At 47.6% G+C, this 144,179-nt stretch overlaps 1 protein-coding gene across 1 annotated transcript; it reads right to left on the reverse strand.

Annotated features, from left to right (window-relative positions):
- Positions 1-20,398: 20,398 nt before the first annotated feature.
- On the reverse strand, positions 20,399-104,735 carry LOC143784318 (germinal-center associated nuclear protein-like). Its single transcript, XM_077272460.1, has 13 exons — positions 104,685-104,735; positions 65,988-66,205; positions 52,133-52,211; positions 51,753-51,881; positions 51,472-51,611; positions 51,101-51,298; positions 45,065-45,333; positions 29,488-29,650; positions 29,236-29,396; positions 28,941-29,149; positions 21,719-21,817; positions 21,570-21,632; positions 20,399-20,684 (listed from the first exon to the last, which is right to left on the reverse strand). Exons 1-13 carry the CDS (start codon positions 104,710-104,712, stop codon positions 20,545-20,547), a joined length of 1,896 nt encoding a protein of 631 aa, XP_077128575.1. The 5' UTR covers positions 104,713-104,735; the 3' UTR covers positions 20,399-20,544.
- Between the last annotated feature and the right edge of the window lie 39,444 nt (positions 104,736-144,179).

Consider the following 144,179-nt stretch of genomic DNA (forward strand, 5'->3'; position numbering starts at 1 on the left):
AGGGAGCCAAAAAGCAAATTCACAACAGTACCCCCCCCTTAGTGAGGGGTCACCGAACCCTCACCACGACCACCAGGGCGATCAGGATGAGCGGCATGAAAGGCACGAACTAAATCGGCCGCATGAACATCAGAGGCGACCACCCAGGAATTATCCTCCTGACCATAGCCCTTCCACTTGACCAGGTACTGAAGCCTCCGCCTGGAGAGGCGCGAATCCAAGATCTTCTCCACCACGTACTCCAACTCGCCCTCAACCAACACCGGAGCAGGCGGCTCAGCAGAAGGAACTACAGGCACAACGTACCGCCGCAACAAGGACCTATGAAATACATTGTGAATAGCAAACGACACAGGAAGATCCAGACGAAAAGACACAGGATTAAGGATTTCCAATATCTTGTAAGGACCAATGAAGCGAGGTTTAAATTTGGGAGAGGAGACCTTCATAGGAATAAAGCGAGAAGAAAGCCACACCAAATCCCCAACGCGTAGTCGGGGACCCACACCGCGGCGGCGGTTGGCAAAGCGCTGAGCCCTCTCCTGTGACAACTTCAAGTTGTCCACCACATGATTCCAGATCTGCTGCAACCTATCCACCACAGAATCCACCCCAGGACAGTCAGAAGGCTCCACATGACCCGAAGAAAAGCGAGGGTGGAAACCAGAGTTGCAGAAAAAAGGCGAAACCAAGGTGGCGGAACTAGCCCGATTATTAAGGGCAAACTCAGCCAACGGCAAGAATGTCACCCAATCGTCCTGATCAGCAGAGACAAAGCACCTCAAATAAGCCTCCAAAGTCTGGTTGGTTCGCTCCGTCTGTCCATTAGTCTGAGGATGGAAAGCAGATGAAAACGACAAATCAATGCCCATCCTATTACAAAAGGATCGCCAGAACCTAGAAACGAACTGGGATCCTCTGTCTGACACAATATTCTCAGGGATGCCGTGCAAACGAACCACGTTCTGGAAAAACACAGGAACCAGATCGGAAGAGGAAGGCAGCTTAGGCAAAGGAACCAAATGGACCATCTTGGAGAAGCGATCACATATCACCCAGATGACAGACATGCCCTGAGACACCGGAAGATCAGAAATGAAATCCATGGAGATATGTGTCCAAGGTCTCTTCGGGACAGGCAAGGGCAAGAGCAACCCGCTGGCACGAGAACAGCAAGGTTTAGCTCGAGCACAAGTACCACAGGACTGCACAAATGACCGCACATCCCTTGACAAGGAAGGCCACCAAAAGGACCTGGCCACCAGATCTCTGGTGCCAAAAATTCCCGGGTGACCTGCCAACACTGAGGAATGAACCTCGGAAATGACTCTGCTGGTCCATTTATCCGGGACAAACAGTCTGTCAGGTGGACAAGACTCAGGCCTATCAGCCTGAAATCTCTGCAACACACGTCGCAGATCTGGAGAAATAGCTGACAAGATAACTCCATCCTTAAGGATACCAACAGGATCAGCGACTCCAGGAGCATCAGGCACAAAGCTCCTAGAAAGAGCATCGGCCTTCACATTCTTTGAACCAGGTAAATACGAGACAACAAAATCAAAGCGGGAGAAAAACAATGACCAGCGGGCCTGTCTCGGATTAAGGCGTTTAGCAGACTCGAGATACATCAGATTTTTGTGATCAGTCAAGACCACCACACGATGCTTAGCACCCTCGAGCCAATGACGCCACTCCTCAAATGCCCATTTCATGGCCAACAACTCCCGATTGCCCACATCATAATTTCGCTCGGCAGGCGAAAATTTCCTAGAGAAAAAGGCACAAGGTTTCATAACAGAGCAACCAGGGCCTCTCTGCGACAAAACGGCCCCTGCTCCAATCTCTGAAGCATCCACCTCAACCTGAAAGGGAAGTGAGATATCGGGCTGGCACAAAACAGGCGCCGAAGTAAACCGGCGTTTTAACTCCTGGAAAGCCTCCACGGCAGCAGGAGCCCAGTTAGCTACATCGGAGCCCTTCTTGGTCATATCCGTCAAAGGTTTCACAATGCTAGAAAAATTTGCGATAAAACGACGGTAGAAGTTAGCGAAACCCAAGAACTTCTGAAGACTCTTAACTGACGAGGGCTGAGTCCAATCAAGAATAGCTCGGACCTTGACTGGGTCCATCTCCACAGCAGAAGGGGAAAAAATGAACCCCAAAAAGGGAACCTTCTGTACACCAAAGAGACACTTTGAGCCCTTGACAAACAAAGAATTTTCACGCAAAATTTTAAAGACCAACCTGACCTGCTCCACATGCGAGTCCCAATTATCAGAAAAAACCAAAATATCATCCAGATAAACTATCAAAAATTTATCCAGATACTTCCGGAAAATGTCATGCATAAAGGACTGAAAAACTGAAGGCGCATTGGAGAGCCCAAAAGGCATCACCAAGTACTCAAAATGACCTTCGGGCGTATTGAATGCGGTTTTCCATTCATCACCTTGCTTAATGCGCACAAGGTTGTACGCACCACGAAGGTCTATCTTGGTGAACCACTTGGCACCTTTAATCCGGGCAAACAAGTCAGACAACAGCGGCAAAGGATACTGAAATTTGACAGTGATCTTATTTAAAAGCCGATAATCAATACAAGGCCTCAAAGATCCGTCCTTTTTAGCCACAAAAAAGAATCCTGCCCCAAGAGGGGAAGAAGAAGGACGAATATGTCCTTTCTCCAGAGACTCCTTGATATACGAACGCATAGCGGTATGTTCAGGTACCGACAGATTAAACAGTCTTCCCTTAGGAAATTTACTGCCTGGGATCAAATCTATAGCACAGTCACAGTCCCTATGAGGAGGCAATGCACTGGACCTGGACTCGCTAAAGACATCCTGATAATCAGACAAATACTCCGGAACTTCCGAAGGCGTAGAAGAAGCAATAGACACAGGTAGGGAATCCCCATGAATACCACGACAGCCCCAACTTGACACTGACATAGCCTTCCAGTCCAGGACGGGATTATGGGTCTGTAACCATGGCAGCCCTAAAACAACCAAATCATGCATTTTATGTAAAACAAGAAAACGTATCACCTCGCGGTGTTCAGGAGTCATGCACATGGTAACCTGTGTCCAATACTGCGGTTTATTTGCTGCCAATGGCGTAGCATCAATACCCCTAAGAGGAATAGGATTTTCTAATGGTTCAAGAATAAAACCACAGTGCTTAGCAAATGACAGATCCATAAGACTCAGGGCAGCACCTGAATCGACAAACGCCATGACAGGATAAGATGACAGTGAGCAAATCAAAGTTACAGACAGAATAAATTTAGGTTGCAAATTACCAACGGTGACCGGACTAACAACCTTAGCTATACGTTTAGAGCATGCTGAGATAACATGTGTAGAATCACCACAGTAGTAACACAAGCCATTCCGGCGTCTATGAATTTTCCGCTCATTTCTAGACAGGATTCTATCACATTGCATTAAATCAGGTGTCTGTTCAGACAACACCATGAGGGATTTTGCGGTTTTTCTATCACATTGCACCGAATTAGGTGTCTGTTCAGACAACACCATGAGGGAATTTGCGGTTTTGCGCTCCCGCAACCGCCGGTCAATTTGAATAGCCAGTGCCATAGTATCATTCAGACCTGTGGGAATGGGAAAACCCACCATAACATTCTTAATGGCATCAGAAAGGCCATTTCTAAAATTAGCGGCCAGTGCACACTCGTTCCAATGTGTCAGCACGGACCATTTCCGAAATTTTTGGCAGTACACTTCAGCCTCGTCCTGCCCCTGAGACATAGCCAGCAAGGCCTTTTCTGCCTGAATCTCAAGATTGGGTTCCTCATAAAGTAAACCGAGCGCCAGAAAAAACGCATCAATATCGGCCAATGCCGGATCTCCAGGCGCCAGCGAAAAAGCCCAATCTTGAGGGTCGCCCCGTAAGAACGAAATAACAATTTTTACTTGCTGAGCGGAGTCTCCAGATGAACAGGGTCTCAGGGACAAAAACAATTTGCAATTATTCATGAAATTCCTAAACTTAAACCTGTCTCCGGAAAACAGTTCAGGAATCGGTATCTTAGGTTCTGACCTAGGACTTCTGATAACATAGTCTTGTAAGCCCTGCACACGAGTAGCCAGCTGGTCCACACTTGTAATCAAGGTCTGGACATTCATGTCTGCAGCAAGCTTAAGCCACTCTGAGGTGAAGGGGAGGAAGAAAAAAAAAAATGAGAGAGGGAAAAAAAAAACTCAGAATCTTCTTTCTTGTAATCCCTCTTTTGCAATGCATTACACATATAATATGGGCCTGGCAAACTGTTATGACCCCAATGGCGAGGGTCTCAGAGGAACGTGGAAGTATGCAAGATACAAAAATCCAGCTCATAGGGCAGTGGTAACTGGGTTGACCATATATCTACTCCTAACGCCAACACTAGCAGTAGCCGGGGATCATTCCTACGTTGATTCTAGATGACACGCGCCAGCCGGAGAATCTAACTACCCCTAGTAGAAGAAAACAAAGACCTCTCTTGCCTCCAGAGAAAGGGACCCCAAAGCAGGATAGAAGCCCCCCACAAATAATAACGGTGAGGTAAGAGGAAATGACAAACACAGAAATGAACCAGGTATAGCACAGAGAGGCCCGCTTACTAATAGCAGAATAAAGAAAGGTAACTTATATGGTCAACAAAAACCCTAACAAAATCCACACTGGAAATTCAAGAACCCCCGAACCGTCTAACGGTCCGGGGGGAGAACACCAGCCCCCTAGAGCTTCCAGCAAAGATCAGGAAATAGATTTGGAACAAGCTGGACAAAAATACAAAACAAAACAAATAGCAAAAAGCAAATAGCTGACTTAGCTGATATAACCGGAACCAGGATCAGTAGACAAGAGCACAGCAGATTAGCTCTGATAACTACGTTGCCAGGCATTGAACTGAAGGTCCAGGGAGCTTATATAGCAACACCCCTAACTGACGACCCAGGTGCGGAAAAAAGGAATGACAGAAAAACCAGAGTCAAAAAACTAGTAACCACTAGAGGGAGCCAAAAAGCAAATTCACAACAGTACAGGTAACATACTGACTCACCAGTGATGTCTCTAGCTGAAGTCCTTCATCTTTGCGTTTCTTTTTAATCCAGCGCATCCCCCATTACCTTATCGTAGCGCTGCAGCGTGGGGGTCTCTGTGCTGGGAGCGGCGGCTGCTGTGCTGTGGTGCGGCGGCTCCTCTTCTGTGTGGGGCCTCTGTGCTGTGGGGTGGCGGCGGCGGCGGCGTATCTTTATCCAGTTGGGGCTCCTCCGGCATCTCCTTAAGCCCTGGAGGCCCCGCCGGCAACTCCATCGGTGCAATGTGGTGGCCTCTGCGCATGCTCAGATTCAGATCTCGTCCCGAAATCTCGGGCATGAGATCTGAATCTGAGCAGCGGCCATTTTCCCGGAGGCCACCACATTGCACCGATGGAGTTGCCGGCGGGGCCTCCAGGGCTTAAGGAGATGCCGGAGGAGCCCCAACTGCATAAAGATACGCCGCCGCCTCCGCCGCCACCCCACAGCACAGAGGCCCCACACAGAAGAGGAGCCGCCGCACCACAGCACAGCAGCCGCCGCAGGGCTGCCACTAGAAATTTCGGGGCCCCATACTGGCAACATTTTCGGGGCCCCCTTAAGACTCCGCCCAGGCTCCACCCCAGCCCCGCCTCCAAACCTCAAACTGTCTACAGCACCACCGCTGACTCTTGGAAAAACTACACTTCTCACCAATCACACATTAACAGTTCCCATCACCAGATCACACACATAGCCAGCAGATTTTGTTTTGGCCAAAAGGTTTTTTTAATCTGCCACGATGACAAGGTAGACTCTTTTGGCCGGGCCCTACTCTACTCTAACTTATTAAACATTTGTTAAAATATGCAATACAATTTAGGTATATTTTTATTTATTTTTCAATTTTTCAAATGACCAATAATTCCACATACAAGGGACAAATAACACAACACCATGACCAGACACCACATTATCACCACATAGTGACCTATAATACTATCTACAAGGAATAAATACTGCCACACCATGTGCAGACCACATATTACCACCACAGTGACCGAACAATATCGCATACAAGGGACAAATACCACAGCAGCATGTACAGACCACATATTACCACCACATGGTGACCAACTACATACAAGGAACAAATACCAACACAACATGACCAGACCACATATTACCACCACACGGTGACCGAATAATAGCACGTACAAGGAACAAATGCCACCACACCATGACCAGACCACATATTAACACCACATAGTGACCAAATAATAGCACATACAAGGAACAAATACCACCACACCATGGCCGGACAACATATTACCACCACATTGTGACTGAATAGTACAATACTGATCATTAATAAAAAAAAAAAATACTATCACCATAAGTGCTATTATACATAGATCTGTACTTAGTATGCAGTGTCTGTGTACAGGTAATACAGTGGTCACCGATGCCATTATACACAGGAGCTCTATATATAGTGTCAGTGTACAGGTAATACAGGGATCACCAGTGGCATTATACACAGGAGCTCTATATATAGCGTCAGTGTGCATGTAATACAGTGATCACTAGTGACATTATACACAGGAGCTCTGTATATAGTGTTTAGTGTACAGATAATATAGTGATCACCAGTGACATTATACACAGGAGCTCTGTATACAGTATACAGTGTATGGTGTCAGTGTATAGGTAATACAGGGATCACTAGTGACATGATACACAGGAGCTCTGTATACAGTATATAGTGTATGGTGTCAGTGTACAGGTAACATACTGACTCACCAGTGATGTCTCTAGCTGAAGTCCTTCATCTTTGCGTTTCTTTTTAATCCAGCGCAGACCGCCATCACTTCTTTCAGCCAGGACTCGTCTCTGCATAAAATAACACAGTTATCTAGAGCACCGCTTCCAGAGCACATTCCCCACTTTTTTCCTTTCTTCTACACTACACATCTGAATACAGAAATTCACCCACCATTAATATATACTGTAATTGGTTATTATGCAACCCACCATTCCAAATATAAATTATAATACGCCACTGAGCCCCTTCTAGCTATACATAGCCACTTTCCCCATTTAATATATAAATTAATTAGCACCTGTACTCTTTCTCCCAATTTATTTCCAGTCACTTTATCCTCAACGATCCCACTATGCGCCTCCCGCTCTAACCCTAACTCCGATTCATTATAGTTACATGCCCCTTCTGCCTCAATTCATTGTCATGTCTTCTCTCTCTCCCACCCTCTATTCATTATCAACTGCTCTTCCCCACCCTCAAAATTCATTATTTGCTCTCCCTACCTTCAATATACCATTGGCTCTCCCCACCCCCACCTACAATTCAATTGCTGTCCACCGTCCCTCACACTCACTTGATGTGCATGCAGTCCCCATCACCCCCACTTCATCATTTGCAGTTCACCTTACTTCATCATTTAGTCCCCTATCCCCCTTCACTTCATCTGCAGTCCCCCTTGCTTTATCATTTGCAGCCCCCTATCATTTCATCATGTGCAGTACCCCCTCAAACACACTTCATCATCTGCAGCCCCCTATCATTTCGTCATGCGCAGTGCCCCCTCAAACACACTTCATCATCTGCAGCCCCCTATCATTTCATCATGCGCAGTGCCCCCTTAAACACACTTCATCATCTGCAGCCCCCTATCATTTCGTCATGCGCAGTGCCCCCTCAAACACACTTCATCATCTGCAGCCCCCTATCATTTCATCATGCGCAGTGCCCCCTCAAACACACTTCATCATCTGCAGCCCCCTATCATTTCATCATGCGCAGTGCCCCCTCAAACACACTTCATCATCTGCAGCCCCCTATCATTTCATCATGCACAGTGCCCCCTCAAATACACTTCATCATCTGCAGTCTCACTCTCACCCACCTCACCCATTTAAAAAAACAAAAATAAAAATGTTTTTTATACTTACCTCAGTCGTTCCGGGGCGTCTAGTGTTTCCAGCAGTGAAGCAGCAGCTAGAATGTATGGGCTGCTGAGAGGACCTGACAGGAGCCCCTACATTCTAGCACATTCACTACTGAGACTGCTAGAATCAGAGGTGTAGCTAGGGTTTCAACTTAGGGGGGGGGGGGGGTGAAACATCTGAGTGGGCCCCTAACCAGCTAGTTGTGAATATAGGGGAACCTCAGAATATGACCCTACTGTTATTGAAAATAAATCTCTATACAAAAACGAACATTGACTTTACCGCCATATTGTGACCATATGCAACTTTGATGGTCACAATACTCCGAGTGCCCCTATAACAATGATTCTTAAGTGCCCACTTAACATTTAATAATGTCCCCTAAGTTCCCTCATGTACTGCTCCATTATACACAGTATGGTGAGCTTAAAGCTTCCCTATACACCGTCTAAGGCCCCCACAGCTCCCCTATACACCGTATGATGATTCTATAACTCCCCGATACACTGTATGATGTTCTCACTGCTCCCCTCTACACAGTATGATGTTCCCACTTCTCCCCTATTTACACAGTATGATGTTCCCACTGCTCCCCTATAGATAACGAGCCCAATGCTCCCCTATACACAATATAATGCTGACAGAACTCCACTATAGAAAGTATAATGCCCCCCAGAGCTCCCCTATATACAGTGTAATGGGCCAACAGCTCCCATATGCACAATATGCCTTCACAGTTTCCTATACCCAGTATGATGGGCCGGCAGCTCCCGTCAAACAGTATGATGCCCCTCACAGTTCCCCTGTACACAGTATGATGGGCACACAGCTTCCTTATACACAGTATGATGGGCCCGCAGCTCCCTTATACACAGTATGATGGGCCCGCAGCTCCCTTATACACAGTATGATGGGCCCGCAGCTCCCTTACAAACAGTATGCTGGGCCCACAGCTTCCTTATACACAGTATGCTGGGCCCACAGCTTCCTTATACACAGTATGATGGGCCCGCAGCTCCCTTATACACAGTATGATGGGCCCGCAGCTCCCTTATACACAGTATGATGGGCCCGCAGCTCCCTTATATATAGTATGATGGGCCCGCAGCTCCCATATATACAGTATGATGGGCCCGCAGCTCCCTTATACACAGTGTGATGGGCCCATAGCTCCCTTATACATAGTATGATTGGCCCGCAGCTCCCTTATACACAGTATGATGGGCCCACAGCTCCCGTATACACAGTATGATTGGCCCGCAGCTCCCTTATACACAGTGTGATGGGCCGACAGCTCCCGTCTACACAGTATGATGGGCCCGCAGCTCCCGTATACATAGTATGATAGGCCCGCAGCTCCCTTATACACAGTATGATGGACCCCAGCTCCTTTATACAGAGTATGATGGGCCCGCAGCTCCCGTATACACAGTATGATGGACCCCCAGCTCCCTTATACACAGTATGATGTGCCCACAGCTTCCTTATACACAGTATGATGGGCCCGCAGCTCCCGTATACACAGTATGATGGATTCACAGCTCCCGTATACACAGTATGATGGACCCCCAGCTCCCTTATACACAGTATGATGGGCCCGCAGCTCCTGTATACACAGTATGATGGGCCTGCAGCTCCCGTATACACAGTATGATGGACTTACCGCTCCCGTATACACAGTATGATGGACTTACAGCTCCCGTATACACAGTATGATGGACCCGCAGCTCCCGTATACACAGTATGATGGACCCGCAGCTCCCTTATACACAGTATGATGTGTGCACAGCTACCTTATACACAGTATGATGGACCCGCAGCTCCCGTATACACAGTATGATGGACATTTACTCATCCTCCGGCGTATTCAGTATTTTGGGGCACTGCTGCAGTGCCGCTGCTCAAACTTGTGAGCGTAGCTTCTGACAGGCCAGAAGTTAGAAGCTATGTCAAAAGCGCTCAATGTAAGACTATGAGGCTATGTGCACTTTGTTGCGGATTTACTGCGGATTTCCTGTGTTTTTTGTGCAGATTTCACCTGCGTTTTACCACCTGCGGAATCCTATACAGGAGCAGGTGTAAAATGCTGCGGAATCTGCAAATAGAATTGACATGCTACGGAAAATACAATGCAGCGTTTCCGCACCATGTGCACTGTGGATTTGGTTTTCCATAGGTTTAAATGGTACTGTAAACCAGATGGAAAACTGCTGCAGATCCGCAGCGGCCAATCCGCACCGTGTGCACATAGCCTGAGAGTGAGAACGAGGCCAGAACGAGGCTCCCACAGACTCACACTGATTAGTGACCTCTGCGCTGCTCCATGAAACACTGGAGCCTCGGACAGGTCACAAACTGCAGGAGACGGAGCCAAGCAGAGACTAAGGCTACGTTCACATTTGCGTTTGGCGCCGCAGCGTCCCCGCATGCGTCATGCGCCCCTATATTTAACATGGGGGCGCATGGACATGCGTTGCACTTGCGTTTTTTGACGCATGCGTCGCTGTGGTGCATGCGTCAGGGCGCAGAGGACGCAGCAGGTTGCAGTTTTTTCTGCGCCCAAAACCATGCAAAAGTGGACACATGCGTCACAAAACGCTGCGTTGTGCATGCGTTCACATTTGCGTTGTGCGTTGCGTCACCGACGCTGCACCGCACAACGCAAATGTGAACAGATGAAGGTGAGTATCAGACAGGGGGCAGGGGACGAGGATTTTCCGCACCTGGAAGTGGTGCTGTAAATGTGATGCAGCTCTTATTTACTGTATGGGGGCTCCTTATACTAACACTCATAAAATACCCAGGTGGTACATATCAAAGGCCCCCTACCCCCATCTCCAGCCTCCCCGTACATATACTATCATAACTGTTGTGAATTTGGTTTTTGGGCTCCCCCGGTGGTCACTGGTGGTACTGGACTTGTGTGTTTCACTTTCTCTGTTCACCTGTTTCCATCAGGATATGGGAGTATCCTATTTAGCCTTGCTGCTCAGTCATTCTAGTGCCAGCTATCAATGTAACCAGAGCCTTTCTGTTGCATGTTCCTGCTCCTAGTCTTCTGATCAGCTAAGTTGGACTCTTAGTCCTAAGTTTGTTTTGCATTTTTGTTCCAGTTCACAGTTATGTTATTTTTCTGTAGCTGGAAGCTCTTTCGGGCTGAAATTACCACTCCGGTGTCATGAGTTGACACATGAGTCTTAAAGTAATTTCAGGATGGTATTTTAAAAAGGGTTTTCAGCTGACCGTGAAGTCCCCTTTTGTATTTTCCTACTATCTAGTAAGCGGACCTCGCTTTGCTGAACCTACCTTCATACTACGTATGTCTTTTCCTCTGAATTCACCGTCAATATATGTGGGGGGCTTCTGTCTCCTTTTTGGGGAATTTCTCTAGAGGTAAGCCAGGTCTGTTTTTCCTCTATTAGGGTTAGTTAGTCCTCCGGCTGGCGCTGGGCGTCTAGGGATAAAACGTAGGCACGCCACCCGGCCACTATTAGTTGTGTGGTAGGTTTAGCTCACGGTCAGCTCGAGATTCCATCACCCAAGAGCTAGTCCTTATTTATGTTTTTCTGACGTTCTCTTGCCATTGGGAACCATGACAGTATAGCCGGCCTAGTGTTAAAACTGTTGGCAGAAGAAAGGAGAGAAAAAGAAGTCTGCAGATTTTTTTTTTTTTTTTTTCTGAGTTTGCTCTATAGTTGACTCAGTGGCATTTCTGCTCTAATTGCAGCCTTTGTCTCTCTCTCTTTCTAATCCTTGAATGGCTCTGATCTCACCTGATTAAAATGGATCCTCAGAGTTTGGCTACAGGTTTGAATAATCTTGCTACGAAGGTTCAACATTTACAGGATTTTGTTATTCATGCTCCTATATCTGAACCTAGAATTCCTTTACCAGAGTTTTTCTCCGGGGATAGATCTCGTTTTCTGAATTTCAAATATAATTGTAAATTGTTTCTTTCTCTGAGATCTCGCTCCGCTGGAGATCCCGCACAGCAGGTTAGGATTGTAATTTCCTTGCTGCGGGGTGACCCTCAAAATTGGGCATTTGCATTGGCACCAGGGGATCCTGCATTGCTCAATGTGGATGCGTTCTTTCTGGCTTTGGGGTTGCTTTATGAGGAACCTAATTTAGAGATTCAGGCTGAAAAAGCCTTGATGGCCCTATCTCAAGGGCAAGATGAAGCTGAAATATACTGCCAAAAATTTCGTAAATGGTCTGTGCTTACTCAGTGGAATGAGTGCGCCCTGGCGGCGAATTTCAGAGAGGGTCTCTCTGATGCCATTAAAGATGTTATGGTGGGGTTCCCTGCGCCTACAGGTCTGAATGAGTCCATGACAATGGCTATTCAGATTGATCGGCGTTTGCGGGAGCGCAAACCTGTGCACCATTTGGCGGTGTCTTCTGAGAAGGCGCCAGAGAATATGCAATGTGATAGAATTCTGTCCAGAAGCGAACGGCAGAATTTTAGGCGAAAAAATGGGTTGTGCTTCTATTGTGGTGATTCAACTCATGTTATATCAGCATGCTCTAAACGTACAAAAAAGGTTGATAAGTCTATTTCAATTGGCACTTTACAGTCTAAGTTTATTCTGTCTGTGACCTTGATTTGTTCATTATCGTCAATTACCGCGGACGCCTATGTCGACTCTGGCGCCGCTTTGAGTCTTATGGATTGGTCCTTTGCCAGGCGTTGTGGGTTTGATCTAGAGCCTCTGGAAGTTCCTATACCTCTGAAGGGTATTGACTCTACGCCATTGGCTAGTAATAAACCACAATACTGGACACAAGTGACTATGCGTATGAATCCAGACCATCAGGAGATGATTCGCTTCCTTGTGTTGTACAATCTACATGATGTTTTGGTGCTCGGATTGCCATGGTTACAATCCCATAACCCAGTCCTTAACTGGAAAGCAATGTCTGTGTTAAGCTGGGGATGTCAGGGGGCTCATGGGGACGTACCTTTGGTTTCCATTTCGTCATCTATTCCCTCTGAGATTCCGGAATTTTTATCTGATTATCGTGATGTTTTTGAGGAGCCTAAGCTTGGTTCACTACCTCCTCACAGAGATTGCGATTGTACCATAGATCTGATTCCGGGCAGTAAATTTCCAAAGGGTCGTTTATTTAATTTATCTGTACCTGAACATGCTGCTATGCGAGAATATATTAAGGAGTCCCTGGAAAAGGGACATATTCGTCCTTCTTCATCTCCCTTAGGAGCCGGTTTTTTCTTTGTATCTAAAAAAGATGGCTCTTTGAGGCCGTGTATTGATTATCGACTCTTGAATAAAATTACAGTCAAATATCAGTATCCCCTGCCACTGCTGACTGATTTGTTTGCTCGAATAAAGGGGGCTAAGTGGTTCTCTAAGATTGATCTCCGTGGGGCGTATAATTTGGTGCGAATTAAGCAGGGGGATGAGTGGAAAACCGCATTTAATACGCCCGAGGGCCACTTTGAGTATTTGGTGATGCCTTTTGGTCTTTCAAATGCCCCTTCAGTCTTTCAGTCCTTTATGCATGACATTTTCCGTGAATATTTGGATAAATTTATGATTGTGTATCTGGATGATATTTTGATTTTTTCGGATGACTGGGACTCTCATGTCCAACAGGTCAGGAGGGTTTTTCAGGTTTTGCGGGCTAATTTCTTGTGTGTGAAGGGTTCTAAGTGTATTTTTGGGGTTCAAAAGATTTCTTTTTTGGGGTACATTTTTTCCCCCTCTTCCATTGAGATGGATCCTGTCAAGGTTCGGGCTATTTGTGACTGGACGCAGCCTACTTCTCTTAAGAGTCTTCAGAAATTCTTGGGCTTTGCTAATTTTTATCGTCGATTTATAACTGTTTTTTCTGGCGTTGCTAAACCTCTGACGGATTTGACTAAGAAGGGTGCTGATGTTGCCAATTGGTCCCCTGCTGCTGTGGAGGCCTTTCGGGAGCTTAAGCGCCGCTTTTCTTCCGCCCCTGTGTTGCGTCAGCCTGATGTTACTCTTCCTTTTCAGGTTGAGGTCGATGCTTCCGAAATCGGAGCTGGGGCGGTCTTGTCGCAGAAAAGTTCCGACTGCTCCGTGATGAGACCTTGTGCGTTCTTTTCTCGAAAATTTTCGCCCGCCGAGCGAAATTATGATATTGGTAATCGGGAGCTTTTGGCTATGAAGTGGGCTTTTGAGGAGTGGCGTCATTGGCTTGAGGGGGCTAGACATCAGGTGGTGGTATTGACCGATCACAAGAATTTGATTTATCTTGAGTCTGCCAGGCGCCTGAATCCTAGACAGGCGCGCTGGTCGTTGTTTTTCTCTCGGTTTAATTTTGTGGTCTCATACCTACCAGGTTCTAAAAATGTGAAGGCCGATGCCCTTTCTAGGAGTTTTGAGCCTGATTCCCCTGGTGATTCTGAACCTACAGGTATCCTTAAGGATGGAGTGATATTATCTGCTGTTTCCCCAGACCTGCTACGGGCTTTGCAGGAGTTTCAGGCGGATAGACCTGATCGTTGCCCGCCTGGTAGACTGTTTGTTCCTGATGATTGGACCAGTAGAGTCATCTCGGAGGTTCATTCTTCTGCGTTGGCAGGTCATCCTGGAATCTTTGGTACCAGGGATTTGGTGGCTAGGTCCTTCTGGTGGCCTTCCCTGTCTCGAGATGTACGAGATTTTGTGCAGTCTTGTGATGTTTGTGCTCGGGCCAAGCCTTGTTGTTCTCGGGCTAGTGGATTGTTGTTATCCTTGCCTATTCCGAAGAGGCCTTCGACTCACATCTCTATGGATTTTATTTCTGATCTCCCTGTTTCTCAGAAAATGTCTGTCATCTGGGTGGTGTGTGACCGTTTTTCTAAGATGGTTCATTTGGTACCCTTGCCTAAGTTGCCTTCCTCATCCGAGTTGGTTCCTCTGTTTTTTCAAAATGTGGTTCGCTTGCATGGTATTCCGGAGAATATCGTTTCTGACAGGGGGACCCAGTTCGTGTCTAGATTTTGGCGGGCGTTCTGTGCTAGGATGGGCATTGATTTGTCTTTTCCGTCTGCGTTCCATCCTCAGACTAATGGCCAGACCGAGCGAACTAATCAGACCTTGGAGACTTATTTGAGGTGTTTTGTGTCTGCGGATCAGGATGACTGGGTTGCCTTTTTGCCATTGGCGGAGTTTGCCCTCAATAATCGGGCTAGTTCTGCCACTTTGGTTTCTCCTTTCTTTTGCAATTCGGGGTTTCATCCTCGTTTTTCTTCCGGTCAGGTGGAGTCTTCGGATTGTCCTGGAGTGGATACTGTGGTGGATAGGTTGCATCGGATTTGGGGACAGGTGGTGGACAATTTGAAGTTGTCCCAGGAGAAGACTCAGCGTTTTGCCAACCGCCGTCGTCGTGTTGGTCCTCGTCTTCGTGTTGGGGACTTGGTGTGGTTCTCTTCTCGTTTTGTCCCTATGAGGGTTTCTTCTCCTAAGCTTAAGCCTCGGTTCATCGGCCCGTATAAGATTTTGGAGATTCTTAACCCTGTGTCCTTTCGATTGGACCTCCCTGCATCTTTTTCTATCCACAATGTCTTCCATCGGTCATTATTGCGCAGGTATGAGGTACCGGTTGTGCCTTCCGTTGAGCCTCCTGCTCCGGTGTTGGTTGAGGGTGAATTGGAGTACGTTGTGGAGAAGATCTTGGACTCCCGTGTTTCCAGACGGAAACTTCAGTATCTGGTCAAGTGGAAGGGCTACGGTCAGGAGGATAATTCTTGGGTGATAGCCTCTGATGTTCATGCCTCTGATTTGGTCCGTGCCTTTCATAGGGCTCATCCTGATCGCCCTGGTGGTTCTCGTGAGGGTTCGGTGCCCCCTCCTTGAGGGGGGGGGGTACTGTTGTGAATTTGGTTTTTGGGCTCCCCCGGTGGTCACTGGTGGTACTGGACTTGTGTGTTTCACTTTCTCTGTTCACCTGTTTCCATCAGGATATGGGAGTATCCTATTTAGCCTTGCTGCTCAGTCATTCTAGTGCCGGCTATCAATGTAACCAGAGCCTTTCTGTTGCATGTTCCTGCTCCTAGTCTTCTGATCAGCTAAGTTGGACTCTTAGTCCTAAGTTTGTTTTGCATTTTTGTTCCAGTTCACAGTTATGTTATTTTTCTGTAGCTGGAAGCTCTTTCGGGCTGAAATTACCACTCCGGTGTTATGAGTTGACACATGAGTCTTAAAGTAATTTCAGGATGGTATTTTAAAAAGGGTTTTCAGCTGACCGTGAAGTCCCCTTTTGTATTTTCCTACTATCTAGTAAGCGGACCTCGCTTTGCTGAACCTACCTTCATACTACGTATGTCTTTTCCTCTGAATTCACCGTCAATATATGTGGGGGGCTTCTGTCTCCTTTTTGGGAAATTTCTCTAGAGGTAAGCCAGGTCTGTTTTTCCTCTATTAGGGTTAGTTAGTCCTCCGGCTGGCGCTGGGCGTCTAGGGATAAAACGTAGGCACGCCACCCGGCCACTATTAGTTGTGTGGTAGGTTTAGCTCACGGTCAGCTCGAGATTCCATCACCCAAGAGCTAGTCCTTATTTATGTTTTTCTGACGTTCTCTTGCCATTGGGAACCATGACACATAACATAACATTATAATATTCAGCCCCCAGTGACCTGTCCCCCACAATACCCCCATCGTCTCACATCCACCCCTCAGTGCCCTGTCCCACCTCACCCACCTTCAGCCCCCACAACACCCCCATGGTCTCACATTCACCCCCCAGTGCACTGTCTCCCCTCCCCCACAACACCCCCAATGGTCTTACATTCACCCCCCAGTACCCTGTCCCCCCTCACCCACTTTCAGCCCCCACAATACCCCAAGGGTCTCACAGTGACATACCTGAATTTAATAAACCTAAAATGTCCCATCCCCAGCACTCACTGATGAAGTTTGCACTGCAGGACCAGGAAGTGTCAGTGTAATGTATGGTGTGTGCACTAGGACCCAGCGTGCCTGAGCCAATCCCAGCCCTGCACAGAGTGAAGAAAACTGCAGCCAGGAAAAGCTTCATGATCAAGTCAGAGGGGCGAAACCATTCACTGCAGGAGGGAGACTGCAGCCGTCACTGTGCTAGCCTAGTAGCCAGCGTGCAGCTTGTCAGACTGGAGCAGACATTATACTGCTCTGCTCCTATGTGGTGTGTTCTGCCTCGTCACTGATGTGGCCCTGCCCTGGCTCCCCGTGGGCCCCTTCATGTGACAGGGCCCGGGGCGATGGCCCCCTCTGCCCCCCCCCCCACACTACTGGCTAGAATGGATGGGCTGTAGTCAGGACCTGCAGGGAGCCCATACATTCTAGCTACAGCCGAGCAGGAGCTGCGCAGCCGACTAAGTAAGACGGCCGTGCACAGCTCCAAGACGGCTCCCGGGCCCCAGCGCCGACATGTGCGCCGCAGTGCACAGTATTTTAGTGCACGATGGGGCCCGATCAGTAGAAGCACAACAGTGGGGCCCCGGATCTGCGGGCCCCTCTGTGCACTGCTGCTGACCGGGCCCCATACAGCAGTAATGCCTGTAATGCCCTGATGGCGGCCCTGAGCCGCCGCTCCCAGCACTGAGACCCCCACGCTGCAGCGCTACGATAAGGTAATGGGGGATACTCACTTTCCTGTGAGACGCCCCCTCGTCGTCATCAGGATCACTCCCCCCCCAAAAGGCACATATTCACTGGCCCTATAAGATGACATAGGGTGTATAAGAAGACCCCCGACTTTTAAGAAGATTTTATATTTTAACTGGTAAAGTTGGGGGGTCGTCTTATACGCCCAGTCGTCTTATACGCCGGAAAATATGGTAAATAAGTTTTTCCCTCTTTTATTATGCTGCATTTTCTCCAAGTTATCCCTTCCACTTCAGATAAGTACAATCCTTTACTTTTTGGCCGCACTCAGTGCTCATACCGTTGAATGAAAAATCATATCCTGTACTACTAGTTCCTCCCCTTAATTCTTAATTTTCTGTTCCTGCAGCAAGATCGGCATGATGATCTATCCACCCCGTCCACTGACGACCTGCTGGGAGATGAACCGAGCCGGGCGGAGGCTACTGAGGGGTCTAGTGAAGACCCTGCACCCTCTACCCCCAACTCAGCTTATGTACCACGGCGAATTAACAATGGTCGTCGAAGACAGGACACCGTGTCGCCATCAACAGAGTTGGTCATTTTGGCAACACAAATGTTAAGCCAGCAGAGCAACAGGACTGTGGACACCTTTGCCAACTTTGCCGCTGATCGGCTAGGGAAGCTGCAAGCCACACAAAGGGTCCATGCCGAGAGGGTGATTTTTGAAACTTTGAGCAAAGCGGCAGCGGGACAGCTGGATGAAAGGTCACGTGTGCACAGTTTGATGGACCGTGAGCCTTGTTCATGGCAGCCAATTAATGAAATGCCTGAGGCAATGCGTGGCACACCAGCACACCATCAATTTAGATCTCATCCAAACATGCCGCTTGCCCCTCCACCACAATATCCCCGGTTTACCCATTCTTTCCTTGGACAATTAGCATCTCCGCCCAGCCAAGGATTTTCGAATGGTGAAAACCATTATGAAGAACTTTAGTTCCATTTAATATTTCGGGTTATAACTTATAAGTATAATTGTTGTATAGTTAAGTTTTTTTCTATTAAAGAGTTAAATTAAAATGTTAATTTATGTTAATAATTGTTATAAATAAAATTGTTTTGATGATTCAAACTTGCAGCCTGCTTTACTGAATTCAGCATATAGTTATTTGCAGGTCTAGTAGGCGGGGTAATGGGCTGGGTGCATGTATACAGTTGCATATACAGTGGGGCAAAAAAGTATTTAGTCATTCAGCAATAGTGCAAGTTCCACCACTTAAAAAGATGAGAGGCGTCTGTAATTTACATCATAGGTAGACCTCAACTATGGGAGACAAACTGAGAAATAAAAATCCAGAAAATCACATTGTCTGTTTTTTTATCATTTTATTTGCATATTATGGTGGAAAATAAGTATTTGGTCAGAAACAAAATTTCATCTCAATACTTTGTAATATATCCTTTGTTGGCAATGACAGAGGTCAAACGTTTTCTGTAAGTCTTCACAAGGTTGCCACACACTGTTGTTGGTATGTTGGCCCATTCCTCCATGCAGATCTCCTCTAGAGCAGTGATGTTTTTGGCTTTTCGCTTGGCAACACGGACTTTCAACTCCCTCCAAAGGTTTTCTATAGGGTTGAGATCTGGAGACTGGCTAGGCCACTCCAGGACCTTGAAATGCTTCTTACGAAGCCACTCCTTCGTTGCCCTGGCGGTGTGCTTTGGATCATTGTCATGTTGAAAGACCCAGCCACGTTTCATCTTCAATGCCCTTGCTGATGGAAGGAGGTTTGCACTCAAAATCTCACAATACATGGCCCCATTCATTCTTTCATGTACCCGGATCAGTCGTCCTGGCCCCTTTGCAGAGAAACAGCCCCAAAGCATGATGTTTCCACCACCATGTTTTACAGTAGGTATGGTGTTTGATGGATGCAACTCAGTATTCTTTTTCCTCCAAACACGACAAGTTGTGTTTCTACCAAACAGTTCCAGTTTGGTTTCATCAGACCATAGGACATTCTCCCAAAACTCCTCTGGATCATCCAAATGCTCTCTAGCAAGCTTCAGACGGGCCCGGACATGTACTGGCTTAAGCAGTGGGACACGTCTGGCACTGCAGGATCTGAGTCCATGGTGGCGTAGTGTGTTACTTATGGTAGGCCTTGTTACATTGGTCCCAGCTCTCTGCAGTTCATTCACTAGGTCCCCCCGCGTGGTTCTGGGATTTTTGCTCACCGTTCTTGTGATCATTCTGACCCCACGGGGTGGAATTTTGCGTGGAGCCCCAGATCGAGGGAGATTATCAGTGGTCTTGAATGTCTTCCATTTTCTAATTATTGCTCCCACTGTTGATTTCTTCACTCCAAGCTGGTTGGCTATTGCAGATTCAGTCTTCCCAGCCTGGTGCAGGGCTACAATTTTGTTTCTTGTGTCCTTTGACAGCTCTTTGGTCTTCACCATAGTGGAGTTTGGAGTCAGACTGTTTGAGGGTGTGCACATGTGTCTTTTTATACTGATAACAAGTTTAAACAGGTGCCATTACTACAGGTAATGAGTGGAGGAAAGAGGAGACTCTTAAAGAAGAAGTTACAGGTCTGTGAGAGCCAGAGATCTTGATTGTTTGTTTCTGACCAAATACTTATTTTCCACCATAATATGCAAATAAAATGATAAAAAAACAGACAATGTGATTTTCTGGATTTTTATTTCTCAGTTTGTCTCCCATAGTTGAGGTCTACCTATGATGTAAATTACAGACGCCTCTCATCTTTTTAAGTGGTGGAACTTGCACTATTGCTGACTGACTAAATACTTTTTTGCCCCACTGTATATTATGAGTGTGAGTGATGAAACATGTTTGTTGTTTTTAACAAAGCGTACACATCAGGGGATATAAACTGTAATTTTTTTTTATAAACAATATAAAGATAACAACAACCTAATAAACGTAAATAGTAAAAAACCATCAACAAAAAAAAAATTAATGGCTGCCGCTCTGCTGTTGTGCAGCCACAAAACGAGCCAGCATCACTCCGTGCTGTTTGACTTGCTCAGCCAGTGTCCCCTGTGTCGCCATCATCCTCCTGTGTGATGCCTGGAGGTCCTCTAATGTTGGGATTTCTATGGAGGGAATGGTAAAACTTAGTTTGTACTTGCATCTAAAGGCCCCGTCTCACATAGCAATTTACCAACGATCACGACCAGCGATACGACCTGGCCGTGTTCGTTGGTAAGCCGTTGTGTGGTCGCTGGGGAGCTGTCACACAGACAGCTCTCCAGCGACCAAAGATCAGGGAAACGACTTCAGCATCGTTGAAACTGTCTTCAACGATGACGAAGTCCCCCTGCAGCACCCGGATAACCAGGGTAAACATCGGGTTACTAAGCGCAGGGCCGCGCTTAGTAACCCGATGTTTACCATGGTTACCAAAAAAAACAAACAGTACATACTCGTCTTTCGGTGTCCGTCAGGTCCCTTGCCGTCTGCTTCCTGCTCTGACAGTGCCGCCGTACAGTGAGAGCAGAGCGCAGCGGTGACGTCACTGCTGTGCTGTGTTCTCACTGTATGGCGGCAGTCAGTCAGAGCATGAAGCAGACGGCAAGGGACCTGACGGACATCAGATGGTGAGTATGTACTGTTTGTTTTTTTTTACATTTACGCTGGTAACCAGGGTAAACATCGGGTTACTAAGCGCGGCCCTGCGCTTAGTAACCCGATGTTTACCCTGGTTACCAGTGAAGACATCGCTGGATCAGTGTCACACACACCGATTCAGTGATGTCAGCGGGACCTCAACGACCAAAAAAAGGTCCAGGCCATTCCGACACGACCAGCGATCTCACAGCAGGGGCCTGGTCGCTGCTACGTGTCACACATAGCGAGATCGCTACTGAGGTCACTGTTGCGTCACAAAACTTGTGACTCAGCAGCGATCTCGCTAGCGACCTCGCTATGTGAGACGGGGCCTTTAACTATCATGTACGTGTTTGTTATTTAACACTTACGGTTTCCGGGTAAATCGGGTGATGAAGAACTAAGGGACCACCCGGATCCTCTGGCATCACCGCCTAGGGAAAGATACAACACTTTATAGTACACGACAATCCTATCCTTTACGAGCTGTATGGACCTTTTTTTTAAGTGCAAGAATTACCGGGGGACAAGGCTTCACCCATGTCACGGAGTGATGCTGGTGACCCTGTTGTTGACGAGCCTGTCGTTGACTCCTGCTGGGGCTCTGGGTCAGCTGGGGCTGGAGAAAAAATAAATTATAACATTATTACATACCTGAGGTGCTGCACTGTAATTACTGTAGTAACAAATGTGCCGCCATATACTGGGCCGTATTTTGGGTCATATGATCAGGGGCCTCATTGTATGCAGGACTGTGCAGTGCCGGGTGTGCACGAGAAACACAGAGCGTAGCCGGGTGTGTCCGAGGCGTGTGGAGCCTAGCCGGGTGTGTACGAGGCGTGCCGAGCCGAGCCGGGTGTGTACGTACGAGGCGTGCGGAGCCGAGCATTATGTGCTGCCAATATACAAGATGGAGCACTGTGAGGTGTATACGTATATGTGTGTATACATGCCCCTAATTTTACAGCCGGGCGTGTACAAGGCGTGCCGAGCCGAGCCGGTACGTACGGGGCGTGCGGAGCCGAGCATTATGTGCTGCCAATATACAAGATGGAGCACTGTGAGGTGTATACGTATATGTGTGTATACATGCCCCTCATTTTGCAGCCAGGCGTGTAGAAGGCGTGCCGAGCCGAGCCGGTACGTACGGGGCGTGCGGAGCCGAGCATTGTGTGCTGCCAATATACAAGATGGAGCACTGTGGGGTGTATACGTATATGTGTGTATACATGCCCCTCATTTTACAACGGTGTGTCTGACGTTGGGTGCACGCCACCCAAAAACTGTTGGATCTGCCATGAATGTGCTGACAGTCTGTGCATACTCATCAACTGGGGAGGCAGCACAAAAATTGCCAAGGGCAGCAGAAACACTCAAAACGGTCGTGGCCATATGCTATGCTAACCTATCTTAACAACACTCACCACGATGTGGAAGGCTCTGTGACCGGATGCTGGCTAGGCGTTCACTGGACCTGTACTGCAGATCCGCCAGCTTCTTCCGGATCTGGGTACTGGAGCGCTGCACTCCAAATCTCTGTGCTAGGCCCCGACTGATCCTCCGCAGCACAGCCTGCTTATGGAGGACGGCATGTTCTTGGTGATTATGACACGCATAATCACAGGCATCTACCTCAGCTATTAGGTAACGCACTTCTGCGTCACCCCAAGGTGTTGCACGTCGCCTGGCCGCCATTTTGCCGCCACTGGGTAAAAGCAAGGCCGCAGCACTGTCCTTTAACACGCCCACAACGCATCAGCGCCGTAAACCACGCCCACGACGCATCAACGTCACCGCTACTGCGGCCTATATTGTAATCTCCAGGTCACACCGACGACGCTACTGCGTTCTAATTGTAACGCATAAGCAATATAGCGTCTCCGGTTGCACTGGAAGACTGGAGTGTTGGTGGGTTTATGTCTGGATATGTATGAATGTTTAGATAGGTATTTATATTTGTATGTCTGTGAGCAGCGTCGGACATGGGTGTGTCTGGGGCCCACCAGAGGAATGGACTCTAGGGGCCCACCCTACAGCTATATGCAAATATCTGTCATTATAGTGGAGCATCGGCTGTAAACTGGGATGTATAATTACGGTAGTTTACATTAATGTGGTTCTTGGTAAAACAAGTTATCACTGATCCATGGGCTCCACAGGATCCCCAGTGTGTCTCCAGCATTCTGCCCCAGTGTGTCTCCAGCATTCTGCCCCAGTGTGTCTCCAGCATTCTGCCCCAGTGTGTCTCCAGCATTCTGCCCCAGTGTGTCTCCAGCATTCTGCCCCAGTGTGTCTCCAGCAATCTGCCCCCAGTGGATGTCCAGCATTCTGCCCCCCCCCCAGTGTCCCCCACTGCCCCCCACTGCTCCGGGGGCCCCACGGCCGCCACCCTCCTTGAAGACGATACTCACCCTGCTGCCTGCTCCAGCGATGGTCTCGGCGTCTGCTCTGCACTGCATCTTCTTCCTGCTTGTGCGGTCATGTGATACTGATTAAAGTCATGAATATGCGCATATTCATGGCCTTAATGAAGCGGTACCACGTGACCGCACAAGCAGAAAGAAGATGCAGTGCAGAGCAGACGCCGAGACCATCGCTGGAGCAGGGTGAGTATCGTCTTCAAGGAGGGTGGGTGGGGGGTGGCCAGGGGGGCCCCCGGAGCAGTGGGGGCCCCTGGAGCAGTGGGGGCCCTGCCAGCAGGTGTCAGTGCCTGGGCCCACCGGAGGATCCTCCGGTTCTCCGGTGGGCCAGTCCGAGCCTGTCTGTGAGTATGTATGTGTATATGTAGGTATATGTGTAGATTTCAAAGTTGATGTATATGGATGTATATGTATAGATAGGAATACACATATGTATATACGGGTCCTTACTGCAGAAAGAATGAGAAACAAAGCTTTTGCAAAGTAAAACACACAGTTTATTAGACAAATCAGTACAATAAGTAAAACAGTGTATAAATGTCAGTAGTAGCCCACTATAAGTTCTGATGCTGCCAAGTAACAGCACCAGGACCGTTAAAATATTGGCTGTAGTTGTCTCGGCAGGTCTTCGCATCGTGGGTGTTTCTGCCAGGTCCCAATGGTTGAAGGCCTGCAATTGCGGGATTGTCTGCGCGCCATTCACCTAGCTGCACTTCCCCATTTACTAGGCCCACAGAGTCCACGAAGCCAGGTGGACTGTACGCCAAAGCATCGCGACGGCGAAGGAAGTTGTGAAGCACACAACAAGCCAAAACAACGGAGTCTATCGATTCAAGCTTCATGTTAATAGGCGTGTGGAAAACTCTGAAGCGATTAGCCATGATACCGAAGGCATTTTCTACAACCCGACGTGCCCTTGACAAGCGGTAATTGAAAATTCTTCTTTCCTCTGTTAGACTTTTTTGGGGGAACGGTTTGATAAGATTGGGATGAAGCGGGAAGGCCTCATCACTGACAAAAACAAAATTAAGGTTGCCTCTAGTCTCAGAGTTGGGGGGCAAGTGAAGGTCACAGTTGTTCAAACGCTCTCCAAAGAGTGTGTGCTCTAAAACACCACCATCGGAAACCCTTCCGTTCATGCCAACATCTACATTTATAAATTCGTAATTCGCGTTAACAAGGGCCATCAGGATGATGCTGAAATAGCCCTTATAATTATAGAAATAGGATCCGCTGTTAGGTGGTTGAGTGATCCGGACATGTTTCCCGTCCAAAGCCCCACCACAGTTAGGGAACTGCCAAAGCTGCTCAAAATCGGAGGCAATCTTTTTCCATTCCTCCTCCGTGTTGGGAAACTGCATGTAGCTACGTAGACTGTGGAAAATCGCATTACATGTCTCTGGAATTAGAACGCTGAGCAGGGGCCTTGAAATGGCTGAAGAAAAATGCAAGTCTTGTAGCGAGCGCCCGGTGGCCAGGAATCGCAGCGTGACTGCCAATCTTTCATCTGCCGGGATGGCAGCACGCATCGCTGTATCCTTCCGTTTAATCAGTGGAGTAATTCTTTCCAGTAAATGTTTGAAGGATTCCTCAGACATCCGCAGATAGTTGCGGAAATCATGAGGATTGTTATCCTGAAGCTCTCTTACAAGTTGCATGTGGGACAAATCAGATCTCTTCTGCAGCCACTCTCTGGTCCACATGCGACGCTTTCGTTTGGAACGCCTCTCTAGCATCCGTGCCTCATCTTGACGCCGAGCTTCCTCAACAAGCAGTGCAGCAAACACAACAGCACACTGCGCATTGTTCATGATGCTGAAAACTGAAACACATCAAATTATAAAAGATGAGAAAGTTATAAAAAAAATATATATATAAATAAATAAAATAATAAAAAAATAAATGCACTCCATTCCGTTACCATGCATGGCAGAAAACATGCTGTATGGGTGTGCACGCAGAAGACACCCCAAAAATGGCAGCCTGTGTAAAAAGTATATGTACACAGATAGCAGCCAAGCCCTCACTCCCTCCCTCCAGAGCAATAATAGCAGGTAATTAGTAGGTGCCCTTTAAAAATTTAGGAAATGAAAACGCATTTGAGACCCCAAATGATACTTACCGTGCACAAAGTATAGATATCCGAAAAACCGTTGAAGAATACAAACGAATAGAAGTCGCAGGCCGGAGAACTCTACAACGATCTGCAATCCACCACGCGCTCAGGAACAAAGGACAGAAGAGCTATCGTGTCATCTCATATGGCAAGGCCGCAAACCAATCAGAACGCAGTAGCGACCACCAATCGGAACTGAATGGGCGCGGAAAAGGCACCGCAAATGCACGCCTATTGTCGGTGTGTGAGTCGTCATCGAGGTCGTTGGTAAGGTGCCAAACACTGCGATGTGTGCTACCCAGCGGGACCTCAACGACCAAAAAAAGGTCCAGGCCATTCCGACACGACCAGCGATCTCACAGCAGGGGCCTGGTCGCTGCTAGGTGTCACACATAGCGAGATCGCTACTGAGGTCGCTGTTGCGTCACAAAACTTGTGACTCAGCAGCGATCTCGCTAGCGATCTCGCTATGTGAGACGGGGCCTTAAGAACACACTTTATTCACAGAACACAAAATATAACACACAGTTACAGGGGCGGGTCAATAGAAAAACAGCCCAGACATTCATTACAATAGCTGCAGGGGGTCGGAGCCTGCCAATATTTACTGTGGGAATTACAGAGGTGAAGGTGGGGGAGGTCAGAAGGAAAATATCTTGTCCAGGGGCACAGCCTGTGGACTGATGTATTTCACATGGAAACCACTATATATACATACACTGCATAACATATTATTGGTGCTGGGGGGTTCTGTAACAATGCTAAACTGGTTTATGAAGCAATAAACCTTTGAACTTTTGTTGGAACCTGCCTCCTAAGTGTCAGCCGTCGCAGCTGAGTGAGTGAAACCCCTACAAGGCGTTCCCAGTAACCTCCCTGATGTAACAGTAAAGTACTGTTGTTAAGTATACGGTGGGTACTGTTGTGAACTCTGTTCTCAAACTCCCTCCTGTGGTCAGGAATGGTACTTCTGTGAGTTCGGTCCGTGGACTCCCTCTGGTGGCTGAAATTGGAGCTGCTGGTCTTGAAGTTGCTCCCTCAGCTGCATCGTTTAAGACTGGGCTGGTTCCTCTATTTAACTCCGCTCAGATCGTTACTTGATGCCAGCTGTCAATGTATCAGTATTGGTTCAGATCTCTCTTGGATCTCCTGATGTCCTGTCTACTTCAGCAGAAGCTAAGTCCCTGCTAAGCTCATTTGTTGTTCATTTGTGTGCTGAATATATTTCTTAGTACCTGCTAAGTTTCTGTCCAGCTGGCTATCATGATATTGTTTCGCTAGCTGGAAGCTCTGGGTTGCAGAGTGGCACCACCGCACCGTGAGTCGGTGCGGGGGTCTTTTTGCTCACTCCGCGTGGCTTTTTGTAGTTTTTGTGCTGACCGCAAAGATCCCTTTGTCTATCTTCTGCCTATTTAGTAAGTCTGGCCTCCTTTGCTGAAACCGGTTTCATTCCTGTGTTTGTGCCTTCCTCTTAACTCACAGTCAATATATGTGGGGGTCTGCCCTTTTCCTTTGGGGAATTTCTCTGAGGCAAGGTGAGGCTTTATTTCTCTTTATGGGTAGTTACCTCTCAGGCTGTGAAGAGTCGTCTAGGCAGAGTCAGGCACGATCCACGGCTAATTCTAGTGTGTGTGATAATAGGATCAGGGTTGCGGTCAGCAGAGCTCCCACTTCCCAGAGCTCGTCCTATTTTTGCAGTTTGACTATCAGGTCATTCCAGGTGCTCCTAACCACCAGGTCCATAACAGGGTACCTGAGCTGGGTTACCCTGAGGTAGAAGGGAACCAGAGGGAGAGCGCTACAAAAAAGTGCTCACAGTGAGAGAGGACAATACTCCCCCAACATATGGATGGGCAAACCGACGCGTTTCAGCAAGCAGCTGAAAGCACACTTTCCCTGAGAAATCTGAGATTTTGTCCAATGCCCAGCTAAAGAAAAAAAAAAAGTTACCGTACCTCCTATGAGAGAAGGTTAAAAAAAAGATCTTCTTGGATATTTGGTTCAAGATATGAGACAAACGTATCAGCGAAAAGCAATCAGTTATTTTTCTGGCCATCAGGCACCTAAGGGGAGACATCTTTAGGTCAGAAGTCAGTGAATGGAGAGGTACAGAAGGTCCTACTGCAAGGAGATGCAGTAGTCAGGCCATGGTGCTACTGACTAGACTGGACCGTAGAAACCTTGCTGAACCAAGCGGAAGTAACAACAGGAGTCCCTCACCATAAAGATCATATTGGAGACAGCATCAAAGCAACTTATATAGTGTGTCACTGAGGGACCAAACTTCAGATAGAGGCAAGATGGTGGCTCTAGAGGACTACTGTGGTACCAAATTACTGAGAAGAAAGACATCATCAGACCCTTTGGAGGACTGCATGTGCCTAACTGATTTCTTTTATTTTTGTTTTGTTCTGTTTTTTTTTTTTTTTTTTGTTTTTTTTTTTTACAGAATAATCATAGTGTCTATATGGGAAGCTCACTTGGATGGCAAGCGCTCCAGAGACTCAACCCAGTATGGAAGAGTCTAATACTGGTACTTGAGGCTTGAGCTATAGATACGACCAAGTCAGTGGGGCTCAATTCTCAAGAGGGGCTATAAAGGCTCTGAAAAAGGCTAGGTTATAGGCACCACAACAAGAGAGGGCTTGGCTAACCACATTGTAAATGATTTTCACTGTGAGAGCAAACAAAAGAGGGATCATAGAGAACAAAATGATGGAAAAAGGAGGTGATGGACTAATGATACTCACCTGTCTGACATCTTCGGCTGCCCACAGGGTCACTCCCTACCTGACCTCATAAATTTAGTGGGGTCACGTGAACTCCGCAGAAGCTGCTATGGGAGATGAGCGTCAAGCAAAAAACAGCACCCTCTAGTTCATGCTGAGGACTCCCTGCACGTTCGAAAATTGTGGGCGTCATTCATACCACTTGCAAAGAAGAAAAAAAGGAAAAATACAAAGACAAAAAAAGCAGCAAGCACAATGCAGGCCATGTCTGCCTCCTACGGACACTAGGCTAAAACGGAGGTGCCTAGCTTTATAGCACACCTGTAAAAGTGAACACTTTTTTGTTCTGCCTAGTGTCAGCCTTCTAGTGGCATGTGCAGTGTCCCCAATGCTATTAATGGGATACACCAACTTGTTAACGCAGACTGAGAAGCAGGAAACAAAATTTAATTTATTCTAAAGTTCTTTTTTACTTACCTGTTGGTTCATAAATGCTACAACTTCCAGTATATTTATTCTGGGCATCAAAGCTGCAAACCGGCATATGCAGAGAAAACTGTGGGAGTGGAGCTCCATTCACAACTTCCCCTACAGACTTTTGCCTCTTAGAACTGATATATGAGCTCCTCTTTGGATGAAAAGGAATCAATGGCTCAACAAATGCAGCGCGATTCAGCTCTACAAAACTTTCAGGAGGAAAAAAAAACACAGTAAGTATTAAAGACAATTAATACTGTACATTCCAAAGATTGCCACTCTAAGGTCCACTTACCCTTCTCTAACACTTAAGCCATATGATGTAAGAAAATCTGTTGCTTCCTCGGTATCATGGAAAAAGAGAAGACGAACCATGTTTTCTAGAGGAAATAAGGTGGGTCTCTGATAGCTGATTGTGTAAGCTACATTCAAGGCACGCAAAGCATCTCTTCGTACCTGCGAGAGACACAGGGTAAGGCATTAAACTGCACCAAGAAATTAAATAAAAAATGCAAAGCCTTGATCAAATCCAGAAAACATCTATTACCTGTGGGAAATAGCAATGTAGTATGCAACTGTTAAGGTAAGATGCAGAACGGACAAGCTTGAAGAACCGGACAAAGTTGGTGCTATTTAGTGCAGCAAACATTTGGATGGCATACTTCACTTCTTCTGTGTTACGAACAGACTCCGGAACCTGTTGCACTTCTCTGAATAGAATAAAATAAAATAAATGTATTCACTTGGGGCATTGTCACAGTATTTCTAAATAAGATGTGTTCCACAAGTAAGAATAGTCAAAATAAATAAATAAATAAATAAATAAATAAATAAATAAATGGTAAAACAAGGTAATCATTTTTGGAACATGATTTCCAATGAGCTTTAACTTTCACTCCACCACGTTTTTCTAAGGACCACCACTGTGGCTCCAGCCAGCGCTTTCCTGCAAGCCACAGCTATGGCGCCCCCATCCAGTGCATTATAATAAGCAACAGAATTGTTCAGTTTCGCACATCGCAATTAGCCTTAGCATCACTTTGTGTGGCCCCAAGGGCTATGCTCTACCCATTGTATTCCTATAGATTACAGCTATCAGCAGAAAACAGCCAATGCATGATGATCCGCTTAGGTGGAACGCGTTGAGGCGTTTTGTTCATCTCTTTCTGATAAGGATCGGTTCTCACTCTCTGCCCTTATGTTTATTATAGTGCTTTGGAACAAAGCACTATACTGTTATTCCACCGTGGTAAACTTCTTCTTATTATAGTGCTTTGGAACAAAGCACTATACTGTTATTCCATCGTGGTAAACTTCTTCTTATTATTATTATAGTGCTTTGGAACAAAGCACTATACTGTTATTCCACCGTGGTAAACTTCTTATTATTATTATAGTGCTTTGGAACAAAGCACTATACTGTTATTCCACCGTGGTAAACTTCTTCTTATTCTTATTATTCAGTCCGCACGTAATGCGGCCCGAACCGCTAAACTCACAGACTCCAGTGAGGTGTCATTTCGAAGCCAGCGTCCCCAAGAGGTGTGCTAAGTATTTTTCGTGCCGATCGGATTTGTAGTTTTTGCGCAATTTGTGTTTGAAAAAAGTCTTTCAATGCGTTTCAATAGGGAAATTGTCCCATACGTTTATAATGGGCTGGTTTCTGAGGCAATTTCTAAAAATAACTGCCACCTGGCTGATTAGCTCATTGATATGCGCAGTCAGACACAGTTACTATGCCAACGCCTATGAACTCTACATCAGCTCACAAGTTTTGTCAGATAATATCAGCTCTTAAAGTGACAGTACAGCACAATTCCAAACCACTATCTGTAGTCTTATGATTATTAGATGGAGGCCCGATTCTAACTCATCGGGTATTCTAGAATATGCATGTCCACGTAGTATATTGCACAGCCACGCAGTATAAAGCGCAGAGCCGCGCAGTACACAGCGCAGAGCCGCGCAGTATAGAGCGCAGAGCCGCGCAGTACACAGCGCAGAGCCGCGCAGTACAAAGCGCAGAGTCGCGCAGTATAAAGCGCAGAGCCGCGCAGTACACAGCGCAGAGCCGCGCAGTACACAGCGCAGAGCCGCGTAGTACACAGCGCAGAGCCGCGCAGTACACAGCGCAGAGCCGCGCAGTACACAGCGCAGAGCCGTACAGTACAAAGCGCAGAGTCGCGCAGTATAAAGCGCAGAGCCGCGCAGTACACAGCGCAGAGCCGCGCAGTACACAGCGCAGAGCCGCACAGTACACAGCGCAGAGCCGCGCAGTATAAAGCGGAGAGCCGCGCAGTACACAGCGCAGAGCCGCGCAGTACACAGCGCAGAGCCGCACAGTACACAGCGCAGAGCCGCGCAGTATAAAGCGGAGAGCCGCGCAGTACACAGCGCAGAGCCGTGCAGTATAAAGCGCAGAGCCGCGCAGTACACAGCGCAGAGCCGCGCAGTACACAGCGCAGAGCCGCGCAGTACACAGCGCAGAGCCGCGCAGTACACAGCGCAGAGCCGCGCAGTATACAGCGCAGAGCCGCGCAGTACACAGCGCAGAGCCACCCAGTATACAGCGCAGAGCCGCGCAGTATACAGCGCAGAGCCGCGCAGTACACAGCGTAGAGCCACGCAGTATACAGCGCAGAGCCGCGCAGTATACAGCGCAGAGCCGCGTAGTATACAGCGCAGAGCCCCGCAGTATACAGTGCAGAGCCCCGCAGTATACAGCGCAGAGCCGTGCAGTACACAGTGCAGAGCCGCGCAGTACACAGCGCAGAGCCGCGCAGTATACAGCGCAGACACGCGCAGTACACAGCACGGACACGCGCAGTACACAGCGCAGAGCCGCGCAGTACACAGCGCAGAGCCGCGTAGTATACAGCGAAGAGCCGCGCAGTATATAGCGCAGAGCAGCGCAGAGCCGCGTAGTATACAGCGCAGAGCCGCGTAGTATACAGCGCAGAGCCACGCAGTATACAGCGCAGAGCCACGCAGTATACAGCGCAGAGCCACGTAGTTATACTGCCCAGTCACGTAGTATATTGTCCAGTCACATAGTATACTGCATATCCCTGTTAAAAAAAAAAAAAGAATTAAAATAAAAAAGTTACATACTCACCTCCTGGAGCGGCCGGTATCTGATGGTTGTTGCACCTCCTAGAGTGGCCGGTACACGATGCTTGTTGCACCTGGAGTGGCCGGTACCCGATGCTTGTTGCGCGCTCCGGTCCCAAGAGTGCATTGCGGTCTCACGAGATGATGACGTAGCGGTGTTGTGAGACAGAAAGACGGAAGTGCCCTTAGACAATTATATAGTAGATTACCCCGCTCACCAAATCGGACCCAGAGTGACCCCGCCCACCAAATCGGACCCAGAGTGACCCCGCCCACCAAATCGGACCCAGAGTGGCTCCGCCCACCAAATCGAACCCAGAGTGACCCCTTCCACCAAATCAGACCCAGAGTGACCCCTTCCACCAAATCGGACCCAGAGTGACCCCTTCCACCAAATCGGACCCAGAGTGACCCCACCCACCAAATCGGACCATGAGGTGCCCAGCCCACCAAATCAGACCCTGAGGTGCCCAGCCCACCAAATCGGACCGAGTGACCCCACCCACCAAATTGGTCCCTAAGGCGCCCCGCCCACCAAATCGGACCCAGAGTGGCTCCGCCCACCGAATCGGACCCAGAGTGGCCGCGCCCACAGAATCGGACCAAAAGTGACCCCGCCCACCGAATCGGACCTAGATTTACCCTGCCCACAAAATCAGACCCAGATTGACCCAACCCACCAAATCGGACCGCCTGAGGGGCACCCAAGTGTGAAAGTCTTGCAGGGGCAGCCCGGGCACCATTCCAAAGCACTATCCGTAGTTCCTTCAGGAAATACCCATCTAGTTATTATAGTGCTTTGGAACAAAGCATTATACTGTTATTCCACCGTGGTAAACTTCTTATTCTTATTATTCAGTCCGCACGTAATGCGGCCCGAACCGCTAAACTCACAGACTCCAGTGAGGTGTCATTTCGAAGCCAGCGTCCCCAAGAGGTGTGCTAAGTATTTTTCGTGCCGATCGGATTTGTAGTTTTTGCGCAATTTGTGTTTGAAAAAAGTCTTTCAATGCGTTTCAATGGAGAAATTTTCCTATACGTTTATAATGGGCTGGTTTCTGAGGCAATTTCTAAAAATAACTGCCACCTGGCTGATTAGCTCATTGATATGCGCAGTCAGACACAGTTACTATGCCAACGCCTATGAAATCTACATCAGCTCACCAGGTCACAAGTTTTGTCAGATAATATCAGCTCTTAAAGTGACAGTACAGCACAATTCCAAACCACTATCCGTAGTCTTATGATTATTAGACTGTGGCCCGATTCTAACTCATCGGGTATTCTAGAATATGCATGTCCACGTAGTATATTGCACAGCCACGCAGTATACAGTGCAGAGCCGTGCAGTACACAGCGCAGAGCCGCGCAGTACACAGCGCAGAGCCGCGCAGTACACAGCGCAGACCCGTGCAGTACACAGCGCAGAGCCGCGCAGTATACAGCGCAGAGCCGCGCAGTACACAGCGCAGAGCCGCGCAGTACACAGCGCAGAGCCGCGCAGTACACAGCGCAGAGCCGCGCAGTACACAGCGCAGAGCCGCGCAGTATAAAGCGCAGAGCCACGCAGTACACAGCGCAGAGCCGCGCAGTACACAGCGCAGAGCCGTGCAGTACACAGCGCAGAGCCGCGCAGTATAAAGCGCAGAGCCGTGCAGTACACAGCGCAGAGCCGCGCAGTACACAGCGCAGAGCCGCGCAGTACACAGCGCAGAGCCGCGCAGTATAAAGCGCAGAGCCGCACAGTACACAGCGCAGAGCCGTGCAGTACACAGCGCAGAGCCGTGCAGTACACAGCGCAGAGCCGCGCAGTATACAGCGCAGAGCCGTGCAGTACACAGCGCAGAGCCGCGCAGTACACAGCGCAGAGCCGCGCAGTACACAGCGCAGAGCCGCGCAGTACACAGCGCAGAGCCATGCAGTACACAGCGCAAAGCCGCGCAGTATAAAGCGCAGAGCCGCGCAGTACACAGCGCAGAGCCGCGCAGTACACAGCGCAGAGCCGCGCAGTATAAAGCGGAGAGCCGCGCAGTACACAGCGCAGAGCCGAGCAGTACACAGCGCAGAGCCGCGCAGTAGACAGCGCAGAGCCGCGCAGTACAGAGCGCAGAGCCGCACAGTATAAAGCGCAGAGCCGCGCAGTACACAGCGCAGAGCCGTGCAGTACACAGCGCAGAGCCGCGCAGTATAAAGCGCAGAGCCGTGCAGTACACAGCGCAGAGCCGCGCAGTACACAGCGCAGAGCCGCGCAGTACACAGCGCAAAGCCGCGCAGTACAAAGCGCAGAGCCGCGCAGTACACAGCGCAGAGCCACGCAGTACACAGCGCAGAGCCGCGCAGTACACAGCGCAGAGCCGCGCAGTACACAGCGCAGAGCCGCGCAGTACACAGCGGAGAGCTGCGCAGTACACAGCGCAGAGCCGAGCAGTACACAGCGCAGAGCCGAGCAGTACACAGCGCAGAGCCGCGCAGTACACAGCGCAGAGCCGCGCAGTACACAGCGCAGAGCCGCGCAGTATACAGCGCAGAGCCGCGCAGTACACAGCGCAGAGCCGCGCAGTACAGAGCGCAGAGCCGCACAGTATAAAGCGCAGAGCCGCACAGTATAAAGCGCAGAGCCGCGCAGTACACAGCGCAGAGCCGCGCAGTACACAGCGCAGAGCCGCGCAGTACACAGTGCAGAGCCGCACAGTACACAGCACAGAGCCGCGCAGTACACAGCGCAGAGCCACCCAGTATACAGCGCAGAGCCGCGCAGTACGCAGCGTAGAGCCACGCAGTATGCAGCGCAGAGCCGCGCAGTATGCAGCGCTGAGCCGCGTAGTATACAGTGCAGAGCCGCGCAGTACACAGCGCAGAGCCGCGCAGTATACAGCGCAGACACGCACAGTACACAGCACGGACACGCGCAGTACACAGCGCAGAGCCGCGCAGTACACAGCGCAGAGCCGCGTAGTATACAGCGAAGAGCCACGCAGTATATAGCGCAGAGCCGCGCAGTACAAAGCGCAGAGCTGCGCAGTATACAGCGCAGAGCCGCGCAGTATACAGCGCAGAGCCGCGCAGTATACAGCGCAGAACGCGCAGTACACAGTGCAGAGCCGCGCAGTACACAGCGCAGAGCCGTGCAGTACACAGCACAGAGCCGCGCAGTACACAGCGCAGAGCCGCGCAGTACACAGCGCAGAGCCACGCAGTATACAGCGCAGAGCCGCGTAGTATACAGCGCAGAGCCGCGTAGTATACAGCGCAGAGCCACGCAGTATACAGCACAGAGCGACGCAGTATACAGCGCAGAGCCACGTAGTTATACTGCCCAGTCACGTAGTATATTGTCCAGTCACATAGTATACTGCATATCCCTGTTAAAAAAAAAAAAGAATTAAAATAAAAAAGTTACATACTCACCTCCTGGAGCGGCCGGTATCTGATGGTTGTTGCACCTCCTAGAGCGGCCGGTACACGATGCTTGTTGCACCTGGAGTGGCCGGTACCCGATGCTTGTTGCGCGCTCCGGTCCCAAGAGTGCATTGCGGTCTCACGAGATGATGACGTAGCGGTGTTGTGAGACAGAAAGACGGAAGTGCCCTTAGACAATTAGATAGTAGATTACCCCGCTCACCAATTCGGAACCCGAGAGGCCCGGCCCACCAAATCGGACCCAGAGTGACCCCGCCCCCTAAATCAGACCCAGAGTGACCCCGCCCACCAAATCGGACCCAGAGTGGCTCCGCCCACCAAATCGGACCCAGAGTGACCCCTTCCACCAAATCGGACCCAGAGTGACCCCTTCCACCAAATCAGGCCCAGAGTGACCCCGCCCACCAAATCGGACCCAGAGTGACCCCACCCACCAAATCGGACCCTGAGGTGCCCAGCCCACCAAATCAGACCCTGAGGTGCCCAGCCCACCAAATCGGACCGAGTGACCCCACCCACCAAATTGGTCCCTAAGGTGCCCCGCCCACCGAATCGGACCCAGAGTGGCCGCGCCCACAGAATCGGACCAAAAGTGACCCCGCCCACCGAATCGGACCTAGATTTACCCCGCCCACAAAATCAGACCCAGATTGACCCAACCCACCAAATCGGACCGCCTGAGGGGCACCCAAGTGTCAAAGTCTTGCAGGGGCAGCCCGGGCACCATTCCAAAGCACTATCTGTAGTTCCTTCAGGAAATACCCATCTAGTTATTATTATTCAGTCCGCACGTAATGCGGCCCGAACCGCTTCACTCACAGACTCCAGTGAGGTGTCATTTCGAAGCCAGCGTTCCTGAGAGGTGTGCTAAGTATTTTAATAATTTGTGTTTGAAAAAAGTGTTTCAATGCATTTCAATAGAGAAATTTTCCAATACGTTTATAATGGGCCTGATTTCTGAGGCAATTTCTAAAAATAACTGCCACCTGGCTGATTAGCTCATTGATATGCGCAGTCAGACACAGTTACTATGCCAACGCCTATGAACTCTACATCAGCTCACCAGCTCACAAGTTTTGTCAGATAATATCAGCTCTTAAAGTGACAGTACAGCACAATTACAAAACACTATCTGTAGTCTTATGATTATTAGACTGTGGCCCGATTCTAACTCATCGGGTATTCTAGAATATGCATGTCCACGTAGTATATTGCACAGCCACGCAGTATACAGTGCAGAGCCGCGCAGTATACAGCGCAGAGCCGCGCAGTACACAGCGCAGAGCCGCGCAGTACACAGCGCAGAGCCGCGCAGTATAAAGCGCAGAGCCGTGCAGTACACAGCGCAGAGCCGCGCAGTATACCGCGCAGTACACAGCGCAGAGCCGCGCAGTACACAGCGCAGAGCCGCGCAGTACACAGCGCAGAGCCGCGCAGTACACAGCGCAGAGCCGCGCAGAGCTGCGCAGTACACAGCGCAGAGCCGTGCAGTACACAGCGCAGAGCCGCGCAGTACACAGCGCAGAGCCGCGCAGTACAGAGCGCAGAGCCGCACAGTATAAAGAGCAGAGCCGTGCAGTATACCGCGCAGAGCCGCGCAGTACACAGTGCAGAGCGGCGCAGTACACAGCGCAGAGCGGCGCAGTGCAAAGCGCAGAGCCGCACAGTATACAGCGCAGAGCCGCGCAGTACACAGCGCAGAGCCGCGCAGTACACAGCGCAGAGCCGCGCAGTACACAGCGCAGAGCCGCACAGTACACAGCGCAGAGCCGCGCAGTATATAGTGCAGAGCCGCGCAGTATACAGCGCAGAGCCGCGCAGTACACAGCGCAGAGCCGCGCAGTACACAGCGCAGAGCCGCGCAGTACACAGCGCAGAGCCGCGCAGTATAAAGCGCAGAGCCGTGCAGTACACAGCGCAGAGCCGCGCAGTATACCGCGCAGAGCCGCGCAGTACACAGCGCAGAGCCGCGCAGTACACAGCGCAGAGCCGCGCAGTACACAGCGCAGAGCCGCGCAGTACACAGCGCAGAGCCGCGCAGTATACAGCGCAGAGCCGCGTAGTATACAGCGCAGAGCCGCGTAGTATACAGCGCAGAGCCACGCAGTATACAGCGCAGAGCCACGCAGTATACAGCGCAGAGCCACGTAGTTATACTGCCCAGTCACGTAGTATATTGTCCAGTCACATAGTATACTGCATATCCCTGTTAAAAAAAAAAAAAAGAATTAAAATAAAAAAGTTACATACTCACCTCCTGGAGCGGCCGGTATCTGATGGTTGTTGCACCTCCTAGAGCGGCCGGTACACGATGCTTGTTGCACCTGGAGTGGCCGGTACCCGATGCTTGTTGCGCGCTCCGGTCCCAAGAGTGCATTGCGGTCTCACGAGATGATGACGTAGCGGTGTTGTGAGACAGAAAGACGGAAGTGCCCTTAGACAATTATATAGTAGATTACCCCGCTCACCAATTCGGAACCCGAGGGGCCCGGCCCACCAAATCGGACCCCGAGGGGCCCGGCCCACCAAATCGGACCCAGAGTGACCCCGCCCACCAAATCGGACCCAGAGTGACCCCGCCCACCAAATCGGACCCAGAGTGGCGCCGCCCGCCAAATCGGACCCAGAGTGGCGCCGCCCGCCAAATCGGACCCAGAGTGGCGCCGCCCGCCAAATCGGACCCAGAGTGGCGCCGCCCGCCAAATCGGACCCAGAGTGGCGCCGCCCGCCAAATCGGACCCAGAGTGGCGCCGCCCGCCAAATCGGACCCAGAGTGGCGCCGCCCGCCAAGTCGGACCCAGAGTGGCGCCGCCCGCCAAATCGGACCCGGAGTGGCGCCGCCCGCCAAATCGGACCCGGAGTGGCACCACCCGCCAAATCGGACCCGGAGTGGCGCCGCCCGCCAAATCGGACACGGAGTGGCGCCGCCCGCCAAATCGGACCCGGAGTGGCGCCGCCCGCCAAATCGGACCCGGAGTGGCGCCGCCCGCCAAATCGGACCCGGAGTGGCGCCGCCCGCCAAATCGGACCCGGAGTGGCGCCGCCCGCCAAATCGGACCCGGGTGGCCCCGCCCGCCAAATCGGACCCAGGGTGGCGCCGCCCGCCAAATCGGACCCGGAGTGGCGCCGCCCGCCAAATCGGACCCAAAGTGGCGCCGCACGCCAAATCGGACCCAGAGTGGCGCCGCCCGCCAAATCGGACCCAGAGTGGCGCCGCCCGCCAAATCGGACCCAGAGTGGCGCCGCCCGCCAAATCGGACCCAGAGTGACGCCGCCCGCCAAATCGGACCCAGAGTGGCGCCGCCCGCCAAATCGGACCCAGAGTGGCGCCGCCCGCCAAATCGGACCCAGAGTGGCGCCGCCCGCCAAATCGGACCCAGAGTGGCGCCGCCCGCCAAATCGGACCCAGAGTGGCGCCGAACGCCAAATCGGACCCAGAGTGGCGCCGCCCGCCAAATCGGACCCAGAGTGGCGCCTCCCGCCAAATCGGACCCAGAGTGGCGCCGCCCGCCAAATCGGACCCAGAGTGGCGCCGCCCGCCAAATCGGACCCAGTGTGGCGCCGCCCGCCAAATCGGACCCAGAGTGGCCCCGCCCGCCAAATCGAACCCAGAGTGGCGCCGCCCGCCAAATCGGACCCAGAGTGGCGCCGCCCGCCAAATCGGACCCAGAGTGGCGCCGCCCGCCAAATCGGACCCAGAGTGGCGCCGCCCGCCAAATCGGACCCAGAGTGGCGCCGGCCGCCAAATCGGACCCAGAGTGGCGCCGCCCGCCAAAGTCGGACCCAGTGTGGCGCCGCCCGCCAAATCGGACCCAGTGTGGCGCCGCCCGCCAAATCGGACCCAGAGTGGCGCCGCCCGCCAAATCGGACCCAGAGTGGCGCCGCCCGCCAAATCGGACCCAGAGTGGCGCCGCCCGCCAAATCGGACCCAGAGTGGCGCCGCCCGCCAAATCGGACCCAGAGTGGCGCCGCCCGCCAAATCGGACCCAGAGTGGCGCCGCCCGCCAAATCGGACCCAGAGTGGCGCCGCCCACCAAATCGGACCCAGAGTGGCGCCGCCCGCCAAATCCGACCCAGAGTGGCGCCGCCCGCCAAATCCGACCCAGAGTGACCCGGGCCACCAACTCGGACCCAGAGTGACCCGGGCCACCAAATCGGACCCAGAGTGACCCAGGCCACCAAATCGGACCCAGAGTGACCCGGGCCACCAAATCGGACCCAGAGTGACCCGGGCCACCAAATCGGACCCAGAGTGACCCGGGCCACCAACTCGGACCCAGAGTGACCCGGGCCACCAAATCGGACCCAGAGTGACCCGGGCCACCAAATCGGACCCAGAGTGACCCGGGCCACCAAATCGGACCCAGAGTGACCCGGGCCACCAAATCGGACCCAGAGTGACCCCGCCCACCAAATCGGACCCAGAGTGACCCGGCCCACCAAATCGGACCCAGAGTGACCCGGACCACCAAATCGGACCCAGAGTGACCCGGCCCACCAAATCGGACCCAGAGTGACCCGGGCCACCAAATCGGACCCAGAGTGACCCGGGCCACCAAATTGGACCCAGAGTGACCCGGGCCACTAAATCGGACCCAGAGTGGCCTCAACCCTGAGGGGCTACAACTACCAAACCAGCGCCTGAGGGGCACCCAAGTGTGAAAGTCTTGCAGGGGCAGCCCGGGCACCATTCCAAAGCACTATCTGTAGTTCCTTCAGGAAATACCTATCTAGTTATGATTGTAATGCAGTCTTCGGCTGAAGGTTGTAGTAACTTATTGCTGTGATTTTCTGTCCTACCTACTGGGTATTTGTACATTGCGGTGGTTTACCCATCTGACTATTATCATCATCAATATATGAAGAGGGCATTCTAGGGTAAGCCATCGGTTAGTGGGGGCGCCACATCCGCTGTACAGTAGGGCGCCAACCCCCACAGTCAGGCAGGATTTATATGAATAGGGTTCAGAATTAGTGAGATGTCTGTTGAGCACGAGCACTTTTTGGTTTTGCACTCACTGTTTTAGTCCGTGTCTCTCACCCTGCCACAAGGAGCCCCATATGTGCAATATATATTTATACTCATTTGCTCCTTTATTCTGTCTACATCTTTCTTGTTGGATTCAAATGACAGTGAGCATGAGACACTGTGCTCAGGGCATATAGTAGGAGTAATAGGGTCAGCCGCCGACGAGTGGGGGCGCCAATATCGTTTTTGTGTTTAGGGTGCCAACCTTCGCTGTCAGGCAGAGCTTGCTATAGTATCCCTGTTCCGGGTCTGGGTAGAGAGCACGGTTGTGTGTTATACGTGGTTATCTGTTGTAGTTGTGTCATGGTTTTAATCCAATTTAAATAAAACTTTATGTTTTAAATCTACTTCATCAATAAGGAATTAAGGTTATTTGCTTTGATAAATCCACAATCCCCATACATTAGGCTGATGGATCTCTTGCCCTGATCTACCGGTCGAGCCAGGATTGTGATCCAAATACTGTCCGTGTTTGGCGGAAGTGTTAAACCTTACAGTGACATCTGAAAACTTTTTTAAAGCCCCAAATGCAACTTCCCCATAATAACAGTGACTGCCGCACACCCTTCCAACCCCTACCCCTTCTATAAACAACAAAGACAGCTGCAGACCCATGAAAAACCCTCAATAATGGCAGTGACACCGGTTCACTGTATAACCAGAAGAGTTTTTCCTCTTGCATAAATAGGAGCTAGCCGAATTACCTTCCATTTCAAATTTCAGCCAGATGGCTAGTTCACAGGCTGGGTGGTAACCCAGACCGCCCATAGTGCAGAAGTCTCATGTGTAATAATACACATGCGACTTTTTTTCCATTTAAAGGAGTTGTCTTATTCGATACCTATAATTCCTAATAAACATCCATTTACACTGTGTTCCAAATTATTATGCACAAAGAGTTTAGGAGTGATAAGGTTAGAATTTTTTTGTTTGTCATTTAAACTCATTGATGGTGATGTGTGTCAGGGCTCTTTATATCACTGAAAGCAATTGCAGATACCTGTGCACATTAGTTTGGCAGGTGTATCCAAATAAAGGCAAGACTATTTAAGAAGGCTAATGTCAGGACTCTGAACATTTTTTACCTTTTGTGCATTACTGCCCTTTTCCAACATGGCGTCTTTGGTCTCATGTGCACTTGTCTTCCTGCTATAAAACTCCACCCCAGCCTTCAGTCTGTGCTAGATTATTCTGCTTTGCATCCAGCTCCTGATTACTCCCTGGCCTTGCACCTGCACCTGTGAACCTGTGTTGGAGATCCTGCCACTCTGCTCCGAGTTCCTGCTGCATACACCAGTGTTCAGTAATCCTCCTTCATCTGCTGCTCGTGTTACTTCCATCTGCATTTGCTGGACATGTAAGCTGTTTCTGCTCTGCAAAACCTGAGACTATTAACCAGGCCTCCCTGGTTGAGCTAAGATATGATTTGAACTGCCTAATAGCATATCTATCTGTGTCTGGACTAAGTCAAGGATCTATTCGTGTCAAGTTTCCTCAAGAATAACTGTGCTGTTATGATCCGGTGACTTTGGAGCCGCATGAACTTTTCTCTGGAGTAGGTGGAAACTGTACTGACCGCAAAACCTGAACTAACACCACAACTAGAAGTAGCCGTGGGGTGTGCCTAACAAACCCTAGACACCTCGACACAGCCGGAGGACTAAATACCCCTATAGATGGAAATAGGAATACTACCTTGCCTCAGAGTAGAACCCCAAAGGATAGGCAGGCCCCCACGAATATTGACTGTGAGTAGGAGAGGAAAGACACACACAGACAGAAAACAGGATTCAGCAAAAGAGGCCACTCTAGCTAAATAGGGAAAGATAGGACAGAATACTAAGCGGTCAGTATTACAACCCTTCCAAAAATATCCACAGCAGATAATACAAAAAGTTCCACAATCTAACTAAAGACATGGAATGTATATCCGCCACTCCAGAGAATCCAACAAGACTGAGAAAATACGGACACAGTCTAAGCTGGAGAAAAAAACAATGAATGGCACATAATTATTAAGCACACCGCATGTGTGCCACAGAAACAAAACCAGACACTTATCTTTGCTAATTTGGCAGTAAGGCAGAAGGAGCCAAACAAGGACCAAAACCTTCCAACAACCATGGACAACTGGCAAGGACTAATGAATCCTGCACGCCTAAATACCCCCAGTCAGAACTGCAATCAGCAGATACACCTGACCAGGACTGCAACCCAGGGACAACTGCATTACCACCTACAACCACCGGAGGGAGCCCAAAAGCAGAATTCACAACACTGTGCTTCATAGACTTTCTGTTTGTTTACATCTACCTCTGAAGTTTCCTATTGACTGCTAAGCTGCGTTTATTATTTGCACCAAGTGTTGTGGACTTGAGTTTCTCTCTGCACCTGCTTGAATCACCGTGTGATAATATAAACTTTACCACTTATAAAACTGTGTCCTTTTGTCTTGTTCCACGCAAAGAGTCTCCTGAATTATCCCCTATAATTATTACAGCTGTTCCACATTATTGAGCAGCCTACATTTTTTGAAGAAAAAGGATGTGTCGGCTGCTAAGAAGCAACAAATTGTGGAGTATTTAGGTCAAGGCATAACTACAATCAACATTGCCAAGACACTTCATCGTGATCATCGCACAATCAAGTAGTATGTAGCTGATTCCCAGCACACAGGTGTGCGTGCTGATAAGGAAAAATTGAGGACTCTTTCCAACAGCCAATTGTGTAAGGTTAAAAGAGCAGCTGCAAAAATGCCTTGTCATAGCAGCAGACAAGTTTTTGAAGCTGCTGGTGCCTCCAACATCACCAGAACAACAAGATGCAGGGTCCTTCAGAGGTTTGCAGCTGTGCGTAAGCCATCCCGTCGACCACCTCTATCCACTGCACACAAGCAGAAACGGCTCCAGTGGGCCAAACGATACATGAAGACTGACTTCCAAACTGTTTTGTTCACCGATGAGTGCCGTGCAACGCTCGATGGTCCAGATGGATGGAGTGGAGGATGGCTGGTTGATGGACACTCCATGAAAACACGACTAAGGCGCCAACAAGGAGGAGGTGGAGTAATGTTCTGGGCTGGAATCATGGGGAGAGATTGTCGGCCCCTTTATGATCCCTGAAGGGGTAAAGATGAACACCATAATCTATGTGGAGTTTCTAAAACAACACTTCCTGCCATGGTTCAAGAGGAAGAAGCGTGCTTTCCGCAGATCATTTTCATGCATGATAATGAACCGTCTCATGCTGCAAAAAACACATCTGCATCTCTGGCTGTATTGGCATAAAAGAGGACAATCTTATGGTGTGGCCACCATCTTCCCCTGACCTCAACCCCATTGAGAACCTCTTGAGCATCATCAAAAGGAGTGTCTATGATGGCGGGAGGCAGTTCACATCTAAGCAACAGCTCTGGGAGGGTATTCTGTCCACATGCAAAACAATTGAAGCAGAAAACATCCAAAAACTGACAAATTCAATGGACGCGAGAGTTCAGGAGCTTGTTTCGAACAAGGGGTCCTATGTGCAAATGTAACATCACCTAGAATAAAGTTTTCACTTGAAAACTGTTTGATTTCATTTTGTAATAAGCTGATATAATGCTTAAAACTTCACAGCTGACCATTTTTTTGTTCAAAATAAAAAAAAGTTGAAAACTCTGCTGTGCATAATAATTTGGAACATGCAATTTGAGTGTATATTTTTTTAAAAAATATGCAGTTTTCATATGCAGTTAGTTCCAAAACATTGCAATTATACTAGAATAGTAGATGACTTGAAAATAACAATGACTGCAATTCAGATAGGTAATTTAGAGAAAATGAGGAAATATTATTTGCATAAAAATTTGGAACACAGTGTATGCCCTAACCACTTTTGTCATTTGCATCAGTATAAAATTACCCACTGTTCTCCCTATCCTGCTAATCCTTCTATTTTTTTATTTCTTTACGTCTTGCGACATTTCATTTTAGGGAACATGAAGTAGGACATTATCAGGAGGCAGCACTGCTATCAGTTACCACAGCTTCTGTCACCGCTGTTCCTTGATGATGTTCTGTTTCAGGAGGGATGTGACTGAGAAGTGACTGCAGTTTCAGTAGTTGCCAGACTTTTGTCCCTGCCATCTGAATCTTTAGTCTCCGCCGCCACAATCTCTGGTTCTGACACCAGCACCTCTTCGAAAAGGGACGTCATCTGAGGGAGGTGATAGAAGCAGGGCGAGTGACAGCATCATTATGGAGCAGCGTTGGTGTCACTCACCCTGCTTCTATCACCGCTCCCTGATGATGTCTCATTTTAGGGAAATAGATGGCAGTGTCAGAAGCTGCGTTGACCGAAGATGGCTGTGAAGGAATTGTGGTGTCAGCCACTGATGATGCAGCCGGTGACTGAAATTGCTGTCACTTCTCTAACACCCTCCCAGAAACAGGCAGTCATCAGGAGGCGGTGGTGACAGTAACTGTAGTAAGTGACCACAGCGCCGCCTCCAGATGACGTGTAATGTAAAGAAACAATCCAAAATGGACTCTGGTCTATCTTTAAAAGGGAAATAAGATTGTACCTGAGAATATCTCCCTTGTTGAGTCTGAGTAGAATACTGTAGCCCCTAAACTCGGGCTCACGAGGACAGGTCTCGCCACGATTTTGTAGGTCCTGGTACATTTTATTTAGGCTGTGTAAACACTTTATCAAATTCTTATTATTTATTTTTGAATCAAATGAGGACATTGGCTCCTCACAAAGCTGATACGCACAGTGAATGTGAAAACGAGCGCACTTCTCCATCAAAGACACAGTGAACTTATCACACAAGTCCTGCTGTGTAATATCCTAAGAAAAAAACAAAAAGAGAAAAAACCCTATAAACTTATTATAAAACATAAGGCATTAGTAACCTTTGTTACCCTGCATTTCCATCCTCAATCCTCCCCTTTTAGGCTGGAGGGGGAAAAAAAACAAAAAACATCTTTCACGGTTTCCCTCCATCTGTCATTCCTTGTACAATTTCTCAATCTATGTAGTTTTCTACGTGTTTACTTTCTTAAAGGGGTTGTCTGGCCTTAGGCTACAAGTCCGCAGTCACGCTATGTGACAGCAGGCTTGTGAATCCTCACATCACACACACTGCGCACTGTGAAGATTTTCCTGCATGCATTGGAGAAACCTAGATGGGCAAATTTGCAGTCACGTGACCGCCCGCTCTTGCTTATAGCACCGGAGAAACCTCAGCGCGATGCGTTCGCTGTAAAAACTCTGAAGCCTGCAGTCACTTGGGGTAACTGCAGGCTTTCTTCTCAAACCTGGACAACCCTTTTAACAGTCTGAAGCAAAGGTAGACAGGGATTTTTGTGTAATCACAGTAAAATCCTTTTCTCCGAGCCACTCATTGGGGGACACAGGACCATGGGTGTATGCTGCTGCTGCTGTTGCTAGGAGGCTGACACTAAGTGAATATAATAAAATTAGCTCCTCCTCTACAGTATACACCTACCACTGGCTCCTGCTCAAACCAGTTCAGCGACAAAGCAGTAGGAGATAAAAATCATCAAATACAGATACAGCATGTCAAACCAAAGAACAAACAGCCATCAGGCCAATAGGGTGGGTGCTGTGTCCCCTAATGAGTGGCTCGGGAGAAAAGGATTTTACGGTGCGTACACAAAAATCCCCATTTCTCCTTCGCTTTGTTGGGGGACACAGGACCATGGGACGTCCCAAAGCAGTCCCTGGGTGGGAACCGACAGGACGGACAACCTCACGCACTAACAGCATAGAGATGCATTGCCACCATCTGAAAGATCCGTCTTCCCAGACTCGCATCTGCTGAAGGCTAAGTGTGAATGTTGTAGTGCTTTGAGAGGGTTTGCAGACTGGATCGTCGATGCCTGGTGCCGAATGGTCCAGGAAACATCCACCAAACGAATGAAGTGTGCCCTAATCCCACTGGAATAGGCTTTCCTCTGACGCAGTAAGACTCCAGAATAGTCAAGCATATCCACCTGGCTATTGTGGATTTGTGCACGGCTAGTCTCTTCCTGTGAATCTCAGGAAGAATGAATAAGGCATCCGTCTTGCGGAAGAACTCCGTTCGGGAGATGTATCTACTGAGAGCCCTCATGAGATCTAGAGAATCGAGAGCCTTCTCAAAACGGCGTTTTGGTGTCAGTCAAAAAAGAGGGCAGAACAATGTCCTCGTTAAGGAAAAAGAGACCACCTTGGGTAAAAAAGGACGGGAACCACAGGGAACCACCCTGTTCTGATGAAAAAATAAGAAAAAGGAACTCGACCAGAAGAGCGGCTAGCTACGATCTCCGCCTGATCGAAGTTGCAACCAGGACAACAATCTTCCGGGAAAGGAGAGTCAGAGAGACTTCCTGCAGCGGCTCAAACGAAGCATCCTGCGGAACGTCCAGGATCAAGATAAGGTCCCCGACGTCCAACGGCTTTCTGTAGGGAGGCACCATGAATGAGGCCCCCTGAAAGTCTACAACTGTAGTTTAGAAACAATCGGGCGCTGAAGCAAAACCGATCAGGTCAGAACGGGGAAAGCAGGGGGAGAACGACTTCAATCCTTGCACCCTGCAAAAAAACGCTGTCCTGGGATGATGAAAAATGTACTTTGATAAATGTTCCCTGATGTAGGTTTCCGAGCGATGCAGGGCCCTGGTGGCAGATTGGGCCCCGGAAGAGCAATTCTGGACAATCCAGTGGCCGCCAGGGGGCGTTGACGATGAGCTGAGCCAAATCTGCGTACCAGGCCCGGCGGAGGCTAGTCCAGAGAGACTAGGATAACCGGCATCCCTGTCGCCTTGATTGTCCCGATGACCATTGGAAGTAACGGAGGATGAATCTGATGCCACGAATGGAAGGTGTATCCGCCCTCATGGCCTCTGGCTAAAAAAACGGGTACTGTGGCATTTAGCCATGATGTACTCAGGTCCCCATCCGGAATCCCCCAGCGATAAATATGATGGAACATGTCCAGAGGAAGTGACCACTCTACCGATACAAGACCCTGACGGCTGAGGAAGTCTGGTGCCCAGCTTCCCACTCTAGGGATGTGAACTGCTGAGATGACCGAGCGGAGAATGTGTTCCATCTCACGCCTTGCTGCCTGGCTGCGGATGATTCCGTGATAAATGATATATTCGGATGGGGGGACCCATCGGGGTGATGAAACCGCCTCAGGGACAACCGGGTTGCCCGGATCTCCAAGCCGTTGATTGAAAGGGGTGACTCTCGATGTGACCAGTGCACCTGGGCCGTGAGTTCGAAGACAAGCGGCATAGACAGTGGAAAGAGAATGGATGACTGCCCCAGCCGATAGTGAGGCAAAGGGCGACAAGGCCCGAGTCCCCTGTTGAAGGGCTATTGCCCTGTCTCGCAGAAAAATCACCAACCCTCGGGAGGTGTGTAGGGTCATACCTAAAAGGGATACCTGCTGAGCCAGGACAGGGAAAGATTTGTGTAAGTCTATCCACTAGCCCAGGCGGGAAAAGTGTCCAAAGGGGTATGGACGCCTACTCGCAGGCTTGGAAAGACTGCCACTTAAGCAGGAGGATGCTAGGTATGACAGGACGACCCCACCCCGAGCATGCAGAATGAATGCGACAACCGTCATGACCTTTGTGAATGCCCTGGGATCGGCAGTGAGGCCGAAGGGCAAAGCTTTAAATTGGAAATGATCCTCTCGGACGGCGAGATGCAAAAACCTTTGAGAGTCGGAAATATATGAATGTAAGCATCCCGTATGTCGATGGATGCTAGTAAACTCCCTCTTCTACGTTGAATAGCTTCAGGTCCAGGATGGGCCATACCACTCCGTCCTTCTTTCTCTAGGGACAAACCGTGCTGTAGACCGGAAGGAAACACTGTCTTGAATGAAAGACACCAGGAGACTGACTCATTCGTCATGAAAGACGGCGAGCCAGATATGGCAAGACAGAAATAGACGTCCGCCTACGAAAGGACCGGAAACGTTCCTGTTGAGGAAAAAGGACGCCTAGACTTTTGCTACGGAGGGAATTTTGAGTGACTTGCTCACAGGATATGTGTGAGGTGTCTTTTTGTCTCCAAGCGCGCTTGTAAAATAACGGGCGTAACTACTTGATTTGGGTCTCAATGGTGATCTGTCAGCTGACATTGGGTCAGAACAAAAACAGCTACGACAGTTTTGGCGCCCGAACGGGGGCCGTGGTAACCAGCCTTATTCGGAATCCGTATGTGGGAGCTTCCTGAGAGATTGGACATGCAAACACCAGCTGTAGCAAGGTGAGAAATGTTATTCTTACAATCTGTTTTGCACCTGCAATCTCTCTTCGGGATCTGTCCATACCTCTGGGTAAAACGCTGCCAACACGGTTCAAAGAATCCACATCACCAGTGCAGTCAGACACAATCAGATGAACTCTGAGAAAGTATCCCGCAGGCATTTGAAGTCATGTTTGTCCTAGAAGCTGCTCTTGGGATGCACACCACGTGTAGGGCCCAGGCACCTTGTGCACAAATCTGCCCAGACACCGATGCTGACCCATACAAGACCCATTTTTCACTCCCACGTATGACAGGAGCTCGTACTGAGAATCTGCTGCAGGGGCTCAATGCCGACCTGGATTCTCTTACCAACGGTGTGCGTCCCGGCATGGCGCCGCCGCCGCTGATGAGTGGGCTTCAGCGTTGTTACAATGTGGACGGAGCCGGGAACCCTCCATCCACCATCCCATTGTCCGCGAGGTAGAGAGGGACCGTGCACCTCCTCCCATTGCCGCTGTTCGTCAGTGGTGACACAGCGGGGGCCGCACGGACGCCATAAGTGCCTCAGGACATCCAAGGGGTTGACTGCCTTAGGATGGGGCAGGGCTGTTGGTCAGGCAGAATTAAGCCTAGCTCAGAAGAGGGTACATAGAGGCAACACCATGTTTTCGTACGTTGATGTGTGGAGAGATCGGAGCCCTGAAGGGAACAGTCGCCCCTAAAAAAGCTCAGGCATACCTTTTCACGGTGCAGGAGTGGGTACGTGGAGGCGACACTCCACATTCATGCCTGTTGTTGGTTTGGGGAGATCGGAACCCTGAAGGGATCGGTCGCCCCTGTAATCCATTAAAAGGAATAAAGATTGAAAAGTAAAAATTAAAAAAATTGAAAGCAATAAATAATGGTTTGAATAGCAGACCCATGTGCCTCCTACAGACACTAAGGAAGAACTGGTTCGGGCTGGAGCCAGTGGTAGGTGTATACTGTAGAGGAGCTTATTTTGTTATTTTCACTCAGTGTCAAACTCCTAGTGACAGCAGCATAACACCCATGGTCCTGAGTCCCTCAATGAGGCGAGGGAGAAATATAAAATTATTTATCCAAAGATCAGACTTTTTTTTCTTTGCAGTAAGAAGGATGGGAATGATTTAAACTTTATATTCATTCTTCTTTTATGCAAGAGAACCGGCAATCGCTTGATCACTTCTACAATACACTACACACAATACACTGTCAATCAAATTACTGATCTACTTCAAGTGTACAATACAAACATGGAAGTGCCAGGGTCTTCAGGAGCCGTTGGAAAAGGGGGCAAGAATTGAGTTAAGGCACTCCTCCCCTTCAGACTGCGCCACTTAAATGCAGCCATCAGAGATTGACAGCAGCATCTAAGAGGCTAGACAGTAGCAACTGGTATATAGAACACACCGGAGGCTCAACTGGTTAAGCATATGTATGGCAGATGTAGGGTGGGGGTTAAAAATAATTAAAAAAAAAAAGAGCATTATTACCTGTTCATGCACCTGCTTTTCCAACGCCACCTCTTAACTACTCCTTACTGATATTTGTTTATAGGGATCCAGTCTGCAACCCAAGACCACTGCAGTCAATCACTGTCTTCAGCAATATTGTGCAGTTCAACTAGGCAATATATTGTTTACAAAATGTAACCGCTGCAGACAATCACTGACTCCTTCAGCAGTAATAGTGAGGCACATGGCAACAACAGTACCTGTAATGTAACAATCGCGTAGTTTAGACAGGACGTCACCACTGCAGCTGTGCAAACAATCAGCGGCAGGGAGCAGTGGAGAGGTGGCGCTAGGCAGCAAAATCTTCAACAGGTAAAAAATTTGTATTTTATGGAATTAAGTACATTTAGAACAATCTCTTACAATCATTTTAATTAGTGATGAGCAAACGTGCTCAGTTGAGGTGTTATCTGAGCATGCTCGGGTGCTAACAGAGTGTCTTCGGCGTGCTCGCAAAATACGTTCAAGTCCCCACACTTGCATGTCTCGCGGCTTTTCGACAGTCGCAACACATGCAGGGATTGCCTGTTTGTTAGGCTATGCCTGCATGTGTTGCAGCTGTCAAACAGCTGAGAGACATGCAGCTGCGGGAACTCAAACATTATTTGAACACGCCAAAGATACTTAGCACATGAGCATGCTCGGATAACACCTTATTTGAGCCCTGTTAGCTCATCACTAATTTTAATATAATGTTTTTTTTTCTGGAGACATAAAAGTTTCTTGAATTCTATAAATTGTAGAAAAAAAACGATTCAGTATTTCAATATAGACATATCTTTCAGTAGAGCATCTCAGGCAGATCTCACCTTCCGAATTCCACGTGTTCGGTTCCAAACAAAGTCATACCATTCTCTGTAATCCTCCTCTCCCAGATCCATGATGTTGGTCACCATGTAATCCATTGTCATACACAGCACTGGTAATGGGCGCAATTCGTGTGCCAGGGGCTCTTCTTGATCTGCTGAAGAGCGACTGTACTCCTTTATTGCAGCTGCATGGTCCAACTTTGAAAGGAAAGGATTATGCAAGTCACGATCAGACCAAAATGTAGAAAAATCAAGGTAAACTGAACATGAAAAATGCTACAAATGACAGATTTTTTATTTTTTTTGGGGGGGGGAAATATACCAGACATGCTCAAAAAATTTGAAGGTAAGAAGATAATGGATTCTATTACCTTGTCGGTTCCTGGCAGGAACTCATAGAGGCTAAGTTGATTCCGAGTATCTCTCATGTATCTCTCCTTTTCAGGGCACATGTCAGGACAGTTTCCAACAAAAACTTTGGCTTGATCTAACCCTGTTCGTTTAACTCTAGCTACAAAAAAAAAAAGGAGGAAAGTGATTGGAAAATATATTAGGAGACTTAACCATTTCTTTTTTGGTTAGTTTCCCAAAATGACACATTTACTTTTCTAGCTACCTAAATAATTGCAAAACTGACAGATTCTTTGAATACCTTGTCTCATTAGCTTGTCCCTCTGGTCTAGGAGACGATACTTCTCCTCTGAGGTCTCAGCTACTGTTCCAACAAGATGAGACAGTGAAGGAGGTAAAGACATTTGAGCCTCTTTCTTCTTTGCAGGACCTGAAAAACGACAATTATTTCTAGGATTAAGAGACCACACACACATGTGTATCATGGCTCTAAGAACACTGGAGCTACAATATGGCACCCATGTGTATGTCTCCAATATCATGCAATCAAATCTGCTCAATCGGATGCCATTTTATTTAAGACTTTCTTCAAAGCAAGCATTGCTTTTCTAAGAGAACATCTTAATAATGTGGCTCTGTAAAGAGGGGCTTGTAACGCAAAATGAGATATAAATCACTCACTTGTTTTTTTCCATGGCCAAAAAGCAATAACGTCTTTGTGCAGTTTTTTTACTGATGTCGCTGCCGCTGCCACAGAGTTCTGTAAAAGCAAAAACAGTATCCCAATTGTGAGTCTATTTTTCCCAAATCAATACAGTAGGGGTATGTTCATACACTTGTTTCAGGAATGCAAAAAAGACAAGATTTTCTAGTAGATAACACATCAAGAAAAAAAAAAAAAGTTTTCATTACCCTTTTATTTTTTGAAGCAACTTGTTGATGGTTATTGTTGCCATTTTCTTTAAATGTTTATTATTGTGTTATTTCTTAAGCAGATTTTAACATCTATTAAGGAATGAATATAGGGATTTTTGTGTACTCACCGTAAAATCCTCTTCTCCGAGCCACTCATTGGGGGACACAGAACCATGGGGTGTTATGCTGCTGTCTCTAGGAGGCTGACACTAAGTTGAGACAAAAAAGTTAGCTCCTCCCCTGCATATACACCCTCGTGCTGGCTTCCAGACACAGTTCAGTGTAAAAGCAGTAGGAGATCAGTAACAACATCTTACATAATATTAGAGTACAACATATCAGAGTAAGTCAAGAACCAAAAAAGAAATGAGCCATAAGGCTAACAAGGTGGGTGCTGTGTCCCCCAATGAGTGGCTCGGAGAAAAGGATTTTACGGTGACTACACAAAAATCCCTATTTCTCCTTCGCCACATTGGGGGACACAGAACCATGGGACGTCCCAAAGCAGTCCCTGGGTGGGGAACAATACAACCAAATAACTCCGTGTATCAACCGACTATAAATGCGCAACGGCCGCCTGCAGAATACGTCTGCCAAGGGCCACTTCCGCAGAAGATTGAATGTGAACGTTGTAGTGCTTCGTGAAAGTATGCAGGCTGGACCATATTGCGGCCTTGCAAACCTGCTTTGCCAAGGCCTGGTGCCGAATGGCCCAGGAAGCACCCACTGACCGAGTTGAGTGTGCCCTAATCTCCACCAGGATAGGTCTGCCCCTGACCCGATAAGATTCTTGAATAGCTGATCATATCCATCTGGCTATCGTGGCTTTAGAAGCAGCTAAACCCTTTTTGTGACCCTCTGGGAGCACAAAGAGGGAGTCCGATTTGCGGAAGGGGGCAGTCCTAGAAATGTACCTCCTAAGGGCCCTCACCACGTCCAAGGTGTGAAGGGCCTTTTTAACCCGATGTCTTGGCTGTGGGCAGAAGGAGGGAAGAACGATTTCTTCATTAAAGGTGGAAGGATGAAACCACCTTGGGAAGAAAGGCCGGAGGTGGACACAGGACTACCTTGTCCTGGTGGAAGGAAAGGAAGGGCGCCCGGCAGGACAGTGCGGCCAACTCTGAGACTCGCCTGATAGAGGTTATAGCCACAAGGAAGGCGAACTTCCAGGAGAGAACAATCAGCGAGACATCCTGCAGAGGTTCAAAAGGGGGCTCCTAAAGGACAGCCAGGACCAAATTGAGATCCCAAATCTCTAAGGGCATTCTATAGGGGGGTACGACGTGGAAAACCCCCTGAACAAAAGTCCTGACTTGAAAGTCAGTAGCAATCTTGCATTGGAACAACACGGATAATGCCGAGATCTGACCCTTGAGAGAACTGAGCGCCAGACCGGAATCCAAGCCGGACTGGAGAAATTCCAGAATGGAGGGGATTGAAAAAACGAGAGGAGGATGTCCACGGAGCCTGCACCAAGAAAAGAAGGCTTTCCAGGTGCGGTGATAGATGCGAGCGGAAGACGTCTTGCGAGCGCTTATCATGGTGGCAATGACTTGCTGGGAGAAACCAGCTTGAGTTAGGATCCAGGTTTCCACAGCCAAGCTGTTAAACGTAGGACCCCTGAGCTCTGGTGGTAGATCGGCCCTTGGCGAAGCAGATCTGGGCGGTCTGGTAACTGCCAGGGAACGTCGGCTACGAGTTACGAGTTGAACAAGCTCCGCGTACCATGCGCGACGAGGTTAATCCGGGGAGACTAGAATCAAAGGAACCCCTTCCATCTTGATTTTTCAGATTACCTTCGGTAGAAAGGGAAGCGGAGGAAACACATACGGGAAGTGGAACCGGTGCGATGGGGATATCAGCGAGTCCACTCCAATGGCCTGGGTATCCCGAGAACGTGCTATGAAGTTGGGAACTTTGGCGTTCAGTCTGGACGTCATCAGATCCATGTCCGGAGTCCCCCAGCGAAGGCAAATCTACTGGAAGACCTCCGGATGGAGTTCCCACTCTCCCGAGGCGAGACCCTGACGGCTGAGAAAGTCCGCCAACCAGTTTTCGACGCCTGGAATGTGCACTGCGGAAATTATGGAGCGGTTGTTCTCAGCCCAACGGAGAATGTGGGAGACCTCACGCATCGCCGCTCTGCTGCGGGTCCCCCCGATGGTTTATGCACACCACAGCTGTGACGTTGTCTGATTGAATCCGATTTGGGTGACCCACGAGGAGGAAGTGGAAACGTCTCAGGGCAAATCTGATCGATCAAATCTCCAAGATGTTAATCGGAAGTCTCGACTCCCGAATGGTCCAAAGCCCCTGGGCAGTGTGGTGGTGAAATACCGCTCCCCAACAGAGGAGGCTGGCATCGGTAGTCACCACCAGCCAGTGGGTTGGGAGAAAGGACCTCCCCTGGCTGAGGGATAATTCCAAAGTCCACCATTTGGGCGCTTGCCTGATCCACGGGGGCAGAGGACATGGTCGATCGAGGGATAAGGGACTCCTGCAGGGCCTGATGTAAGTGGCGGAGGTGCAGTTGAGCGACGGGAACTGCTTCCACTGCGGCCACCATTTTTCCCAGGATCCTCATGGCAAATCGAATGGAATGAGGAAAGGGACGACAAAGCGTCCGGGTTCCCTGCAGAATCGCTTGGGCCTTGGATGAAGGAAGCAGGACCAGCAACTTGGACGTGTCCAGGATCATGCCTAGGAAGGAGATCCATCAAGCTGGAACGGGGAGGACTTGTCCAAGTTGATCAGCCAGCCCAGGCGTGAAATGGTATCCAAGGTAATGCGGACGCTTGCTTCGCAGGCGTCATAGGACGGACCTTTCATCAGGAGGTCGTCTAGTATGTAGTCTAGTAAGTATGGCAACATGACCACTCCTCAGGAGTGAAGAATGGCCATGATCGCCGCCATGACCTTTGTGAATACCCTGGGCGTGGTGGCAAAGCCGAAGGGTACGGCCGTGAATTGAAAATGGTCCTCCTGAGTGGCAAAATGCAGGAACCTTTGATGTGGCGGGAAGACTGGGATATGGAGATAAGCATCGTTGATGTCTATTGATGCTAGAAACTCGCCTATCTCCAATGAGGAGATGACCAACCGGATGGATTCCATCCTGAAGTGCCAGACCTTTACATACTTGTTTAGGAGCTTTAAATCCAAAATAGGGTGCACCGTCCCATCCTTTTTTGGAACGACGAAGAGGTTTGAGTAAAAACCTCTGAATCTCTCATGTTCTGGAACTGGAACAATGACTCCGTTTTGGCGGAGAGATTCGATGGTGCGGTGAAGTGCACGAGACTGAGCTCCTGAACTTGGGAGACGAGAGGGAAAAAAACGTGCAGGAGGGGAGGCGGAGAAACCTATTTTGTAACCAGAAGACACCGGCCTCTGACCCATTCGTCGTGGATGACGGAAAGCCAGACATGTTGAAAGAGAAGCAGGTGTCCGCCTACTCTGGTAGTGTCGACCGAAAAACTCCCCGAGTCATTGTGAAGGAAATCTGGAGGGCCTGGATCCCCTGGTTCTGGGTTGCCTAGGCTTACCTCGCCAGGACTGATTCGGCCTGTATGAGGGCCGAGGGTCTCTCTCTGTACGTGGAGATCGTTCTGTTCTGGACGAAGCTGTGGAGGAGGACCAGAATGGGCTATTGCAAAAGGGCCGAAAGCGAAACTGTTGCCGACGCTGAAAAGCAGTTTTAGGCCTGTGCTGCGGGAGGAATTTGCTTTTCCCTCCTGTAGCATCTGAAATAAGCTGGTCTAATTTTTCTCCAAACAGACATCCGCTCAGAAAAGGCAGAGAAATCAGACTTTTTAGAGGAGGAATCCATGCGTCACTCTCTAAGCCAAAATGTTCACCTAATGGTGATGGCGTTTGAGGCAGCAACTGCCGCATAGTCTGCTGCGTCTAAAGACGCATACATCACAGTCTCCAGCCATAGCGATTTGTTTGGCGAGATCCGCCACCTCAGACGGAAGAGCCTGGTCCTGAATAGATTTTGCCCACAAAACCATTGCTTTTGCGACCCATGCCGCCGCAAAGGAAGGGGATAAAGAGGAACCTGAGGCTTCATATACTGAGCGAGCCAGGGAATCTACCTGGCGTTTTTAATTGAAGCCCCATCAGGTACAGATAAAAGCATTTAGCGTGGTAGCCAAACGCGATACAGGAGGATCTACTGTTGGAGGTTCCGTCCAATCTTTGACAAGATCTGCGGAAAAGGGATACTTCAATCCCAGGGCCTTTTTACCCATAGAGAGCTTAGCCGGTCGCTCCCTGTGTCGCCGGACTATATCTAAGAAATCCGGATGAGAGGCGAACACCCTATGGGTTTGCTTGGTTCTTGTAAAAGATACCGAATGATCCGGAGCCGCATTAGGGTCATCATCAACCTTTAGCGCATGATCGACAGCTTCAATGAGGGAATCCACAGTCGATTGAATCTCCAGAGAATCCGGGTCCAAGGACGCCTCAGACTCATACTCAGTCATGATCGCTGCAAACCCCTGGAAAGGGTGAGCGAGAAGTGGAGCCACCAGAGGTTGAATGGCGTGGTGAATGCTCAGGAGAGGTAGTGCGGATCCGTTTTTTGGATGACCGTACCTCCTTCAAGTGAGAGTGGCCACTGTTGGCCGATGATTCCCCTGTAAGGGAGGGGTCTCTTAACCCAGGTAAAATGAGTGCCCCGCTCCCAAGAGGGGTCATGAAGGGATTCAATCGCTTTGGCCAGCGAAGCCATGGATTGTGAGTGACGCGGCCCACTCAGGGGGGCTAGATACACTGGGGTCGGTAGCGGCGGAGGGCTCCTGGGTACATTGGGCATCACAGGCTGGGCAGAGAGGAGAGCTTTGAGGCCGAGAGGAGCCTGGCAGGTGGTACACGCAGTGAAAAAGGTGGTATGAACCTATGTAGCCTTTTTAGCCCTTAACTGCGACATGATGTACCCCAATATAAGTAAAATCGCTGCTAGTGGAAGCTATGAGGGGTAAAGCTGCAGGGAAGCATCTAGTGCAGTTTCCTTACCCAGGACCTGTGTCCCGCAATCAGATGAGGCGGCGCGCTGAGTAGGGGAGAAGACCGGCTTCCAGGGCTTGACAAGTGCAGACTAAGGGCAGCCAGAAGAACGGTGCTGCAGGGAAGATGGCTGCCGAGATTTGGGGGGTAGTCTCGCATAGAGCGAGAAGTGCCAGGTCTGTGGGCGGAGCCGCTGGAATGATGCGATCGGTGGGCGGGGCCTATCGGGATGCGGCCTACACCAAGGCCGAAACCGTGGACTAAATTTGTGGCCGGTGCGCACCTGCGGACGGCTGAGAAAGAGCCGCGGAGCCCTGCGGGGACCCTGCTGCTATGGAGCCCTCCTAAGCTTTCTGGAAAACGACCCCTCCCGGGTGGCACTTACCCCGATATGAAGGGGATGGCAGATGCCGCAAGTCAGAGCTGTGCCCGGGGTAGATAGGACGGTGCAGGGGAGCCTCCATCCACCATCCCCATGAAAGGGGGATGGAAAGGAACCGTCTGCCTCCCTCCATCATCCGCTCTCTTCAGTGGTGATGCAGTGGGGGCTGCACGGACGCCACAATGTAGAGTGCCTCTGAACATCCAAGGGTCAGACCTGGTGGGCAGGGCGAGATGTCCGGCAATAGGCCTGGCTGCAGATGAGGATACGTGGAGGTGACACTCCAGTGCTCGTCTGTTAAGGGAGGGGGGAGATCGGTGCTGTTAAAGGGGCCCGTCGCCCCTAGAATCAGCTCAGGCAGTGTCATCCCACATCGCAGGAGAGGATACGGAGAGGTAACACTCCCGTGCTCGCCTGTTGTTGGTTCGGGGAGATCGGCGCCTTGAAAGGTTCCGTCGCCCCTTCGTCCGGGTAGAAAGGTTAAATCCAAAAGGGTAAAAGTTCTGGTCTGAATAGCAGACCCGTGTGCCTCCTACAGACACCAAGCTTGAAATACAAAAGGCCAGAAAAAAGCAGTCAAAATGTCCCAATTTGTACAATAGTACAAAAACCTTTATTTAAGAAAACACATATAAAAAACAGGCATATGACATGGCAGGCATAAGGATCCCCTCTACAAACCCTACACATATCAAAACGGACCAGACAGGGTACACGTAACTGATTATAAACGGTAAACCTGAAATCAATATTAGGTATATAACTACATCAAGCCTGTTTAGCAACATGCAGAACAACTGTCATTGGTGTATGTGACCATGATCATACATATGAGGTCAGTACATACCACAATAGAAGGGTCACAAGCACACGTGCACGCCGCTCCAGTCCACCCCGACGCGCGTTTTGGCGACTACCTTCCTCAGGGGGACACTAAGCTTGAACTGGGTCTCTGGAAGCCAGCACGAGGGTGTATACTGCAAGGGAGGAGCTAACTTTTTTTGTCTCAACTTAGTGTCAGCCTCCTAGCGACAGCAGCATAACACACCATGGTTTTATGTCCCCCAATTTGGCGAAGGAGAAAAACACTCAGAATTTTGAAAGAGAACAAAAAAAAAAAAAACACCCAGACTTCTTCCGAGTGTTTTTAAGCCTTCTTATTGACAAGTATGGAGTGACTATCTAGTAGAAAACGCCTGAAGAACGGTCAAGCTCACTTATTTTAACCACTTGGCGTTTTTAGAAGAGGCTCAAAACTCCACACATGAAAAGTTTGTCATTCTTTGGAGCATTTTTTGGAAAGAATCTGCTCAAAACCCACGGGAAAAACAGGGATTTTTGTGTGTACTCACCGTAAAATCCTTTTCTCCGAGTCAATCATTGGGGGACACAGGACCATGGGTGTTATGCTGCTGCCACTAGGAGGACACTAAGCAAATACACAAAAAAGTTAACTCCTCCTCCGCAGTATACACCCTCTGCTGGCTCTCTTATGAACCAGTTTGGTGCCAAAGCAGTAGGAGCTAAACAGAATTGCAATATGTCAAAACCAACACAGACTACAAGTTAACGGGCTAACAGGGCGGGTGCAGTGTCCCCCAATGACTGGTTCGGAGAAAAGTATTTTACGGTGAGTACACACAAATCCCTGTTTCTCCTTCGCCTCATTGGGGGGACACAGGACCATGGGACATCCTAAAGCAATCCCTGGGTGAGAAAACATCACGACAGGTGAAACCTCGCGCACCCAATGCTTAAAGGATTAAGTGATTAAATGAAGCCTACAGATGCGAAACTGCCGAGGGCCGCATCTGAAGAGGCTTGAGAATGAATGTAGTAATGTTTAGCGAACGTGTAAAGACTGGACCAAATCGCAGCCTTACACACTTGCTGTGCGGATGCCTGGTGCCGAATGACTGAGTGGAGTGTGCCTTAATCCCTGCGGGGATAGACTGACCTTTGACATGGTAAGCTTCTTGGATTGCCGAACGAATCCATCTGGCTATCGTGGCCTTAGAGGCAGGCAAACCTTTTCTGTGTCCTGGAAGCACAAAAAGGAGCATCAGATTTGCGTTAAGACGCTGTTCTGGAAATGTACCGTATATACTCGAGTATAAGCCAAGATTTTCAGCCCAAATTTTTGGGCTGAAAGTGCCCCTCTCGGCTTATACTCGAGTCACGGTCGGCGGTGGGGTCGCATACTCACCTAGTCCCGGCGCTCCCCCTGCCCGTCCCACGGTCTTCGGTGCCGCAGCTCGTCCCCTGTTCAGCGGTCACGTGGGACCGCTCATTAGAGAAATGAATATGGACTCCACTCCCATAGGGGTGGAGCCGCATAATTCATTCCTCTAATCAGCGGTAACGGTGACCGCTGACAGAGGAAGAGGCTGCGGCACCCGGAGACCAGCTGTCCGGGAGAGGGAGCCAGGGATGCCGGGAGCAGGTAAGTATGTCATATATACCTTCCCTCGTTCCACACGCCAGGCGCCGCTCTGTCTTCCGCATCCTCTGGCTCTGACTGTTTAGGTCAGAGGGCGCGATGACGCATATAGTGTGCGCGCCGCCCTCTGCCTGATCAGTCAGTGCGGAGAGACGCCGAGATGGGACGCTGAGGAGCTGCAAGCAAGAGAGGTGAGTATGTGTTTTTTTTTTTTTTTTATTGCAGCAGCAGCATTGTATATTGCACAGGTTTATGTGGAGCATCTATGGGACATAATGAACGGTGCAGAGCATTATATATGGCACATCTTTCTATGGAGCATCTATGGGGCAACGGTGCAGAGCATTATATATATGGCACAGCTTTATGTGAAGCATCTATGGGGCCATAATCAAAGGTGCAGAGCATTATATATGGCACAGCTATCTATGGGGCCATAATCAAAGGTGCAGAGCATTGTATATGGCACAGCTATCTATGGGGCCATAATCAAAGGTGCAGAGCATTGTATATGGCACAGCTATCTATGGTGCCATAATCAAAGGTGCAGAGCATTTTATATGGCACAGCTATCTATGGGGCCATAATCAAAGGTGCAGAGCATTGTATATGGCACGCTATCTATGGGGCCATAATCAAAGGTGCAGAGCATTGTATATGGCACGCTATCTATGGGGTCATAATCAAAGGTGCAGAGCATTGTATATGGCACAGCTTTCTATGGGGCCATAATCAAAGGTGCAGAGCATTGTATATGGCACAGCTTTCTATGGGGCCATAATCAAAGGTGCAGAGCATTTTATATGGCACAGCTTTCTATGGAGCATCTATGGGGCCATAATCAAAGGTGCAGAGCATTGTATATGGCACAGCTTTCTATGGAGCATCTATGGGGCCATAATGAACTGTGCAGAGCATTATATATGGGGAAGCTTTATGTGGAGCGTCTATGGGGCCATAATGAACAGTGCAGAGCATTATATATGGGGCAGCTTTATGTGGAGCGTCTATGGGGCTATACTGAACGGTGCAGAGCATTATATATGGCACAGCTTTATGTGGAGTATCTATGGGGCCATAATGAACGGTGCAGAGCATTATATATGGCACAGTTTTATGTGGAGCATCTATGGGGCCATAATGAACAGTGCAGAGCATTATATGTGGCACAGCTTTATGTGGAGCATCTATGGGGCCACAATGAACGGTGCAGAGCATTATATGTGGCACAGCTTTATGTGGAGCATCTATGGGGCCATAATGAATGGTGCAGAGCATTATATGTGGCACAGCTTTATGTGGAGCATCTATGGGGCCATAATGAACGGTATGGAGCATCTATTTTTAATTTTGAAATTCACCAGTAGCTGCTGCATTTTCCACCCTAGGCTTATACTCGAGTCATTAAGTTTTCCCAGTTTTTTGTGGCAAAATTAGGGGGGTCGGCTTATACTCGAGTATATGCGGTACTTTCTGAGAGCCCTCACCAGGTCCAAAGTGTGAAGAGCTTTCTCAGTACTATGGACTGGATCCGTACAGAACGAGGGCAGGATTATGTCTTCATTCAGTTGAAAATCCGAGATGACTTTAGGCAAGAAGGATGGGGACGTCCTGAGCACCACCTTGTCCTGGTGGAAAATCAGAAATGGAGGTTTGCACGACAAAGCTGCCAGTTCCGAGACCCGTCTGATGGATGTTATTGCCACAAGAAAGGCAACCTTCCATGAAAGAGAGAGAAACATCCTGTATTGGCTTGAAGGGGGTCTCTTGTAAGGCACTGAGGACCAGGTTAAGGTCCCAAGGTTCTAAAGGCATCTTGTATGGAGGGACAAGATGCGAAACTCCCTGCATGAAGGTCCTAACTTGTGGCTTGGAAGCTATCCGTTGCTGGAAAAGGACGGATACAGCCGAGATCTGGCCCTTGAGAGGCCAGTGCTAAGCCTGAAACCAATCCCGCTTGGAGAAACTCCAGAATGGAGGGGATAGAAAACACCAATGGGGAACGACCCTTATCCTTGCACCATGAAAAAAATGTTTTTCCAAACATGATGGTATATATGCATGGAAACAGGCTTCCTAGTGTTGATCATGGTATATGCCACTTGACGCGAGAACCCAGCCTGGGCTAGAATCCAGGATTCAATGGCCAGGCCGTTAAACTCAGCACTCTCAAGTTCTGATGGCAAATGGGTCCCTGGGAGAGTAGATCCGGTAACTGCCAGGGAATGTCAGCAACTAGATGTACTAGCTCCGCATACCAGGCTTGGCGAGGCCAGTCTGGAGCGACAAGAATCACTGAACGCCTTCCGCTTTGATTTTCCGGATGACCCTTGGGATCAGCGGAAGTGGTGGAAAGATGTAAGGGAGGCAAAACTGGCTCAATGGAAGTACTAGAGCATCCGAGCCAATAGCGAATGGATCGCGGGATCGGGCTACTAATGCCGGAACCTTGGCGTTCAGCCTGGAGGCCATTTGGTCCACATCTGAAGTGCCCCAATGCTGGCAAATCCGATGAAAGACTTTTGAGTAAAGAGACAACTCTCCTGAGGCTATGCCCTGGCAGCTGAGAAAGTCCGCCATCCAATTCTCTACTCATGGAATATGAACTGCGGAGATGAGCGATTGGTTTTTCTCGGCCCATTGTAGAATGTGCGTAACTTCAATCATCGCTCTTCTGCTTTGCGTGCCTCCCTGGCGACTGATGTATGCCACAGCCGTGGCATTGTCTGATTGGATCCGGACAAGACGTCTGTCATGGTTCTCAATGGCAAGAGAACATAGCCCAGCAAACATAAGAACTAGCTCTTGGAAGGATGGAAACTAAACTGACCATGAACTAAACCTGCCGCACAACTAACAGTAGCCGGGTAGCGTTGCCTACGTTTTATCCCTAGACGCCCAGCGCCAGCCGGAGGACTACCTAATCCTGGCAGAGGAAAATATAGTCCTGGCTCACCTCTAGAGAAATTTCCCCGAAAGGCAGACAGAGGCCCCCACATATATTGGCGGTGATTTTAGATGAAATGACAAACGTAGTATGAAAATAGGTTTAGCAAAATTGAGGTCCGCTTACTAGATAGCAGGAAGACAGAAAGGGCACTTTCATGGTCAGCTGAAAACCCTATCAAAACACCATCCTGAAATTACTTTAAGACTCTAGTATTAACTCATAACATCAGAGTGGCAATTTCAGATCGCAAGAGCTTTCCAGACACAGAAACGAAACTTCAGCTGTGAACTGGAACAAAATACAAAAACAAACGAGGACTAAAGTCCAACTTAGCTGGGAGTTGTCTAGCAGCAGGAACATGCACAGAAAGGCTTCTGATTACATTGTTGACCGGCATGAAACTGACAGAGGAGCAAGGTTAAATAGCGACTCCCACATCCTGATGGGAGCAGGTGAACAAAGGGGATGATGACACAAGTTCAATTCCACCAGTGGCCACCGGGGGAGCCCAGAATCCAATTTCACAACAGACGTCCGGCCAAAAGGTGATGGAATTGATGAAGAGCCAGCCTTATCGATCGGATCTCGAGCATATTGATTGGAAGGTTGGCTTCCTGAGTAGACCAACATCCCTGAGCCGTGTGGTGACGAAAGACCACACCCCATCCAAGGAGGCTGGCGTCGGTGGTCACTACCAGCCAGTGTACAGGGAGAAGGGACCTTCCCTGATCCAAGGACGACGTTGCAGTCCACCACCTGAGAGACCGCCTGATTATGGATGCCAGGCGAAAGCGGCGACCCAGGAAGGCTGGATTCTTGTCCCAGGCTGAGATCAAAGTCTGCTGCAGGGGACGGAAGTGAAATTGGGCAAACGGTACTGCCTCGATGGATGCCACCATTTTCCCGAGGACCTGCATGGCGAACCGCACGGAGTGAGAGCGGGCCAGAGATAGCATTTGGAATCCCCGGGTTAGAGAGGAAATCTTTTCTGGAGGGAGAATTACCAACCGTAGGGAAGTGTCCAAGATCATTCCCAAAAAGGAAAGTCGTGTGTCGATGGTGAGAGTGACGCTCTCTGCTCAAGCCCAATAGGACGGACTTTTGATGAGAAGATCATCCAGCTAGGGTAGAATCACCACGCCCCGGGAGTGTAGAATAGACATGACGGTTGCCATGACTTTTGTGAATACTCTGGGGGGCGGTGGCAGGCCCGAAGGGCAGAGCAGTGATTTGAAAATGTTGTTGAGACATACTGAAAGTTCCGAGGGAAGCTGCAAAAGGCTGTTGAAAGGCTGAAGGGATGTGCCTGCAGCATATGGATTATGTGAACCTGCAGCAGAGGAGTTAAGTAGCGTGCACCTGCAGTGGTGTGTGGCTATCTTTCCCAGGTCCTGAGTGCCCCAGAGAAGTGCTTGTGCCGCAGATCTTAAGAGGGTAATGGCGTCCCCCACAAGCTTCCTGCCTAGGACGCACCAGGAAGTAAGGTCTGATAGGAGAATTGGGGCTTCTCGTGAACTGTGAGAAGCGCCAGAGACAGTGAGCTGAGAAAAGGCAGGGGAGGCCAGGAAGACTATGCAGAGCGAGTCCCCGCCCACTCTGTGCAGACCCGGCCAGAAGCACTCGGAAAGGGGGCAGAGTCGCCGTGAGGGGGCGGAGCTGGCGGGGACCATGGGCGTTGTTGGGCCTACCGCAGCCAGAAGCCGGGAACAAAATTAGTGGCCGCGGCCAACAGTGACGCCCGTGGCAGCGGAAACTAGCACAGCAGAGGCGGCGGTGACGGCAGCAGTCAGCGGCTGTGCACGGCGGAGGTGCAATCCCCCGCCTCCAGGTACTCACGGTATAGCAGAGTCGGCTGCTGTCCACAAGGGAAGGGTCTGTGCCACTCCATTCTTCCTCAATCCACCATCCCATTGACAGGGAGGTGGAGAGGGCCCGTTTGCCTCCTGGCACCAGCCGCTTTCTGACAGTGGTGGTGCAGTGGCACATAGATGCTTTAAGGGAGCCTCCGCTGAAGTAACTTCATAGGAAGCCGGGCATGAAGGGCCGCGGTCTGCTTTTCAGGGTGAAGGCCTGGCTCCGGAAGGGGGTACGTGAGGGCGACACCTCATGTTCCCGTCCGTTGTTGGTGTGGGGAGAGCAGACTCATTTAAGGATCCATCGCCCTATGAGAGCCCAGGCAGACTCAGAGGTTGCAGGAGGGGGTACGGGGAAGCGACACTCCGCGTTCCCGCCTGTTGATATTAGGAGATAAAGACCTTAAAAGGCCCCGTCGCTCCTGGAATCCAAATAAAAAATAATATAACAAAATCGAGGTCTGAAACCAGACCCTAGTGCCTCCTACAGAGACTAAGCAAGAACTGGTTCATGAGAGAGGCAGCAGAGGGTGTATACTGCTGAGGAGTTAACTCTTTGTCTATTTGCTTAGTGTCCTTCTAGTGGCAGCAGCAAAAACACCCATGGTCCTGTGTCCCCCAATGAGGCGAAGGAGAAAAAAACATGATGTGAACATACCCTTATTTATAAAGATGTATAAATACATATATTTTACCTGCTGAAGATGAATAAACCACCATAGTTTGGTTAGTAAATGTACTCATAGGTGCCAATCAAACCACAATTCTGCACGACTGTCATGGTATTGTGTACCTGTCCTATACCAAATGAACAAAAAGGGTACACCATACCCGTCGCTCACTCTCACAAGCTGGGAGATATCTTTTGAAGTGACGTCACCAGCTTCACCAACATCCCAATATGAAACCAGATTATCCCTTTTACCAATTATCCAGAAATCAAAAGTATAAGCACATTACAATTTTTTTTTTTTTTTACTCACATGGTTATTAAACTGAATGATGGCCATTTTTTGCTTTACTTTGCAGGTTATACTCAGAATTTTGCCATACTTCTTAAAGTGATCCTCCATGATGTTTTTTTTGTTCAAATTATTAGGCACATACTTTATTACGAAAGTAGTCAGATCACTGGGGGAGACCGGGACGTGTTCAGCACCATCAGAACGTTCTCCTCTACTTGCTGAGTTTGAGGAAGGAGCTGGATAAAAAAAAAGATTTATAAAGGTCATTCCCCTCTGCCCCCAATCTACAACCGTGACATCACAAAAACACCATACGGGACCTATGCTGCCAATCACCGCGCTCAGCTGCCGAGCCCAGTGATTGGCTGTAGCCATCATATTCGCTGTAGTTATGACATCAGCACTGCAGCCTATCAACAAAGATCATCTGGACTGGTGGACAGCAATACATTTTATTTTTTACTAATGCATGCCTATGGACACTAAAAAAAAATGTTAAAACGGAAATCCCTGAAAAACCACTAACATTATACATGACTGAGCGGTGTACAGTGTCAGAGAATAAGCAGCCTTATCAAACAAATCTACAGAACAGAGATAGATATATATATATACACACACACACACACACACACACACACTAGATGGTGGTCCGATTCTAACGTATCGGGTATTCTAGAATATGTAGGTAGTATATATCACAGGCTACGTACCATATAGCACAGTGACGTAATAACTAAATTGGAGAAGGTATTTAATGAGTCGTTGTTTGAAGAGGGGAATACTACCTACATCTATGAGAGAGGCCATTGTTGTGGTCATTCCTAAAGCTGATAAGGATCCGCTGAATCCGGAGTCCTACAGACCAATCTCACTCCTTACGGCGGATATAAAGATTTTGGCGAAGGCCTTGGCCAACAGACTAAGCCATGTGATTGATAAAGTAATCCACCCAGATCAATCTGGATTTATGCCCAACAAATCCACAGCAATCAATTTAAGGAGACTATATTTAAATATGCAAATTCCAGCCGAAAATGCTGGAAAGAGAGTGGTGGTGTGTTTGGATGCCCATAAGGCCTTTGATCGTGTAGAATGGAATTATTTGTGGTCAGTTTTGTTGTGCCTTGGGTTCGGGCCTAAGATTATATCTTGGGTGGGGTTGCTATACTCCTTTCCAATGGCAAAAATTAGAGTACCATATTTTCCGGCGTATAAGACGACTTTTTAACCCTTAAAAATTGTCCGAAAAGTCGGGGGTCGTCTTATACGCCGGGTACGGCGTGTGCAGGGAGCAATCCTGGATGTTCCCAGGGTCTGAAGGAGAGGAGACTCTCCTTCAGGCCCTGGGATCCATATTCATGTAAAAAAATAAAGAATAAAAAAAAGGATATACTCACCCTCGGACGGCCCCTGGCTGTCACCGCTGCAAGCGTCTGCCTCCGTTCCTAAGAATGCAGAGTGAAGGACCTTCCATGACGTTGCGGCTTGTGATTGGTCACGTGACCGCTCATGTGACCGCTCACGCGACCAATCACAAGCCGCGACGTCATCGCAGGTCCTACACACTGCATTCTTAGGAACGGAGGCAGACGCTTGCAGCGGTGACAGCCAGGGTTCGTCGGAGGGGTGAGTATATCCATATTTTTTATTTTTATTCTTTATTTTTTACATGAATATGGATCCCAGGGCCTGAAGGAGTTTCCTCTCCTCCAGACCCTGGGAACCACACGCCGTATAAGATGACTGGGCGTATAAGATGACCCCCGTCTTATACGGCAGGCATATCCCAAATTCCATATTTTATATGGAAAAATTGGGGGTCGTCTTATACGCCCAGTTGTCTTATACACCAGAAAATACGGTAAATAATAAATTATCTGATAGTTTCTCATTGCATAGGGGTACAAGGCAGGGGTGCCCATTGTCTCCGTTGCTATTTGCCCTAGCTGTGGAACCCTTGGCCGCTAAAATAAGGGAGACACGAGAGATAAAAGGATTTGTCTATGGAATGAAGGAGGAGAAGGTGTCTCTGTATGCTGATGATATTTTGTTATTTTTGGGGGACTCAGGGGAGAATCTGGATAACGCGGGGGCATTAATTGAGGAATTTGGGGAATTCTCTGGACTCAAAATAAATTGGGACAAATAGTGCATTATGCCCATTGATGAGGTAGAAAGGGGTACTGGGGAGGTGGAAATGTCAGCAAAATTGAAGGTAGTTTCGAAATTTAAATATTTGGAGATACAAATCGCCCTTCCTCTGATGAGGTTTGAAGAACTTAATCTAAGCCCTCTGCTACAAAAAATACGTACAAAAATTTCGGCGTGGAACAAACTACATCTTTCTCTAATTGGAAGAGTGAACCTTTTGAAGATGATTGTGATGCCGCAGTTGTTATATGTACTGCACAATTTGGATTCCGCAGAGTAGGTTCCGTAAAATCAAATCGCTGTTTGGTGAACTAATATGGGGGGGAAGCCCAAGATTTAAACAAGAAACTTTGCAGAGGCCAAAGGCAGAAGGGGGCTTGGCGCTCCCTAACCCTTGGGTATATTTTTTTATCAGCACAATGCCAGCATATTGGAAGATGGGGGGAGGAGATGGGAAAGGGGCAATCGCCCAGTAGTTTGAGATATTTGTTTGGAAAATGGCCTCTGGGTGAGAGTTTGGAAGGGGGGCAATTTTTGAAACTGGGTTCTCGGTTTCCTACTGTTCTCCTAATTCATAAGGTATGGGAAAAAGGTAAACAGATTAGGAGTGCCACGGGCCTTACCAAATACTCTCCTATATGGGATAATATAAACTTACAAGAATTTAAGCAAGGATATGGGCCATGGAGAGAGGCAGGAATTAGAAAGATGGGTCAGCTACTGGGTCAAGGGGGACTTAAGTCATTCGTGGAGTTACAAACAGAATTCCAGTTATCACAGTTAAATTTATATCATTATAAAAGAATTCAGCATGCGTATTGGTCGCAATGTCGGAGAAAACTTATTGAGATCCAGATTGATATCACACTGGCTTCCATTTTGGAGAACAACGGGACAAGGGGGGCAATTTCAGAAGTGTATAGAGATTTATTATTCACCTTTCTTGTCAAACATCCCATCAAGTCTAGAGGGAAATGGGAAGCTGAAATGGGAGAGTTAAATGATGACAGATGGGAATCTATTTTAGAATATGTGACTAACATCTCTATGAGCGAACCTGGGAGGATGTCTCAATTATATGTGATTCATAGAGCTTACAGAACTCCCGATAGACTGTTCAAGATGGGTTTGAGGTCTGATTCCGAGTGTCCACGATGTTCGCAGGAACAGGCAGACATGTTACACATGCTGTGGCACTGCCCTATATTGTCTGCCTACTGGACAGTTGTATTGAATCGGATTGAATTGGTATATAGATGTGTCATTTCCAGAGACCCTTTTGTCTGTATATTAGGCTATGTGGAAGAAATAGCAGTGGTATCTATGGTTAAACTGGTGATTGCTAGACTGTTATTTATAGCAAGGAATAGTTTGCTCTGTTCTGGATCAGAGAGGAGCCTCCGACTAGACGAGACTTTCTTACGCAGGTGGATCATATAATTTTATTGGAAAAAAGTATCTATACTAAGAGAAATAAACTAGATGTATTTCAAAAGATATGGCAGCCATGGATAGAATGGAATTAGAATTGTGGGGAGGATGCATAATGTTATAGATGATGTTCATACTATACAATTGAATTTGAATTGGGGAAGGAATATCGGATGGGAATTTGGGAAGGCATTAAAGGGGTCTCGAAGGGGGGGGGATAGGGAGAGAAAAGGGGGTGGGGGAGTTATGTTCATAAAATATATGATTATCTGTGAATAACAGCTTGATGTCATTTGTTATAATTGTTTTTCCTTAATAAAAATGTATCTGATTAAAAAAAAAATATTGCACAGTGACGTAGTATATAACACAAACGACGTAGTATATAACACAGCGTACGTAGTATATAGCAGAGCTACGTAGTATATAACACAGCCACATAGTATATAACATAGCCACGTAGTATATTGCACAGCTACCTAGTGTATTGGTCAGCCACGTAGTATATAGCAGAGCTACTGTTATGATCCGGTGACCCTGGAGCCGCATGAGACTATCTCTGGAGTAGGTGGTACCTGTACTGACCGCAAACCTAAACTGACAGCGCAACTAGAAGTAGCCGTGGGGTGTTCCTAAAACGGCCTAGACACCTCGACACAGCCGGAGGACTAAATTGTTATGATCTGGTGGCCTAGGAGCAGCATGAGACGTACTCTGGAGAAGGTGGTACCTGTACTGACCGCGGACCCTGAACTTAACACCGCAACTAGAAGTAGCCGTGGGATGTTCCTGTCACTCCCTAGACACCTCGACACAGCCGGAGGAATAAATACCCCTAGAGAAAGAAACGGAAAAACTATCTTGCCTAAGAGAAAATCCCCAAAAGATTGACAGTCCCCCACAAATATTGACTGTGAGAGGAGAGGGAATTAACATAAACAGACTGAAATCAGGATTTAGCAAAGGAGGCCATTCTAGCTAGATAGAAAGGATAGGACAGAGTACTATGCGGTCAGTATTAAAACACTAGAAAATATCCACCACAGAAAATACAAAATCTCCACATCTAACTAAAGGTATGGAGGGTATATCTGCATCTCCAGAGACACCAGCTTGGATGAGCAAGACCTTATACAGACCAAGCTGGACAAGACAAAACCTAGAAATGCACTGAACTATAAGGCCCACAGCATGTGGACTGCAAAAACAAAGCCAGAACTTATCTTTGTTGAAATGAACGGCAAAGCAGGAGAGACCAGACAGAGATGTGAATCCTCCAGGAACAATGGACAACTGGCACTGACTAAAGGGTGAAACAAAACTAAATAGCCCAGTGTAATGCATTAAGTGGACACACCTGATGAAATGCTGCGATCGAAAACAGCAGCGCTACCACTTATAACCACCGGAGGGAGCCCCAGAGCAGAATTCACAACACTAAATACCCCTAAAGTTGGAAATGGGAGTTCTATCTTGCCTCAGAGCAGAACCCCAAAGGATAGGCAGCCCCCCACAAATATTGACTGAGTTTAAGAGGAAATACGTACGCAGGCAGAAAGACAGGATTTAGAAAAAGAGGCACTTCTAGCTAAAGAGAAAGGATAGGACAGAATTCTAAGCGGTCAGTATTAAAACCCTAAAAATATCCACAGCAGGTTATTCTAATATTCTACATCTAACTAAAGACATAGAATGTATATCTGCATCTCCAGAGAATCCAGCATGACAGAAAAATCCAAACACAGTCTAAGCTGGACAAAAACACAATAAATTGCACTGAACAGAAAAGCACACTGCATGCGTGCTACAGAGACCAAAAACCAGACACTTATCTTAGCTGAATTGACAGCAGGGCATGAGGAGCCAGACAGAGATGCAATCCCTCCATGAACATTGAACAACTGGCAGGGAGTCCTGGATCCTACACACCTAAATACCTAATAGAGCTGCAATCAGCAGAAACACTTGCCCTGGATTACAATCCAGAGACAACTGCACTACCACTAACAACCACCGGATGGAGCCCAAGAGCAGAATTCACAACAAGCCACGTAGTATATTACATAGCCACGTAGTATATTGCAGAGCTACGTAGGCACAAGAACCCCAATAGCAAAATATGCATGTCCCAAAGACAGCAAAACACCAGAAGACCCGCTCAAAGAATAGCTATTATATTTCAGGAGAAAAATGAGCAATCAGGTATATTAAAAGTAGAAAAGTTTATTAATATAAATCAACAAAGTACACTATATAGACAAGTCATCACAAAAGATTTTTTGCAGGAAACGACACCAAAGCGCCACAGTACCTCCGCCCTCTATCTCTTATTGCTGAATATAGCAGATATATTTCACAAGTAAAGTGCAAAGTGCGACATCAGCATTGTGTATAGGCAGCAAAGCCATGAGCCCCATAATTAAGCACTACCAATAATGCACGTAACAATATCTTACTGGGGGTGGAATGCTCACCTAAGGTAGAGATGCAGGGGTCCTGGACCGGGTGTAGGTACCCCGACCCGCGTTTCGCGGGTGAGAAGACCCGCTTTTTCAAGGGGATGTGATATTTGCTCAAACAGGACCTTTTATGATCCTTTGAACCGTTGTTGATTTATATTAATAAACTTTTCTACTTTTAATATACCTGATTGCTCATTTTTCTCCTGCAGAGCTACGTAGTATATTGCACAACCACGTAGTATATACACAGAGCCGTGTAGTATATTGTAGAGGCACGTAGTATATTGCATAGCTACGTAGTATATAACACGTAGTATATTGCACAGTGTAAGAATCAGGCTGCACTCAGATGTCATCCGAGTGCAGTCCTGTAACTACTACTGCTGTGACTAGTGTGACAATGTCGGAGACGTAATAAGGAACGAAGGGGTGGACCCACTGGACCATGACAACGATCCTCCCACGGGCGAGCTGACCATATGGAACCGCCCCCTATACAGGGAGCGTTAGGGGCAGACCCGTGAGAGACTATCGCCACGGCAGCTGGAAGACAGGGTGAGAGGGCAAGAAATAGGAACCAGGAGGGTATACCAGACTAAAATAGATAAGACAGGATGGTGAAGTGGTACAAGAGAGAAGCACGGAACCAGAAGATAACTGAGGACTGGCTGGAGAGTGAAGCAGGGGCGGTGCAGTGGAAGCGGACAAGCAAGGAGGACTGCGTGGAGGTAGACTGGATGAGGAACTAGGACAGGACCTAGGGAAATAGAGAAAGAAGCACAAGGTCAGGCAAAAGAGACGCAGGACAATAGTGCGGCCAAGGTCAGTTGCAAGTACAAATGATCACAAGGTGAGGTTGGAAGGAAGAGGCGGACTAATAAGGCCAGCGCTGAGAGCACTTCCGGGTTGAGGTCCTCCAGGGAAAAGAGAGAAGATAGAGCGGCAGGGACACTCTCAGAGACATACGCGCACAGCGCTGAACCGAGCATGTGCGCGCAGCCGGGGAGGAGCAGAGTCCGGACGCGCACGCAGATGAGAGGACGCCGGACGGGAACCCGTGGCAAAGGAGGCACGCCGAAGACAGGTGAGAGCAAGAGGGATCAGGGAGCCGCGATGAAAGCAAAGATGTAACACACAGCTACGTAGTGAATTGCACAGCTATGTAGTATATTGCTCAGCGACGTAGTATATAGCAGAGCCGTGTAGTATATTGTAGAGGCACGTAGTATATTGCATAGCTACGTAGTATATTGCACAGTAATGTAGTATATAACAGAGCCACGTAGTATATTGCACAGTCGCCGTAGTATATAACAGAACGGTAGAGGCTAAATCCAAGTCGGCTAAAGGACCTCTGCCGACGTCATGCCCATGTGACCGAAAAGGGCGGTGCCTCTTCCTCCATAGAACAGACAGAGCAGACACGAGGAAGCTGTGGATATCATGGCGGGATTTCGTGCAGGATTTGGTTTTGGCATGTTTTGTGCAGGATTTGCCTCTTCCTCCATAGAGCAGAGCAGACAGGAGGAGGCTGTGGATGTCATGGCTGGATTTTGTGCAAGATTTGGGGTATTTTGGGGTCATTTTCCAAAGTCACAATAAGTTAAGTGGGAGTCTGCCTGGGGAGAATGGGGTGATGTTGCTTGCATGGGCTGCCTAGGGAGAATGGGGTGATGTTGCTTGCATGGGGCTGCCTGGGGAGAATGGGGTGATGTTGCTTACATGGGGCTGCATGTGCATGTTGGACGGGGGTCTGCCTGGGGAGAATGGGGTGATGTTGCTTGCATGGGGTTGCCTGGGGAGAATGGGGTGATGTTGCTTGCATGGGGCTGCTGGTGGGGGGGTCTGCCTGAGGAGAATGGGGTGATGTTGGTTGCATGGGGCTGCATGTGCATGTTGGACGGGGGGTCTGCCTGGGGAGAATGGGGTGATGTTGCTTGCATGGGGCTGCCTGGGGAGAATGGGGTGATGTTGCTTGCATGGGGCTGCATGTGCATGCTGGGGGGGGGGATCTGCCTGGGGAGAAGGGGGAGATGTTGTTTGCATGGGACTGCGTGCTGAAGGGGCCTGCCTGGGGAAGGGTGACTGCATGCTGGGGGTCTCAGTGGGAAGGGGGTCATGTTCCTTGCTAGCGGTGCTGGGTGTCTGTTGGGAAGGGGGGCTGTGTGCTGGAGTCTCTGTTGGGAGGGGGGGGGGTCATGTTGCATGCGTGGGGGATCTGCGTGCAGGGGGGTCTACCTGCAGAATGGGGCTGATGTTACTCGCATGGGTCTGTGTGGTGTGGGGGGCTGATGTCACGTGTTGTGCAGGTCAGTGTGTGTGATGTCACTTGCGGTGGGGGGTGCAGGGAAGTATAGTGCTTCGTGTGTGGGGGCGAACAGGAGAGGGGATGAATGATGATGGAGATCTGAGGGATTGATCTTACTTAGCATGAGAATCTCTGCCTGATGGTGAGGAGTCGGTCCTGGTTGTTTTTTTTTTAATACATAAAACGTGTTCTCATTAATATTATTGGGGACACAGGCTGTCAGGTTGATGACTGACCTCTGGGAGCAAAACAGCTTTACAACAATGTCTCCAGATCCCTGGCTTTATTCTCCGCCCGCACGCTGTGCTGGTCAGTATTAGCCCGGTGGCCACTGGTGTCAGCCACTACTTGTATCCAGTTTTCTGCATGATTTTTTTTCTGTTTTATTCTAGGTATTGTGACTTTTCCCCATCCTGTGCCCCCCAGAGCAGAGACCTCCCTGCAGATGTAATTTCATCACTGGACTTCTTTTCACCAAGTGGAATGGCGGTGCCCCCACAATCCATGTGAGGACCCAAAGGGATGACACCGTGGGCGTCTGATAATGTCAGATAGATGAGTATAATTACTAAAAAAAAAAAAAATCCCTTTTTCTCGCCTCCGCGCGCTCTCCGTCTGCCTCGCCCCCGCGCGCTCTCCGTCTGCCTCGCCCCCGCGCGCTCTCCTTGTGTTAAAGGGAACCTGTCACCCCCAAAATCGATGGTGAGCTAAGCCCACCAGCGTCAGGGGCTTATCTACAGCATTCTGTAATGCTGTAGTTAAGCCTCCAATGTATCCTAAAAGATGAGAAAAAGAGGTTATATTATACTCACGCGAGCGGTCCGATCCAAGTCGCGGTCCGGTCCTGGGCCTCCCATCTTGATAGGATGACTTCCTCTTCTTGTCTTCACGCTGCGGTGCGCAGGTGCCAGGAAAGGTCAGAGAGGCCTGGGGCCTGCACACTGCAGTACTTTGTGCTGGAGCCGCAGCGTGAAGACACGAAGAGGACGTTATCTGATGAAGATAGGAGGCTCCGGACCGCGATGCCCATCGGACAGGACTGGGACTGCCCCTGGGTGAGTATAATATAACCTCTTTTTCTCATTTTTTTTTTTAGGATACATCAGGGGCTTATCTACAGCATTACAGAATGCATTACAGAATGCTGTAGATAAGCCCCTGATGCTGGTGGGCTTAGCTCGCCCTCGATTTTGGGGGTGACAGGTTGCCTTTCAGCACCACAATACAATTTTTGCAGCTAAAGCACAGGGGACTTTGGTACAAAATGTGTTTCTTTTTTTTGTCATTAATCTGTCTTTAACCCCTTCACCCCCGGAGCTTTTTCCGTTTTTCCGTTTTCGTTTTTCGCTACCCTCCTTCCCAGAGCCATAACTTTTTTATTTTTCCGTCAATTTGGCCATGTGAGGGCTTATTTTTTGCGGAACGAGTTGTACTTTTGAACGACATCATTGGTTTTAGCATGTCGTGTACTAGAAAACGGGAAAAAAATTCCAAGTGCAGTGAAATTGCAAAAAAAGTGCAATCCCACACTTGTTTTTTGCTTGGCTATTTTGCTAGGTTCATCAAATGCCAAAACTGACCTGCCATTATGATTCTCCAGGTCACTACGAGTTCATAGACACCTAACATGACTAGGTTATTTTTCACCTAAGTGGTGAAAAAAAATTCCAAACTTTGCAAAAAACAAAACAAAACAAAATTGCGCCATTTTCCGATACTCGTAGCGTCTCCATTTTTGTGATCTGGGGTCAGGTTAGGGCTTATTTTTTGCGTGCCGAGCTGGCGTTTTTAATGATAGCATTTTGGTGTAGATACGTTCTTTTGATCGCCCGTTATTGCATTTTAATGCAATGTCGTGGCGACCAAAAAAACGTAAATCTGGCGTTTCGAATTTTTTTCTCATTACGCCATTTAGCGATCAGGTTAATGCTTTTTTTTTATTGATAGATCGGGCGATTCTGAACGCGGCGATACCAAATATGTGTAGGTTGGGGTTTTTTTTTATTGATTTATTTTGATTGGGGCGAAAGGGGGGTGATTTAAACTTTTATATTTTTTTTATTTTTTTCACATTTTTAAAAACTTTTTTTTTTTACTTTTGCCATGCTTCTATAGCCTCCATGGGAGGCTAGAAGCAGGCACAGCCCGATCGGCTCTGCTATGCAGCACTGATCATAAGATCGCTGCTACACAGCAGAATTGCAGGTGTGCTGTGAGCGCCGACCACAGGGGGGCGCTCACAGCCACCGGCAATCAGTAACCATAGAGGTCTCAAGGACCTCTATGGTTACCTTCCTGACTCATCGCCGACCCCCGATCATGTGACGGGGGTCGGCGATGCGCTCATATCCGGCCGCACGGCCGGATGCGGTAGTTAAATGCCGCTGTCTGCGTTTGACAGTGGCATTTAACTAGTTAATAGCGGCGGGTGATCGCGATTTCACCCGCCGCTATTGCGCGCACATGTCAGCTGTAAAAAACAGCTGACATGTCGCGACTTTGATGTGCGCTCACCGCCGGAGCGCACATCAAAGCGGGGGTCCCGACATGTGACGTACTATACCGTCACATGTCGGGAAGGGGTTAATGTTTAATTCATTGTTTTGATTTCTAAAACTCTTTATTATTGATTTGTATGTATGCATACTTATATATTTCTCTTTTTTATTTCTAACTATTCGTCTTGTAATAAACTTGTTTGACAGCTATGAGTTGAAATTTCATTTCCTTGCGGATTTACATTCTATGGGATAATGGGGAAGAGACAAAAGGTCGGGGGTGCAGTAGCTCTGGTGGTGGTGAGGCGGCAGAATGGTTATTGCAGGCTGTAGGCTTTCCTGAAGAGATGGGTTTTCAGGTTCCGTCTGAAGGATTCGAGGGTGGTGGATAATCGGACGTGTTGAGGTGTGGAATTCGAGAGGATGAGGGATATTGGGGAGAAATCTTGGAGGCGGTTGTGTGAGGAATGAATAAGTGTGGAGGAGAGTAGGAGGTCTTGGGAGGATCGGAGATTACGTGAGGGAAGATATTGGGAGATTAGTTCAGAGATATAGGGAGGGGACAGGTTGTGAATGGCTTTGTAGATCAGTGTTAGTAGTTTGAACTGCATTCGTTGGGGAATTGGGAGCCAGTGGAGGGATTTGCGGAGGGGAGAAACAGGAGTAGCGAGGAGAGAGGTGGATTAGCCGAGCAGCAGAGTTGAGGACAGACTGGAGTGGTGCAAGAGAGTTAGCGGGGAGGCCACAGAGGAGGATGTTGCAGTAGTCGAGGCGAGAGATGATGAGGGCATGCACAAGCATTTTAGTAGATTGAGGGCAGAGGAAGGGACGGATTATGGCAATATGTTTGAGTTGGAGGCGACAGGAGGTGGCAAGAGTTTGGACGTGCGGTTTGATGGACAGGGCAGATTCGAGAGTTACCGCGAGGCAGCATATTTCAGGTGTGGGAGAGCGCGTGATGCCGCTTACCATAATAGATAGATCAGGTAGGGGGCATACGCGAGATGGAGGAAAGATGATGAGTTCGGTATTGTCTACACTGAGTTTTAGGAAGCGAGAGGTGAAGGAGGATATGGCTGCTAGACACTTCGGAATTCTGGACAGCAGAGAGGTGACATCTGGGCGAGAGAGGTGAATCTGAGTGTCGTCCGCATACAGGTGATACTGGAAGCCATGGGACTTTATGAGTTATCCTAGGTCAAGGGTATAGATGGAAAAAAGTAGGGGCCCCAGGACAGAGCCTTGAGGGACTCCAACAGAGAGAGGGCGGAATGAGCCAATACAGTCTGCTGTGCCTGCGCAACGACCGCAGAGTTGCCCAGATCTTCCCTACTGATTACCGGGTGGCCACCCTGCTGGATCCCTGCTGCAAAGACAAAGTACCATTATTTGTTCCGTCATTGGAGTGGGATTGCAAAATGTGTGAATACTAGCACATGCTGGTAGAGGCACTACTGACGGCGTTCCCACCTGACAGAAGAAACACAAGGCAGAGGAGGAGGAAGTCGCCAACGCAGCTGTGGCATCACCTCAGAAGGGAGGGTTAACATGGCTAAAATGTGAAAAAAATTAATCAGCATGACACAGCATTCAGCACCACCATCTGATACGGTCTATACAACCAGGTGCCGGCGTTATAACAACATGGTGGAAGAGTATATGTCAATGTCCACACGTCTGCATGTACTAAGTGATGGGTCTGCCCATTTAACTTCTTGGTTTCCAAACTGGACACATGGCCTAGGCTTGTACTTTTTGACTTGGAAGTGCTGGCATGCCCCGTGGCAAGTGTAATGTTGGAACATGTGTTTATCACAGCAGGGGATATAGTCACACATAGGCGCATCCACCTGTCCAAAGACAACCTGGGCACTCTTGCATTCATTAAAAGAAACCAGGAGTGGAGTCCACAGGACTTGTCTTTGCCTTTGGCAAACCAGACAAATGTACCATCTGCACCCAGGCATTGTTATATTTTTATTTTCCATTTGTTTTATTTTGGGGCCTTACCAAAAAGGAAGAGAAATAAAATCCACAAAAATAATGTTGGATACCATCAGGCCTGCCTCTTCCACCTACACTGCAATGTCCACCTACACCACCTTCTCCACTAGGACATCCAACTACTGTATCTACATTGTTCTTTTTTATTTTATTTTATACTATGTTCTTTTAAATGCTGTCCCTAAAAAAAAAAAAAAAATTATAAGAAACCCTCCAAAAAACTGTTGGATACCTCATCCCCTGCCTCTTCCACCTTCATCGCCACATTCGCCTCAAGCTCATCCACCTACTACACCTCCTCCTACATTTGAACCTATGCCTCTTTTTTCAAGATTATTATTATTACTTTTTATTCTCTGTTATTGTAAGTGATCTTACTATCCACATTTGTTTTCAGGGCTATTGTCCTGCTTACCCCCTTTTTGTTCTATTTTTCACCTTTACCGCTTACTACCCCCATTTTACCACGCGAAAGGACGAGACCACATTGGCTGTGAGCTGGTCTCATTATGCTGGGAAGGACCCAATAAACATTTAACTTTTCAGCTTATTAATCAGTGAACAGCTGTCTGCTTTTTCTTTGCTGGTTATTAAAAAATGGATGGACTCATCCAAAAAATTAATTGGGGCCCCCTCCATTTTTAATAACCAGCTACGGCAAAACAGACAGATAAAAGCTGATATTAAAAAGCTGTGAAGGTCCATGGATATTGGCCCCTACCAACACTAATAAGACTAGTCCTCAGCCGCACGAGAAATGGAGCATCTATTAGAAGTGCTAATTCTTGAGCATTGACTCAGCTCTTCCTGATTGCATGTGTGCAGTGGCAATTGGGGTAATATATACAGCTCTGGCCAAAATTAAGAAACCACCACATCAAAACCCTGCCATGGGCAGCCCATTCTCCAGACCTGAACCCCACTGGAAACCTCTGGAATGTAATCAAGAGGATGATGGATAGTCACAACCCATCAAACAAAGAAGAACTGCTTAAATGTTTGTGCCAGAAGCAGTGTGAAACACTGCTGGAAAGCATGCCAAGATGCATGAAAGCTGTGATTAAAAATTATGGTTATTACACAAAATATTAATTTCTGAATAGTGATGGGCGAGCATTAAAATGCTCGTTGCTAGGGTCGAGCAAATTGGAATACTCGGGTACTCGGCCAGAACAGCGAACCCAATATAAGTCTATGGGAGACCCAAGTATTTTTACTACGATCCCCCCCCGGGGGTCCTTTTAAGGTCTAAAAATGATGGAAACACTGCTCAAAAGACACAGGAACATCATGGGGATCGCCCCTGGAAGGATTCCTGACTCCTAGTTCACAGCCTTAATAATTTTTTCCCGTGATTCATGCCATTTTTCCTGGTGCCACAAAAAACACATTAAAACGAAACCAAAACGGGTTTTGCTGGACTGTAAGGCCAAATATTTAACCCCAGGCCGAAAATTTCCTCTCCCTCTTAGGCTTAGTTCAGACGCAGCGCTTTTGAAGCGTTTTTCAACTTTAACATTGCTTTCAACCACTACAAATGCATTCACTGGGAAATGTCATTGTAACATTTAAAGGGAACCTGTCACCCCGTTTTTTCCGTATGAGATAAAAATACTGTTAAATAGGGCCTGAGCTGTGCATTGCAATAGTGTATTTTGTGGACCCCGATTCCCCACCTATGCTGCCGAAATACGTTACCAAAGTAGTCGTTTTCGCCTGTCAATCAGGCTGGTCTGGTCAGATGGGCGTGGATCTTGCTTAGTTTTCCGTTGGTGGCGTAGTGGTGTGCACATGCCCAAGGTCCCGAATCCACTGCACAGGGGAGTGAAAAGCGCGCGATGTGCGCTATTTCATTGGTGATCGGTGGGGGCGGCCATCTTCCTTTGGCCGCGCGTGCGCAGAAGCGGCGCTCTGCTGGCCGCGGCTTCAGGAAAATGGCTGTGGGATGCCGCGCGTGCGCAGATGGAGATCGCGGCAGCCATTTTCCTGAAGCAGAGTTCGCATCTCTGCTTCAGGAAAATGGCTGCCGCGATCTCCATCTGCGCACGCGCGGCATCCCGCGGCCATTTTCCTGAAGCCGCGGCCAGCAGAGCGCCGCTTCTGCGCACGCGCAGCCAAAGGAAGATGGCCGCCCCCACCGATCACCAATGAAATAGTGCACATCGCGCGCTTTTCACTCCCCTGTGCAGTGGATTCGGGACCTTGGGCATGCGCACACCACTACGCCACCAACGGAAAACTAAGCAAGATCTGGGGGAAGACATCACGCCCATCTGACCAGACCAGCCTGATTGACAGGCGAAAACGACTACTTTGGTAACGTATTTCGGCAACATAGGTGGGGAATCGGGGTCCACAAAATACACTATTGCAATGCACAGCTCAGGCCCTATTTTACAGTATTTTTTATCTCATATGGAAAAAATGGGGTGACAGGTTCCCTTTAACACCTCTAGCTGGCCATGTGGTGTGTGACACATAAGCAGACCCATCTTGTTTCATTTACAAAGGAGGGACTCTTAAAGTCACAGAGCCTATTTTTACTGGTGCATCAGGCGGCATTAATCTTCTTAAAGGGCCAATATGAAACAGTGGGTCTCCTAAGCTGTTGTAGCCTATGCTGTGAGTGGATGGGCTGCCAAGAATTACGACACACCACAGTACCCCTGTCATAAGATGTCCAGGGGGGACTCCTGAAAAAGTGTTGCATTGAATTCAAGGCCTGCCCTGCTACCAATTCATATGCACCCCAATAAGCCTTTGACCCCACATAGTGGATGGGCCCATGAAAATCCACTTCACAATATGCATTTTGTACTCCATACTCCTTTGTTTTACACATTGGCAGGAAGGCGAGCCCTGCTGCATAGTCATATGCACCCCATTAGGCCTTGGAACACACATACTGGATGTGCCCATGAAAATCCACTCGTATTTTTTATGGTATGATGGTTCCATCTTTGCAGAATTATTTACAGGAGAATTTGGCAATTGTGTTTGCCATGTTTTTAACACTAAGGTTCAGTTACGGCTTTAAAAAAGTCTAATCCTAGCAATACAACGCAATTTCATTGCAAACTACAAAATTCAAGGAATATCAAGATTGAATAGTGTGAGTGCATACATTTTTGTATATGTTACCAATAACATACAAAAGTTAATGATTACATATAAGGATTACATAAATATACTGATTACGTGTATATATGAAGATTAACTTCATACAGTCTACTTAGATCATCACCAAGAGGCTTTTAAATATCATCCGTCTGGAATATCCGAGAAGCAACACCAAGACAGAGAACCCCTTTGAGATTACCTACACTGCATGGGCATCCCCAATTATGCAGGTATCAGCACACTGTACATGTACAGGTACCCCAGTTTTTGGCATCTGTCTTAGTCATGTTTCTCTGGTCTTATATAGTGATTTACACTATGTAGTGACTCTAGTTTCACCCAGACCTTCAAGTGGCCAGCTTTCAAGGTTGTATTAAACTGAGATATCATGGAGTCATGAGACGAGTGGCCATAAACCACTAGAAAATAAAAACCACAAGGATTTAGATCAAACCACCACAGGCAGAGTTTCAGTAAACCTTAATGTTTTACAATGACAAACAGCAAACATATATAGGCTTCGAACTGTTTCTGAAGTGAGAAAACAAACATTTATCAAGATTGTGTCACTATGAGCATTGTCTGTCACATCTGTAAATGTTTTACAAGACATGCAGCTATGTGATTGTCTGAATGCATTCGGTGTACAGTATTTCAATCTTGTTTACAAATCACCATTTGTATATTCGCCATTTGTACATTTGAGGCAGCCAAAGTTATGGCTCTCAAGGAGAGAAACTAATATAGTGGACAAAGAAATATTTGTAATAAACTACTGAGCCAAACTAACATCATTGCATTATCAAATTTATATGAAGTGTATTGTGTCCAATTTGCGCAACCAGGCAACACAAAAATGAGCTTTTCCAGTGAGCTCTTTAAGGTACACAAATGTGAAGTGTTTGCTATCAAGGATGTGGTTTCACCAATGGGGGGGTACCTTTTTTAAAAATATACTATTGCCATCACAGCCACCCATGCCCAAACTTCACGGGCCTATAACAATACAAAGCATGTTCACCCAGGTCATGTTGTCGGAGATAAGGAAGAGACATTGCAGGAGACAGTTAAGAATTAGGGCCAATGTAGTGGTGTGGGTCTCTGAGACTTGTAATGCAGTGCATGATCTGCCAAACAATTCCCCAATGGGGGTACCTTTTTTTAAAGTACACTAGTGCCATCGCATGCCCCTAGCCCAAATATTAACGGCCTATAACAGTACTGAGCACGTTTAGCCTGGTGATCTAGTGGCAGGAACAATGACAGCCCAATGGAATGTCATGCCCAATTCCACAATGTGGGATCCTTTTTTTTAAAAAAAAAAGTGCCCTTGGCCAAAATGCACCGTACAGAGCACGTTCACCCTGGTGATCTACTGGCAGATACAGGACAGATTGCAGGCGACCGAGTTAAGAAGTAGGCCCAATGTAATGTCATGCCCAATTTCCCAATGTAATGTCCTTTTTTTACTTAAAAAAATAGTGCCAGCACAGCCCCTTTGCCCAAAATTCACTGGCCTATAACAGTACAGAGCACGTTCACCCTGGTGATCTACTGGCAGGTACAGGACAGTTTGCAGGAGACCGAGTTAAGAAGTAGGCCCAATGTAATGTCATGCCCAGTTCCCCAATGTGTTGTCCTTTTTAAAAAAAATAAAAGAGTGCCATCAGCATGCTTGGCCAAAATGCACCATACAGACCACGTTCACCCTGGTGATATATTGGTTCTGGATGAGGAGGATGAGGATAAGGAGGAGGATAAGAACAAACAGACCAAATCTGTAAGAGTATACCCATGTTGGGTTGTGAAGAGGTGCATAAGAATACGCCTCCCCAAAAGAGAGAATGTATTTGAGGTTATGTTTTGCTGTTTTCACTTGGTGGTGTACAGAAGTCTTTCCCAATCCAGGCCTTGTTAATTTTTATAGGAGTCAGCCTGTCAGCATTTTCAGTTGACAGGCGGATGTGCTTTTCTGTTATAATTCCACCAGCGGCACTAAAAACTCTCTCTGACAGAATGCTAGCAGCAGGGCAGGCCAGGACCTCCGAGGTGTAGACAGCCAGTTCATGTCACGTGTCCAGCTTGGATACCCAATAATTCAAAGGCACATAGGAATCCCGGAGGATGTTTGCGCGATCTGCAAGGTACTCCCTCACCATCTTCCCAAACATTGCACTTCTTGTGACAGCACCCCTTGTGTTATGGTTCTCAATGGCAAGAGAACATAGCCCAGCAAACATAAGAACTAGCTCTTGGAAGGATGGAAACTAAACTGACCATGAACTAAACCTGCCGCACAACTAGCAGTAGCCGGGTAGCGTTGCCTATGTTTTATCCCTAGATGCCCAGCGCCAGCCGGAGGACTAACTAATCCTGGCAGAGGAAAAACATAGTCCTGGCTCACCTCTAGAGAAATTTCCCCGAAAGGCAGACAGAGGCCCCCACATATATTGGCGGTGATTTTAGATGAAATGACAAACGTAGTATGAAAATAGGTTTAGCAAAATTGAGGTCCGCTTACTAGATAGCAGGAAGACAGAAAGGGCACTTTCATGGTCAGCTGAAAACCCTATCAAAACACCATCCTGAAATTACTTTAAGACTCTAGTATTAACTCATAACATCAGAGTGGCAATTTCAGATCACAAGAGCTTTCCAGACACAGAAACGAAAGTACAGCTGTGAACTGGAACAAAATACAAAACAAACAAGGACTAAAGTCCAACTTAGCTGGGAGTTGTCTAGCAGCAGGAACATGCACAGAAAGGCTTCTGATTACAATGTTGACCGGCATGGAAGTGACAGAGGAGCCAGGCTAAATAGCGACTCCCACATCCTGATAGGAACAGGTGAACAGAAAGGATGATGCACACAAGTTCAGTTCCACCAGTGGCCACCGGGGGAGCCCAAAATCCAATTTCACAACAGTACCCCCCCCTCAAGGAGGGGGCACCGAACCCTCACCAGAACCACCAGGGCGATCAGGATGAGCCCTATGAAAGGCACGGACCAGATCGGAGGCATGAACATCAGAGGCAGTCACCCAAGAATTATCCTCCTGACCGTATCCCTTCCATTTGACCAGATACTGGAGTTTCCGTCTGGAAACACGGGAGTCCAAGATTTTTTCCACAACGTACTCCAACTCGCCTTCAACCAGCACCGGAGCAGGAGGCTCAACGGAAGGCACAACCGGTACCTCATACCTGCGCAATAATGACCGATGAAAAACATTATGAATAGAAAAAGATGCAGGGAGGTCCAAACGGAAGGACACAGGGTTAAGAATCTCCAATATCTTGTATGGGCCAATAAACCGAGGTTTAAACTTAGGAGAAGAAACCCTCATAGGGACAAAACGAGAAGACAACCACACCAAGTCCCCAACACAAAGCCGAGGACCAACCCGACGCCGGCGGTTGGCAAAAAGCTGAGTCTTCTCCTGGGACAACTTCAAATTGTCCACCACCTGCCCCCAAATCTGATGCAACCTCTCCACCACAGCATCCACTCCAGGACAATCCGAAGATTCCACCTGACCAGAAGAAAATCGAGGATGAAACCCCGAATTACAGAAAAAAGGAGACACCAGGGTGGCAGAGCTGGCCCGATTATTGAGAGCAAACTCCGCCAAAGGCAAAAAAGCAACCCAATCATCCTGATCTGCAGACACAAAACACCTCAAATATGTCTCCAAGGTTTGATTCGTCCGCTCGGTCTGGCCATTAGTCTGAGGATGGAAAGCAGACGAGAAAGACAAATCTATGCCCATCCTAGCACAGAATGCTCGCCAAAATCTAGACACGAATTGGGTACCTCTGTCAGAAACGATATTCTCCGGAATACCATGCAAACGGACCACATTTTGAAAAAACAGAGGAACCAACTCGGAAGAAGAAGGCAACTTAGGCAGGGGAACCAAATGGACCATCTTAGAGAAACGGTCACACACCACCCAGATGACAGACATCTTCTGAGAAACAGGAAGATCCGAAATAAAATCCATCGAGATGTGCGTCCAAGGCCTCTTCGGGATAGGCAAGGGCAACAACAATCCACTAGCCCGAGAACAACAAGGCTTGGCCCGAGCACAAACGTCACAAGACTGCACAAAGCCTCGCACATCTCGTGACAGGGAAGGCCACCAGAAGGACCTTGCCACCAAATCCCTGGTACCAAAGATTCCAGGATGACCTGCCAACGCAGAAGAATGAACCTCAGAAATGACTTTACTGGTCCAATCCTCAGGAACAAACAGTCTACCAGGTGGGCAACGATCAGGTCTATCCGCCTGAAACTCCTGCAAGGCCCGCCGCAGATCTGGAGAAACGGCAGACAATATCACTCCATCCTTAAGGATACCTGTAGGTTCAGAATTACCAGGGGAGTCAGGCTCAAAACTCCTAGAAAGGGCATCCGCCTTAACATTCTTAGAACCCGGCAGGTAGGACACCACAAAATTAAACCGAGAGAAAAACAACGACCAGCGCGCCTGTCTAGGATTCAGGCGTCTGGCGGACTCAAGATAAATTAAGTTTTTGTGGTCAGTCAATACCACCACCTGATGTCTAGCCCCCTCAAGCCAATGACGCCACTCCTCAAAAGCCCACTTCATGGCCAACAGCTCCCGATTCCCAATATCATAATTCCGCTCGGCGGGGGAAAATTTACGTGAAAAAAAAGCACAAGGTCTCATCACGGAGCAATCGGAACTTCTCTGCGACAAAACCGCCCCAGCTCCGATTTCCGAAGCGTCGACCTCAACCTGAAAAGGAAGAGCAACATCAGGCTGACGCAACACAGGGGCGGAAGAAAAGCGGCGCTTAAGCTCCCGAAAGGCCTCCACAGCAGCAGGGGACCAATCAGCAACATCAGCACCCTTCTTAGTCAAATCAGTCAATGGTTTAACAACATCAGAAAAACCAGCAATAAATCGACGATAAAAGTTAGCAAAGCCCAAAAATTTCTGAAGACTCTTAAGAGAAGAGGGCTGCGTCCACTCACAAATTGCCTGAACCTTGACAGGATCCATCTCGATGGAAGAGGGGGAAAAAATATATCCCAAGAAGGAAATCTTTTGAACCCCAAAAACGCACTTAGAACCCTTCACACACAAGGAATTAGACCGCAAAACCTGAAAAACCCTCCTGACCTGCTGGACATGAGAGTCCCAGTCATCCGAAAAAATCAAAATATCATCCAGATACACAATCATAAATTTATCCAAATAATCACGGAAAATGTCATGCATAAAGGACTGAAAGACTGAAGGGGCATTTGAAAGACCAAAAGGCATCACCAAATACTCAAAGTGGCCCTCGGGCGTATTAAATGCGGTTTTCCACTCATCCCCCTGCTTAATTCGCACCAAATTATACGCCCCACGGAGATCTATCTTAGAGAACCACTTGGCCCCCTTTATGCGAGCAAACAAATCAGTCAACAGTGGCAACGGATATTGATATTTAACCGTGATTTTATTCAAAAGCCGATAATCAATACACGGCCTCAAAGAGCCATCTTTCTTAGCCACAAAGAAAAAACCGGCTCCTAAGGGAGATGACGAAGGACGAATATGTCCCTTTTCCAAGGACTCCTTTATATATTCTCGCATAGCAGCATGTTCAGGCACAGACAGATTAAATAAACGACCCTTAGGGTATTTACTACCCGGAATCAAATCTATGGCACAATCGCACTCCCGGTGCGGAGGTAGTGAACCAAGCTTAGGTTCTTCAAAAACGTCACAATAGTCAGACAAGAATTCAGGAATCTCAGAGGGAATAGATGATGAAATGGAAACCAAAGGTACGTCCCCATGCGTCCCCTTACATCCCCAGCTTAACACAGACATAGCTTTCCAGTCGAGGACTGGGTTATGAGACTGCAGCCATGGCAATCCCAGCACCAACACATCATGTAGGTTATACAGCACAAGAAAGCGAATAATCTCCTGATGATCCGGATTAATCCGCATAGTTACTTGTGTCCAGTATTGTGGCTTATTACTAGCCAATGGGGTGGAGTCAATCCCCTTCAGAGGTATAGGATTTTCAAGAGGCTCTAAATCATACCCACAGCGTTTGGCAAAGGACCAATCCATAAGACTCAAAGCGGCGCCAGAGTCGACATAGGCATCCGCAGTAATAGATGATAAAGAACAAATCAGGGTCACAGATAGAATAAACTTAGACTGTAAAGTGCCAATTGAAACAGACTTATCAAGCTTCTTAGTACGCTTAGAGCATGCTGATATAACATGAGTTGAATCACCGCAATAGAAGCACAACCCATTTTTTCGTCTAAAATTCTGCCGTTCGTTTCTGGACAGAATTCTATCACATTGCATATTCTCTGGCGTCTTCTCAGTAGACACCGCCCCATGGTGCACAGGTTTGCGCTCCCGCAGACGCCTATCGATCTGGATAGCCATTGTCATGGACTCATTCAGACCCGCAGGCACAGGGAACCCCACCATAACATCCTTAATGGCATCAGAGAGACCCTCTCTGAAATTCGCCGCCAGGGCGCACTCATTCCACTGAGTAAGCACAGCCCATTTACAGAATTTTTGGCAGTATATTTCAGCTTCGTCTTGCCCCTGAGATAGGGACATCAAGGCCTTTTCCGCCTGAAGCTCCAAATGAGGTTCCTCATAAAGCAACCCCAAGGCCAGAAAAAACGCATCCACATTGAGCAACGCAGGATCCCCTGGAGCCAATGCAAAAGCCCAGTCTTGCGGGTCACCCCGGAGCAAGGAAATCACAATCCTGACCTGCTGAGCAGGATCTCCAGCAGAGCGAGATTTCAGGGACAAAAACAACTTGCAATTATTTTTGAAATTTTGAAAGCATGATCTATTCCCCGAGAAAAATTCAGGCAAAGGAATTCTAGGTTCAGATATAGGAACATGAACAACAAAATCTTGTAAATTTTGAACTTTCGTGGTGAGATTATTCAAACCTGCAGCTAAACTCTGAATATCCATTTTAAACAGGTGAACACAGAGCCATTCCAGGATTAGAAGGAGAGAGAGAGAGAGAAAGGCTGCAATATAGGCAGACTTGCAAAAAAAAAAAAAAAAAAAAATCTTCAGCAGACTTCTCTTTTCTCTCCTTTCTCTGCCAATTACTTTAACCCTTTGTGGCCGGTCAAACTGTTATGGTTCTCAATGGCAAGAGAACATAGCCCAGCAAACATAAGAACTAGCTCTTGGAAGGATGGAAACTAAACTGACCATGAACTAAACCTGCCGCACAACTAGCAGTAGCCGGGTAGCGTTGCCTACGTTTTATCCCTAGACGCCCAGCGCCAGCCGGAGGACTAACTAATCCTGGCAGAGGAAAAACATAGTCCTGGCTCACCTCTAGAGAAATTTCCCCCAAAGGCAGACAGAGGCCCCCACATATATTGGCGGTGATTTTAGATGAAATGACAAATGTAGTATGAAAATAGGTTTAGCAAAATTGAGGTCCGCTTACTAGATAGCAGGAAGACAGAAAGGGCACTTTCATGGTCAGCTGAAAACCCTATCAAAACACCATCCTGAAATTACTTTAAGACTCTAGTATTAACTCATAACATCAGAGTGGCAATTTCAGATCACAAGAGCTTTCCAGACACAGAAACGAAAGTACAGCTGTGAACTGGAACAAAATACAAAACAAACAAGGACTAAAGTCCAACTTAGCTGGGAGTTGTCTAGCAGCAGGAACATGCACAGAAAGGCTTCTGATTACAATGTTGACCGGCATGGAAGTGACAGAGGAGCCAGGCTAAATAGCGACTCCCACATCCTGATAGGAACAGGTGAACAGAAAGGATGATGCACACAAGTTCAGTTCCACCAGTGGCCACCGGGGGAGCCCAAAATCCAATTTCACAACACCCTTGCCTCTGTGCCGCCACGATAGGAGTGTCTGAGAAAACTGTCCCAGAACTTGGCCATTGTTCCCCTGCCTGAGCTGGATTGTACTTCTCTCTCTCTCTTGCTTGGAGTCCTTGGTTGTACAACAAACTCGACGTCTGATGCCAGCGTTCTCACATGGGAATTTTCTAAGTAATTCCGCTACAAGGGCCCTGTGGTACTGCAAAATTTTAGTACACCTCTCTGCCTCAGGCAGAAGAGATTGAAAGTTCTCCTTGTAGCGTGGGTCTAGAAGTGTCACCAACCAGTTATGAGTGTCACCCAAAATTTTGATAATCCGAGGGTCACGTGAAATGCAGCGCAACATAAAGTCAGCCATGCGTGCCAGACTGCTAACAGGCAAGACTTCCATGTCCTCACCAACAGGACGACTGACCATGCTGTCCTCCTCCTCCTCATCATCCTCCTCCTCCTCCCTGTCCTCAGGTCATCCCCACTGAACAGAAGCTAATACAGATGTGTTTGTAGTACCATCTATAGCACATGAAAGTAGCTCCTGTTCTTCCTCCTCATTGCCTACCAATCCACGTTGAGAAGACATGAGACTGGGCTGAGTGTAATCCCCCTGTATGTTTCCTTGCTCCATGTCCTCGTGCTCCGCCTGCAATGCATCCTCTTTGATTGTGAGCAGAGAGTTTTTCAGAATGCTGAGAAGCGGGATAGTGATGCTAATTATGGCATCATCGCCACTCACCATCTTAGTGCAGTCCTCAAAGTTTTGGAGGATGTTATATATGTCTGACATCCATGTCCACTCCTGAGGTCTTATGTGTGGAGTCTGACCTGAAATTCAATGGCCTTGTTGATGTTGGTAGTCAACAATGGCCCTCTTCTGCTCACAAATCCTTTCCAACATATGCAGCGTAGAGTTCCAGCGCGTGGGGATGGGGGACATCACACAATAGTCGGTGAGCTGGAATCTGAAAACGCTGCTGAAGCACGGCAAGTGCGGCTGAAGCTGTAGCTGACTTTCTAAAATGGTCAGACAGACGGCGTACTTTCACTAGCAGATCCGGCAGCTCCGGGTAGCTTTTCAGAAAAAGTTGAACCAAGAGATTAAGCACATGGGCCAAGCAAGGTACGTGTGTGAGCTCACCTTGCCTCAGAGCCGCCACCAGGTTATGGCCATTGTCACACATGACCATGCCTGGCTGTAGGTTCAGCAGTGTCATCCAAACATCTGACTGCTCTTTCAGCGCTGTCCACAACTCTTCTGCATTGTGCGGTTTGTCACCTATGCAGATTATCTTCAGCACAGCCTGTTGCCGCTTGGCTGAGGCAGTGCTGCAGTGCTTCCAGCTTCTGACTGATTTCAGAGATGGAGGATGAAGAGGAGGAGGAGATGCAGGAGCTGTAGACTGTGGGGGCAACCCTGATTGACATAGGGCCAGCAATCCTCAGCGTGGGGAGGATGTGTTCCATCTCAAGGTCCAACTGGGTCACGGCTTCCACTATGTTACCTGTCATGTTCTCAATGGCAAGAGAACATAGCATCAGCATATATAGGAACTAGCTCTTGGAAGATGGGAACTGAACTGACCATGAACTAATCTACCGCACAACTAGAAGTGGCCGGGTAGCATTCCTACTTATTATCCCTAGATGCCCAGCGCCAGCCGGAGGACTAAATAATGCTAGCAGAGGAAAATATTAGTCCTAGCTCACCTCTAGAGAAATACCCCGAAAGGAGACAGAGGCCCCCCACATGTATTGGCGGTGATTAAAGATGAAATAACAAACGCAGCATGAAAATAGGTTTAGCAAATTTGAGGTCCACTTACTAGATAGCAGAAGACAGAAAGGACACTTTCATGGTCAGCTGAAAACCCTATCAAAACACCATCCAGAAATTACTTTAAAACTCTGGCATTAACTCATAATACCAGAGTGGCAATTCCTGATCACAAGAGCTTTCCAGACACAGTAACGAAACAACAGCTGTGAACTGGAACAAAAATGCAAAAACAAACATGGACTAAAGTCCAACTTATCTAGTTGTTGTCTAGGAGCAGGAACAAGCACAGAGAGGCTTCTGATAACATTGTTGACCGGCAAGCAACTGACAGAGAAGCAAGGTTATATAGCGACTCCCACATCTTGATGGGAACAGGTGAACAGAGAAGATGATGACACAAGTTCAATTCCACCAGTAACCACCGGGGGAGCCCAAATCCAAATTCACAACAGTACCCCCCCCTCAAGGAGGGGGCACCGAACCCTCACCAGAACCACCAGGGCGATCAGGATGGGCCCTATGAAAGGCACGAACCAGATCGGAGGCATGAACATCAGATGCAGTCACCCAAGAATTATCCTCCTGGCCGTATCCCTTCCACTTGACCAGATACTGGAGTCTCCGTCTGGAAACACGGGAGTCTAAGATTTTCTCCACAACGTACTCCAACTCACCCTCAACCAACACCGGAGCAGGAGGCTCAACGGAAGGCACAACCGGTACCTCATACCTGCGCAATAATGACCGATGAAAAACGTTATGAATAGAAAAGGATGCAGGGAGGTCCAAACGGAAGGAAACAGGGTTAAGAATCTCCAATATCTTATACGGGCCGATGAACCGAGGCTTAAACTTAGGAGAAGAGACCCTCATAGGGACAAAACGAGAAGACAACCACACCAAATCCCCAACACAAAGCCGAGGACCAACACGACGGCGGCGGTTGGCAAAAAGCTGAGTCTTCTCCTGGGACAACTTCAAACTGTCCACCACCTGCCCCCAGATCCGATGCAATCTCTCCACCACAGTATCTACTCCAGGACAATCCGAAGACTCCACTTGACCGGAGGAAAATCGAGGATGAAACCCCGAATTACAGAAAAACGGGGACACCAAGGTGGCAGAGCTGGCCCGATTATTGAGGGCGAACTCCGCCAATGGCAAAAAAGCAACCCAATCATCCTGGTCAGCAGACACAAAACACCTCAGATATGTCTCCAGGGTCTGATTAGTCCGCTCGGTCTGGCCATTAGTCTGAGGATGGAAAGCAGACGAAAAAGATAAATCTATGCCCATCCTAGCACAGAATGCCCGCCAAAACCTAGACACAAATTGGGTTCCTCTGTCAGAAACGATATTCTCAGGAATACCATGCAAACGAACAACATTTTGAAAAAACAGAGGAACCAACTCGGAAGAAGAAGGCAACTTGGGCAGGGGAAACAAATGGACCATCTTAGAGAAACGGTCACACACCACCCAGATGACAGACATCTTCTGAGAAACAGGCAGATCTGAAATAAAATCCATCGAGATGTGCGTCCAAGGCCTCCTAGGAATAGGCAAGGGCAACAATAATCCACTTGCCCGAGAACAACAAGGCTTGGCCCGAGCACAAACGTCACAAGACTGCACAAGGCCTCGCACATCTCGTGACAGGGAAGGCCACCAGAAGGACCTTGCCACCAAATCCCTGGTACCAAAAATTCCAGGATGACCTGCCAACGCAGAAGAATGAACCTCAGAGATGACTCTACTGGTCCAATCATCAGGAACAAACAGTCTATCAGGTGGGCAACGATCCGGTCTATCCGCCTGAAACTCCTGCAAGGCCCGCCGCAGGTCTGGAGAAACGGCTGACAATATCACTCCATCATTAAGGATACCTGTGGGCTCAGAGTTACCAGGCGAGTCAGGCTCAAAACTCCTAGAAAGGGCATCCGCCTTAATATTCTTAGAACCCGGTAGGTATGACACCACAAAATTAAACCGAGAGAAAAATAATGACCAGCGCGCCTGTCTAGGATTCAGGCGCCTGGCGGTCTCAAGATAAATCAAATTTTTGTGGTCAGTCAATACCACCACCTGATGTCTGGCCCCCTCAAGCCAGTGGCGCCACTCCTCAAAAGCCCACTTCATGGCCAAAAGCTCCCGATTCCCAACATCATAATTCCGCTCAGCGGGCGAAAATTTACGGGAAAAGAAGGCACAAGGCCTCATCACGGAGCAGTCGGAACTTTTCTGCGACAACACAGCCCCAGCTCCGATCTCAGAAGCGTCGACCTCAACCTGAAAAGGAAGAGCAACATCAGGCTGACGCAACACAGGGGCAGAAGAAAAACGGCGCTTAAGCTCCCGAAAGGCCTCCACAGCATCAGGGGACCAATCAGCAACATCAGCACCCTGCTTAGTCAAATCAGTCAATGGCTTAACAAAATCCGAAAAACCAGCAATGAATCGACGATAAAAGTTAGCAAAGCCCAACAATTTCTGAAGACTCTTAAGAGAAGAGGGCTGCGTCCAATCACAAATAGCTTGAACCTTGACAGGATCCATCTCAATGGAAGAGGGAGAAAAAATAAATCCCAAAAAGGAAATCCTCTGAACCCCAAAAACGCACTTAGAACCCTTCACACACAAAGAATTAGACCGCAAAACCTGAAAAACCCTCCTGACTTGCTGGACATGAGAGTCCCAGTCATCCGAAAAAAATCAGAATATCATCCAGATACACAATCATAAATTTATCCAAATAATCGCGGACAATGTCATGCATAAAGGACTGGAAGACTGAAGGGGCATTTGAAAGACCAAAAGGCATCACCAAATACTCAAAGTGGCCCTCGGGCGTATTAAATGCGGTTTTCCACTCATCCCCCTGCCTGATTCGCACCAAATTATACGCCCCACGGAGATCAATCTTAGAGAACCACTTGGCCCCCTTTATGCGAGCAAACAAATCAGTCAGCAACGGCAATGGGTATTGATATTTAACCGTGATTTTATTCAAAAGCCGATAATCAATACATGGTCTCAAAGAGCCGTCTTTTTTTGACACAAAGAAAAAACCGGCTCCTAAGGGAGATGACGATGGACGAATATGTCCCTTTTCCAAGGACTCCTTTATATATTCTCGCATAGCAGCATGTTCTGGCACAGACAGATTAAATAAACGACCCTTTGGGTATTTACTACCCGGGATTAAATCTATGGCACAATCGCACTCTCGGTGCGGAGGTAGCGAACCAAGCTTGGGTTCTTCAAAGACGTCACGATAGTCAGACAGGAACTCAGGAATTTCAGAGGGAATAGATGATGAAATGGAAACCAAAGGTACGTCCCCATGAGTCCCCTTACATCCCCAGCTCAACACAGACATAGCTCTCCAGTCGAGGACTGGGTTGTGAGATTGCAGCCATGGCAATCCTAGCACCAAAACATCATGTAGATTATACAGCACCAGAAAGCGAATAATCTCCTGGTGATCCGGATTAATACGCATAGTTACTTGTGTCCAGTATTGTGGTTTATTATTAGCCAATGGGGTGGAGTCAATCCCCTTCAGAGGAATAGGAGTCTCCAAAGGCTCTAAATCATACCCACAGCGTTTGGCAAAGGACCAATCCATAAGACTCAAAGCGGCGCCAGAGTCGATATAGGCGTCCGTGGTAATGGATGACAAAGAGCAAATCAGGGTCACAGATAGAATAAACTTAGACTGTAAAGTGCCAATGGAAACAGATTTATCAAGCTTTTTAGTGCGCTTAGAGCATGCTGATATAACATGAGTAGAATCACCACAATAGAAACACAACCCATTTTTCCGTCTAAAATTCTGCCGCTCGCTTCTGGACAGAATTCTATCACACTGCATACTTTCTGGCGTCTTCTCAGTGGACACCGCCAGATGGTGCACTGGTTTGCGCTCCCGCAGACGCCTATCGATCTGAATAGCCATTGTCATGGACTCATTCAGACCCGCAGGCACAGGGAACCCCACCATAACATCCTTAATGGCATCAGAGAGACCCTCTCTGAAAGTCGCCGCCAGGGCGCACTCATTCCACTGAGTAAGCACAGACCATTTACGGAATCTTTGGCAGTAAATTTCAGCTTCATCTTGCCCCTGAGATAGGGACATCAAAGTTTTTTCTGCCTGAAGCTCCAAATGAGGTTCCTCATAAAGCAACCCCAAGGCCAGAAAAAACGCATCCACATTGAGCAACGCAGGATCCCCTGGTGTCAATGAAAAAGCCCAGTCTTGAGGGTCGCCCCGGAGCAAGGAAATCACAATCCTGACCTGCTGTGCAGGGTCTCCGGCAGAGCGAGACTTCAGGGACAAAAATAATTTGCAATTATTTCTAAAATTCTGAAAACCAGATCTATTCCCCGAGAAAAATTCCGGCAAAGGAATTCTCGGCTCAGACACAGGTGCATGAACAACAAAATCTTGCAAATTTTGTACCTTCGTGGCGAGATTATTCAAACCTGCATTTACACTCTGAAGATCCATTACAAACAGGTGAACACAGAGCCATTCAAAGATTAGAAGGAGAGAAAGAGAAAAAAAAGGCTGCAGCATAGACAGACTGGCAAAAGGTCCAATTAAGAGCACACTCAAAACTAGAGGGAAAAAAAAAAAAAAAAAAATCTCAGCAGACTTCTTATTTCTCTCCTTTCTCAGCCAAGGATTTTAACCCTTTAGTGGGCCGGTCAAACTGTCATGTTCTCAATGGCAAGAGAACATAGCATCAGCATATATAGGAACTAGCTCTTGGAAGATGGGAACTGAACTGACCATGAACTAATCTACCGCACAACTAGAAGTGGCCGGGTAGCATTCCTACTTATTATCCCTAGATGCCCAGCGCCAGCCGGAGGACTAAATAATGCTAGCAGAGGAAAATATTAGTCCTAGCTCACCTCTAGAGAAATACCCCGAAAGGAGACAGAGGCCCCCCACATGTATTGGCGGTGATTAAAGATGAAATAACAAACGCAGCATGAAAATAGGTTTAGCAAATTTGAGGTCCACTTACTAGATAGCAGAAGACAGAAAGGACACTTTCATGGTCAGCTGAAAACCCTATCAAAACACCATCCAGAAATTACTTTAAAACTCTGGCATTAACTCATAATACCAGAGTGGCAATTCCTGATCACAAGAGCTTTCCAGACACAGTAACGAAACAACAGCTGTGAACTGGAACAAAAATGCAAAAACAAACATGGACTAAAGTCCAACTTATCTAGTTGTTGTCTAGGAGCAGGAACAAGCACAGAGAGGCTTCTGATAACATTGTTGACCGGCAAGCAACTAACAGAGAAGCAAGGTTATATAGCGACTCCCACATCTTGATGGGAACAGGTGAACAGAGAAGATGATGACACAAGTTCAATTCCACCAGTAACCACCGGGGGAGCCCAAATCCAAATTCACAACAGTTACCCCAGTGTGCCATCATTGAGATGTACCGTCCCTGCCCACAAGCACTTGTCCACGTGTCCGTGGTTAGGTGGACTTTCCCGGTAACAGCATTGTTGAGGGCACGGGTAATGTTGTGGGACACATGCTGGTGTAATGCCATTACGGCACACCGGGAGAAATAGTGGCGACTGGGGACCGAGTACCTTGGGATGACCGCCCCCATCAGGTTGCGGAATGCTTCCGTCTCAACAAGCCTAAAAGGCAGCATTTCTAGCACAAGCAGAATAGAAATATTAGAATTGAAGACTGTGGCCTGTGGGGTGTTGGCTGGGTATTTCTGCTTGTGTTCCAAAGACTGGGTTTTAGACAACTGAACGCTGTGCTGCGTCAAGGACGTGGACGGGCTTGCTGATGGTGCTGCTTGACTGTGGGCCACAACAGGTGCAGAGCTAGAGGCATCTTCACATGCACGGTGTACTAGGGATTGGCTTCTATGCAAAACAGTGGAAGAAGCAGTGGTGTGACCAGCATGCAGTGGTCCTCGAGCCTGGGGTTCGGCCCACAAAGTCAGGTGCTTTGCTTACATGTGCCTGATCATGCTGGTGGTCAGGCTGGTTGTTTTGCTACCCCTGCTGAAGCAGGCATGGCAGGTGCTGCAAATGGCCTGTTTAGGGTTAGCGGCAGAGTATTTAAAAAATAGCCAGACTCGGGAAGATCTCACAGGTGGAATGGCAACTTCACTCACGTTGGTGTTAGGCCATGTTCACACTTTGCGGTTTTTACCGCGGAACCGCCGCGATTTTGCCGCTGCGGGTCCGCTGCAGTTTCCATTGCGTTTACATTTATATGTAAACCTATGGAAACCGCAAACCGCTGTGCAAATGCTGCGGGAAAAACCGCGCAGAAACGCAGCGGTTTACAACCCGCAGCATGTCACTTCTTTGTGCGGAACTGCAGCGGTTCTGCACCCATAGAACTCCATTGTGAGTGTCAAACCCGCAGAAGAAAAAATATCTGCGGGTTTTATGCGGTTTGGGGTGTAGAAACAGCTGCAGCAGGAAGTGCGGGGAAGCGGGAGGAAGTGCGTGGGCGGAAGTGCGTGGGCGGAGTGTGACTGTCATCATGGAGACATATCGTCGCATGGGGATCGATGTCAGCCGTTTGATAGATCTGGTATGTATGTCTGTGTATGTCTGTGTGTGTGTCTGTGTATGTGTGTGTGTCCCCATGCGACGATAGTGCCACCATTGTGCTAAGTCGCCGTATGGGACTACTACTCCGATCCAATATTAGGATGGGAGAGTTGTCCCTGTGTTTCCGGCGACTTAGCACAATTGTAAGTAACACAAACACACACAATACACACACAATAAACGTAACATACATGACAGACATTACATACAACATATAACAGAGCATATACTCACCATACAGCACACTGGTACGCGAAGCCCTCGCCCTAGGGAAAAAGTCCAAAAAAAATAAACAAAATCCATACTCCCTGTCCGCAGAATCCAATACCGAGTGTCCCACGCCGATCCCCTGCTCTCCGGCGATACACTGCCAGGAGCGAAGCTCCTAGCAGTGTATCGTGCACTGTTCCGGAGTTCAATGGCGCCGGCGTCTCTATTTGCGGCACTACAGGTGCGTGTGAACTTTCCCACGCTCTAGTGCCGTAAAGCGAGAGTACCGGGGTCAATGACCGCCGGTAAACTCTAGCGCATGCACAGTAACACACCGACAGGTGCCAAAGCACCTGTCAGTGTGTTGCTGCAGCCGTGGAGAGCAGACACATCTCCGGATGTGTCTGTTCTCCATGGCAGATCGACGTGGGACCCTCGTTGGATTTCTGCGGACAGGGCCAGGGAGTATGAATTTGGTTTGTTTTTTTATTTCTGTTACAGGTCGAGGGTCTTCAGGTGGATTACCCGTGTAATAAAGGGATTGTCAAAAAGTGTGTGTCATTATTTCATTAAAATATTTTTTCCAAGTGTTTGTTTTTTTATTTTTATTGTATTTTAGTGCCACGTATTTAGGAGCCACGTATCACATATTACAGTGCCACGTGTCACGTATTTAAGTGCCACGTATTTAAGTGCCACGTGTCACGTATTTAAGTGCCACGTGTCACGTATTTAAGTGCCACGTATTTAAGTGCCACGTATTTAAGTGCCACGTATTTAAGTGCCACGTACTTAAGTGCCACGTGTCACGTATTTCAGTGCCACGTATTTAAGTGCCACGTGTCACGTATTTCAGTGCCACGTATTTAAGTGCCACTTGTCACGTATTTAAGTGCCACGTGTCACATATTTCAGTGCCACGTGTCACGTATTTCAGTGCCACGTATTTAAGTGCCACGTGTCACGTATTTAAGTGCCACGTATTTAAGTGCCACGTGTCACGTATTTAAGTGCCACGAGTCACGTATTTAAGTGCCACGTATTTAAGTGCCACGTGTCACGTATTTCAGTGCCACGTATTTAAGTGCCACGTGTCACGTATTTAAGTGCCACATGCCACGTATTTAAGTGCCACGTATTTAAGTGCCACGTATTTAAGTGCCACGTGTCACGTATTTAAGTGCCACGTGTCACATATTTCAGTGTCACGTATTTCAGTGCCACGTATTTCAGTGCCACGTATTTAAGTGTCACGTGTCACGTATTTAAGTGCCACGTATTTAAGTGCCACGTATTTAAGTGCCACGTATTTAAGTGCCACATGCCACGTATTTAAGTGCCACGTATTTAAGTGCCACGTATTTAAGTGCCACGTGTCACGTATTTAAGTGCCACGTGTCACATATTTCAGTGCCACGTGTCACGTATTTCAGTGCTACGTATTTCAGTGCCACGTATTTAAGTGCCACGTGTCACGTATTTAAGTGCCACGTATTTAAGTGCCACATATTTAAGTGCCACGTATTTAAGTGCCACGTATTTAAGTGCCACGTATTTAAGTGCCACGTGTCACGTATTTAAGTGTCACGTGTCACGTATTTAAGTGCCACGTGTCACGTATTTAAGTGCCACGTATTTAAGTGCCACGTATTTCAGTGCCACGTATTTAAGTGCCACGTGTCACGTATTTCAGTGCCACGTGTCACGTATTTAAGTGCCATGTGGCACGTATTTAAGTGCCACGTATTTAAGTGCCACGTGTCACGTATTTAAGTGCCACGTATTTAAGTGCCACGTATTTAAGTGCCACGTGTCACGTATTTAAGTGCCACGTGTCACGTATTTAAGTGCCACTTAAATACGTGGCACTTAAATACGTGGCACTTAAATATGTGGCACTTAAATACGTGCCACTTAAATACGTGGCACTTAAATACGTGACACGTGGCACTTAAATACATGGCACTGAAATACATGACACGTGGCACTTAAATACGTGACACGTGGCACTTAAATATGTGACACGTGGCACTTAAATACGTGGCACTTAAATACGTGGCACTTAAATACGTGACACGTGGCACTCAAATACGTGGCACTTAAATACGTGGCACTTAAATACGTGGCACTTAAATACGTGACACGTGGCACTTAAATACGTGACATGTGGCACTTAAATACGTGACACGTGGCACTTAAATACGTGGCACTTAAATGCTGTCTATGATTATTCAATATTTGCAGCAGCAACCCCAGCATAAGTATACGGTGCGGCCTGCGGAGCTGTATCTGCGGCATGCTGTGGTTGCTTCCACTCATTTTGATGTTTTCACAACATGGAGGATGAAAGAAGAAGGGGTTGGACAAGGAAGTGACATTTTTTTTTGTTACTGAATTTTTTCAAGTTTGTAAACCTTTATTTATGTCAAAAACGCAGACAATCTGCAGAAAAACGCACTGAAAACCGCACCAAAAACGCACCTGCGTTTTCTGCCAATAACTGCGGATTTAGTGCAGAAAAATCCGCAGGTAAATCTGCAAAGTGTGCACATACCCTTACAGGGAACGGATGCACGCCTTCTGTCTGTGGCCACCACACTGCTTCTTCCTGCCTGTTGGGGGATATGCCTCCTTCCCCATTTGTGCTGCTGTCCTCGCTACGCATGTCCTCCTGCCAGCTTGGGTCATTTACTATGACATCCACCACCTCCTCTTCCACATGTGCACCCTGCTCCTCCTCCTGACTTTCTAGAAATTAGAACTCATCATGGTCCACCTCTTGTGACACTTTCCCACCATTGCCTTCGTGTGACTGGGGCTGGTCAAAGCTTTGGGCAGCTTTACATGCGATCTCATCTTTCCCCACTTCAAGTTGACCGGCAGAGATTTCTGAATCTTGAAATGGAAAACTGAACAGCTCTTCAGAGTGTCCAAGTGTGGCATCAGTTGTCTCAGGGCACTCGGCATGGTGGGAGGAAGGAGGATCAGGGTGAGGAATATCCTGGCCTCACTCACGGCTACTCAGACTTGACCGTGTGGAAGACAAGGTGGTGGTGGCTAAGTGACTGGAAGCATTATCCGCTATCCAACCAACAACCGTTACACACTGCTCTGGCTTCAATAGTTGTGTGCTGCGGTCCCCTAGAAACTGGGACAGGAATGTCGAGTGAGAAGATGTGGGTCTTTGTTGTGGCCCACTTTCACCTTGCCCACTGCCTCATCCTCTGGATGCACCATCAGCATCACGTCCACTTCCCCGTCCTTTGCCCCTTGCCTTAACCATTTTAAATGGACTACTGCACTATTTCAAATGCTCAACACAAATGTCTTTATTAGTAGCGAAATAATATGTGATCACTATGCCTGCAAATCTATGATTTTTCAAAACCAAACACCAGGCAGGCCTCAGCCTAACCGAACAGACTGTATTCAATTTTTTTTAAGTTAATTTATGCAAAATAGTGCTGTATAGAATTTGAGTATCACACAGCCAAAAAATAAGTACACCAGCCTCCAATGCCCAAACTTGGAGCACAGAGATATATGACGGCTGTAACGGAAACACCACACTGGCAAATCTGTGGCCTTTGAATTTTTTTGATACAAAATAGTGCTGTATAGAATTTGACTATCACAGTCAAAAAATAAGTACACCGGCCTCCAATGACCAAACATGGAGCACAGATATATATATGAGGCCTTTTTCAGTGAATTTAAAACACCAAAAAAAAAGGGAGCACAAGCAGCGTCGGACTGGAGTACCTTGGGCCCACCAGAGAAAAATCTTTCTTGGGGCCCACCATACCGTTTAAAAATACCACACAGGATAGATCCTATATACCACACCACGCACGAGAGCTGACAGATCCTCTATATACTACACCACACAGGAGAGCTCATGGCTCCTCTATATACTGCACCACACAGGAGAGCTGACAGATCCTCTATATACTACACCACACGGGAGAGCTGACAGATCCTCTACATACTACACCACACGGGAGAGCTGACAGATCCTGTATATACTACACCACACAGGAGAGCTGACAGATCCTCTATATACACCACACAGGAGAGCTGACAGATCCTGTATATACTACACCACACAGGAGAGCTGACAGATCCTCTATATACTACACCACACGGGATAGCTGACAGATCCTCTATATACTACACCACACAGGAGAGCTGACAGATCCTGTATATACTACACCACACAGGAGAGCTGACAGATCCTCTATATACTACACCACACGGGAGAGACGACAGATCCTCTATATACTACACCACACAGGAGAGCTGACAGATCCTCTATATACTACACCACACGGGAGAGCTGACAGATCCTCTATATACTACACCACACAGGAGAGCTGACAGATCCTCTATACACCACACGGGAGAGCTGACAGATCCTCTATACACCACACGGGAGAGCTGACAGATCCTCTATACACCACACGGGAGAGCTGACAGATCCTCTATATACTACACCACACGGGAGAGCTGACAGATCCTCTATATACTACACCACACAGGAGAGCTGACAGATCCTCTACATACTAAACCACACAGGAGAACTGACAGATCCTCTATACACCACACGGGAGAGCTGACAGATCCTCTATATACACCACACGGGAGAGCTGACAGATCCTCTATACACCACACGGGAGAGCTGACAGATCCTCTATATACTACACCACAAAGGAGAGCTGACAGATCCTCTATATACTACACCACACGGGAGAGCTGACAGATCCTCTACATACTACACCACACAGGAGAACTGACAGATCCTCTATACACCACACGGGAGAGCTGACAGATCCTCTATACACCACACGGGAGAGCTGACAGATCCTCTATATACTACACCACACGGGAGAGCTGAAAGATCCTCTATATACTAGACCACACGGGAGAGCTGACAGATCCTCTATATACACCACACGGGAGAGCTGACAGATCCTCTATATACTACACCACACGGGAGAGCTGACAGATCCTCTATACACCACACAGGAGAGCTGACAGATCCTCTATACACCACACAGGAGAACTGACAGATCCTCTATACACCACACGGGAGAGCTGACAGATCCTCTATATACACCACATGGGAGAGCTGACAGATCCTCTATACACCACACGGGAGAGCTGACAGATCCTCTATATACTACACTACACAGGACAGCAGTAATGTAGGTCCACTGTGTGTAGTAAAATACTTACCGGTGGCCATATTCCACTGCAATGAAGAAGACACAAGCAACGACACAGCGGCAGAAGACGGCGACTGCTGCATATTTTATTACACACAGGGAAGCTTTCTGTTGGGGGCGAGACATTGTTTTTATTAGTATCATTTTAGGATAGATGTGATTTTTTTTCATCATTTGTTATAGCTTTTTTTGTGTAATTGTGGCGAACAGAAAAAAGGACATTTGGCGTTCTTGAGTTGTTTCTGTTTACGGTGTTTACTGATCGAGTTAATTGTTTTTATATTTTGATATATCATACTTTTCTGAACCCAGCAATGCCAAATATGTGTTGTTTTTTATTTTTTAAATATATTTATTTTCAATTGGATAAAAAGGGGTGATTTAAACTTTTAGGAATTTTTAAAATTTTGTTTTTTCCTTTCACTGGTACAGTTAGCCCCCTTAGAGGACATGAAAATGCGATCATCCGATCGCATGTGCTATTATATACAGTGATACCACAGCATCACTGCATATAGCAGAAATCACGGTCTCCTTTAAAGCCTGGCCACAGGAAGAAGACCCCTGGCTGTCATAACAACCCATCGGCGACCCACGATCACATCATGGGTGCCAATGGGTGAGAGAATGATGTGCACGCATGTTGGCATGTGTTATATGCTGCTGTCAGAGATTGACACTGGCATTTAACACGCGCCATACATGTAAGGCTGATGTCGTAAAGGTGTTAATTACCTGAGGACTCCCTTCACCACTGTCACCCAATATCCTGTGGGCCCCCTCCCCCACTATTTCACCTCTGATTTCCTGTGGGCTTACTGAGAGGGGGAAAGGGGAGCCACAGTAAAATAGAGGTGGTTGACACAATGGGGGAGAGGGCTCACAAGAAAATTATAATATCACTGTGGGCCCCCTCCCCTGTATTACCTTAAGGATGCATGGGGCCCCCTCGCCTAACTGCCTCTATGGCCACTGATCTACTCCTCAGGGTGCAGGCATCATAACTGTTTATTTACTTACACTCACACCACTGACTGCAGCGAGCCATCCCTCTGCACAATACACGGCCGTGTGCTGCTTGGGTAGGACTGCTGACCAATCACAGCACAGCTCCTTGCCTGAGCTGTGCTGTGAGCTCACACAAAGAAAACTAACGCTGATTGGCTGAATTGCAGCCAATCAGCGTTTACACTGCTGCCCAGGGCTTTGTGGAAGAGGAGCAGAGGGACAGAGCACAGGATGAGACAGGTGACTGCGGGACAAACTGTAGTGTGCAAGTGCTCGTCTCCTCTCAGCCTCAGAGTCAGCTGTTCTGCTGACTGTGCTGGCTGAAGTGAGGGTCGGCACACACACACACAGCTCCTGGCAGAGTAGAAGCCGGCAGCGGCAGAAGGTGATGTGAAGGAGCTGCGCCTGCACTTCCCATCACCTGTGCAGTCTGCCAGCCGCTGCCGGCTATACAGTAAAGTGAGCCCTGCTCCCCGCAGCTATGCAGGGCAGGCACAAATGAAGGAGGCAGGGGCTGGGGGGCGGGGCCCCCTGGAGGATTCTCCGGTGCCCCAGTCTGACGGTGTCCGACATCTGTCCGACATCTGTAAGATGCGCCAATTTCGGCACTTAGCCTCTCTCTTCCCACTCCCGTGTAGCGGTGGGATATGGGGTAATAAGGGGTTAATGTCACCTTGCTATCGTAAGGTGACATTAAGCCGGGTTAATAACGGAGAGGCGTCAATAAGACGCCTATCCGTTATTAATCCAATAGTAAGAAAAGGGTTAATAAAACACGCACACATTAGGTAAAAGTATTTTAATATTCTTCATTTCACCATACTTACCATACTTCAGCGCCTGCAAAAAACGTAAAATAATAAACCGCATACTACCTGTCCGCCGTAGTCCAATTAATAACGAGTGTCCCACGACGATCTCCCCTATAGAACAGTGACATCGGGTGATGTCACTGCTCTATAGGACCCTATGTGACACACTGACAGGAGACAATGGCTCCTGCAGTGCATCACTGAGGTTACCTGAGTTCAAAGTGTCACTTTATATAATTGCTGCATGGGAAAATGTCTCATACAGCAATGCCATAAAGTGAGACTAGGGACTTTTTTTTTTTTTACAGCGGCGGAGGAATACAGTGGCGGAAGGATACCTTCCTCCCGTCATTGTGTTTCTGAGCCCCTAGAGAGCGGTCGCATTATCTGATGCTGCTGCTCTCCACGGGAGATCGTCGTGGGACACTCGTGGATTTCTGCGGACAGGGAGTATATTGGTTGTTTGTTTTTTTCACATTTTTTATAGATGACACTGGCTTCGGGGATCAAAATGACAAGTAATGGTGAGTATGTAATCTATGTTTAATGTAATGTATGTCATGTATGTCATGTATGTAATGTATGAATGTACTGTATGTCTATATGTATGTATGTAGAATGTATGTATGGAGTATTTTTTTTTTTTTTTCATTCAACACATTAGCCGGATGATGGGACTACTACTGTCCCATCATTGGCTAATGTGGCAATCACTGTCAGTGTAGCAGGCATAGCCCGATGGGACTTGTAGTCCCATCGGACGATGCCCGCACTGAGACCCCCGCACGCCGCTGAGACCCCCCACGCCGCAGAGACCCCCCCCACGCTGCAGAGACCCCCCCCACGCCGCAGAGACCCCCCAGCACGCCGCAGAGACCCCCCAGCACGCCGCAGAGACCCCCCAGCACACCGCAGAGACCCCCCAGCACGCCACAGAGACCCCCGCACGCCGCTGAGACCCCCGCACGCCGCAGAGACCCCCCCAGCACGCCTTATAGACCCCCCAGCACGCCGCAGAGACCCCCCAGCACGCCGCAGAGCCCTCCCACGCCGCATCAAGCCTGGGCAGCCCGGATACAGCGCCGGCTGCATAGAATGAGATCCCTGGCAGGCCTGCACAGACTCCGCCCGCACAGAGACACGCAGTCTCTGCCCACGCACCGCCCACTTTACATTATAGTGATTTTAGCACTGTGGGGACTTCCGATTCCGATTTCTGATATCGCAGAAATATCGGATCTCGGTATCGGAATTCCGATACCGCAAGTATCGGCCGATACCCGATACTTGCGGTATCGGAATGCTCAACACTAGTGATAACCCTTATCCAGCAGTGGGTGCAGCAATTCCCACACAATTTTCCCACTCACCCCCAGGTCAGGAGGGCATTCAGGGGGGTTAATCTGAGTGTCCTTCCCCTCGTAGACCCTACATCTGTGGGTGTGCCCTGAGGTACTCTCGCACAGTTTGTACAGCTTTATTCCGTACCTGGACCTCTTACTGAGCAAGTACTGTCGGAATTTTAGCCTCCCTTTGAAGTGAATGAGAGATTCATCTATAGCGACGTCCGTCTGGGGTGTGTATGCCTCAGCAAACTTTCTGCTGAAGTGTTCAATCACTGGCCAAATTTTATATAGACGATCAAAGTTTGGATCGTCTCGAGGAGCATTATCACTGAAATGCAACATTTTTTGGATCCCTTCAAATCGTGTCCTTTTCATGGCCATGCGGAATACCGGTGTACTGTAGACAATGTCAGTACTCCAGTATTGCCGAAGCTTTGGCTTTTTGATTATGCCCATATGCAGCACAATTCCCCAAAATGTCATCATCTCTGCTGCATTTACGTGGGGTCCATCTGGCGTGTGATGACGTGGGATTTTGGGTGAAAAATTGTTGGGCATACAGGTTCGTCTGGGCCACCATAAGATTTATTATTTCATCACTGAAGAAATCAATTTCAGTGAGGTCAGTCGTGTCAAACTGGATTCCTGAGCTGCTGCTGAAATCCGGAATGACGGGCTGAAAATTTTCAGGGGGTGCAATCCATATGGGATCGATTGCTGCAGGAGTTGCCTGGGTCCTAGGGCGCCTTGTTGGGGGTCCTTCCTCACCAGATGAGGAGGAGGAGGAATAGAGGAATGTGGGATCTTCCTCACTGGCTGTATCCGTGTCGGACGCAAGGATGGCGTAAGCCTCCTCTGGTGAATAGCGCCTCGTTGACGAATGGGCCATTTTTTTTCCCCAAACCCTGGGGATGTGTGTGTAGGTGGTGCTTTTACACGTGTAATGTGTGGGGCTTTTGTATAGGGTACTCTTTATTATAACCAATCAGAGAGAAAAAAACAAGTAGTGAGAAAAAATGTAGAAGAAACAAGAAAAAAAGATGAAAAGAAAAATCAGATGTAAAAAAATAAGTTTGCATAAAAAAAGTATAAATTTACCCTACGCAACTAAATTTTTTTTTGCAAAAGAAAAAACGAACGCCACTAACAGTGTGACGTACGCTCCCCTAATGAACGCGCTAAAAATTAGGCGACGCAACTAATTATTCTTTTTACAAAAGAAAAGCGAACGCCACTAACAGTGTGACGTACGCTCCCCTAATACACTCGCTAAAAATTAGACAACGCAACTAATTATTCTTTTTACAAAAGAAAAAACGAACGCCACTAACGGTGTGACATACGCTCCCCTAATGAACGCGCTAAAAATTAGGTGACGCAACTAATTATTCTTTTTACAAAAGAAAAGCGAACGCCACTAACAGTGTGACGTACGCTCCCCTAATGCACTCGCTAAAAATTAGACGACGCAACTAATTATTCTTTGTACAAAAGAAAAGCGAACGCCACTAACAGTGTGACGTACGCTCCCCTAATGCACTAGAGATTATCTAGCGATAGCAGATTTTTTTGATGCAGAAAAGACGCTACCTCCCTACCTATAAAACTACTCTGTATGATTTTTTTTTTCTAAAAGATGATCAGTCGTCACTAACGCTGTGACGCCGGCTACACTAACAAGCTACCACTAAACTACTCTGTACAATTTTTTTTTTCTCTAAAAAAAAAAGACCGGTCGTCACTAACGCTGTGACACCAGCTAATCTACGTCTAAAACTACACTCTACTAACTACTATTATTATATTTTTGTAAAAAAAAAAATCGGACGTCGCTTAGACTGCAAAGTCCACTACACTAACTAGCTAAACAAAGAAAAAGCCCTGTGGCGCAGTCTCTGATCAGCAGCGATACTGATCAGAGCACTGCGAACACAGGAAGAGCATGAATGCACTGCGCGGGATGCCGCTCACAGGAAAATATCATCCAGATACACAATCATAAATTTATCCAAATAATCGCGGAAAATGTCATGCATAAAGGACTGGAAGACTGAAGGGGCATTTGAAAGACCAAAAGGCATCACCAAATACTCAAAGTGGCCCTCGGGCGTATTAAATGCGGTTTTCCACTCATCCCCCTGCCTGATTCGCACCAAATTATACGCCCCACGGAGATCAATCTTAGAGAACCACTTGGCCCCCTTTATGCGAGCAAACAAATCAGTCAGCAACGGCAATGGGTATTGATATTTAACCGTGATTTTATTCAAAAGCCGATAATCAATACATGGTCTCAAAGAGCCGTCTTTTTTTGACACAAAGAAAAAAACGGCTCCTAAGGGAGATGACGATGGACGAATATGTCCCTTTTCCAAGGACTCCTTTATATATTCTCGCATAGCAGCATGTTCTGGCACAGACAGATTAAATAAACGACCCTTTGGGTATTTACTACCCGGGATTAAATCTATGGCACAATCGCACTCTCGGTGCGGAGGTAGCGAACCAAGCTTGGGTTCTTCAAAGACGTCACGATAGTCAGACAGGAACTCAGGAATTTCAGAGGGAATAGATGATGAAATGGAAACCAAAGGTACGTCCCCATGAGTCCCCTTACATCCCCAGCTCAACACAGACATAGCTCTCCAGTCGAGGACTGGGTTGTGAGATTGCAGCCATGGCAATCCTAGCACCAAAACATCATGTAGATTATACAGCACCAGAAAGCGAATAATCTCCTGGTGATCCGGATTAATACGCATAGTTACTTGTGTCCAGTATTGTGGTTTATTATTAGCCAATGGGGTGGAGTCAATCCCCTTCAGAGGAATAGGAGTCTCCAAAGGCTCTAAATCATACCCACAGCGTTTGGCAAAGGACCAATCCATAAGACTCAAAGCGGCGCCAGAGTCGATATAGGCGTCCGTGGTAATGGATGACAAAGAGCAAATCAGGGTCACAGATAGAATAAACTTAGACTGTAAAGTGCCAATGGAAACAGATTTATCAAGCTTTTTAGTGCGCTTAGAGCATGCTGATATAACATGAGTAGAATCACCACAATAGAAACACAACCCATTTTTCCGTCTAAAATTCTGCCGCTCGCTTCTGGACAGAATTCTATCACACTGCATACTTTCTGGCGTCTTCTCAGTGGACACCGCCAGATGGTGCACTGGTTTGCGCTCCCGCAGACGCCTATCGATCTGAATAGCCATTGTCATGGACTCATTCAGACCCGCAGGCACAGGGAACCCCACCATAACATCCTTAATGGCATCAGAGAGACCCTCTCTGAAAGTCGCCGCCAGGGCGCACTCATTCCACTGAGTAAGCACAGACCATTTACGGAATCTTTGGCAGTAAATTTCAGCTTCATCTTGCCCCTGAGATAGGGACATCAAAGTTTTTTCTGCCTGAAGCTCCAAATGAGGTTCCTCATAAAGCAACCCCAAGGCCAGAAAAAACGCATCCACATTGAGCAACGCAGGATCCCCTGGTGTCAATGAAAAAGCCCAGTCTTGAGGGTCGCCCCGGAGCAAGGAAATCACAATCCTGACCTGCTGTGCAGGGTCTCCGGCAGAGCGAGACTTCAGGGACAAAAATAATTTGCAATTATTTCTAAAATTCTGAAAACCAGATCTATTCCCCGAGAAAAATTCCGGCAAAGGAATTCTCGGCTCAGACACAGGTGCATGAACAACAAAATCTTGCAAATTTTGTACCTTCGTGGCGAGATTATTCAAACCTGCATTTACACTCTGAAGATCCATTACAAACAGGTGAACACAGAGCCATTCAAAGATTAGAAGGAGAGAAAGAGAAAAAAAAGGCTGCAGCATAGACAGACTGGCAAAAGGTCCAATTAAGAGCACACTCAAAACTAGAGGGAAAAAAAAAAAATAAAAAATCTCAGCAGACTTCTTATTTCTCTCCTTTCTCAGCCAAGGATTTTAACCCTTTAGTGGGCCGGTCAAACTGTCATGTTCTCAATGGCAAGAGAACATAGCATCAGCATATATAGGAACTAGCTCTTGGAAGATGGGAACTGAACTGACCATGAACTAATCTACCGCACAACTAGAAGTGGCCGGGTAGCATTCCTACTTATTATCCCTAGATGCCCAGCGCCAGCCGGAGGACTAAATAATGCTAGCAGAGGAAAATATTAGTCCTAGCTCACCTCTAGAGAAATACCCCGAAAGGAGACAGAGGCCCCCCACATGTATTGGCGGTGATTAAAGATGAAATAACAAACGCAGCATGAAAATAGGTTTAGCAAATTTGAGGTCCACTTACTAGATAGCAGAAGACAGAAAGGACACTTTCATGGTCAGCTGAAAACCCTATCAAAACACCATCCAGAAATTACTTTAAAACTCTGGCATTAACTCATAATACCAGAGTGGCAATTCCTGATCACAAGAGCTTTCCAGACACAGTAACGAAACAACAGCTGTGAACTGGAACAAAAATGCAAAAACAAACATGGACTAAAGTCCAACTTATCTAGTTGTTGTCTAGGAGCAGGAACAAGCACAGAGAGGCTTCTGATAACATTGTTGACCGGCAAGCAACTAACAGAGAAGCAAGGTTATATAGCGACTCCCACATCTTGATGGGAACAGGTGAACAGAGAAGATGATGACACAAGTTCAATTCCACCAGTAACCACCGGGGGAGCCCAAATCCAAATTCACAACAGTTACCCCAGTGTGCCATCATTGAGATGTACCGTCCCTGCCCACAAGCACTTGTCCACGTGTCCGTGGTTAGGTGGACTTTCCCGGTAACAGCATTGTTGAGGGCACGGGTAATGTTGTGGGACACATGCTGGTGTAATGCCATTACGGCACACCGGGAGAAATAGTGGCGACTGGGGACCGAGTACCTTGGGATGACCGCCCCCATCAGGTTGCGGAATGCTTCCGTCTCAACAAGCCTAAAAGGCAGCATTTCTAGCACAAGCAGAATAGAAATATTAGAATTGAAGACTGTGGCCTGTGGGGTGTTGGCTGGGTATTTCTGCTTGTGTTCCAAAGACTGGGTTTTAGACAACTGAACGCTGTGCTGCGTCAAGGACGTGGACGGGCTTGCTGATGGTGCTGCTTGACTGTGGGCCACAACAGGTGCAGAGCTAGAGGCATCTTCACATGCACGGTGTACTAGGGATTGGCTTCTATGCAAAACAGTGGAAGAAGCAGTGGTGTGACCAGCATGCAGTGGTCCTCGAGCCTGGGGTTCGGCCCACAAAGTCAGGTGCTTTGCTTACATGTGCCTGATCATGCTGGTGGTCAGGCTGGTTGTTTTGCTACCCCTGCTGAAGCAGGCATGGCAGGTGCTGCAAATGGCCTGTTTAGGGTTAGCGGCAGAGTATTTAACCCCTTAAGCCCCGAGGGTGGTTTGCACGTTAATGACCGGGCCAATTTTTACAATTCTGACCACTGTCCCTTTATGAGGTTATAACTCTGGAACGCTTCAACGGATCTTGGCGATTCTGACATTGTTTTCTCGAGACATATTGTACTTCATGATAGTGGTAAAATTTCTTCGATATAACTTGCGTTTATTTGTGAAAAAAACGAATATTTGGCGAAAATTTTGAAAATTTCGCAATTTTCCAACTTTGAATTTTTATGCCCTTAAATCACAGACATATGTCACACAAAATACTTAATAAATAACATTTCCCACATGTCTACTTTACATCAGCACAATTTTGGAACCAAAATTTTTTTTTGTGACGGAGTTATAAGGGTTAAAAGTTGACCAGCAATTTCTCATTTTTACAACACCATTTTTTTTTAGGGACCACATCTCATTTGAAGTCATTTTGACGGGTCTATATGATAGAAAATACCCAAGTGTGACACCATTCTAAAAACTGCACCCCTCAAGGTACTCAAAACCACTTTCAAGAAGTTTATTAACCCTTCAGGTGTTTCACAGGAATTTTTGGAATGTTTAAATAAAAATGAACATTTAACTTTTTTTCACACAAAATTTATTTCAGCTCCAATTTGTTTTATTTTACCAAGGGTAACAGGAGAAAATAGACCCCAAAAGTTGTTGTACAATTTGTCCTGAGTACGCTGATACCCCATATGTGGGGGTAAACCACAGTTTGGGCGCATGGCAGAGCTTGGAAGCAAAGGAGCGCCATTTGACTTTTCAATGCAAAATTGACTGGAATTGAGATGGGACGCCATGTTGCATTTGGAGAGCCCCTGTTGTGCCTAAACATTGAAACCCCTAACAAGTGACACCATTTTGGAAAGTAGACCCCCTAAGGAACTTATCTAGATGTGTGGTGAGCACTTTGACCCAACAAGTGCTTTACAGAAGTTTATAATGCAGAGCCGTAAAAATAAAAAATCATATTTTTTCACAAAAATGATCTTTTCACCCCCAATTTTTTATTTTCCCAAGGGTGAGAGAAGAAATTGGACCCCAAAAATTGTTGTGCAATTTGTCCTGAGTACGCTGATACCCCATATGTGGGTGTAAACCATTGTTTGGGCGCAGGGCAGAGCTCGGAAGGGAAGGAGCGCCATTTGACTTTTCAATGCAAAATTGACTGGAATTGAGATGGGACGCCATGTTGCATTTAGAGAGCCCTTGATGTGCCTAAACATTGAAACCCCTAACAAGTGACACCATTTTGGAAAGTAGACCCCCTAAGGAACTTATCTAGATGTGTGGTGAGCACTTTGACCCAACAAGTGCTTTACAGAAGTTTATAATGCAGAGCCGTAAAAATAAAAAATCATATTTTTTCACAAAAATGATCTTTTCACCCCCAATTTTTTATTTTCCCAAGGGTGAGAGAAGAAATTGGACCCCAAAAATTGTTGTGCAATTTGTCCTGAGTACGCTGATACCCCATATGTGGGTGTAAACCATTGTTTGGGCGCAGGGCAGAGCTCGGAAGGGAAGGAGCGCCATTTGACTTTTCAATGCAAAATTGACTGGAATTGAGATGGGACGCCATGTTGCATTTAGAGAGCCCTTGATGTGCCTAAACATTGAAACCCCTAACAAGTGACACCATTTTGGAAAGTAGACCCCCTGAGGAACTTATCTAGATGTGTGGTGAGCACTTTGACCCAACAAGTGCTTCACAGAAGTTTATAATGCAGAGCCGTAAAAATAAAAAATCATATTTTTTCACAAAAATGATCTTTTCACCCCCATTTTTTTATTTCCCCAAGGGTAAGAGAAGAAATTAGACCACAAAAGTTGTTGTGCAATTTGTCCTGAGTACGACGATACCCCATATGTGGGTGTAAACCATTGTTTGGGCGCATAGCAGAGCTCAGAAGGGAAGAAGCGCTATTTTACTTTTCAATGCAAAATTGACTGGAATTAAGATGGGATGCCATGTTGCGTTTGGAGAGCCCCTGATGTGCCTAAACATTAAACCCCCCCACAAGTGACACCATTTTGGAAAGTAGACCCCCTAAGGAACTTATCTAGATGTGTTTTGAGAGCTTTGAACCCCCAAGTGTTTCACTACAGTTTATAACGCAGAGCCGTGAAAATAATTTTTTTTTTTTTTTTCACAAAAATGAAATTTAGCCCCCAGTTTTGTATTTTCACAAGGGTATCAGGATAAATTGGACCCTAAAAGTTGTTGTCCAATTTGTCCTGAGTACGCTGATACCCCCTATGTGGGGGGGAACCACTGTTTGGGCGCATGACAGAGCTCAGAAGGGAAGGAGCGCCATTTGGAATGCAGACTTAAATGGATTGGTCTGCAGGCGTCACGTTGCATTTGCAGAGCCCCTGATGTACCCAAACAGTACAAACCCCCCACAAGTGACCCCATATTGGAAACTAGACCCCCCAAGGAACTTATCTAGATGTGTTGTGAGAACTTTGAACCCCCAAGTGTTTCATTACAGTTTATAACGCAGAGCCGTGAAAATAAAAATTATTTTTTTTTTCACAAAAATGATTTTTTAGCCCCCAGTTTTGTATTTTCACAAGGGTATCAGGATAAATTGGACCCTAAAAGTTGTTGTCCAATTTGTCCTGAGTACGCTGATACCCCCTATGTGGGGGGGAACCACTGTTTGGGCGCATGACAGAGCTCGGAAGGGAAGGAGCGCCATTTGGAATGCAGACTTAAATGGATTGGTCTGCAGGCGTCACGTTGCATTTGCAGAGCCCCTGATGTACCCAAACAGTACAAACCCCACACAAGTGACCCCATATTGGAAACTAGACCTCCCAAGGAACTTATCTAGATGTGTTGTGAGAACTTTGAACCCCCAAGTGTTTCACTACAGTTTACAACGCAGAGCCGTGAAAATAAAACATATTTTTTTTCCCACAAAAATGATTTTTAGCCCCCCAAATTTTTATTTTCCCAAGGATAACAAGAGAACTTGGACCCCAGAAGTTGTTGTTCAATTTGTCCCTAGTACGCTGATACCCCATATGTTGGGGTAAACCCCTTTTTGGACGCACGGGAGAGCTCAGAAGGGAAGGAGCACTGTTTTACTTTTTCAACGCAGAATTGGCTGGAATTGAGATTGGACGCCATGTCGCGTTTGGAGAGCCCCTGATGTGCCTGAACAGTGGAAACTCCCCAATTCTACCTGAAACCCTACCCCTAACCTCACCCCTAACCGTTTACTGAACATTTTCTGACAGTCATAAGTGCCACGTATATAAGTGCCACGTATATAAGTGCCACGTATGTAAGTGCCACGTATGTAAGTGCCACGTATGTAAGTGCCACGTATATAAGTGCCACGTATATAAGTGCCACGTATTTAAGTGCCACGTATTTAAGTGCCACGTATTTAAGTGCCACGTATTTAAGTGCCACGTATTTCAGTGCCACGTATTTCAGTGCCACGTATTTCAGTGCCACGTATTTCAGGCACTGAAAAATACGTGGCACGTAAATACGTGGCACGTAAATACGTGGCACGTAAATACGTGGCACTTAAATACGTGGCACTTAAATACGTGGCACTTAAATACGTGGCACGTACATACGTGGCACGTACATACGTGGCACGTACATACGTGGCACGTACATACGTGGCACGTACATACGTGGCACTTAAATACGTGGCACTTAAATACGTGGCACTTAAATACGTGGCACTTAAATACGTGGCACTTAAATACGTGGCACTTATATACGTGGCCACTGAAATATCGTGGCACTTATATACGTATATACGTATATAAACGTATATTTCAGTGCCACGTATTTCAGTGCCACGTATTTCAGGTTAGGGGTAGGGTTAGGGTTTTTTGTTTTTTTCTTGTTTTCTTGTGTTTTTCTATAAAAACGCATGCGTTTTACCGCGTTTACATGCATTTTTTCACACATGCGGTTTTTTAAAAAAACGCATGCAGATAAAAACGCAAGTGTGAAACCAGACTAAAAGACGCTTTTTATAGCAAAAAAGTTTTTGCGTCTCCACATTTTGAGACCTATAATTTTTCCACATTTTGGTCCACAGAGTCATGTGAGGTCTTGTTTTTTGCGGGACGAGTTGACGTTTTTATTGGTAACATTTTCGGACACGTGACCATTTTTTATCACTTTTTATTCCGATTTTTGTGAGGCAGAATAACCAAAAACCAGCTATTCATGAATTTCTTTTGGGAGAGGCGTTTATACCGTTCTGCGCTTGGTAAAATTGATAAAGCAGTTTTATTCGTCGGGTCAGTACGATTACAGCGATACCTCATTTATATCATTTTTTTTATGTTTTGACGCTTTTATACGATAAAAACTATTTTATAGAAAAAATAATTATTTTGGTATCGCTTTATTCTCAGGACTATAACTTTTTTATTTTTTTGCTGATGATGCTGTATGGCGGCTCGTTTTTTGCGGGACAAGATGACGTTTTCAGCGGTAACATGGTTATTTATATCCGTCTTTTTGATCGCGTGTTATTCCACTTTTTGTTCGGCGGTATGGTAATAAAGCGTTGTTTTTTGCCTCGTTTTTTTTTTTTTTTCCTTACGGTGTTTACTGAAGGGGTTAACTAGTGGGCCAGTTTTATAGGTTGGGTCGTTACGGACGCGGCGATACTAAATATGTGTACTTTTATTGTTTTTGTTTGGTTTTTTTAGATAAAGAAATGTATTTATGGGAATAATATTTTTTTTTTTATTATTATTTATTTAGGAATTTTTTTTATTTTTTTTTACACATGTGGAAATTTTTTTTTTTACTTTTTTACTTTGTCCCAGGGGGGGACATTACAGATCGCTGATCTCACAGTGTGCACAGCACTCTGTGAGATCTCCGATCTCACTTACAGCCGTGCAGGCTGCAGCTTTCATCTGCAGCCTGCTCCGACCCGGAAGTGCTCCCTGCAGGACCCGGATACAGCCCCTCGGCCATTTTGGATCCGGGGCCTGCAGGGAGAAGACGTTCGGTACGAGGTGAGTACATCACCTTGTACCGATCGTCTCAGGGAAGCCCGCAGGGAGCCCCCTCCCTGCGCGATGCTTCCCTGTACCGCCGGTACACCGCGATCATGTTTGATCGCGGTGTGCCGGGGGTTAATGTGCCGGGGGCGGTCCGTGACCGCTCCTGGCACATAGTGCCGGATGTCAGCTGCGATATGCAGCCGACACCCGGCCGCGATCGGCCGCGCTCACGGGGGGAATGCTTCCGTCTCAACAAGCCTAAAAGGCAGCATTTCTAGCACAAGCAGAATAGAAATATTAGAATTGAAGACTGTGGCCTGTGGGGTGTTGGCTGGGTATTTCTGCTTGTGTTCCAAAGACTGGGTTTTAGACAACTGAACGCTGTGCTGCGTCAAGGACGTGGACGGGCTTGCTGATGGTGCTGCTTGACTGTGGGCCACAACAGGTGCAGAGCTAGAGGCATCTTCACATGCACGGTGTACTAGGGATTGGCTTCTATGCAAAACAGTGGAAGAAGCAGTGGTGTGACCAGCATGCAGTGGTCCTCGAGCCTGGGGTTCGGCCCACAAAGTCAGGTGCTTTGCTTACATGTGCCTGATCATGCTGGTGGTCAGGCTGGTTGTTTTGCTACCCCTGCTGAAGCAGGCATGGCAGGTGCTGCAAATGGCCTGTTTAGGGTTAGCGGCAGAGTATTTAAAAAATAGCCAGACTCGGGAAGATCTCACAGGTGGAATGGCAACTTCACTCACGTTGGTGTTAGGCCATGTTCACACTTTGCGGTTTTTACCGCGGAACCGCCGCGATTTTGCCGCTGCGGGTCCGCTGCAGTTTCCATTGCGTTTACATTTATATGTAAACCTATGGAAACCGCAAACCGCTGTGCAAATGCTGCGGGAAAAACCGCGCAGAAACGCAGCGGTTTACAACCCGCAGCATGTCACTTCTTTGTGCGGAACTGCAGCGGTTCTGCACCCATAGAACTCCATTGTGAGTGTCAAACCCGCAGAAGAAAAAATATCTGCGGGTTTTATGCGGTTTGGGGTGTAGAAACAGCTGCAGCAGGAAGTGCGGGGAAGCGGGAGGAAGTGCGTGGGCGGAAGTGCGTGGGCGGAGTGTGACTGTCATCATGGAGACATATCGTCGCATGGGGATCGATGTCAGCCGTTTGATAGATCTGGTATGTATGTCTGTGTATGTCTGTGTGTGTGTCTGTGTATGTGTGTGTGTCCCCATGCGACGATAGTGCCACCATTGTGCTAAGTCGCCGTATGGGACTACTACTCCGATCCAATATTAGGATGGGAGAGTTGTCCCTGTGTTTCCGGCGACTTAGCACAATTGTAAGTAACACAAACACACACAATACACACACAATAAACGTAACATACATGACAGACATTACATACAACATATAACAGAGCATATACTCACCATACAGCACACTGGTACGCGAAGCCCTCGCCCTAGGGAAAAAGTCCAAAAAAAATAAACAAAATCCATACTCCCTGTCCGCAGAATCCAATACCGAGTGTCCCACGCCGATCCCCTGCTCTCCGGCGATACACTGCCAGGAGCGAAGCTCCTAGCAGTGTATCGTGCACTGTTCCGGAGTTCAATGGCGCCGGCGTCTCTATTTGCGGCACTACAGGTGCGTGTGAACTTTCCCACGCTCTAGTGCCGTAAAGCGAGAGTACCGGGGTCAATGACCGCCGGTAAACTCTAGCGCATGCACAGTAACACACCGACAGGTGCCAAAGCACCTGTCAGTGTGTTGCTGCAGCCGTGGAGAGCAGACACATCTCCGGATGTGTCTGTTCTCCATGGCAGATCGACGTGGGACCCTCGTTGGATTTCTGCGGACAGGGCCAGGGAGTATGAATTTGGTTTGTTTTTTTATTTCTGTTACAGGTCGAGGGTCTTCAGGTGGATTACCCGTGTAATAAAGGGATTGTCAAAAAGTGTGTGTCATTATTTCATTAAAATATTTTTTCCAAGTGTTTGTTTTTTTATTTTTATTGTATTTTAGTGCCACGTATTTAGGAGCCACGTATCACATATTACAGTGCCACGTGTCACGTATTTAAGTGCCACGTATTTAAGTGCCACGTGTCACGTATTTAAGTGCCACGTATTTAAGTGCCACGTATTTAAGTGCCACGTATTTAAGTGCCACGTACTTAAGTGCCACGTGTCACGTATTTCAGTGCCACGTATTTCAGTGCCACGTATTTCAGTGCCACGTATTTAAGTGCCACTTGTCACGTATTTAAGTGCCACGTGTCACATATTTCAGTGCCACGTGTCACGTATTTCAGTGCCACGTATTTAAGTGCCACGTGTCACGTATTTAAGTGCCACGTATTTAAGTGCCACGTGTCACGTATTTAAGTGCCACGTGTCACGTATTTAAGTGCCACGTGTCACGTATTTAAGTGCCACGAGTCACGTATTTAAGTGCCACGTATTTAAGTGCCACGTGTCACGTATTTAAGTGCCACGTATTTAAGTGCCACGTGTCACGTATTTAAGTGCCATATGCCACGTATTTAAGTGCCACGTATTTAAGTGCCACGTATTTAAGTGCCACGTGTCACATATTTAAGTGCCACGTGTCACATATTTCAGTGCCACGTGTCACGTATTTCAGTGCCACGTATTTCAGTGCCACGTATTTAAGTGTCACGTGTCACGTATTTAAGTGCCACGTATTTAAGTGCCACGTATTTAAGTGCCACATGCCACGTATTTAAGTGCCACGTATTTAAGTGCCACGTATTTAAGTGCCACGTGTCACGTATTTAAGTGCCACGTGTCACATATTTCAGTGCCACGTGTCACGTATTTCAGTGCCACGTATTTCAGTGCCACGTATTTAAGTGCCACGTGTCACGTATTTAAGTGCCACGTATTTAAGTGCCACATATTTAAGTGCCACGTATTTAAGTGCCACGTATTTAAGTGCCACGTATTTAAGTGCCACGTGTCACGTATTTAAGTGTCACGTGTCACGTATTTAAGTGCCACGTGTCACGTATTTAAGTGCCACGTATTTAAGTGCCACGTATTTAAGTGCCACGTATTTAAGTGCCACGTGTCACGTATTTCAGTGCCACGTGGCACTTAAATACGTGACACGTGGCACTTAAATACATGGCACTGAAATACATGACACGTGGCACTTAAATACGTGACACGTGGCACTTAAATATGTGACACGTGGCACTTAAATACGTGGCACTTAAATACGTGGCACTTAAATACGTGACACGTGGCACTTAAATACGTGGCACTTAAATACGTGGCACTTAAATACGTGGCACTTAAATACGTGGCACTTAAATACGTGACACGTGGCACTTAAATACGTGACATGTGGCACTTAAATACATGACACGTGGCACTTAAATACGTGGCACTTAAATGCTGTCTATGATTATTCAATATTTGCAGCAGCAACCCCAGCATAAGTATACGGTGCGGCCTGTGGAGCTGTATCTGCGGCATGCTGTGGTTGCTTCCACTCAATTTGATGTTTTCACAACATGGAGGATGAAAGAAGAAGGGGTTGGACAAGGAAGTGACATTTTTTTTTGTTACTGAATTTTTTCAAGTTTGTAAACCTTTATTTATGTCAAAAACGCAGACAATCTGCAGAAAAACGCACTGAAAACCGCACCAAAAACGCACCTGCGTTTTCTGCCAATAACTGCGGATTTAGTGCAGAAAAATCCGCAGGTAAATCTGCAAAGTGTGCACATACCCTTACAGGGAACGGATGCACGCCTTCTGTCTGTGGCCACCACACTGCTTCTTCCTGCCTGTTGGGGGATATGCCTCCTTCCCCATTTGTGCTGCTGTCCTCGCTACGCATGTCCTCCTGCCAGCTTGGGTCATTTACTATGACATCCACCACCTCCTCTTCCACATGTGCACCCTGCTCCTCCTCCTGACTTTCTAGAAATTAGAACTCATCATGGTCCACCTCTTGTGACACTTTCCCACCATTGCCTTCGTGTGACTGGGGCTGGTCAAAGCTTTGGGCAGCTTTACATGCGATCTCATCTTTCCCCACTTCAAGTTGACCGGCAGAGATTTCTGAATCTTGAAATGGAAAACTGAACAGCTCTTCAGAGTGTCCAAGTGTGGCATCAGTTGTCTCAGGGCACTCGGCATGGTGGGAGGAAGGAGGATCAGGGTGAGGAATATCCTGGCCTCACTCACGGCTACTCAGACTTGACCGTGTGGAAGACAAGGTGGTGGTGGCTAAGTGACTGGAAGCATTATCCGCTATCCAACCAACAACCGTTACACACTGCTCTGGCTTCAATAGTTGTGTGCTGCGGTCCCCTAGAAACTGGGACAGGAATGTCGAGCGAGAAGATGTGGGTCTTTGTTGTGGCCCACTTTCACCTTGCCCACTGCCTCATCCTCTGGATGCACCATCAGCATCACGTCCACTTCCCCGTCCTTTGCCCCTTGCCTTAACCATTTTAAATGGACTACTGCACTATTTCAAATGCTCAACACAAATGTCTTTATTAGTAGCGAAATAATATGTGATCACTATGCCTGCAAATCTATGATTTTTCAAAACCAAACACCAGGCAGGCCTCAGCCTAACCGAACAGACTGTATTCAATTTTTTTTAAGTTAATTTATGCAAAATAGTGCTGTATAGAATTTGAGTATCACACAGCCAAAAAATAAGTACACCAGCCTCCAATGCCCAAACTTGGAGCACAGAGATATATGACGGCTGTAACGGAAACACCACACTGGCAAATCTGTGGCCTTTGAATTTTTTTGATACAAAATAGTGCTGTATAGAATTTGACTATCACAGTCAAAAAATAAGTACACCGGCCTCCAATGACCAAACATGGAGCACAGATATATATATATGAGGCCTTTTTCAGTGAATTTAAAACACCAAAAAAAAGGGAGCACAAGCAGCGTCGGACTGGAGTACCTTGGGCCCACCAGAGAAAAATCTTTCTTGGGGCCCACCATACCGTTTAAAAATACCACACAGGATAGATCCTATATACCACACCACGCACGAGAGCTGACAGATCCTCTATATACTACACCACACAGGAGAGCTCATGGCTCCTCTATATACTGCACCACACAGGAGAGCTGACAGATCCTCTATATACTACACCACACGGGAGAGCTGACAGATCCTCTACATACTACACCACACGGGAGAGCTGACAGATCCTGTATATACTACACCACACAGGAGAGCTGACAGATCCTCTATATACACCACACAGGAGAGCTGACAGATCCTGTATATACTACACCACACAGAAGAGCTGACAGATCCTCTATATACTACACCACACGGGATAGCTGACAGATCCTCTATATACTACACCACACAGGAGAGCTGACAGATCCTGTATATACTACACCACACAGGAGAGCTGACAGATCCTCTATATACTACACCACACGGGAGAGCCGACAGATCCTCTATATACTACACCACACAGGAGAGCTGACAGATCCTCTATATACTACACCACACGGGAGAGCTGACAGATCCTCTATATACTACACCACACAGGAGAGCTGACAGATCCTCTATACACCACACGGGAGAGCTGACAGATCCTCTATACACCACACGGGAGAGCTGACAGATCCTCTATACACCACACGGGAGAGCTGACAGATCCTCTATATACTACACCACACGGGAGAGCTGACAGATCCTCTATATACTACACCACACAGGAGAACTGACAGATCCTCTATATACTACACCACGCACGAGAGCTGACAGATCCTCTATATACTACACCACACAGGAAAGCTGACAGATCCTCTATATACTACACCACACGGGAGAGCTGACAGATCCTCTATATACTACACCACACAGGAGAGCTGACAGATCCTCTACATACTAAACCACACAGGAGAACTGACAGATCCTCTATACACCACACGGGAGAGCTGACAGATCCTCTATATACACCACACGGGAGAGCTGACAGATCCTCTATACACCACACGGGAGAGCTGACAGATCCTCTATATACTACACCACACAGGAGAGCTGACAGATCCTCTATATACTACACCACACGGGAGAGCTGACAGATCCTCTATATACTACACCACACAGGAGAGCTGACAGATCCTCTACATACTACACCACACAGGAGAACTGACAGATCCTCTATACACCACACGGGAGAGCTGACAGATCCTCTATACACCACACGGGAGAGCTGACAGATCCTCTATATACTACACCACACGGGAGAGCTGAAAGATCCTCTATATACTAGACCACACGGGAGAGCTGACAGATCCTCTATATACACCACACGGGAGAGCTGACAGATCCTCTATATACTACACCACACGGGAGAGCTGACAGATCCTCTATACACCACACGGGAGAGCTGACAGATCCTCTATACACCACACAGGAGAGCTGACAGATCCTCTACATACTACACCACACAGGAGAACTGACAGATCCTCTATACACCACACGGGAGAGCTGACAGATCCTCTATATACACCACATGGGAGAGCTGACAGATCCTCTATACACCACACGGGAGAGCTGACAGATCCTCTATATACTACACTACACAGGACAGCAGTAATGTAGGTCCACTGTGTGTAGTAAAATACTTACCGGTGGCCATATTCCACTGCAATGAAGAAGACACAAGCAACGACACAGCGGCAGAAGACGGCGACTGCTGCATATTTTATTACACACAGGGAAGCTTTCTGTTGGGGGCGAGACATTGTTTTTATTAGTATCATTTTAGGATAGATGTGATTTTTTTTCATCATTTGTTATAGCTTTTTTTGTGTAATTGTGGCGAACAGAAAAAAGGACATTTGGCGTTCTTGAGTTGTTTCTGTTTACGGTGTTTACTGATCGAGTTAATTGTTTTTATATTTTGATATATCATACTTTTCTGAACCCAGCAATGCCAAATATGTGTTGTTTTTTATTTTTTAAATATATTTATTTTCAATTGGATAAAAAGGGGTGATTTAAACTTTTAGGAATTTTTAAAATTTTGTTTTTTCCTTTCACTGGTACAGTTAGCCCCCTTAGAGGACATGAAAATGCGATCATCCGATCGCATGTGCTATTATATACAGTGATACCACAGCATCACTGCACATAGCAAAAATCACGGTCTCCTTTAAAGCCTGGCCACAGGAAGAAGACCCCTGGCTGTCATAACAACCCATCGGCGACCCACGATCACATCATGGGTGCCAATGGGTGAGAGAATGATGTGCACGCATGTTGGCATGTGTTATATGCTGCTGTCAGAGATTGACACTGGCATTTAACACGCGCCATACATGTAAGGCTGATGTCGTAAAGGTGTTAATTACCTGAGGACTCCCTTCACCACTGTCACCCAATATCCTGTGGGCCCCCTCCCCCACTATTTCACCTCTGATTTCCTGTGGGCTTACTGAGAGGGGGAAAGGGGAGCCACAGTAAAATAGAGGTGGTTGACACAATGGGGGAGAGGGCTCACAAGAAAATTATAATATCACTGTGGGCCCCCTCCCCTGTATTACCTTAAGGATGCATGGGGCCCCCTCGCCTAACTGCCTCTATGGCCACTGATCTACTCCTCAGGGTGCAGGCATCATAACTGTTTATTTACTTACACTCACACCACTGACTGCAGCGAGCCATCCCTCTGCACAATACACGGCCGTGTGCTGCTTGGGTAGGACTGCTGACCAATCACAGCACAGCTCCTTGCCTGAGCTGTGCTGTGAGCTCACACAAAGAAAACTAACGCTGATTGGCTGAATTGCAGCCAATCAGCGTTTACACTGCTGCCCAGGGCTTTGTGGAAGAGGAGCAGAGGGACAGAGCACAGGATGAGACAGGTGACTGCGGGACAAACTGTAGTGTGCAAGTGCTCGTCTCCTCTCAGCCTCAGAGTCAGCTGTTCTGCTGACTGTGCTGGCTGAAGTGAGGGTCGGCACACACACACACAGCTCCTGGCAGAGTAGAAGCCGGCAGCGGCAGAAGGTGATGTGAAGGAGCTGCGCCTGCACTTCCCATCACCTGTGCAGTCTGCCAGCCGCTGCCGGCTATACAGTAAAGTGAGCCCTGCTCCCCGCAGCTATGCAGGGCAGGCACAAATGAAGGAGGCAGGGGCTGGGGGGCGGGGCCCCCTGGAGGATTCTCCGGTGCCCCAGTCTGACGGTGTCCGACATCTGTCCGACATCTGTAAGATGCGCCAATTTCGGCACTTAGCCTCTCTCTTCCCACTCCCGTGTAGCGGTGGGATATGGGGTAATAAGGGGTTAATGTCACCTTGCTATCGTAAGGTGACATTAAGCCGGGTTAATAACGGAGAGGCGTCAATAAGACGCCTATCCGTTATTAATCCAATAGTAAGAAAAGGGTTAATAAAACACGCACACATTAGGTAAAAGTATTTTAATATTCTTCATTTCACCATACTTACCATACTTCAGCGCCTGCAAAAAACGTAAAATAATAAACCGCATACTACCTGTCCGCCGTAGTCCAATTAATAACGAGTGTCCCACGACGATCTCCCCTATAGAACAGTGACATCGGGTGATGTCACTGCTCTATAGGACCCTATGTGACACACTGACAGGAGACAATGGCTCCTGCAGTGCATCACTGAGGTTACCTGAGTTCAAAGTGTCACTTTATATAATTGCTGCATGGGAAAATGTCTCATACAGCAATGCCATAAAGTGAGACTAGGGACTTTTTTTTTTTTTACAGCGGCGGAGGAATACAGTGGCGGAAGGATACCTTCCTCCCGTCATTGTGTTTCTGAGCCCCTAGAGAGCGGTCGCATTATCTGATGCTGCTGCTCTCCACGGGAGATCGTCGTGGGACACTCGTGGATTTCTGCGGACAGGGAGTATATTGGTTGTTTGTTTTTTTCACATTTTTTATAGATGACACTGGCTTCGGGGATCAAAATGACAAGTAATGGTGAGTATGTAATCTATGTTTAATGTAATGTATGTCATGTATGTCATGTATGTAATGTATGAATGTACTGTATGTCTATATGTATGTATGTAGAATGTATGTATGGAGTATTTTTTATTTTTTTTCATTCAACACATTAGCCGGATGATGGGACTACTACTGTCCCATCATTGGCTAATGTGGCAATCACTGTCAGTGTAGCAGGCATAGCCCGATGGGACTTGTAGTCCCATCGGACGATGCCCGCACTGAGACCCCCGCACGCCGCTGAGACCCCCCACGCCGCAGAGACCCCCCCCACGCTGCAGAGACCCCCCCCACGCCGCAGAGACCCCCCAGCACGCCGCAGAGACCCCCCAGCACGCCGCAGAGACCCCCCAGCACACCGCAGAGACCCCCCAGCACGCCACAGAGACCCCCGCACGCCGCTGAGACCCCCGCACGCCGCAGAGACCCCCCCAGCACGCCTTATAGACCCCCCAGCACGCCGCAGAGACCCCCCAGCACGCCGCAGAGCCCTCCCACGCCGCATCAAGCCTGGGCAGCCCGGATACAGCGCCGGCTGCATAGAATGAGATCCCTGGCAGGCCTGCACAGACTCCGCCCGCACAGAGACACGCAGTCTCTGCCCACGCACCGCCCACTTTACATTATAGTGATTTTAGCACTGTGGGGACTTCCGATTCCGATTTCTGATATCGCAGAAATATCGGATCTCGGTATCGGAATTCCGATACCGCAAGTATCGGCCGATACCCGATACTTGCGGTATCGGAATGCTCAACACTAGTGATAACCCTTATCCAGCAGTGGGTGCAGCAATTCCCACACAATTTTCCCACTCACCCCCAGGTCAGGAGGGCATTCAGGGGGGTTAATCTGAGTGTCCTTCCCCTCGTAGACCCTACATCTGTGGGTGTGCCCTGTGTTGTGAATTTGGATTCTGGGCTCCCCCGGTGGCTACTGGTGGAATTGAACTTGTGTCATCATCTTCTCTGTTCACCTGTTCCCATCAAGATGTGGGAGTCGCTATATAACCTTGCTTCTCTGTTAGTTGCTTGCCGGTCAACAATGTTATCAGAAGCCTCTCTGTGCTTGTTCCTGCTCCTAGACAACAACTAGATAAGTTGGACTTTTGTCCATGTTTGTTTTTGCAGTTTTGTTCCAGTTCACAGCTGTTGTTTCGTTACTGTGTCTGGAAAGCTCTTGTGTACAGGAATTGCCACTCTGGTGTTATGAGTTAATGCCAGAGTCTTAAAGTAATTTCTGGATGGTGTTTTGATAGGGTTTTCAGCTGACCATGAAAGTGTCCTTTCTGTCTTCTGCTATCTAGTAAGCGGACCTCAAATTTGCTAAACCTATTTTCATGCTGCGTTTGTTATTTCATCTTAAATCACCACCAATACATGTGGGGGGCCTCTGTCTCCTTTCGGGGTATTTCTCTAGAGGTGAGCTAGGACTAATATTTTCCTCTGCTAGCATTATTTAGTCCTCCGGCTGGCGCTGGGCATATAGGGATAAAAAGCAGGAATGCTACCCGGCCACTTCTAGTTGTGCGGTAGGTTTAGTTCATGGTCAGTTCAGTTCCCATCTTCCAAGAGCTAGTTCCTATATATGCTGATGCTATGTTCTCTTGCCATTGAGAACATGACAGTTTGACCGGCCCATTAAAGGGTTAAAATCCTTGGCTGAGAAAGGAGAGAAATTAGAAGTCTGCTGAATTTTTTTTTTTTTTTCCCTCTAGTTTTGAGTGTGCTCTTAATTGGACCTCTTGCCAGTCTGTCTATCTGCAGCCTTTTTTTTTTTTTTTCTTTCTCTCCTTCTAATCTTTGAATGGCTCTGTGTTCACCTGTTTGTAATGGATCTTCAGAGTGTAACTGCAGGTCAGGATTGTGATTTCCTTGCTCCGGGGCGACCCTCAAGACTGGGCTTTTTCATTGACACCAGGGGATCCTGCGTTGCTCAATGTGGATGCGTTTTTTCTGGCCTTGGGGTTGCTTTATGAGGAACCTCATTTGGAGCTTCAGGCAGAAAAAACTTTGATGTCCCTATCTCAGGGGCAAGATGAAGCTGAAATTTACTGCCAAAGATTCCGTAAATGGTCTGTGCTTACTCAGTGGAATGAGTGCGCCCTGGCGGCGACTTTCAGAGAGGGTCTCTCTGATGCCATTAAGGATGTTATGGTGGGGTTCCCTGTGCCTGCGGGTCTGAATGAGTCCATGACAATGGCTATTCAGATCGATAGGCGTCTGCGGGAGCGCAAACCAGTGCACCATCTGGCGGTGTCCACTGAGAAGACGCCAGAAAGTATGCAGTGTGATAGAATTCTGTCCAGAAGCGAGCGGCAGAATTTTAGACGGAAAAATGGGTTGTGTTTCTATTGTGGTGATTCTACTCATGTTATATCAGCATGCTCTAAGCGCACTAAAAAGCTTGATAAATCTGTTTCCATTGGCACTTTACAGTCTAAGTTTATTCTATCTGTGACCCTGATTTGCTCTTTGTCATCCATTACCACGGACGCCTATATCGACTCTGGCGCCGCTTTGAGTCTTATGGATTGGTCCTTTGTCAAACGCTGTGGGTATGATTTAGAGCCTTTGGAGACTCCTATTCCTCTGAAGGGGATTGACTCCACCCCATTGGCTAATAATAAACCACAATACTGGACACAAGTAACTATGCGTATTAATCCGGATCACCAGGAGATTATTCGCTTTCTGGTGCTGTATAATCTACATGATGTTTTGGTGCTAGGATTGCCATGGCTGCAATCTCACAACCCAGTCCTCGACTGGAGAGCTATGTCTGTGTTGAGCTGGGGATGTAAGGGGACTCATGGGGACGTACCTTTGGTTTCCATTTCATCATCTATTCCCTCTGAAATTCCTGAGTTCCTGTCTGACTATCGTGACGTCTTTGAAGAACCCAAGCTTGGTTCGCTACCTCCGCACCGAGAGTGCGATTGTGCCATAGATTTAATTCCGGGTAGTAAATACCCAAAGGGTCGTTTATTTAATCTGTCGGTGCCTGAACATGCTGCTATGCGAGAATATATAAAGGAGTCCTTGGAAAAGGGACATATTCGTCCATCGTCATCTCCCTTAGGAGCCGTTTTTTTCTTTGTGTCAAAAAAAGACGGCTCTTTGAGACCATGTATTGATTATCGGCTTTTGAATAAAATCACGGTTAAATATCAATACCCATTGCCGTTGCTGACTGATTTGTTTGCCCGCATAAAGGGGGCCAAGTGGTTCTCTAAGATTGATCTCCGTGGGGCGTATAATTTGGTGCGAATCAGGCAGGGGGATGAGTGGAAAACCGCATTTAATACGCCCGAGGGCCACTTTGAGTATTTGGTGATGCCTTTTGGTCTTTCAAATGCCCCTTCAGTCTTCCAGTCCTTTATGCATGACATTTTCCGCGATTATTTGGATAAATTTATGATTGTGTATCTGGATGATATTCTGATTTTTTCGGATGACTGGGACTCTCATGTCCAGCAAGTCAGGAGGGTTTTTCAGGTTTTGCGGTCTAATTCTTTGTGTGTGAAGGGTTCTAAGTGCGTTTTTGGGGTTCAGAGGATTTCCTTTTTGGGATATATTTTTTCTCCCTCTTCCATTGAGATGGATCCTGTTAAGGTTCAAGCTATTTGTGATTGGACGCAGCCCTCTTCTCTTAAGAGTCTTCAGAAATTTTTGGGCTTTGCTAACTTTTATCGTCGATTTATTGCTGGTTTTTCGGATGTTGTTAAGCCATTGACCGATTTGACTAAGCAGGGTGCTGATGTTGCTGATTGGTCCCCTGATGCTGTGGAGGCCTTTCGGGAGCTTAAGCGCCGTTTTTCTTCTGCCCCTGTATTGCGTCAGCCTGATGTTGCTCTTCCTTTTCAGGTTGAGGTCGACGCTTCGGAGATCGGAGCTGGGGCAGTGTTGTCACAGAAAAGTTCCGACTGCTCCGTGATGAGGCCTTGTGCCTTCTTTTCCCGTAAATTTTCGCCCGCTGAGCGGAATTATGATGTTGGGAATCGGGAGCTTTTGGCCATGAAGTGGGCTTTTGAGGAGTGGCGCCACTGGCTTGAGGGGGCCAGACATCAGGTGGTGGTATTGACTGACCACAAAAATTTGATTTATCTTGAGACCGCCAGGCGCCTGAATCCTAGACAGGCGCGCTGGTCATTATTTTTCTCTCGGTTTAATTTTGTGGTGTCATACCTACCGGGGTCTAAGAATATTAAGGCGGATGCCCTTTCTAGGAGTTTTGAGCCTGACTCGCCTGGTAACTCTGAGCCCACAGGTATCCTTAAGGATGGAGTGATATTGTCAGCCGTTTCTCCAGACCTGCGGCGGGCCTTGCAGGAGTTTCAGGCGGATAGACCGGTTCGTTGCCCACCTGATAGAATGTTTGTTCCTGATGATTGGACCAGTAGAGTCATCTCTGAGGTTCATTCTTCTGCGTTGGCAGGTCATCCTGGAATTTTTGGTACCAGGGATTTGGTGGCAAGGTCCTTCTGGTGGCCTTCCCTGTCACGAGATGTGCGAGGCTTTGTGCAGTCTTGTGACGTTTGTGCTCGGGCCAAGCCTTGTTGTTCTCGGGCAAGTGGATTATTGTTGCCCTTGCCTATTCCTAAGAGGCCTTGGACGCACATCTCGATGGATTTTATTTCAGATCTGCCTGTTTCTCAGAAGATGTCTGTCATCTGGGTGGTGTGTGACCGTTTCTCTAAGATGGTCCATTTGGTTCCCCTGCCCAAGTTGCCTTCTTCTTCCGAGTTGGTTCCTCTGTTTTTTCAAAATGTTGTTCGTTTGCATGGTATTCCTGAGAATATCGTTTCTGACAGAGGAACCCAATTTGTGTCTAGATTTTGGCGGGCATTCTGTGCTAGGATGGGCATAGATTTATCTTTTTCGTCTGCTTTCCATCCTCAGACTAATGGCCAGACCGAGCGGACTAATCAGACCCTGGAGACATATCTGAGGTGTTTTGTGTCTGCTGACCAGGATGATTGGGTTGCTTTTTTGCCATTGGCGGAGTTCGCCCTCAATAATCGGGCCAGCTCTGCCACCTTGGTGTCCCCGTTTTTCTGTAATTCGGGGTTTCATCCTCGATTTTCCTCCGGTCAGGTGGAATCTTCGGATTGTCCTGGAGTAGATGCTGTGGTGGAGAGATTGCATCAGATCTGGGGGCAGGTGGTGGACAATTTGAAGTTGTCCCAGGAGAAGACTCAGCTTTTTGCCAACCGCCGCCGTCGTGTTGGTCCTCGGCTTTGTGTTGGGGATTTGGTGTGGTTGTCTTCTCGTTTTGTCCCTATGAGGGTCTCTTCTCCTAAGTTTAAGCCTCGGTTCATCGGCCCTTATAAGATATTGGAGATTCTTAACCCTGTTTCCTTCCGTTTGGACCTCCCTGCATCCTTTTCTATTCATAACGTTTTTCATCGGTCATTATTGCGCAGGTATGAGGTACCGGTTGTGCCTTCCGTTGAGCCTCCTGCTCCGGTGTTGGTTGAGGGTGAGTTGGAGTACGTTGTGGAGAAAATCTTAGACTCCCGTGTTTCCAGACGGAGACTCCAGTATCTGGTCAAGTGGAAGGGATACGGCCAGGAGGATAATTCTTGGGTGACTGCATCTGATGTTCATGCCTCCGATCTGGTTCGTGCCTTTCATAGGGCCCATCCTGATCGCCCTGGTGGTTCTGGTGAGGGTTCGGTGCCCCCTCCTTGAGGTGGGGGTACTGTTGTGAATTTGGATTCTGGGCTCCCCCGGTGGCTACTGGTGGAATTGAACTTGTGTCATCATCTTCTCTGTTCACCTGTTCCCATCAAGATGTGGGAGTCGCTATATAACCTTGCTTCTCTGTTAGTTGCTTGCCGGTCAACAATGTTATCAGAAGCCTCTCTGTGCTTGTTCCTGCTCCTAGACAACAACTAGATAAGTTGGACTTTTGTCCATGTTTGTTTTTGCAGTTTTGTTCCAGTTCACAGCTGTTGTTTCGTTACTGTGTCTGGAAAGCTCTTGTGTACAGGAATTGCCACTCTGGTGTTATGAGTTAATGCCAGAGTCTTAAAGTAATTTCTGGATGGTGTTTTGATAGGGTTTTCAGCTGACCATGAAAGTGTCCTTTCTGTCTTCTGCTATCTAGTAAGCGGACCTCAAATTTGCTAAACCTATTTTCATGCTGCGTTTGTTATTTCATCTTAAATCACCGCCAATACATGTGGGGGGCCTCTGTCTCCTTTCGGGGTATTTCTCTAGAGGTGAGCTAGGACTAATATTTTCCTCTGCTAGCATTATTTAGTCCTCCGGCTGGCGCTGGGCATATAGGGATAAAAAGCAGGAATGCTACCCGGCCACTTCTAGTTGTGCGGTAGGTTTAGTTCATGGTCAGTTCAGTTCCCATCTTCCAAGAGCTAGTTCCTATATATGCTGATGCTATGTTCTCTTGCCATTGAGAACATGACAGCCCTGAGGTACTCTCGCACAGTTTGTACAGCTTTATTCCGTACCTGGACCTCTTACTGAGCAAGTACTGTCGGAATTTTAGCCTCCCTTTGAAGTGAATGAGAGATTCATCTATAGCGACGTCCGTCTGGGGTGTGTGTGCCTCAGCAAACTTTCTGCTGAAGTGTTCAATCACTGGCCAAATTTTATATAGACGATCAAAGTTTGGATCGTCTCGAGGAGCATTATCACTGAAATGCAACATTTTTTGGATCCCTTCAAATCGTGTCCTTTTCATGGCCATGCGGAATACCGGTGTACTGTAGACAATGTCAGTACTCCAGTATTGCCGAAGCTTTGGCTTTTTGATTATGCCCATATGCAGCACAATTCCCCAAAATGTCATCATCTCTGCTGCATTTACGTGGGGTCCATCTGGCGTGTGATGACGTGGGATTTTGGGTGAAAAATTGTTGGGCATACAGGTTCGTCTGGGCCACCATAAGATTTATTATTTCATCACTGAAGAAATCAATTTCAGTGAGGTCAGTCGTGTCAAACTGGATTCCTGAGCTGCTGCTGAAATCCGGAATGACGGGCTGAAAATTTTCAGGGGGTGCAATCCATATGGGATCGATTGCTGCAGGAGTTGCCTGGGTCCTAGGGCGCCTTGTTGGGGGTCCTTCCTCACCAGATGAGGAGGAGGAGGAATAGAGGAATGTGGGATCTTCCTCACTGGCTGTATCCGTGTCGGACGCAAGGATGGCGTAAGCCTCCTCTGGTGAATAGCGCCTCGTTGACGAATGGGCCATTTTTTTTCCCCAAACCCTGGGGATGTGTGTGTAGGTGGTGCTTTTACACGTGTAATGTGTGGGGCTTTTGTATAGGGTACTCTTTATTATAACCAATCAGAGAGAAAAAAACAAGTAGTGAGAAAAAATGTAGAAGAAACAAGAAAAAAAGATGAAAAGAAAAATCAGATGTAAAAAAATAAGTTTGCATAAAAAAAGTATAAATTTACCCTACGCAACTACATTTTTTTTTGCAAAAGAAAAAACGAACGCCACTAACAGTGTGACGTACGCTCCCCTAATGAACGCGCTAAAAATTAGGCGACGCAACTAATTATTCTTTTTACAAAAGAAAAGCGAACGCCACTAACAGTGTGACGTACGCTCCCCTAATGCACTCGCTAAAAATTAGACAACGCAACTAATTATTCTTTTTACAAAAGAAAAAACGAACGCCACTAACGGTGTGACATACGCTCCCCTAATGAACGCGCTAAAAATTAGGTGACGCAACTAATTATTCTTTTTACAAAAGAAAAGCGAACGCCACTAACAGTGTGACGTACGCTCCCCTAATGCACTCGCTAAAAATTAGACGACGCAACTAATTATTCTTTGTACAAAAGAAAAGCGAACGCCACTAACAGTGTGACGTACGCTCCCCTAATGCACTAGAGATTATCTAGCGATAGCAGATTTTTTTGATGCAGAAAAGACGCTACCTCCCTACCTATAAAACTACTCTGTATGATTTTTTTTTTCTAAAAGATGATCAGTCGTCACTAACGCTGTGACGCCGGCTACACTAACAAGCTACCACTAAACTACTCTGTACAATTTTTTTTTTCTCTAAAAAAAAAAGACCGGTCGTCACTAACGCTGTGACACCAGCTAATCTACGTCTAAAACTACACTCTACTAACTACTATTATTATATTTTTGTAAAAAAAAAAATCGGACGTCGCTTAGACTGCAAAGTCCACTACACTAACTAGCTAAACAAAGAAAAAGCCCTGTGGCGCAGTCTCTGATCAGCAGCGATACTGATCAGAGCACTGCGAACACGGGAAGAGCAGGAATGCACTGCGCGGGACGCCGCTCACAGGAAAAAAAGCGCAATAAAGTGTGCTAAAAATTGAATTGGAGGGGGGTACTGGAACAGGGATGGAGGGACGTCACCAAATATTGACGCCGGCTACGCTACCTTGTTACGTCTAAAACTACACTGTACTTGCTACTATTTTTTTTCTAAAAAAAAAAAAAGGACGTCGCTTAGACTGCAATGTCTGCTACGCTAACTAGCTAAAAAAAAAAGAAGTCCTGTGGCACAGTCTCTGATCAGCAGCGATACTGATCAGAGCACTGCGAACACGGGAAGAGCACGAATGCTCTGCGCGGGACGCCGCGCACAGGAAAAAAAGCGCAAAAAAGTGCGCTAAAAAATCAATTGGAGGGTGGGGGTACTGGAACAGGGATGGGAAAGGGGTGGGGAGGTGCTGCTGCTGCTGCTGTGATCACAGGCCTCACACAGCAGGCAGATGGCAGCAGAGAGCACGGAGCTGGAGCAGCACACAGCACAGGAGGGCAGGAGATCGCCGGGTTGGTCACACTGGCCACCAATGGATTCCTTCACTCAGGTCAGACAGAGGGGCTTGGACAACCGCTCTGCACGCCAAATCTGAGAGAAAGATGGCGTGCAGGGCAGTGATCGGTATTTTAAATTAACCCCTTTGGCGCTGATTGGCTAGAAGCTATTGTTCAGCCAATCAGCGCCATAGGGGTTAATCAGGTGACGTGACGTGGCGATCACCCCACCTACTGTGACGGCTGTGAATGGTGCGACGTCACACAGCCCCAATCACAGCCAGTCGTTTTGTTTTTTTTACTTTATTGTCATGTCGCTGAGATTGGCTGGCCAGAATTGACCAGCCAATCACAGCGATCGCTGATGCGGGGGGCGGTGCAGCCCCCCGGGGCTACGTGCAGAGATGGTCTGCTGTCAGGGACAGCAGTGATCGGAACCCGATCGCCGCGCGATGCCTTGCGGTGACCGGAAAATGGCGGCGCTGTACTAGTACTGCGGCTGGCACAAATGCACCTCCCGCAGCGCAGTACTAGTACGGCGCATGGCGCGAAGGGGTTAAAGATAGGTACGCGGGATGAATGTAGAAGTATGCAGAAGTAGGCGGGGCTTAAAAGAGGACGTATGCAGCCCTCCGCAAACCCCCGAACGCTAATGTGAACTTAGCCTAACACATACATGCAGGAGTATACTGACACATATATGTATAAGTGCTTCTCACTAAATTAGAAAATCATCAAAAAGTTAATTTATTTCAGTTGTTCAATACAAAAAGTGAAACTCATATATTTTATAGTCATTACAAACAGAGTGATCTATTTCAAGTGTTTCTTTCTGACCATATCCACATGTAGAATCTATGGGGATTGTCAAAAGGAAGATGAGAGACACCAGACCCAACAATGCAGACAAGCTGAAGGCTGCGATCAAAGCAACCTTGGCTTCCATAACACCTCAGCAGTGCCACAGGCTGATCGCCTCCATGCCACGCTGCATTGATGTAGTAATTGATGCAAAAGGAGCCCTGACCAAGTATTGAGTGCATTTATAGTGACTCTGGGGGAGCTCGGAGCTACGAGGTTGTCCTAATGAGGGGTGAACCGGCCCAGGTCGGAAACGGAGCAGGTCAAAACCCCCGTGCCTATCAGTAGTGGGACCGTGCCTGTGAATAGCCAGTGTAGAGCATCCTGGACAACACAGCGTGACACAAACTTTTTATACATGCAGAAAATATTCAATTTATAGCACAAAATCATCATTATATCATTACCCTCAGTCATATCATCATTATACCCTCAAATACATCTGGAATGATTAATATTGATTGGAAGCTCGAGATAATAAACTGTACAAAACTTCTACATTTTTCATAAAATACGTATCTATCCATGTATTTGTACTTTTTCACTATTTCTCCATATTCTGCTTTTCTGCCTCCTGATCTCTATGTGATGCCGTTACCCTGAGCGCTACTGACACCTACTGGTAGAACTAAGAAAATGCTTCTATCTGTGTGCAGTACTGGTTATTACCAGTAGAGACCGCTCTGGTCTAAACCTTCAGGACAGAACAGTAATCACTCACACTGAGCAATTCCCGTTATAATAAGGTTGCAGTGCCGCCATCATCAGGGAATAATGTATTGTCAGGTTTTTTTGGTCAATGTTTTTTTTCCCCATATAACAATCTGTGTTAAAAATAAAAAGCAGTAATATAATCTATATATATAATTGTCTAAGGGTTTAATTGTCTGTCTGTCCTGGAAATCCCGCGTCGCTGATTGGGCACAGCCAGCCGGCCTCGACCAATCAGCGACGGGCACAGTCTGCCGCAAATTCTGGAATCATCATTGTTCTCCACTGCTGTCAAGTTCCGCCATTGTGTTGTCTAAGGGTCTAATTGTCTGTCTGTCTCGGAAATCCCGCCTTGCCAGCCGGCCTCGACCAATCAGCGACTTGCACAGTCTGCCGCGAATTCTGGAATCATCATTGTCCTCCACTGCTGTCAAGTGCCGCCATTGTGTAGGGTGCGTGCCTGCATCTCCCTGTATGGGTGGCATCTCCCTGTGTTTCTATCTTAGAATAGGTCGTAAACGAAAATACGCCAATGAGGATGACAGAAAAGCAGCAGCAGCAAGAAAACGACAACATCGGGAACAGGGGACACCACAACAAACTGCCGCCAGACAAGCCCAGGATGTGGAATCTCACAGACAACGTCGCCAACAGGAGACACCACAACAAACTGCCGCCAGACAAGCCCAGGATGTGGAATCTCACAGACAACGTCGCCAACAGGAGACACCACAACAAACTGCCGCCAGACAAGCCCAGGATGTGGAATCTCACAGACAACGTCGCCAACAGGAGACACCACAACAAACTGCCGCCAGACAAGCCCAGGATGTGGAATCTCACAGACAACGTCGCCAACAGGAGACACCACAACAAACTGCCGCCAGACAAGCCCAGGATGTGGAATCTCACAGACAACGTCGCCAACAGGAGACACCACAACAAACTGCCGCCAGACAAGCCCAGGATGTGGAATCTCACAGACAACATCGCCAACAGGAGACACCACAACAAACTGCCGCCAGACAAGCCCAGGATGTGGAATCTCGCAGACACTGTCACCAACCGGAGACACCACAACAAACTGCCGCCAGACAAGCCCAGGATGTGGAATCTCACAGACAACGTCGCCAACAGGAGACACCACAACAAACTGCCGCCAGACAAGCCCAGGATGTGGAATCTCACAGACAACGTCGCCAACAGGAGACACCACAACAAACTGCTGCTAGACAAGCCCAGGATGCAGAATCTAACAGACACCGTCACCAACCGGAGACACCACAACAAACTGCCGCCAGACAAGCCCAGGATGTGGAATCTCACAGACAACGTCGCCAACAGGAGACACCACAACAAACTGCCGCCAGACAAGCCCAGGATGCGGAATCTAACAGACACCATCACCAACCGGAGACACCACAACAAACTGTTGTATGACAGGAACAACATGATCGTCAAATTCATAAAAAAACGAATGCTCTACCAACTAAGGCACGACCAGGACAATATTCAACAACTTGCACATTACGTAACAGACAATGAAAGTACAATTCATGAATACTAGTGTGGGAATATGAATGCAGTTTGCTCTAAATGCGACTCTCTGAATTTCATTGATGAAAAACCATCTGACAATCAGTTTACTCAAGATCTGTTTGAGCAGTTAATGAAAGGAATGCATCAACACAGTAGAAATTTCATGGAAAATATCAGAAGCATCAACAGGTCTCATGCGTTTGCTTCATTCGGCTGTGCAATATACTACGTGGGCTGTGCAATATACTACGTGGGCTGTGCAATATACTACGTGGGCTGTGCTATATACTACGTGGTCTGTGCAATATACTACGTGGGCTGTGCTATACACTACGTGGGCTGTGTTATACACTATGTGCGCTGTGTTATACACTACGTGGGCTGTGTTATACACTATGTGGGCTGTGTTATACACTATGTGGGCTGTGTTATACACTACGTGGGCTGTGTTATACACTACGTGGGCTGTGTTGTACACTGCGTGAGTGGGCTGTTATATGCTATGTGGGCTGTTATACACTCCGTGGGATGTGCTATATACTCCGTGGCTGTGCAATGTACTACGTGGCTGTGCAATATACTACGTGGCTGTGCAATATACTACGTGGGCTGTTATATACTACATGGTCGGCTGCGAACAATCAGCGACAGACGCAGTGTATGAATCCTGTGTATTCAATGTATTATTCTAAAATCTTCATAAATAAACTACATACATATTCTAGAATACCCGATGCGTTCGAATCGGGCTACCATCTAGTACTGTATAATGGCCACACAGTGCTCCATACTGTATAACGACCCCACATGATGCTCAATACTGCATAATGGCCCCACATGATGCTGTGTACAGTATAATGGCCACACAGTGCTCTATACTGTATAATGGCCACACAGTGCTCCATACTGTATAATGGCCCCACATGATGTTCAATACTGTATAATGGCCACTGTTATGGTTACCCCCAAAGACCAGGGAAATAAAAATACTAAACGGACTAGCTCTCGGGTGATGGAAACTAAGGTCGACCGTGACCTGAACCTGACACAACACTTACAGTAGCCGGGGGATGTACCTACGATGCCCTAGACACCACGCGCCAGCCGGAGATCTAACTACCCCTATAAGAGGACTATACAGGCCTGCCTTACCTCCAGTGAGGAACCCCAAAAGATGATAGTAGGCCCCCACAGATATTGACGGTGAGTTCAGAGGAAATGACATACGTAGGATGAACAGCAGATTTAGCACAGTGAGGTCCGCTTACTAGATAGCAGAAGGACAGGAAAGAGTTACTTCACGGTCAACCTAAAAAAACACTATTCAAAAACACCATCCAGAAATTACTTTAAACTCCAGTGACAACTCATGCCACTGGAGTGGTAATTTTCTGTCCACAAGAGCTTCCAGCACTGAAGAGTCACATTGCAGATAGCTGGACAAAAATAGCAAAACAAGAAACAAAATTCAACTTAGCTGAACTGGGACTTGAGGCAGGTGAATGCAACAGAATGCTACTGGCACATTGTTGGCCGGCATATGACTAACAGCCAAGCAGCCTTAAATAGGAAACTCCCCTAGAGGGTGGCGACAGGTAATCAGAGATGGAGGAAGGCACATAAGAGACACTACCATAACAGACCACCGGGGGAGCCCACAAACCGAATTCACAACAGTACCCCCCCCCTTAAGGAGGGGGCACCGAACCCTCACCAGAATCACCAGGGCGATCTGGATGAGCACTATGAAATGCACGAACCAAATCGGGAGCATGAACATCGGATGCTGTCACCCAAGAATTATCCTCCTGGCCATAACCTTTCCACTTAACCAGATACTGAAGTTTCCGTCTGGAAACACGGGAGTCCAAGATCTTTTCCACCACATACTCCAATTCACCCTCAACCAACACAGGAGCAGGTGGATCAGCAGAAGGAACAACCGGTACCTCATACCTCCACAATAATGACCGATGGAAAACATTATGGATATTAAAAGATGCTGGGAGGTCCAAACGAAAGGACACAGGATTAAGAACCTCCAGAATCCTATAAGGGCCGATAAACCGAGGCTTAAACTTAGGAGACGAGACCTTCATAGGAACAAATCGAGAAGACAGCCACACCAGGTCCCCAACACAAAGACGAGGACCAATACGCCGATGACGATTAGTGAACTGTTGAGTCTTCTCCTGGGACAACTTCAGATTGTCCACAACCTGTCCCCAAATCTGATGCATCCTATCAACCACAGCATCCACTCCAGGACAATCCGAAGACTCCAATTGACCGGACGAAAACCGAGGGTGAAACCCTGAATTACAAAAAAATGGAGAAACCAAAGTGGCAGAACTGGCCCGATTGTTAAGGGCAAACTCTGCCAACGGCAAAAAGTCAAGCCAATCATCCTGATCAGCGGACACAAAACACCTCAAGTAAGTCTCCAAGGTCTGATTAGTACGCTCAGTCTGGCCATTAGTCTGAGGATGGAATGCAGACGAAAAAGACAAATCGATACCCATCCTGGCACAGAACGTCCGCCAAAATCTAGACACAAACTGAGTACCCCTGTCAGACACTATATTCTCAGGAATACCATGCAAACGCACCACATTCTGAAAAAATAGAGGAACCAACTCAGAGGAGGAGGGCAATTTGGGTAAAGGTACCAAATGAACCATCTTGGAAAAACGGTCACAAATCACCCAGATGACAGACATCCTACGAGAAACCGGAAGGTCAGAAATAAAGTCCATAGAGATGTGTGTCCAAGGCCTCTTAGGAATAGGCAAGGGCAACAACAACCCACTGGCCCTAGAACAGCAGGGCTTGGCCCGAGCACAAACATCACAAGACTGCACAAACATGCGCACATCTCGAGACAAAGAAGGCCACCAGAAGGACCTAGACACCAAATCCCTGGTGCCAAAAATTCCAGGATGACCTGTCAACGCGGAAGAATGAACCTCCGAGATAACTCTACTGGTCCAATCATCAGGGACAAACAGTCTACCAGGCGGACAGCGATCAGGCCTATCCACCTGAAACTCCTGCAAAGAACGCCGCAGGTCTGGGGAGACAGCTGACAATATCACCCCATCCTTCAGGATGCCGGTAGGTTCGGAATCACCAGGCGAGTCAGGCTCAAAACTCCTAGAGAGGGCATCCGCCTTCACATTCTTGGACCCAGGCAGATATGACACCACAAAGTTAAATCGGGAGAAAAACAACGACCAGCGCGCCTGTCTAGGATTCAGACGCCTGGCCGACTCAAGATAAATTAGATTCTTGTGGTCAGTGAGGACCACCACCTGGTGTCTAGCACCCTCAAGCCAATGACGCCACTCCTCAAACGCCCACTTCATGGCCAGAAGTTCCCGATTTCCCACATCATAATTTCGCTCAGCGGGCGAAAACTTTCGGGAGAAAAATGCACATGGTCTCATTACTGAGCAGTCAGGATCTTTCTGCGACAAAACTGCACCTGCTCCGATCTCCGAAGCATCTACTTCAACCTGGAACGGAAGTAACACATCAGGTTGGCGCAACACAGGGGCGGAAGAAAAGCGGCGCTTAAGCTCTTGAAAGGCCTCCACAGCCGCAGAGGACCAATTAGCAACATCAGCACCCTTTTTGGTCAAATCAGTCAAAGGTTTAGCAATGGCAGAAAAACCCGCTATAAATCGGCGATAGAAATTAGCAAAACCCAAGAACTTCTGCAGACTCTTCAAAGAAGTAGGTTGCATCCAATCACAAATAGCCTGAACCTTGACAGGGTCCATCTCCATAGATGAAGGGGAAAAAATATATCCCAAAAAGGAAATTCTCTGAACTCCAAAACTACACTTTGAGCCCTTTACAAAAAGAGAATTAGCTCGCAAGACCTGAAAAATTCTCCTGACCTGTTGAACGTGAGATTCCCAGTCCTCCGAAAAAACAAGAATATCATCCAAATACACAATCATAAACTTATCCAGATATTCACGGAAAATATCGTGCATAAAGGACTGAAAAACGGAAGGGGCATTTGCGAGACCGAAAGGCATTACCAAATACTCAAAATGGCCTTCAGGCGTATTAAATGCGGTCTTCCACTCATCCCCCTGCTTAATCCGCACCAAATTATACGCACCACGTAGATCGATCTTAGTGAACCACTTAGCCCCCTTTATGCGAGCAAACAGATCAGTCAGTAAAGGTAACGGGTACTGGTATTTAACAGTAATCTTATTCAAAAGTCGATAGTCGATACAAGGTCTCAATGAACCATCCTTTTTACCTACAAAGAAAAATCCTGCCCCTAGTGGAGACAACGAGGGGCGAATATGACCCTTTTCCAAGGATTCTCTGATATACTCCCGCATAGCAGTATGTTCAGGCACAGACAAATTAAACAAGCGACCCTTAGGAAACTTACTACCGGGGATCAATTCAATAGCGCAGTCACACTCTCTGTGAGGAGGAAGAGAATCAACTTTAGGCTCTTGGAAGACATCATAAAAATCTGACAGGAATGCTGGGATCTCAGAGGGAGTAGATGAAGAAATAGGAACCAAAGGTGCATCCCCATGAATACCCCGACATCCCCAGCTCAACACAGACATAGATTTCCAGTCCAAGACGGGATTATGAATCTGTAACCATGGTAATCCAAGCACTAATACATCATGTAGGTTATATAACACAAGGAAACGAATAATCTCCTGATGGTCTGGGGTAAGACGCATAGTCACTTGTGTCCAATATTGTGGTTTATTGCTAGCCAAAGGTGTAGAATCAATACCCTTCAGGGGAATAGAAACTTCCAACGGCTCCAAATCAAACCCACAACGCTTGGCAAAGGACCAATCCATGAGACTCAGAGCGGCGCCAGAATCCACATAAGCATTCACAGTAACAGATGATAAGGTACAAATCAATGTCACGGACAAAAGAAATTTTGACTGCAAGGTACCTGTTGAAAAAGATTTATCAACCTTTTTATCAACCTTATTTATACGTTTAGAGCATGCTGATATAACATGAGCTGGATCTCCACAGTAGAAACACAATCCATTTTTGCGCCTGTAATTTTGACGTTCGCCTCTAGACAAAACACGATCGCATTGCATATGCTCTAATGCCTTTTCAGAGGTCACCGCCAAATGGTGCACAGGTCTTTGCTCAGAAGACACCGCCATATGGTGCACAGGTTTTTGCTCAGAAGATACCGCCATATGGTGCACAGATTTGCGCTCCCGTAAACGCCGATCAATCTGGATGGCCAATTTCATGGCATCATTCAGACCTGTAGGCACAGGGAACCCCACCATGACATCCTTCACGGCATCAGAGAGACCTTCTCTGAAAATAGCTGCTAAAGCGCACTCATTCCATCTAGTAAGCACCGACCATTTACGGAATTTCTGGCAGTATATCTCAGCTTCATCTTGCCCTTGGGAAAGAGCTATCAAGGCTTTCTCAGCCAAAATCTCCAAATTAGGTTCTTCATAAAGCAACCCCAAAGCCTGAAAAAACGCATCTACATTTAACAACGCAGGATCCCCTGGCGACAATGCAAATGCCCAACTTTGTGGGTCGCCGCGCAGTAGAGAGATAACAATTTTAACTTGTTGAGTATGATCACCAGCAGAGTGAGATCTCAGAGACAAAAACAATTTGCAATTTTCTCTGAAACTCAAAAACCGGGATCTGTCTCCGGTAAAGTATTCAGGCAGAGGAATCTTAGGTTCAGACATTGGAGTACGTACAACAAAATCTTGTAGGTTCTGTACTTTTGTCGCAAGGTTATTCAAACCTGCAACTAAACTCTGTGGATCCATGTTTCAAATGGGTGTAACCCAAGCATTCAGAGGTTAAGAGGAGAGAGAAAAAAAAAAAGGGCTGAAGACTGCAGTTTAAGCAAGGAATACAAATGAGCAAACTAAGTGCACTTTCAAACACAGAAAAAAAAAAAAACCCTTTCTCCTCCTTCCTGCTTTAGTGCATATTTTAACACATAGATTTTTTACTGGCCGG

This window comes from Ranitomeya variabilis, chromosome 7, assembly GCF_051348905.1.
Source record: "Ranitomeya variabilis isolate aRanVar5 chromosome 7, aRanVar5.hap1, whole genome shotgun sequence".
NCBI classification, from domain to species: Eukaryota; Metazoa; Chordata; class Amphibia; order Anura; family Dendrobatidae; genus Ranitomeya; species Ranitomeya variabilis.

Excerpts from the sequence above, each read along its gene's own strand:
- LOC143784318 (XM_077272460.1), bottom strand. The coding sequence starts at position 104,712 with ATGGCTCGCTGCAGTCAGTGGTGTGAGT. Across the intron at positions 45,334-51,100 it reads GAACACGTGGAATTCGGAAG|GATATTACACAGCAGGACTT; the intron begins GTGAGATCTGCC and ends TTTTTTTCTTAG. Across the intron at positions 21,633-21,718 it reads GGGTGAAGCCTTGTCCCCCG|GCGGTGATGCCAGAGGATCC; the intron begins GTAATTCTTGCA and ends ATCTTTCCCTAG.